Raw genomic sequence first — 115,298 nt, 5'->3', positions numbered from 1 at the left:
AACATGTACCCGGACGTCGTACAATCATCACCACAAACGGCGTAATGAACGCTATCCAATCTCGACCTACCTTAATAAGGAACTCCGAAAGTCTCGCTCTTGTATGGAACTTCACCAATTCAATATCCGTAGTGACGGTCTGCAATCATGGCTCACGTTCCCGCTCCACTTGAGGCAGAGTTTGCCATGTTTCCTTTTTCTATCATAAGGTAACTCGCTCACCGCTGCCTTTCGAGCCCGTCATGTCAATTTCAGGCCAAACATTTCTCGAAGGATTCTTCTTTTGAACAAGCTTTGACTTTATACTGAGAAGCAACGCGCAAAAACCAGTATCCGGTCTAGACCTGCCTTAGTAAGGACCTCAAGACACCCTGGTTTTGCGTTGAGGACCATCAAATCGATATCCCTAAAAGTTGTCTAGCGTCCTGACATATGTCATCGTCCCATCTCAGGCAGGATCTCCTTCGTCTTCGTTTCTACCATAGATATTGCCCTTATAGACTTTCCGGGCTGGATCATCCTCATCCATACGGATTAATAGACCCGCCCACCGCAACCTCATGAGGCGGATATTATCCACAACCTGACGGTCGAGGTATCGCTCGTCGTTATGTAGGCTAAGAAATCGTTTATCTTCATAATGAGGGCCAACAATTCTTCGGTTGATTATTCTCTCGAACGCCGCCAAAAGCTCACAATTTTTTTGCTACGAACCCATGTCCCCGAGGAAAACATGCGGACTGGCAAAATCATAGTATTGTACGGTAAGACCTTTGACCCTATGGTGAGACGTATCGAGCGAAACAGTTTTTCTTCTTTTTCTTCTTTTTTTCAGCCTTTGTCCCGTTCACAAGCGGGGTCGGGTCGTTGTGATCGGTTTTGCCATTTGGCTCTATCGATCTGATCTGGGTGCAATCTCGAGCCTATTAAGTCCCCATTTGGCGTATTAAGGCACCGTTGTTTCGGCCTGCCTTTTGGTCGTTTCCCGTCAACTTCGATGTTCAGACCAATCTTGGCAACTAAATTGTCGTCAGCACGAATTGCTTGACCATACCATCAAAGACGCCTCTCTCGCAATTTTTCCCATAACGATCGCGGATATTCTCGTTTCGGATGTGATCAAAACGTGTCACGCCAGTAACTTCTTCGTCTCCATTACCGCTAGACGCCGTTCATTGTCTTTTATAGTCGGCCAACACTCAGAACCATAAAGAGCGACTGGACGGACGACATTGGGGTACATTTTAGATTTGAGACGTTCGTTGATACGTAGATCACAAAGAACACCAGTTGTGGAACGTCACTTCATCCAGATTGCGTTAATGCGTGAAACGATTTGATAACGCAGTTCTCCATTGGTTTATAGCGTTGACCCGAGGTATTTAAATCGTTCAGTTCTGGACAGATCACTGCCGCTGACAGTGATTGTGTTGTTTCATGTGGATCGGTCGTCAAAAATTCAGTTTTGTTTAAATTCAATCTGAGACCGTGTTGCATGAGGACAAGTTGCTCGAAAGGCAATGTAAAGAGGGCGATGCTTCTCACGGTGTTTCTCCATGAGTAACCGCGCAGCGTGTATTGCGTCAGTAGTTCCGCAGTTTTTGACAAATCCGGCTTGATACACGATTATTTCAACGATTTCGCGAATACGGTTGTCAAGATTGCGTTCAAAAATCTTCATAGTATGGGAAAGTAACCGGATCGGACGGTAATTTGAACATTCTGCTGGGCTACCTTTCTTTTTCCATATTGTAACAGGGGTACTTTCTTGCCAGATTGTGTTTTTCCTTCCTGAATAACCCGATTAAAGAATTCACTGAGCCACAGTGTTGGGTCCCAGCTCCTCGCTTTCCAGAGCTCAGATGCAATGTCGTCAGGTCCTGTGCTTTCTCGACTTCAGTTGCGCTGACAGTTAAGTCCATGGTGTTTAACGTAGGTACCTGTCGTGAGACTTAATCCTACGGTCCTCTTAAGATATGGATTGATTTTATGACCACAATCAGAGCCCCGCTGAGACAAGAGTTGCGCTGACTGGTGGAACTGTTCCAAATGTCGGCAATGATTGTGGAAGAGGAGGATGAGCAAATTCTTCAGTTGAAATCTGCTCGAAGTATTCTCGCCATCTATCCGTTGCGGCTCGACGGTTGGTAAGTAAAGTACCGTTCTTGTCATTAACACAACAGAAGTGTTCAATATCCTGTGTACGTTTGTTGAGGCTTTTACCAAGTCGATACAGATCTTTCTCGCCATCCCGACTGTCGAGTTTATCGTAAAGTTTTTTGAAATGGTTCACTCGGGTGACAGCGACTGCTTTCTTCGCATTCCGGTTGGCATTCTTATAAATTTGCCAATTAGCAAGCGTTTTATCGTCGAGAAATTTGTGGTAGAGGCATTTCTTTTCATGGATGTTCATTTCAACATCATCATTCCAAAGCCAAGTATCTCGGTTGATGTACCGCTTACCCCCGGCATGGTGACCCCGAGGGTTGCAGAGGCCGCTTTGTGGATCGTGTCTTTCATTTGGTTCCATGATTCTTCCACATTCGTAATGGTCGGTAATCGTGTGAGCGAGATCTTTTCTTCCTTCTTCTCACCAAATTGCCAACATTCAATATGCAGCCAGTGCGATCCTCACGTTGTTTTATCGGTGGTTTAATTGGTGATGTTGAGGTACGATGCCCTCATAGGGAACGGTTTTGCAATCAGTGACAGTGCTAAAATGTCGGCGTCTTATGAGAATATAGTCGATTTGCGTTTTACTGTTCCCACTATAAAATGGGGGAAGATGAGACAATCGTTTGATGAACCATATATTCGTAAGTACAAGGTCACGTGTGTCCGCAAAATCGATTATACGCTCGCCACGCCTCCGAACCCCTTTCCCTCATGACACCTGTTACCTACTGTTGCCTTTTCACCCACCAGACCATTAGGGTCGCCGGCAATGGTGATATAGTCGTCAGCAGGCACGTGACAAGTCTTTTTATCGACAAGTTGTCAGAAGGCATCTTTCTTGGCATCAGGTCGGCCTGTCTGTGGTGCGTACGCGGTGAAGAAGTGAATAGTGCGATAAGCTGATATAATGGTGAGCTTCATCAACCGATCATCAAATTATTCTTTAGTGGCATCACGGAAACCCTCTGAGATGGCAATGCCAACACTATCCTGAGTGTGGGGGTTACCAAAATAAAAAAAGTTTGTAGCCATTTTTAGCGCGTTCGCGTTCAATGTCACAGCTTTTGGCACCAGACCATCGGGTTTCTTGCAGAGCGCAGATATCAATACACCTTTTCCGAAGGGCTCTTGCGAGTTCCTCGGTCTTTCCAGTTAGGGTACCAACATTTAGCATGCAGACACGTATTTGTTTTGCTGGGACTAACTTGCTTACGTCCTGTTGCCGTCCATGCGTTAACAACTCTTGTCCATTTCTCGACAGGACCGGGCGCGTCCTACCGCGCTGATTGAGGTGGACGCCCTAGCATTTCTCCGAGGCTTCTGACCCAATCCGTCCATCATGGTTGGAACGACATTGTATGCATTTTCTTGGTCGGCCTGTTGCGGGACCTGTCACCAAGAGGGATCAGGTAGGATTCAGCATAGTGGAATAACTCCAACTATACTCTGTTTATCTCTTTCCCTGATCTCAGCATTTTATTTTTGTTTTACTGAGGATAGTACAGAGTACGTTGCCTCAAACCATCCTTCTTTACCTGTCGCTTCAAACACTGGGAGATTATACTTAGGTAATACATTGAACAATTCTGTTAACAATTCTTCTTCTTTACAGCGCCCTCGCCAGCTTCCATTGCTTCCAAAATGTCATAAAAATCCTGCGAATCTTACAGCCTACTACCTTATTTTGAGCCATTCTCAGTTAGAATATTCAAGAAAAGCGACACTTTCTGTCAGATAGGAAGAGAGGAATAATCTGGAAGTGCTAATCCTCAAACTCTTAAGTCGGGTCCTTGAACACTTTTGCCTGTAAGCACGAGTGAGGTCAACAGCGAGCAGGAAATAAAGTTTGTAGTTGCATCAACCCAAGTTACAAGGAATTCGAATGCTGGACAGAGGTTAACAGCTGGATTCCATGCAGATATGGTGGATGAAATCTCCCTATTGAAGACAGGAAGCAGCAACAACAGTTCGCAATTGTAGTCCATCGCTTGTTGCATTTATTTAAGGACGGAACATTTCTTTCCCCGACCAGGAAAAGCCTTTTGGTGGATTCAAACTCGCCCACAAACTACTACCCAAATTGAATCGAAAACGAACATTACACTATCGAGCCAACATGGCGTCTTTGCCTCCATTACCGCGAGGCGGCGTTCATTGTCTTTAATGTTTGATCATTCAGAGCTACAGGCGGTGATAGTGCGGATACTGCGGTAAATTTTGTAATATGCGCTCGTCATATTACCTGATAAAGGGAAATTTGGCCAGGAGCCCTGAAGAAGGTGTTCATTTATTACCGAATCTGGCTCTCGATAGAAGAAAAGCACCTAAATAAGGAGTGAAATTCTTAGAATATTTCAAAGGTCACAGAGGTGCCCTCAAGAACACCTTTGAGAGTTGCACTCAAATTGGAAGGGATTCTCCCGTCACAAGTAACATTCGTCATAGCATTGTCGACTAGGTTGAATTAATTCATGCGCAACTTGTCGACATGAGCCGGGAAACTATCGAAAACTAGACACCAATGGAACTGAAGAACGCCAACGGGAAAAATGAACAGGCTATCTCGGACGGACAGAGAGCGCAATTTAAACAAGACTCTTCAATCGTTCTAAACTGCGCACACTCTCAAAGATTTTCTCGGTGGGAGAACCTACGTTCTACCACACAAATGGGCTGCGATGAAATTGGTCCCAAGATACTTACATACTTGCGATTCATGGATAATTGGATGTACAGTGGGGAAAATGCAAATTATCTTCCGTATTAGTCGAGTTCATGAAAATCGCCGACACAGCAAAGAAGCCATTTGTTTACCTCTGAGGGAGGCTTGGGGTCTATACGCTCAAAATACGTCGACAGCCTGTGCCACGTCGTCCAACAACTACATATATGATTACTATACCGAGCTGGCTTACACACAATATCCGCGAAAGCTAGCTTGAAATATTGAAACAATTTTTCAACAGGCTGAGCATGTGGCACCTTAGAGAATTGAAGCCTCTTTTTCCATCTAGTGTCGCAACAAGTATCACTTGTTGACGGGGTCGATTGTGTGCCTCAACCAGTCCTCCGCTTCCACCACTTCCTTAATCGCATTAATTGTGGTTCATCCTGCTCTAAAATGTTTTGGTGGAAAGTCTCCCGCAGCACGTACTGCATCATCCAGTTTTGCTTGATAAGCTTTTCAACCTGTTTTTCCACTGTGACCAACATAGTGAGGGGACGGTATGCTGACGGCAGCTGTGGGTAGTCCTTACGTTTGCTCATCAGCACGAGCATCTTCACCTTCTATCAGGAGGTAAAAATACCTAGTGTCAAACGTTCATAGAAAGCGCGGAACATCATCATCCGTTCATGGTACTTTTTTCGTCCTTCAAGGACAAGACCCCGTCTTCCGGCTCCCTTACAGTGAAAAGTAGGCATTCCTGAGAATTCCTCTCTCATTGACAGCAGGAAAAAGTAATTGCGGGATTGCTTCTATCTTTACTGCTTGCTTGAGTGATAGAAGAGCACCGAATTTTTTTTTTGTTACCAAAATCTACCTGAGGCCCCATGGGTACCTGTTAATGTCACTAAACAGGGTACTTTTTGCCTGTTGATTTCCAACCTGCCCACTGTGCAATCTACCATCAGAGACAGTACCTTCGTAGATTTGTAATTCAATCCGTCCGGCAGTACACAGGTAACATGCCGTACTGCAGTCTCCTTTTCGCATCCGATACATTGCAAGCTGCAATGATACGGTTGATTCCTAAGTTCACTGACGATCCAGTCGCAGTTCTTTTATCCATGTCCCGGCCTTGTGGCTCATATACTCCTGTGTAGAGAGTTTTGGAAAATTTGTGAACATCGATTTTTCCGAGGTTCTACCATGTTGTGTTGAAGGGTTTGCAGAAACCGTCAATTCACCTGACCTGTTCTCCCTGCTGGTGGACTCAACTCTGGAGTTCGTGGAAGTTCAGTCCAACTTGGCCGACGCATTCTTATTAAGGACTCTGCACAGCCTGGAAGTCTCCCATTCACCTTCCAATTCCTCAAAACATGCTCCAAAAGAGTCTTGTTTCGAAAGTTTTACGAGTCTTTTATATTCACGCTGTGAGTTCTGAAAGTTTAACCAGTCTTCATCTTCCCTTCCTTCCTCTTCCTCATTGCTTTTGCAAGCACAATTTAGAAGTCATCTGATTGATTTCCTGAGTCTCTGCAGTTCTCAGTTCCACTATGGAACCGTTTTACCACGTTGGCTTGGGGAATTCAGACAAGCCCCTTCAAAGCACTCTAAAAGTGAGGGATTCGGGGCTTTCAATTAATCTTCTATCACCAAAGGAGTCCTTTGGCGCCTAGGGAGCTGAACTTTATCTCCAAGAAGTTCATTAAACTTCGTCCAATCATTTTTTCTAGGATTCAGTCTTTATAGTGCAAACTGTTCGCCTGCAATAGTCACACTAAATTTTAAGTAACGGTGATCTAAGAGTGAGAATTCATCTAACACTCGCCAGTTTCTAATCAACTATAACAACTTTGAAGTGCAGATTGTTAGGTCAATTACTTCACTTCTTCTTGGCCCCACGAACGTAGGGGCGCACCCTACGTTCGCGGTCATCAAACCAGCTGAAGTGATAAAATCAAACAGCTTCTCTCCTCAAGGATTGCATTTATTACTGCCCCAACAAATATGCTGACCGTTCTCATCAAAACCAATTAAAAGTTCAAGGTCACTTGATTCTGCACACACTACCAGATCTCTTAGTGCTTGCGCCAGCGGAGGACACAAAGAATCATAGGGTAAGTAAGCAGAGGCAACTTTGATGTTTCTCCTCTAGCCATTAACCTAGTATTGTAAGTTGACAGCAGCAAGAATTGTCTCAACGTGGTTACCTCTAACAATTTTGACATGAGAGCGCAGGCCCTCGGTCTCGTGGATCTTTCATCGAAGAAGATCCTAGTCCCCTTGACTGATCCAATACCACAGATTCTATTAAAACGAACCAGAAATATATAAGGACAGTCCTGCAACTTTGCCAGTTTTGACACCAGTAGATAGGAAGAAGGTTTAGCACGGTGCAGGTTGATTTGGCTAACTCTTATGTTTGTAGCTATAAGTGCAGTCTAATATGAAAACCGTCGATAACTGAAAAGTCTGCTGCGTTCAGTGTGGATCTCACCGGGGTCACCAGCTTGCCCTCATCTTCCGTCGAAAGTTCCGCTTCCTTGCGTTCTCATTCCCACGAAACTTCGCCTTTTTTCGCAGTGCCTTCCGTTGTCCTCGGCGAGAACCCCTCCCAAGTTCACAGAGTCCGGGCTGCATGGATCTGTTTTCAAATACCGCTGCTAGAGCGGTTGTTTCACTTTACCAGTTTCCCACTCTTCCGTTTCTCCGGGTACAGGTGGGGGAGAAGGTTCTGACAGGCAAGCCTGTAGTCCCTTCTCCTTTGTGGCTAAAGTTTCGTTCTGTCGAGCCTTCCTCTCCCATATTTTAGGTGATTTAGGCAACAGTGTCACCGACAGGCCGGCCGTAGTCAGATTTCCAGTTCCTCTTATTAAGGGAAAAGCTCGACTAAACGGGTGTAGGTTTTCCACTGAAATGGAGAGCTTGTTTTCCACAGATTTCTCCGAGGGAGAACATGAATTAGTTGAGGTCTACAAAATTCGTGCCTCGGCCACGACCTGATTTTTTAAAGTCCCGGGTGGATTTGAAGTCTGTGACTTCTTACCACTTGGAGAGTTACAATCTTTTGCTTCCATCTTCATGTGTTTTTGGACATCTTTATCATCATCATCAACGGCGCAACAACCGGTATCCGGTCTAGGCTTGTCTTAATAAGGAACTCCAGACATCCCGGGTGTGCGCCAAAATCCACCAATTCGATATCCCTAAAAGCTGTCTGGCATCCTGACTTACGCCATCGTCAGGGTCTGCCTCGTCTTCTTTTTCTACCATAGATATTGCCCTTATAGACTTTCCGGGTGGGATCATCCTCATCCATACGGATTAAGTGACCCGCCCACCATAACCTATTGAGCCGGATTTTATCCACAACCGGACGGTCATGGTATCACTCATAGATTTCGTCATTGTGTAGGCTACGGAATCGTCCATCCTCATGTAGGGGGCCAAAAATTCTTCGGAGGATTCTTCTCTCGAACGCGGCCAAGAGTTCGCAATTTTTCTTGCTAAGCACCCAAGTTTCCGAGGAATACATGAGGACTGGCAAGATCATTGTCCTGTACAGTAAGAGCTTTGACCCTATGGTGAGACGTTTCGAGCGGAATAGTCTTTGTAAGCTGAAATAGGCTCTATTGGCTGACAACAACCGTGAGCGGATTTCATCATCGTAGCTGTTATCGGTTGTGATTTTCCACCCTAGATAGGAGAAATTGTCAACGGTCTCAAAGTTGTATTCTCCTATCCTTATTCTTCTTGTTTGACCAGTGGGGTTTGATGTTGTTGGCTGATTCGTCTTCGGTGCTGACGTTGCCACCATATATTTTGTCTTGCCTTCATTGATGTGCAGCCCAAGATCTCGCTCCAATTGTCGATCTGGATGAAGGCCGTTTGTACGTCTCGGGTGGTTCTTTCCATGATGTCGATATCGTCAGCATAGGTCAGTAGTTGGGTGGACTTGAAGAGGATCGTACCTCTTGCATTTACCTTACCATCACGGATCACTTTCTCGAGGGCCAGGTTAAAGAGGACGCATGATAGGGCATCCCCTTTTCGTACGCCGTTGTTGATGTCAAATGGTCTTCAGAGTGATTCTGCTGCTTTTAGCTGGCCTCGCACATTGGTCAGTGTCAGCCTAGTCAGTCTTATTAATTTCGTCGGGATACCGAATTCTCTCATGGCCGTGTGCAGTTTTACCCTGGCTATCCTATCATAGGCGGCTGTTGTCCATATTCCAACAGTTTTTCTATCGCTTGTCGCAGAGAGAAAATCTGATCTATTGCTGATTTGCCTGGAGTGAAGCCTCTTTGGTATGGGCCAATGGTGTTCTGGGCGTATGGGGTTATCTGGCCTAGCAAGATAGCGGAGAATATCTTATAGATGGTACTCAGCAACGTGATATCTCTATAATTGCTGCACTGTGTGATATCTCCCTTTTTATGTATGAGACAGATAATGCCTCGTTGCCAATCGTCAGGCATTGATTCGCTGTCCCATACCTTGAGCACAAGTTGATGAACCACTTGGTGTAACTGGTCGCCTCCATATTTAACCAATTCGGCTGTAATTCCATCGGCTCCTGGCGACTTATGATTTTTTAGCCGATGGATTGCGCGGACTGTTTCTCCTAAACTTGGTGGTGGCAGTATTTGTCCGTCGTCTTCAGTTGGCGGGACCTCCAACTCGCCGATGTTCTGGTTGTTCAGTACCTCATCAAACTACTCAACCCATCGCTCTAATATGCCTATTCTGTCGGAAATCAGATTTCCCTCTTTCTCTCGGCAGGATGAGCATCGAAGTGTATAAGGCTTTATCCTGCTGACTTGTTGGTGAAACTTCTGCGCCTGGTGCGGTTGCTCCCTGTGCTTTTATAGTTCACAGATTTGTTGGTTCTCCCAGGCTTCCTTTTTCCGTCTGTGAAGTCGCTTCTCCGCTCGACGGAGTTCGTGATAAGTCTCTGCGCATGCCCGCGTTCTTTGAGAATGCAACATTTCTCGGTATGCGGCATTCTTCCGTTCATTTGCTAGGTTACATTCATCGTCAAACCAGCCGTTCCGACTCTTTTTGCGGCTGGGGCCAAGTATGTTTGTGGTCGTATCCATGATAACGTTCTTCAGGTGATTGTGAAGATCATTTGTTGATGTTTCATCTCCAGGTCCTCTGTTGACTGCGGTTATTGCGGCATCCATTTCCCTCTCATAGGTGTCGCGGAGGGTTGTGTTGTGGATGGCTTCAGTGTTCACTCTCACCTGATTGTCAGAGGGGATTCTGGGTGGTATTGTTATTCGAGCTCGGAGCACCATGCCAACGAGATAGTGATCCGAGTCTATATTGGCCTCCTTATATGTTCTGACATTCATCAAGGCTGAGAGGTGGCGGCGTTCGATCAACACCTGGTCAATTTGGTTGAAAGTGGTCCCGTCTGGAGAGGCCCACGTATGTTTGTGGACCGCTTTCCGCGCAAACCAGGTACTTCCAACAACCATTTCGTGTGACCCTGCTAATTGAATAATCCGCAGTCCGTTATCATTTGTTGTTTCGTGTAAGCTATGGGAGCCAACGTATCGCCTGAATACGGGCTCCTTCCATACTTGGCTGTTAAAATCCCCAAGTATGATTTTAGTATCATATCTGGGACAGGCTTCGAGGGTTCGTTCTACTGCCTCGTAGAAGGTATCCTTCTCCGACTCTGCAGTATCCTCTGTAGGGGCGTGAACGTTAATGAGGTTTATATTTCTAAACTTACCTCGCAAGCGCAGAGTTCACAGCCGTTCGCTTATGTTTTCAAAACTGATAACAGCAGGTTTCAGTTTTTGGCTGACTAAGAAACCTACTCCGAGCACATGGTTTACTGGATGACCGCTACAATATATGGTGTACTGGCTCTTCTCCAGGAAACCGGTCCCTGTCCATCGCATCTCTTGTAACGCTGTTATATCAGCCCTATATTGGGACAGGGTATCAGCAAGCTGCTCATCAGCTTTATCTCTGTACAGGAAGCGCACGTTCTATGAGAAAATGCGCTAATCGTTAATCCGTTGTCGTTGCCGGGTTCGTCGTTGTAAAGTCCATCCTGTCCGAGGCTCCTTTCGTGGCTCCGTAACATCGGTTTTCCGTGTAGGGTTGTCAGCCCTACCCAACCCCCAACCTGGAGGACCAGTTGGTACAATTTATCCCGTTTTTAGACGCGGGAGACTCGTCTTCATCCTTCTGCGTCTGCAGCTTTTCGTTACGAAAGAGCTCCCAGTGGTCACCACGTGGAGGTGGAGATAGGATTTGGTAGTAGAGCTGTTGGTGTTCGTTCAGCAGGCGTTTCCCAGGTTTTATGCTCCATCGTGGGTACCAATCCACGTTTCGCCCTGGGACCAATACTACCCTTTGACCACCGGACATCTTTAGTGTAGTAGTAAACTACCAGAAGCTCCCCTACCACGACAAGGTGGTGTCCGAGGGGGAGTCCTATCTCCGTACATCTCGCTGGAGAGCAACAAGTCAGCTCTTCTTTCGTGCATCATATACTTCACCAGATCATTGGTGGTTGCATTCCTATGCATGTTCATTTGCAGGATATGGATTATGTTGCTTGGCCTTTCACTTTTTGGAACTTTTCTTTAAATGTCTGGCAAACAAACTTAGATAGAAAAATAACGCAAATTGTAAAGAGCTATTAATTTATTTTCAGTGGATATGGTGAACCATATAATAAATCATTAAATAATCATTCGGAACATGAGCCCTTCTTTGGATCAAAAGTTGATCCCTTTGGACATTCCTTCTCTTCGGGAAGTTTTGAGTTTTTGCATATGTAATATTTTGAATTATCAGAATTATTTGGAATAATCACTGAATCCTTGTCAGTTTTATCCCAGTCTATATCTTCGCAAGTGCAGCTTTTAGGCTTTGCCGTGGTACAAATTCCATCCGCAAAATATCTATCGGGGTCACAAGTACTCCAGTAAGGGGTTGATTCATCGACACAATAGTAGTAAGCTTTACAATGGTAGGGATCCGCGAGAAACTTCCCAACCTTTCCTTTGCACATAGTTTCAGGATCCACTAGGTAACCGGCGGCCGAATCAACTTTGCATTCATCTTCGACTTCGTGTATGCAGGCTTGAGTGTGTGCATCAAATATTTTACCGCTGGGGCATTTACGTGACACAAGAACATCCTTGACACATTCATAGTACGATTTACAATCTTCTTTGTCAACCCACATTCTATTTTGAAAATCTGGATGATTACAATCAGGGCGATCAGCTCCGCAAATATATTCAGCAGTAGGAACACAATCTCGTAGAAGAGGACTGTAGTATCCATCACAGACCTTACTCGTCTTGCTAAGTTCCAGTTCACCTTTCGAATTAGTTTCGCATTCAAAATAGATTTGGCAACTTTTGTCATCACTCATTCCAATTTTTTCACCTTTCCGAGTGCATTTCATAGAAGATCCTTCGTCAAACGAAACCGTGCAGCTTCTCGTTATTTTATTAAAAGTTAGATATTTTGGGCAAGTATATTCCTTGGAATCTCCTGTTTTACTGAAGCATACCCGGTACTCGTTGGGTTTGTCGCTATCCTCTTGAAAGGGAACATATACCTCCTTTTCTTCACATTCTGCTTTATAGGCACGGTTTGCATTGCAGGCATTGAAAATCCCTAGAATTGTGATTAGTACTCCTAAAGTGATTCCTAGATAAGAAGAAATAAAATGTTGATAATATTTAAAAATCACACACATTGATTGGTTTTCTATGGAGTCTAAGAGAAAGCGAAATGACAAAGTAGCTGAAAATGTGAATATGAAACGGGACTCATGGAATTGACCGCATCCCAATTCTCTGGACGTGCTACCATTTTCGGCTTCAGATTTCCTGGTACCAACACCACTTCTAGACTCTCCTCTAGATTCCTCCTTTCTTCCACGAATCTCAGACAATGGGAGAATACATACTTTGGGACCACTGGGACTCCATCGCAATTTGGAAAGTCGGGTGAGGCTTCCAATTTACACCTGGGAAAAGGGGGTGAGATTATAATTAACCTCACCGTGTCGTCTCTCCAATTACTCTTTGATGGCAGGAATGAGCCTATGAGTTCACCGACCCTTTCCCGAGCATTCCAACAGCTCTTGTCATCCACTTATGGATTTCTCCCTCACAGTGTACTTCGTCGATGATAAGGGAAAGATTGGGGGGGGGAGGGTACCATACCATCTGACGCAATTCAACTTCTGCATCAACGCACGGCGACTGTAGCATCGATTCAACATGCAGTTTCAAAATCACCATCAATTTTGCTCCTTAAAGCTGCTGCTTCATCGAACACCCGCGTACCCTTAGCTCCTCAGATGCCGCTGACTGGCTATGCTTATACCCTACCGGCGATTGCGGTCAAAAATTCTGGCGTCATAATTAAGTCGCCACGATCGACTAATTCTCTGCCTCTATCTGCCACACACTGTTCCACTGCGTCTATAAAAGATCGTATCAACCCGACGACGTTCACAAGCCAACTTAAAAATCGTCCTCCATCCGACGGACAAGTTCCCTACTTAGCATCGGCTATTTTGCTACATTAGCGTCACCACATGCTTAATCCTGTGCATCATTGACGGCCCCCACCGCTGAACCGCAGGCCTTTCCGACCTCATGCTACCCGAGCGGGCTCCAATTGAACGTCGCCTCGCCGCCGACACAACTGTTCCCGTCAAGGCTAGCGTACTCCACCACGTCTAGCCTCTATCAGAAGCAAAGCCAACTCAACTTTGTCACGTTTCTCTTGTCTGAACACGACAAAGGATGGCTCGCCTGACCGAGTGATAGCTTCCTTCAAAATGAAATATCCACACGACTTCGATGCGTTCGTCGAATCTTCCTTTTGGCGACAGGGGGTCTTCGTCAAGTCTTATCAGAAGACTAAGCTTGGTGAAAATTTTCGGCCCGCCCGCGTGCCTCGCCGAATTTAAATGATTCTGACAACTTCACACTGTTTTATCAAAATGTAAAGGGTCTAAGGACCAAACTGTCGGATTTCAAACTGTTCGCCTTAGCATTTCAAGATCACGTCATCTGCATTCCTGAAACTTGGTTGGATAACATGATTTTAGATTCCGAGCTCCTCGAAGGTTTTTATCTTTCGTTGTGACAGAGATTGCACTGCGCTTGGCAAGACAACTAAGTCCCCTCTCCGTGCCAAAATCATCTTTTCTTCCTCTTCCTCCATTTACGATTCTGTCACTAGTTATTTCGCCAAATGTATGCCCCTTTATCATATCGCGTGTATATTTTCTCGGCCTCAGTCCGCCTTCTTTGTACGATGATTTTTTGGACAGATTATCAGAAGTCCTAATCATTTTGTTCTCCTCACTTCCTTTCATCATCTGTGGCGACTTTAATCTTCCTATGCTCTCCTGGCCCGTCCACCCTTTCCTTCTTTTATCCACATGAAGTACACCTGTGTCTCCCTCCAGTTTAACCTTTCTAGAAACCACTTAGATAGCACTCTTGGAATTGTCCTCTCTCACATTCCTGTACGTTGCCTTTCCCAATCCCCTCATGCCACGTCTTACATTGCCCCTAACGCCCATCATCCTGCTCTCGAGTTCGATGGTCAGATATCCTGACTACACTCTCTTGTCGCGCGCAAGCTTACCAAGTTCAACTTTCGTAAGGTGAACTTCGAAGCCAGAACCCAGCCCTGGGGGCAATCAATTGGGTTCTCCTCATCTCTTCATTAACGTATGACCAACCACTCAACACCTTCTATACCATTTTATCTGATCTTTTTCCCTGTTACGTCTCCTCCTCCTTAAAATGCTTACGCTCTTACCCTGTCTAGTTCACCACTGAAGTCTACAAAAACTTCGTCAAAAACACATTGCGAGGAAGAAGTTCCTATCGTGAACCTATGCTAACTTAGTTTTTTTCAAAACTCTGCATTACGTCTTAATACGTAAGTTCAGAAACGAATATTTGACCAGTTTTGAAGACTCACTAAGGCGCGGAAACCTCAATTCATTCTGGTCTCACATTCGCAACTCCCGTTGTCCTGTCCAGCTTTCCCCTCCGTCCATTAAATTCTCAGGCTCCTCAACTAATTCCCCCCAACTATCTTGTGATTTATTCTGCCGTTACCGTTCTTCAGTTTATGCTTCCCCTCCTTCGTCCGTTAGTGTATGCAGCCTGTCCGGCATCGCCTACCATTCCCCTTCTTACACCTCTTCTTGACGAGTACCTCATTGGCAAACTTGATGCCAATGTCGGCCCAGGCTTCAAAACCTCCTTTTGTTAAAAACTGGTAAGTCCATCTCCCTTCCCCTGTCCCTTATTTTCAACAAAAGCGTAGAAGAGAATCATTTTTCTGGCTTTTGGAAAGAGTTTCTCATCATTCCCATTCACAATCGCGATCGTACGCTTGTCGAGAATGACCGTCCCATTTCTCTCCCCTCCTCCTGTTCCAGAATCTTGGAAAGATGTGTCAGCGACTGATTTTCCCCCACTTTGGCCATTATATAGAAAGAGCAACACAGATTTATTAAGCGTAGGTCCACTGCCTCCAACCTGCTTGACTTTACCAACTTTGTCCCCAAATGTCTAAGTTTTGGAATGTGATTTGCACTCCGGAAAGCCAAGTGGTGTCACACGTTACTCCGGTGTCGGATGGTTTCTGATGGCTACAACAGGACGAGCTTTTTTGACCTGGCAGCCGGTTGCTGATAGGATTCTGACTCCATGCCTCCGGTTCAGTTCAAGAAGCATCACAGTCGTCTGGAGTTATGTACCAGCGGAGACTTCTGATATAGTGGGGAAGGATACTTTCTATGAGAAATTACAGGAAGTTTAGGGGAGGCTTCCTAAAGGTGACATTAAAATCGCGGTGGGTGATCTGAATGTCGTGCTGATGTTTGACAACACCTTGCTCGGACCTATGATGGGGAATTACGGTCATTGGTGCTGCACATTGTTTGCGCCCAGACTCTGTCATAAGGTCAATTGTGTTTCTACTGACCGACATCGTTGGCTTGATCTAGCTGTCGCTCGACAGTAGGATCAGACCGCAGGTACCCAGAGTAAAACGATTGAAAATATTACTGAATATTGGCTGCTATCAAAAGTGCATTTTTTTCGGGTGCCACTTAGGTCGTTTACCACGTTCCGAAGAGGCGTCATTAAGATCTGATTGACTGCGGAATCGTGGAAGCGGATCGATGAACGGAAGGGGTTGACAGCTCTATTGACCGGTGCGAGTGGGCATGACTGGTTTCAACTCCGAAACCGAGCGAAATTCGGAGAAGTTCAACTTGGTTTACCCCGAAGCCATAGGAAATGTGCTATTGCGCTGGTCACGGAAACGGAAGACGTCGCAGAGTGAAATGATTTCAGAAGTATGTACAGCATCACGAAAGAACTTGCATGAGCAACTGAAAAGTTGGAAGGAGCAGTCCATCATGGTTCTTTGTATCGCTTCCGATGTGTGGTCCTCCTCTTGTGGCTGGAATCACCGTTAAATGCGGATACGGACTGATCCTTCAAGCTGAAGCGAAATCATTTCAGCCGCTGGGCTTGATGGTCTACAGAGTTATTTATTGTCGCATCTGCAGTTGCCGCAGATCTACCACTTCCACTCATACGGAAATCTTGGGAATCGAAGAGTGGAAGATGTTGATGACAGCTATGATTCCTCGTTTTGAGTGTGACAATCCGAGGGCTATCTGCGTCTTTCGAGCCACTGCAAAGATAATATCATCAAAAAATATCTCAGGAACTTGATTGACAGAGAGCAAGCTGATTTCGGCTATGGATCCTCCTACGTTCACCACATCAACGCTATTCGGATCATTTTGGAACCGTGCGTGGATTTCAGATCTTCGCTTTAGGTTCTCTTCATCGATTACAAAAAAGCATTCGACAGCGTCAACAGACGGGGTCCATGTAGGAAGGCATTTCGGAGAAACTAATAGCTAACATCAGAACGGCATATGATGGCGCAAAATGTAATGGAATTTGAGGTCAAAAACGGACTCCGCTAGGGCAGTATTTAGCTACTGGTATTATTTCTTCTTGTTATCGATGATGTTATGCTGCCTTGCCCGGAGAACGTGAGGGTTTGAATGAACCATGACATCTTTTCTCAAATACTTCAACTACACTCGTGACATCAGTTTGCTCTTTCGCTCGGTCATGACTCTGGATTTGGAAGGAGGGAAGAGCTTCAAAGGCATCGATCAATTTGCATATCTAGGAAGCGTGGTTTCTGTTGATGGTGGCGCTGAACTGGATGCTGTTCAATGCTTTAATAGCGCTAGATCCGCTTTTGTCCTTGTCGAAATTCTAGTAATGAAATGATCTCACGTCAAGATCAAGTTGAGACTGCTCTGCCCTAGTGTTCTTTTTGCGTTGCTATATGGGAGTAAATCATGGGAAGTGACCACCACTGTGATTCGAAAGTTCCAAGCCTTCATCACCACCTGTCCTCCCTAGAAGGCGAGGTGTCAGTGGATAGGTGACACATTGAGGAGGGGTGACAATTGCATTGCTGGCTATGGCATGTAGTAGTACCCTCTCTCCTAGGGTGGCGACGAGTGTGTTGCCTCAAAAGTACTTGGCGTAAATCAGTATAGGAGTCGTCTTGGAAAATTCTGGGGAAAATGAATCACATTTCAGTGAACCGCAAGCGATGGGACATAAGCGTGGGGGACGCGCTATACTCGACAAACAGGTGAATAACAACCATACAAAAGACCCACGAGAGTGCGGTCCTTTAAGGACAATGAGGCCTATTTAGCAGGTACAAAACCAGACCTGTGTATTCAAGAGGCAAGCGTACAGGCAGATAGATCATCGATTATAATAATAAGGTTTTTTCTTCCATAAGATCTTAACAGGTCTGGAAACCGCAAGCTGGACGCTTCAGGTATGAAAGGTTTTGTGTATTTCTCCTATATTAGATTGTTGCACATGAAATGGCCGATTTGGTAATGAAGTGAAGTTAGCTGCGATTTTGTTGTATCAAACCACTGCCAGCTGACGCTGTTGGTGTCGGATAATGAAGTGTAAATACTTCAAGGATTTCAGTTTTGACCATCATTGTGATAACAGTGAATAAAAAGGAAAAAAGGATGGAAAAGAGCCAAGAGCGTATACTTTTTCGGAACGAGTTCAAACTCGGTTATTAAGCAGCGGAGGCGACCTGGAACATTAACAGCGCATTTGGAGCTGATACGGTAAAGGGACGAACCACACGGCAGTGGTTCGAAAAATTCCGATCAGGCGACGTAAGCCTTCAAAGTGAGCCACGTGGACATCCAGGACCATCGATTAACAACGACGAGCTGCGTTTGCTAGTCGAATCCGACACACGTCGGTCTGTGAGAGACATTACAGAAAAACTGGGCGTACACTATTTGACAGTTTCCCGGCACTTGCATCACCTTGGAAGGTGAAAAAGTTCAACAAATGGGTTCCGCATGCCCTTACCGAGGAAAAGATGGCGCTTGGAATCTTTACTTTCCCGCAACAGAAGCGATCCCTTTTTGCACAGAATCGTGACATGTGATGTAAAGTGGATATTATATGACAATCGTCGTGGGTCAGCACAATGGCTAGATGCTGATGAGCCACCGAAGCATATGCCGAAACCGATCCTCCATCCGAAGAAAGTAATGGTGACTGTTTGGTGGTCTACAGCTGGAGTTATCCACTATTCGTTTTTGGCACCTGGAGAAACGATAAATGCACAGAAATACTGTGCCCAACTCGAGGTTATGCACCAAAAATGGAGTATTCAACGGCCGAGATTAGTCAACAGAGATGGTGTGATACCCCTTTACGACAATGCACTACTTAGGTGCACTAGGTCATCAAAATTGCCTTCGACGAGTTGATCAACCCTTGAAAATTGGACTTCTACGAAACTGGCATACATGCCCTTGTATCTCGCTGGGAGAAGTGTTTTGAATCAACTGGCACATATTTTGATTAAAGAAATAAATTTTTGTAAGCTTTACAGTCGTTTAAAATTTTAGTACCAAATCGACCATTTCATGTACAACAACCTAATAACAGCATTTGAGTGGGCGTTTTTCCCATTAGTACCTAGCACGTAATACAGGGTACGGCAGCATAATTTCCTTTTTTAAAATGCGCGCCACTCAGTTAGTTGATGTCATAGCGGAGTGCTAGTGGTCTCGTTCAAGAGGGGATACTGTAAAGTTTTGTCCCGACACGGTTCAGTCGCCATCATGCGTTGGAATAGTGAGGAGCGTGCCTTTGCCGTTGAGGTTTACTTTTCAAGCGAATGTTCGGTTATTGCAACACAGCGTGCATTTCGGAATCGCTTTAATTTAGCCCCGTTGGCTCCCGTCCCAGACCGCAAATCAATTGTTACATGGGTCACTACATTCAGACAAACTGCAAGTGTGACAAAAGGAAGAACTGGAGTCCCTCGGCCCGTTAGATCACCTGAGAACATTGGAGCAGTGAGAGCGCCAATGTTGCGATCGCCACGACGTTCTGCGCGCAAACACGCATCTGCCCTTGGACTATCCGATCGTTCTGTGAGAAGAATTCTTCGTGATCATCTTCATTTTCATCCCTATAAGATGGCGATAGTGCAGAAACTTTCAGAACGTGACTTCAATTCTCGGATGAACGCGTGTGAGCTTCTTCTTGACGTCGTTCCCGAGGGTGCTATTGTTTTTTTTAGCGATGAAGCCCATTTTCATTTGTGTGGGTCGGTTAACAAACAAAACATGCGCTACTGGGCTGACACCAACCCTCGAGAATTGCATCAAAAGCCTTTGCATTCACCCAAAGTCACAGTGTGGTGTGCAATTTCCACAGCTGGAATTATTGGTCCCTGGTTTTTTTTAGGAAAATGAGGTTACAGTGACAGTGAATTCGGACCGGTATGTAAACATGCTACAGAATTTTTTTTTCCCCACGGCTAGAAAATTTGGATTTGGGGGACACTTGGTTAGAACAAGATGATGCAACAGCACACACTTCAAGAGCATCGATGGCTGTTTTGAGGGAACACTTTCCAGAGTGTCTTATCTCAATTAGAGGCGATTTGGAATGGCCGGTACGCTCTCCCGATCTGTCCCCTTGTGATTTTTTTTCTAAGGGGTTTTTTTGAAATCCCGTGTTTATGTGAACCGTCCGAGATCATAAAGTGGCATCCCCTTGATCTTTCAGGGTAGGTAGGTAGGTATCAGTGGCCGCTCCGAGGGGTCAATTAGCGTTGTGGTGTGCCGTTTTGATGCCACAAACTCCTAAGACCGTGACTGCTGTTATAGGAGCAGGGAGGCAGAGTCTAGCCGGCTCGGATCTTCGGAGCCAGCCCACAGCATTCATAAAGGAAAGCAGCTTTCCCACCCTGCAGCCAGAGATCTCTATGAGGTCGCCAGAGAATAGTTTAGCCAGTTTCCATAGCCTGACTCTAGCTAAAGCTGGGCAATCATAGAGAAAGTGCATGAGGGTTTCCCTTCTTTCTCCGCAGCTTCGGCAATACGAATTGTAGGGTATACCGAGCCTTGTGGGATTGTTCCCTTATGGGCCAGTGACCCGTGCATGCCGCTGCAATCTTGAATGCAACTGCACGCGTCTGGCACAGGAGCTCTCGTGATCGGGCGATGTTATAAGCGGGCAAAATTCTTTTTCGCCATCTTAGGCCCGCGGCTGCTAGGTAGTGCGAGTAGACTCGGTCCTCGACAGCCGCCAGCGAAATACCGATTGTATTCACCGAAGGGCTGCTAAGAGCAAAGTCTCGTCTTGCCGATCCGTTAGTCCGCTCATTCCCCTCTATGTTCCTATCCCCGGGACCTCAGAGGAGGGTGACCTTGAGCGTGCCGTCCAGACGGTTTAGCGCGTCTTTGCGCTGCCCCACCAACCTGGAAGATGACGTTGTTGAGTACAAGGCCTTGATGGCCGCTTGGCTGTCAGTCTAGCTATGTTACGCTTGGGACTCGAATCTCGCTCCAGCCATCGACAGACTTCCAATATCGTCAGAACTTTCGCCTGGAATACACTGGCGAAACTTGGGAGACCATACAACTTGGGTACAATGTGTGTATTCTTCCACTTTGCCCTGGTTGAAAAGTCCACAGCAAAGTTTCTCGTGAAGTTCAGCTTGCGTATGGCATTGTCCGTGGAGAATCTCCAGATTTCCCAAGGTACTTCGTCTAGGATGTTGTTGTGGCCGTTGGACTTCGCTGCCCGGCAGCTGGACTCACGTAGTCTGACGGCACTGCACGCTGCAAGGTATTTAATGTGGAGGTCTAGGAGGAGGGGATGCATAGTACGTTGAGAGCATCTGCCGGGCAGGAGTGCAGAGCCCCAGTAGCACCTGCACACGCGGTTCTTTGAATCCTATTAAGCTTCATCCTATTTTACTTTTCGCTCAAAGCCTGCCACCATATAATAGAGCCTTACGTAAGGATCGGACGCACCACAGCGGTGTACATCCATAGAACTATCCTCGGCCGGAGACCCCATTTCTTTGCAAAGGTTCTTTTGCAGGCATAGAAGGCTATATACATGACTACCTTTGGTACACTCCCTTTTGCATGTATGGGGTATTGTTTTACACAAAATCTTAAAAAAGAGTCCCGTTTATGTTCGATACTACATCAAGCACTTACATTTCGCCTGATCTCAAATTTAATTTCACAAAAAACAACATAAAATTGACCGAAAAACCCAAAATACAAAAAAACCTTTTATCTTACCTAATCTCATGATGGAATCTCGGCCAAACTGAGGTTTCCGACAAAGGTAGGAATATTTTTTTACAGGTAACACTACTCGATACAGGTTGAATTAAAAATATGATATGGACTGCAATCTTATTATACATATGTTCGCCTTTTTATACAATCACGAAATCTTTGTCAAAAATTAGATAATCAAATCCCGGCATTAAATTGACTAATTCTGATAAGTTTAGTAATTACTTCTGATGCACAATGTGATAAGGACATATGAAGACCAAAGATCTTAGATATGATGGAATGTACTTACCAATAGTACAAAGTGTATAGAAGGAGATTCAGGTCATGAATTTCTAGGAAAATCCATGATATTACCCGGGGAGGGTGAAGGTTTTAAAATGTTATTGAAGCAATCTGGATCTGTAATTTAAATCCCGATAGCAGAGGAGCTAGCAACGAAAAACGATGACTCAGCTGGTTATAATTTCATATATCATTCTGAATGTAAATAATTTATATGTCGAGTTTTGCATTTGGAGAGTTTGCAACCCCCCTCCAGGGTGATTTCTAATTTATGGTCAATTTAATTAAAATTGATATTCATATATATTCGGGACCACAATTGCTTTGTGTAGTAAATCATGATTTGAAACCAAATTAATAAAATGCTTTTAAATTTTATTGTAAGCAAATAAAATTCGATACAGGTGTGATTTGAGGCTTAACTGCCACCTTGATATTGTGGAATTTAAGAATATTGATTCTCCAGAGTTCACAGACTTCGAATCCACCTGTGGGGTGTGTAAACCACTTGAGTTATTCTAATGAGACATGTATATATTCAGTGGGCTAATTCAATGCTTCGGTTTCGGCGAGAGAACCAGGCCCATCGAAATGGACGCGGTGCTCACTCTTCCTCCAAGGGACTTCTGCACCTTAGAAGAAAGGATTCGGCCTTCCTAAAGAGACTGGTTTGGGCTTACCCCTAATGTCAAATCTGGACGAAAACTCTCCACGACGGGGGACCTTAAAGGGACCCTCGTATGGTAACAGCATCGGCACCCAGTCCAAGGAGCATTCCAAGAAATCCACTCTCAAAAAAGGGTACTGAGGCATGACTCTGCTGTAATGCCCTTCAGAGGTATTAACTCAAACCGTGGCGTAAACCGATAAAGGATCGCGTGGCAATACTTGTATCTGTTTGAGTCTTGCAAAAATATTACAAAAGCTGAGTTCCGTTTGGAGTTCACAACGCTCGCGAGCTTCGTGAAACTGTACCGTTTAAGGTTCGCGGCAAACCGCGAGCATTATTCCTAAACGTCAGTTTTTGCTTGCACTTTGCTCACGTCGCCCCATGTCCGTTGGTGGGACATTGGTTTAAAAACATTGAGATGCAATGTCAAACCAGGAATCAATCCTTTTCGATACCCAAAAGGACGAGACTGTTGAGATAATCGTAACATTAGAGTACATGACATTACATGACATACAAAATTGATACAAATGTATTTCGTAAAGAATTCTTCTTCTTTTTTCTTCTTTTTCTTCAGTCTTTGTCCCGTTCACAAGCGGGGTCGGCTCATCGTGATCGGCTTCGTCATTTGGCTCTATCGAATGCCTGATCTGGGTGCAATCTCGAGGCTTTCAAATCCCCATCTAGCGTATCAAGCCACCGTTGTTTAGGTCTGCCGTTTGGTCGTTTACCATCGACTTCGATGTTCATACCAATCTTGGTAAGTGAATTCTCGTTTGCACGAATTGCGTGACCATACCATCGAAGACGCCTCTCTCGCAACTTTTTCATGATCGGTGCAACTCCATAACGATTGTGGATATCCTCATTTCGGATGTGATCTAAACGTGTGACGCCACTAGTCCAACGTAGCATCTTCGTCCCCATTACCGCAAGACGCCGTTTATTGTCTTTTATAGTCGGCCAACACTCAGAACCATAGAGAGCGACTGGACGGACGGCATTGCGGTAAATTTTAGATTTGAGACGTTCGTTGATACGGTGATCGCAAAGAACACCAGTTGTAGAACGCCACTTCATCCAGGTTGCGTTAATGTGTGAAACAATTTCATGACACAATTCTCCATTGGCTGATAGCGTTGATCTGAGGTATTTAAATCGCTCAGTTCTGGGCAGATCACTGCCGCTGACAGTGATTGTGCCTGTTTCATGGGGATCGGTCGTCAAAAATTCAGTTTTGTTTAAATTCAATCTGAGACCGTGTTGCATGAGGCGATCATTCCATTTTTGAACAAGTTGCGCGAGATCATTTTTGCTATCAGATGCTAGGAAAACATCATTTGCATAAAGCAGTGTATAGGGCGCTGGACGTTGGATATCCCGTGGGACGGTGTCCATAACAAGAACAAAGAGGAGTGGTGAGAGGGCGCTTCCTTGATGAACACCAACAGAGACACGAAGCGGTTTTGATACACCCGCCATATTTCGAACTTTACTTTTCGGATCATGGTAGAGCAATTGAACCCAGCGCACGAGTTCTTCTGGCACGAAGTGTTGTCGTAAAGCATACCAGATGAGTTCGTCTGGCATACGGTCAAACGCTTTCCCTAAATCCAGAAATGCAATGTAAAGAGGGCGATGCTTCTCATGATGTTTCTCCATGAGTAAACGCGCAACGTGTATTGCGTCAGTAGTTCCGCAGTTCTCTACAAATCCGGCTTGATTCACGGTTATTTCAACGATTTTGCGAATACGGTTGTCAAGAATGCGTTCGAAAATCTTCATAGAATGGGAAAGTAATCGGATTGGACGGTAATTTGAACATTTTGCTGGATTACCTTTCTTTTTCTATATTGGAACTGTCGTACTTTTTTGCCAGTCAGATGGTGTTCTTCCTTCCTGAATAACCCGATTAAAGAATTCACTGAGCCACAGTGTTGGATCCCTGCTCTTCGCTTTCCAGAGTTCAGATGCGATGTCGTCAGGTCCTGTTGCTTTCCCCGATTTCATTTGTTTTATTGCCTCCTCGACTTCAGTTGCGCTGACTGTGAAGCCGATGGTGTTTTACGTAGGCACCTGTCGTGAGACTTAATCCTACGGTTCTCTTAAGACATGGATTGATTTTGTGACCACAATCAGAGCCCTGCTGAGACAAACAACAACGGTACCAGTCTATACCAAGTGCATGGCTTAGCATTCATACTGGTGGATGCAAGAATTACCTAAATCTCTACCGAACTATGGAGTACGGCACCCGTGTTGAAACGCAACACCACGTCAAGGCCCGAAGGTCTCTTCTTGCTTGAGCATAACCACAACCACCATGAAACTCCCACTAGGGGGGCCAACCGCAAATAACCGAGCTGTCCTCACATACAACAGGAGTTCACCCGAAGTATGTGAGTCCAGGGGCTTTCCCGGTTCCCATGGTACCAGTATACCCCTGGTAAGGTTTCGTGACCAATTTGCCACTTCAGATGAGTCCCCGTGCAGACTCGGGTCTGATCGCTCTGATTAGGCCTTTGGAGCATTCGCCTACTGAATCACGGCCGGCAGACCAAAGTGATTACAGCGTCTCCTGGTGCCACCACTATGGAGGCTCTCCTCGGCCACTTGGTTTTAGTTTGGTCGATAGGGTTGCCGCCCCATCTTCCTCGCCGCTACCTCTGAGCACCAGTTGCGCTGACTGGTGGAACTGCTCCAAATGTCGGCAATGATTGTGGAAGTGGAGGATGAACAAATTCTTCAGTTGAAATTTGCTCGAAGTATTCTCGCCATCTCGACGGTTGGTAAGCAAAGTACCGTTCTTGTCATTAACGCAACAGAAGTGTTCGATATTCTGTGTGCGTTCATTACGACTTTTAGCAAGTCGATACAGATCTCTCTCACCATCCCCAGTGTCCAGTTTATCGTAAAGACTTTTGAAATGGTTTGCATGGGTGACAGCGACCGCTTCCTTTACTTCCCGGTTGGCATTCTTGTAAATTTGCCAATTAGCAAGCGTTTTATCGTCGAGAAGTTTGTGGTAGAGGCGTTTCTTTTCACGGACCTTCATTTCAACACCATCATTCCAAAGCCAATTATCTCGGTTGATGTACCGCTTCCCCGGCTTGGTGACCCCGAGAGTTGCAGAGGCCGCTTTGCGGATCGTGTCTTTCATTTGGTTCCATGATGTTTCCACATTCGTAATGGTTGGCAATCGTATGAGTGAAACCGTTTCTTCTTTCTTCTCACCGAATCGCTACCATTTAATGCGTCGGCGGGCCAGTGCGTTCCTCACGCTGTTTTATCGGTGGCTTAATTTGCAGGACGGCAATCAAGGGCCGACGTTGAGGTGCGATGGTCTCATAGGGAACGACTTTGCAATCAGTGACAGTGGTAAAATTTTGGCGTCTTATGAGAATATAGTCGATTTGCGTTTTACTGTTCGCACTATAAAATGTAGGAAGATGAGACAATCGTTTGATGAACTGTGTATTCATAAGTACAAGGTCATGGGTGTCCGCAAAATCGATTATACGCTCGCCAACCTCATTGCGCGCTCCGAACCCCTTTCCCCCATGACACCTGTTACCGTCTGCCTTTTCACCCACATGACCATTAAGGTCGCCGGCAATGATTGCATAATCGCCAGAAGGCAGGTGACAAGTCTTTTCATCGAGAAGTTGCCAGAAGGCATCTTTCTCGGCATCAGGTTGACCTGTCTGTGGTGCATACGCCGTGAAGAAGTGAATAGTGCGATCAGCTGATATAATGGTGAGCTTCATCAGCCGATCATCAAATCGTTCGACTTCTTTAATGGCATCACGGAAACCCTCCGAGATGGCAATGCCAACACCATATTGAGTATCCATTTTTACCGCGTTCGCATTCTATGCCACAGCTTTTGGCACCAGACCATCGGGTTTCTTGCGGAGCGCAGATATCAATGCGCCTTTTCCCAAGGGCTCTTGCGTCCTCAGTCTTTCCAGTTAGTATACCAACATTTAGCGTGCAGACACATATTCGTTTTGTTCGTTGTGTGCGGACTAACTTGTTACGTCCAGACGCCGTCCATGCGTCAAGAACCCTTGTCCATTTCTTGACAGGACCGGGGCCCGTCCTGCCGCGTCGACTGAGGTGGACGCCCTAGCATTTCTCCGAGGCTTGTGACTCAATCCGACCATCATGGTTGTAACGACATTGTATGCATTTTTTTGGTCGACCTTGCGCGGGGCCTGCCACAAAGAGGGGTCAGGTAGGATATAGCATAGTAGAATAACTCCCACTATACTCTATTTATCTGTTTCCCTGATCTCAGCATTTTATTTTTGTTTTACTGAGGATAGTGCAGAGTACGTTGCCTCAAACCCTCCTCCTTTACCTGGGCTAGGGACCAGCATACTATGTTAATAGCATGGCGGAGTTTGTTTCGTAAATAATTACCTCCTAAAAATTCCGTTTTGACAGTTAAACGCTCGCAAAGCTTTCAAACCCGATTCTTTTGGAAGTGCGTACTACCAAATGGAACCACTTTGAGTGGGCTTTGTTGACTTAGGGAGTACTCCTATTTCCTTTCTAATATGCCTATTGAGCTCCTGAAAGAAGAATCAACATCCTTGTACATGGAACTTCCTGAAGGTATATTTGGAGTCTGACTGTAGACTCTGAGCAGCAGCAAATGCCACTACGATGCTGACCTCTGAGACCTGGGACAAAACTTCGGCGATTAAGTTGTCTTGTCGTGACATATTTTGAATGTTCGAAATAAACGGCAGCTAATAGCTCACGATTGTAGTTGCTATAGCTCCGTTGAACGGAATTCAACTGCTTCCAAAGGAATCTCAACGGATGCCAGCTTTGGTTCACTTTATGGTGAAGATCAGGCATCGACGATCACAGCTAGGAATGTATCTTGTAATGACATAATGGCGTCCAATGTGGAGCCCAACGTTTTCTGGACATAGCCCTGACATTTCTGCCTGTTCCGGATCACAATTTCGTTTTCTTAAGTCCGATAGAGAAACAATAGATTTTCAATATTGGTCCCGACTAGGCTACACTTGACGTCATCTCTCTAATTTTAGATGTCACGCCTTTTTTTCCCCAAGAAGCAAGTGTTCCTTACTCTTAATTTTCCTTTCTCACCATGTAGAGTAGAATTCTGCCCTATCCTTGGTAGTATATCACAAGAGCTAGCCGTGTGTTGTGTTTGTCTTGCAGAGTTAACGGCTCGTAGGTGATTGCCTTTCAGTAATCTCTGGATTTACGGGCTTTTCCGGCTAAATGCTGAAAGGTATTACTGTCCAAGCTTCTATGGAGTGTACTTCCTTACCGTTGCATCCTCAATGATTCATCCTCTCTTGATTTTCAGACTCCAAACCAAGAAGATTGAATTCTCGTGACCTCTTTTGTCTGTTTTTATTAATTATCCAACTCTCTGCGACGGGGAGCAACTCGATTGTTGTTTCTACGTTAATATGAACTGTTGGCAGCAATAATCCTGCACAAATGTTCCAATAATTCTTGAGATTGGTATGGCGTTGTGGCTATCCGTCACCAAGGAAAAACGTGAATGGTACGCGGGGGTGGGGGGGGGGGGAGGGTACGGTATGGGAAACGCCTACTCAACCAACACCAACTGCTCTACTACCAAACCCTATCTCCAGCTCCACGTTGTGAGCGCTGAAGGATGAAGGTGAGTCTTCCGCGCCTAAAAATAGGATAAACTGTACCAACTGGTCATCAAGTTTAGGAGTTGAGTAGGGCTGACAAGCCTTACGAATCTACAAAAGGAGCCTCGGATTGGATTGAAAATACAATAACGAACCCGGGAATGACGATTTGCTATGCACTCTACACATGTGAGGCAAATATAAGCCTCATAAACGTTCACGTCCCTACAGAGGAGACTGCAGAGTCGGAGAAGGATACCTTCTACGGGGCAGTGGAACGAACCCTGGACGCCTGTCCTAGGTATTATATAAAAACTTGATACTTGGGGAACAGCTAAGTAACTAAACCTGCATTTAGGCCACACGTTGGTTCCCACAGTTTACATCAAAATACAAAAGATGACGGACTCCGGGTTATTCAGTTAGAAGTGTCACACGAAATGGTTGTTGGAAGTGCCTGGTTTGGGCGGAAAGCAGTCCACAAACATACGTGGGCCTTAGATGGGACCATTTTCAACAAAATTGACCAAGTGTTGTTCGAACACCGCCACCTCTCAACCTTGATGAGTGTCAGAGTATATAGGGGGCGAATATGAAATCGGATGACTATCTCATTGACATGGCACTCCGCGTTCGAATAACACCAACACCCAGAATCCCTTCTGACAATCAGATGGGGAAGGGGGGGGGGATGGACACCGTAATAACCCCAGCTAACAGAGATCCTAGAGATGAAGCATCAACAAATGATCTTCACAATCACCTGAAGAACGTTATTATAAGTACGGTCATAAAATACTTGGCCCCAAAATGAGTCGGAGCAGCGGTTCGACGATGAGTGTAAGCTACCAACGGAACGGAAGAATGCCGTATACTGAGTAATGTTCCATTCTCAAAGAACGCGGGTAAGCGCGGAGACTTACCACGAACTCCGACGAGAGGAGATGCGACTTCACAGACGGAAAAAGGAAGCCTGGGAGAACCAACAGGTCTGTGAACTCGAAAACTACAGAGAGCAACCACACCAGGTGCGGAAGTTCTACCAACAAGTTAGCAGGATCAAGCCTTACACACCTCGATGCTCATACTGCCGAGACAAAGAGGGAAATCTGATTTCCCACAGAATGGGCATATTGTGTCGATTGGCTGAGTTGGAGGTCCCGCCAACTGAAGACGACGGACAAATACTGACATCACCAAATATAGTCTGGAATTCATTGGCTTAAAAAACATAAGTCACCAGAAGCCAATGGAATTACATTCGAATTGATTAAATATGGAGGCGACCAATTACACCAAGCAGTTCATCAACTTATGCTCAAGGTGTGGGGCAGCGAATCAATGCCTGACGACTGCAAACGAATCATTATCTGTCTCATACATAAACAGGGGGATTTCACTCATGTATTCCTCTGAGACTTGGCTTCATTTAATCCGTATGGATGAGGATGATCCAGCCCGGAAAGTGTATAACGGCAACATCTATAGTAGAAAAAGAAGACGAGACAGACCTTGCCTGAGATGGAGCGATGGTGTAGATCAGGACATCAGACAGCTTTTGGAGATATCGAATTTTCGGACCTCGGCGCAAAACTGGGATGTCTGGAGTTCCTTATTAAGGCACGCTTAGACCAGTTGCGCACATAGTTCAGGGTCCCATGAAGCTCCTTCAAAACAATACTGGCAACTACCACCAAAACTTCCTTGCCCTTCAATCCGTCTGCCTTTAATTTAAAACCGAAATGCGCCTAACCCAAAAACATGATGGAAGCTAACTACTGAGAGGCTAAATAAAGCCCCTATCAAAAATTTATGGGACTTGGCCCACGTATCAAGAAGAAAAGGCAGCCTCCCACCCCGATCTAAAACTGGAGCCTTCAACTCCCCGCGTGCTTGCTGAGCCACCTTAAATAAATGACTCTATTAACATCCCTGCCTACCTCTCCGCGCTAGCCCAGTCCCCATTAACATGGATGAACTATCCACCACCCTACAGAAAAAACAAAGAAATCCGCTCCAAGCACAAACAGAATTACATACCCCAAGAAAAGCCTTCCAACTTTCGACTCATCGCCTTACTAAACACCCCCATAAAAATCATAAATAATGTAATTCTTAATAGGCTCACCACCCACTTTCTCTCAATAAAAGCCATCCCGTGCCACTCCTATGCATTCTGAAAAAATGAATCCATTGCAAACTGCCTCAACAACTTACTAAACACCACAGAGGACTCTCAAACCCATCCCTGTCGCAATTTCCATAAACCTCACATGCGCTTTTAGATAGTAGTAGATACCAGCATCTTGGCACAAAAATTGGTCACCCTGAACATTCCCCCGGACATAGGACCCTCTCCCTAAATGCCACAGAAACCGTGGTTCACAACGATCTCCACACAAAGGAGCTGCCTAAGCCCCACTTTCCTCAATATATGCACGGCACTCTATAACAAACAGGCAAAATTACCTCTTCCAATCCTCAGATCACCGTCTTCTTCTGCTACATGTCAAAAAACCTCCCTTCCGCTGTATGCGATCTAGGGCTTGTCCTTTACAAATTCACGGCGATCGCTAAGTATTTGAAGCTAAATTTCAACCCAGCCAAATCCGAATTTATTGTCTCAAACCGGTCCTGAAGGCACTCCATTCAACTTACAATCGACCAACAACCCATAGAAAATGAGACCGGTGTCAAAATCACCAACACCTTAACCACAAGCAGCAAAGAAATAGTCCAATCTCTTACAAACTCCAACTCCGACCTTCACCCGCTAAAAGGCATCACCATCTTCCGAGCACTTACTAGATCGAAAACAGAGTACTCTACATCTCTAAATCTCAACATCCCCAATTACAATCTAAACAAAGCCAAAGCGCGCATTCTTGGCCTTCCCAGATCCGCGTCCAACCAGTTCGTCAACGCGCTTTTTGACGAGATCCTACTAGAGCAGCACCAGGTTCCCCACTCCCTCAAATATCTTATCAAATCCCTGCTGAAAACAACTGCCCCAAAGCACCTCCATTCATGGCAAAGACCGACTTAGATTCAAGTATCTCACCGATCAAATACAATTGCCTTCCCCACCCACAAAACTCAATAACCTAGCAGTGGAGAGCGACCCTCACCCAGCACAGGAACACCTGAAAATCTTCAAACAAGAACCTAATAAAAAACCTTGGAAAAGAAAACTTCAGTATCATCTTCACAGATGCTTCCAAGACGGAAAATAACGCCACCTGTACCTTCGTTAACTTGGATCACTCCCAAACATACGCAGCCAGGATAAATCCAAACTTCTCCACAACGACTGCAGAACTTATGGTCAAAAGACCATTCTGATTGCCGAAGACGACTAGAGGGAAGAACTGTCCGAAAAAAACCTAAAGAGTTGGCATTGATCGTGAAGGTCCGCTAGCAAATACTGAAGCACCATCAAAATGCTCGGTTGATACGTTTTTGGACGCCTCTGTGCTATCCAGGCTCGGGATTGTGGTGGGAGGGAGGGGTCCTTTGAGGACTTTGATCCCTCACTTGTCCTTTGTACAAAATCAAGGTGTGTTCGTGTAGGCAGCGGCTGAAGTCGACTGAGGAAATGAACCTCTTCATCATCCGCGCCTACTACGAAATAAGGCGGGGGCGGGTATCACATCTCACCACCCCTTGTTGAACCAGAGATTTGTCGAGTGTTTCCTCGCAATTCGCGCATGTGACTGTGCAGGGAGTTGCTGACCAGTACCGCTTTATAACTCGAAGCGACATAATCCTGGCCATCATCAGGGAGCGTGTTTGACTTGAGGTCATCGTAAAAACTGGTGACCGAGAGTCGATGGGGGCAGAGTCGGCGGCATCAATCACACCACGCCGCACTGCAGGCAACAGTTTCAGTACTCGCCGAAGCACTCTTCTCCACGGTCCAGCTGAGGTTTCCGCTGAGATTCGGGATGAATTGCAAAGAGCATGTATAGAATTCTTGGAAATGGTTTCTTTGCATAGACTAGGCATTGCCAGGCTCTATGCATCTCCAGCAACTCCGAGAATTCTATCTTAAATCAATGATGAGATTGCATCTCGACTGTGTGCTGATATGTCGTTGCTGCTTTGTGTATTGTGGTGCAGTTATGGCTGCGAGATTGCACTGGAGTGGACTTTGAGGGTTACCCGCTGTGCCACAACGTCTGGCATGAATTTTGTGGATGTTACCGAAGAGGAAGTTTGATGAGCCATAAATAGCGCGAACAACTGGAGGGGCCTTGGTTTCGGTCGGGTGCAAAACTTTTGGTACAAAAAGGTCATGTATACGCAGTCGATTAAATCACCCATCCTCCCTGCGGGGATTACCTTCCTTATCCTTAAGAAGGACACGGTGCAGGACCCCGCGGACTCAAGACCGATTGCTTGCTTACTAACCCTCTACAAAGTCATAACGTCCATTATTAGTGGAAGGGTCAATGCGCACCTTGTGACCAACAACATTCTGCCCGAGGAGCAGAAAGGCTACCGAGCCGGTTCAAGAGGGTTGCTGAGAGCAACTCATTATCGACTCGGTAGTTGTAAGATAAGCAATTAGAGGCCAAAAAACCTCTTTAGTTGCTCTATCGATTATACCAAGGCTTTTGATAGTGTCCTGCATACCTGACTAATCGATGTCCAACATCTCTACCGCATTACTCCCAAACTAATAAAGTTTTTGGCGACAGTCATGGAAGAGTGGCATACCATCTTATCAGTGCGTTCATCAGTGGGTGCCAATACCTCAGAGCCCATCCGTATACGCAGAGGCACCTTCCAGGGGTGTTCTTTGAGTCCCCTTTGGTTTTGCATGGCACTGAACCCCCTTTCATGGCTACTGAATGCTAGAGAGCATGGTTTTGCAGTAAAGTATGGCTTCTGCGCTAGGTGCGAACTGGCACACTTGATGTACTTAGATGACATCAAGTTGTATGCTAGTACTGATGACCACCTTAGAAGTCTGTTGCAAACAGTAGACATGTTCAGCGGTGATATTCGGATGGATTTTGGATTAGACAAGTGTCAAATCCAAACCCTCCGCGAAGGTCATCACGAGCCGCATGCCGGACATAGCATTGGTGACCTCCACATCCAAGCTATGGTCGAGACAGACTTCTAAAAATACCTAGCGACTGTGCAAACAATCCTTGCTCGAGCTGGTGATCTACAGAATGCTCTGTTATTCAAATTCCTGTGAAGTGTAAAGTTGGTACTGAAGTCGCATCTCTCGGAGAAGAATAAAATAAGTGCACTGAATGTATTCGCTGTCCCTTCATAGGCTTATGCATTTGGAATATTGCCGTGGACGGAGACCGATCTGGAAAACGTCCAGTGGCAGATACGGATAACTATGTCCAAATTCCGAATGCATCATCCAAACTCTGCCGTGGAGGGGATTAACTTGGCCTGTCACATCGGAGGTAGAGGTGTGGTTGACATGGCGGCATAACATCACCGCCAAGTCGACTCGCTGCGCGCTTATTTTTACAGCAAGGAGCAGGTGAGTCCCTTGCATGCGGCTGTCTGTAAGGCAGACTGTGGGCTGACACCCCTTAACTTGAAGGATCGATCTTTCAATCCTCTGAGTGGGGTGAAGTTGGAACAAGAGCGGATCGATGAATGGAAGTCGAAGGTAATGCACGGTAAACACGTGAATTGCCTTTGGAAGCCATTTGTCAATTTGGATTTGGCGAACAGATGGCTGTATGCTGGGGATTTCTTTGCTGAGACGGATTAATTCATGTGTGCCTTTCAGGACAGCGTCCCTCGTAGGTAACAGAAATAAAGTTTTTTATTCCTTGTTTTCTTTCCTGAGCTTTCTCTGCGCCGGACAGGCACACACTAAGACCAGAAATTGTCGGAAGCTACAAATACGATATTGGGAAAGGTCTCCCCGCAGCTCCACGACACTAGAATTCCACCACGAATCACTACAAGATTTTTGTAGCGAGAAACTGAGGAAATTCATATCAACGGCAGTAAAGCAAGCTCCTCTTTAAAAACCGTTTTGCCGTTCGTTCCCGACTACGCCTTCACGACTCTCCTTGCTCGCCAAGTTCCGTTCCACTCCCCTTCTTGGTTGCTTTTTATAGTGGGGAAATACTATTCTTTATCGTCGGACTCCAGACCATCTAAAAAAAACTTTCATCCCCTCACTACTCCTTCTTTCCACGACCAATCCAAATCTTCCTCTTCTTCCAGCAATCCAATCCAAAAAAAACTTCCACTCAGAATTCGTCCGTTTTCCAACTGTATTCTTGTCACCTCTAGAATCCGCTCGTTTCCTAGTCCCAGCCGTTCACCTACGAACCGGTCCCCATTCTGTTACGCTCGTCTTGAACTCCGAGAGTTCATGTTGCAGCAACATGCACATACGTCTATGGATCCGGCAAATTATTCTCCTTGGGAAAGTTGAGGTAATTGCACATTATAGAATGCATTATTTGAGTGAGATTCCGCTCTCGTCCTGAAGCTGCGGCCACTACATCAAAAGCTAAAACATATATTTGGCAATACAGCCATCGTCTAGCCAACCGGTGAAGTTTTGTGCGCCTCGCTTGGCAGTTGCCCAGGCAAAAGCGTCAAGCATCACCCCAGAAGTAAGAAGAAGAAGCAGGGAATACTTTGAGTGAATCTTTAAAATCCCGCCAACTAGGCATCCAAGTCCAAGTCCAAATAAAAAATACAGAAAACGCTTTGTATTCAAACAAGTTTATTATTAGAATGAAATTTTAAACTTTTATTTTAGAATACAAATGAAATTTTTAATTTGCAAAGAATTCTACTTTCTCATCAAATGAGGCAACTTTCATCGATCTGACTCCATTTTGTGCCGTTAGGACATGTCTTCTCTGTTCGCTTACCCTTCTCGCATATCCAATATTTAGTTGGGTCCTCATGAGCGAATTCGCCCTTAGCACTTTCATCCGCATCTTCACAACTGCACCGACTTGGCCGTTTTGACACACAACTGCCTTCGTTGAAGTACTTTTCATTTTCGCAAAATTCTTGACGTCCTGCGTTGTCGCCAGTGCAACGGAAGTAAGCTGTGCAGATGTTTTCGTCCGCAACAAATGTTCCAGCTGCTTTTCCTTCGCAAGCAGAAGTGGAGGTATCCCCTCCCTCGACTGAGCATGGCAGATTTTCCTTCTTGGTGCAATATTGATTTAGTGGGTCAAAGTTATAAAGTTTTTCATCGCATGAACCCTTTAACCTCGCACCATCTTTGCATATATAATAACCAGCGCAGTTTTTTGGGTCTGCAACAAATTTGCCTTCGTATTTAGGTTTACCATCAGCGTCTTCGATGCTACAATCAGGTCTTATTGCATTTGCTTCTGTTACATAAGTCCCTTCTGGCACACACTGCTTCCTCAGTACGTCTACTACTGGTAAGGGGGCTGTACAAGTTATGGAAGGGCCAGTTGATCCAAAGCATACTGCATTGTCGGCAATACTATCCCTCCACCTGCAAGTTTTGGTGTCAGGGTCGAATCCCGTTCCATAGGGGCAAGTTTTTTCCTCAAAAACCCCTGATACCACTCCACATTCAAAATAATTTCTGCAGTCATCTGGATCCTTTTGACGATCGTTTTGTTTATAATTAGTTCCAGTACAAGGATCATCCCCAAATGTTTGTCTAGCACATAATGCCAGAATGTTGAGGAGGAGATAGATCAAGTGACCTGCAATCAGAGTAAATGCTAATGAGCCAAATCTTTCTTAATTTAAAGGTATCTCGTTTCTGGTAGTTTTTTGATGATAGGCGAATATTGGACTAACGATTGGTATGTCAAAAAAAAGTATCATTACCTTCGCTTATTAATATCCCTAAAAAATCGCTCTGCATTTCCAAACTTCAAGATTTATATATGTACGTACGTATGTTCATATTGATCATCCTTAATAAGCGAACATTGCCCATAACGCTTATTGCGGCATACGTACATACACATGCTGTATATTCCATTTGCAAGTCAAATTAACACTTCAACAAATGAAATTAACGTTTTAACAAATGAAATTAACGTTCTAACAAATGAATTTAATACTTCAATAAATAAAATTAACGTTTTAACAAATGAAATCAACGCCTTAACAAATGAATTTAATAATTCAATAAATGAAATTAACGAATTAATAAGTGAAAATAACGATGTTTCAAGGCAAATTAACTATTTTTCAAGGCAAGTTATCGAATTTTTAAGTGAAATTCATGGTCTGCCAACTGAGAATGATGCGAATAAAATACTAATTAGCGATTACAAAAAGGAAATTAACGTTTCTGCAAATCATCACCTTGTTCCAAGATGGACCAAGCTTTTCCACCAATTGGCTGATGAAGCAGCAGAATATTTCGCCATTGCTGGTTTCATTCGTTAATATCTTATGATGGATAATTTCCTCCCTTGCTATTGCGGCAGTGAGTGTCACTTTGTGGCCTCATACTGCCGGCATTACTACTCAAGCTTGAGTGTTCTTTTTTGATCGAACGGAAGGTGTATTTTAAAGCCACTAGTTTGCTGACATCTTCTCGACAACTCTATAGTGTGCTGGGCGTCAACTCTGTATAACTCGAAGTTCGCAAGCTTTAGGGTGATGACAAGTTTTCCTATTTCCATTGGTGACCGTCGCCATATTTACACTGAACCCCTTTAAAGAAAGTTGGTACCCAATTTCCTAGATGGAAATTGATGGGTTTCTTTCCGCGCACACTTCACGGCTAACACCTCATCTGTCAGTTTTTTCTGGCGACAACCACTCCGTTTCTGTTCCACCAAAGCACATTAGTGTTCAAGGTTTTGTTTAAACACGAAGGGGTTGGCTTAATTTAGCCAGGTCTACCTCCGTCTAACAGCGGGGTATATAACCGTGCCCTCCTCACTTCTTCTGCTTTTCGCAGTTTATCCTAGATTGCTGCGATCATGAAATTGATCCCATCCTAATCCTCGTGACAAGCTACCATTCGCCGGACAAAATTTTCTGGAGATAACACTTCACCTAAAGTTCCTTCTAGGTTCCTCCTTGCTTCCACCAACCTAGCACATTGGAAGAATACTTGCGTTTGGTACTCTGGGACCCCGTCGCAGTTTGGACAATTAGAAGAGATGTCCAATTTAAACCTGTAAAGATATTGACGGTATCCTCCATTTCCCGTGTCATGGTATTGTATGAGTTCATCATCTCGATTCATCATCTCGGCATCATTCCCGAAATGACGAACGCTGCATCATCTGAGGAGGTGCTAAAGCCGGAACCCACCCTTAAGGCTGTTCTTCTGTAGACCGCACTAAGTTTATGTGCATGGCCTTAAATATGCAGCGCTTTTCTCCAAACTGGGACTGAGACTATGAGGAGCCCGTAAGTATGCCACGGTCCTCCTACGTTCGGTGTCATCCTTGCCAGAGCCATACTCGTGGTGGGTTCGTTTTGCAAGTATGCTCGATGTGCTGCTTAAAATTGGGTGTTCCGTCTATTATCACTCCCAAGTATTTGATGGCCGGCTTAGAAGTGATGATACGATTCTCGATTCTAATGCAGGCGTAATTTCTCATTATACATGATATATCACAGTAGTATGCCTACTATAGAGCCTTGTGTCACATCCGCGGAGACAAGGTACTCCTTGGGTCCATCATCGGTGTTATAAACAAGCGTCCGCTTTCACAAGTAGCTATCGACAATAGCAGCGAGGTAGGCGGAAACATCAATCATCGCCAGAGACCTTCGTATAAGGTTCCATTTGGCCGAATTGCATGCATCCCTCACATCCAGGGTCACCACAACCCAATATTTGATGATATAACCCTTTCGTGAAATGCATTTTCGGCCAAGCCAATAACTGTTTTGATGGTAATGTTTGATACTGCCGATCTGAAAGGACTCCTAGGCCCTCAACGACCGGGAGTAATCTATTATAAATTAGCCGCTACTTCCAGTGTCTAGAAGATATTTGGGTCTGTAGGAGGACGGTTCCTTCGGAGGTATGCCAGCCTTAGGCACCAGCACCAGCTTCTGTCGCTTGTATGTTGCAGGAAAGATACGCTCGGACTCCGGTCAACATTTAACCACAAGTTTGAGGGTATGCCGTCCAGACCCGGAGCTTTGCTGTCGCCTATTCGACTGTAGATCTCCAGCAGTTCGTCCATGGTGACTGGTGAAATTGACGTCATATTCTGGGGCGCTGAAAGTGTCAATACCCCCCTCCCTCTTTGCCCCGCGTGCTGGGGAAATAACCCCTGGCTCATTTTCAACAGGAGCATAGGGAACGTGATCTGCGAAGATGAACGGCCCCTGAATCGTCCTGTCACGATTTTACAGGCGCCACATCACCGATATATATCCGCTTCCGGACGGAGCTCCTTAAAACATTCCCTCTCCCCTCCGCTAGATGGCGAGCTTGAGGTTCTTGCGGGCTTCTCTATAGTCATACTTCTTTTGCTCTTCATCGATTCTATCTATTCCTTTCTGATTGAAGACGAACAAGTTCACTATTCCACCAATAATTGGGTCTTTTAGTAGGCAATGAACATCTCCTAGGCATCCATGCCTCACATGCTTCAGAGATGCTTTGTGTGAAATGGAGAGTTCTATTCGTCGAGGTGGCTGCTTTGCTAGGTAGGTCTAACCGCACCTCCATGAATGTTTATCCATCAGTCGCTTTTTCATTTCGGCTTCTGGGGTGCGGGTCTTTGTCCTTAGTTGAAAGGTGATTGTCTGATGATCCCTGTACGTGAAGTCCTCGCTAACTTGCCAGGACATATTACACGTCAGAGCAGGGCTGACAAAAGTCAGATCTACAATTGAACAAGATCTTCTGGTGTTGACATCACCTGTGTTGGCCAGAACTACATCCAACTAGAGGAATACTTCTAATAAGCACCGCCCTCTTGCGTTAGTCTCTTTGTTGCCCCCTCGAAAGTCCACACATTAAAGCCACTTGGACCCCGCCCCTTGCTTCGTGAACAAGATCGTCAAACAAGTCACAAAACTCTGGTAGTGTGAGGCTTGGTGGGGCGTAGCAGCTGTATACGAATATACCGCTTATTTTTGCCCACTCAAAGCCACTAGCCGCCTGACCCATGCTATATTGTATGGTTTGACGACCGCACCCCATATCATCCCACCGTTAAGGTTTCTGTACGGTTCACTAAAGATAGCAGCCTCCATCGCGAATTCGTAAGTTATCTATGCAAGCAAATCGTGTGCGACCCAGGTTTATTTTCATTAACCTCATTTTTTCACTGCATCCATCCCGTCCCTCCTTTCCCTCGCACAAAATGCATTTGGGGTCCCCATTGCACTCCTTGGCAGTATGTCCGATCTCCCCATACCTTCGGCATTGATCAGACCGTTAGTGCATGCCTCCGCGAAGTATCCAATTATTAGGCATTTGAAGCGTTCCTTAAAAGGATCTGTTCCCTTAGTTGGCAAACAACCAATCCAATCTGAACCTTCCCCAAGGCCAACAACTTCTGCGCTGCCTCCACTGGCAGTCGTATTGTGGTTTATGATGCTTTTTTTAGGCTCACGATAAATTCTTCCCTGAATTCCTCCACCTTGAATTTTTGCTTCAATGCAGTGCAGATCTCTTCTTTAAATGTTACCTCATCGAGATTCTTGCAATATACAGAGATATTCTCTTCAAGTGAGTTTATAACTTGGTTACGAAAGCCGTCAGTTTTTCCCATGCTGGAACATGAGAACGCCTTTCAGGGTCCTCCGAATTTAGCTGATATTTCCGCCTAGGTCGTTTATGTCTGGTTTAGATTTCCCCTTTTTCAGTATCTCCACATACCTTAGATTTTCTTTGCTGGAGATTACAATTGCATCCGGGCGAATCTGCACCTTTGATTTGTTGTTCCTTTTTTGTACACGACTTTAGTCGATTTCGCTTCGCTAGCCGACATTCCTACTTTGGGCACTCTGGGCCCTTCTGAACTTTTAGTTCCGTTTTGTTGGACTGGTCATGACCCCTGCCATAAGCGCAACTTGGGCTTAGAGGTGGTGGGGAGGAAGACGGGGCGACAACCCTGTTGAAAGAAAGGGGGGTCGGCCTCAATCGTAGACCTAACTTTTGTAAGCCCTGCACTGGCACGCGGTATGTCTTGGTGCGTCAGCAAGCACTACACCCACAGCGATCACCAGGCAATCTTCTTTGGGCTATGGGTGGAGTCACCGGGCATAAGACCATCATGCCCGAAACCGAAAAAGATGTCAGGCTGGTCCGCTAAAGCTCTGGATGAGCAGACCTTCATGGAGGTGTGGTTAGACCAACCTAATAAAGCAGGCGCCTCTACGGAAAGAGTTGCCCATGTGGCCCAATGCATCGCCAAAGTGTGTGAAGTGTCCATGTCGAGGAGGTGCTCATTCCTCAGGGAACGCTTTAAGGAGCTCTGTTTAGAAGCGGACGTAAACCCGTGGGGGAGCGCCTATAGAATCGTGATGGGGCGATTCAGAGGGCGATCATCTCCGCAGATCACGTGTCCTTCACTCTTGCTAAAAATTATCCTTAAGCTAGTCGTGAAATCCAGATCGGACATGTTCGCTGAGTTGTTCGAAGCGTGCATGTCCGAGGGGATATTTCCTGCATCGTGGAACCGACAGAAGTTGGTGCTACTGCCTAAGGCTGGCAAACCTCCAGGTGAGCCAACCTCTTACAGACCTATTTGTCTTTTGGACACTGTGGGCAAAATGCTAGAGCGAGTAATCTATAATAGATTACTCCCGGTTGTTGAGAGCCAGGGAGGTCTCTCAAATCGGCAGTATGGGTTCCGTAAAGCCAGATCAACCATTGATGCCATCAAAATGGTAACTGGCATGGCCGAAGATGCAATCCACGGAAGGGGCAGTACTAGCAAATATTGCATAATAGTGACCCTCGATGTGAGAAATGCATTCAATTCGGCCAGTTGGAATCTAATACGGGAATCTCTGGCGAAGATTGGTATTCTCGCTTATTTTGTAGCTATTGTCAATAGCTATTTACAAAAACGGAGGCTTTGGTATGACACCGATGACGGACCCCAAGAGTACGTTGTCTCCGCGGGTGTCCTACAGGGCTCCGTACTGGGCCCACTGCTGTGGAATATCATGTACAACGATGTTCTTAATCTTCCCCTTCCTGAGGAAGCCACGGTGGTGGGCTACGCCGATGATATAGTGCTGGTTGTTGTCGCAAAGCATCTCGAAAATGCTGAGTTATACTCATGCGAAGCGATCAGTGCTGTTAAGGGTTGGCTAGAGAGTTCTGGTCTGACACTTGCGGAGGGAAAAACAGAAGCGGTGCTCATCACCAAGCGCCGTAAAAGAAATTTTGCCCGTATTCAAATTGGGAATCATATCACCACTTCTAAGCCTGCCATCAAATACTTGGGAGTGATGATAGATGGGAAGCTTAGCTATAAGCCACACGCGCAGTATGTCTATGACAAAGCATCCACTGCGAGTGTGGCCCTGGTAAGAATGATGCCGAACGTGGGAGAGCCCCGGGATGCTTCCAGGTTGCTGATAGCTAGGGTAGTGAGTTCGATCCTGCTCTATGCAGCTCCAGTTTGGGGAAAGGCATTGCATGTTACATTTAACGTTAACAAACTGAGTTCAGTCTACAGAAGAACAGCCCTAAGGGTGTGCTCGGCATTCAGGACTGTCTCAGATGATTCAGCGTTCGTCGTCTCTGGAATGATGCCCATTGACATCCTGGCAGATGAGATGACGAATATATATAGTGGGAAGTCTATCACTCCTTTATCGCAGACAAAGAACGCCGAAAGGGTAAGATCGGTAGATAGATGGCAAGAGCATTGGGAACACTCGGGAAAGGGTCGGTGGACACACAGGCTCATCCCTGCCATCAAGGAGTGGTTGGAGAGACGGCACGGTGAGATTAATTATAATCTTACTCAGTTTCTCACAGGGCATGGAGGATATCGCCAGTACCTGTTCATGTTTAAACTGGATACCTCACCCGATTGTCCAAACTGCGATGGAGTCCCAGAGGACCAAGAGCATGTATTCTTCCACTGCCCAAGGTTTGTGGAGGAAAGGAAGAACCTAGAGGAGACTCTAGGAGAGGTGCTCCTACCAGAGAATCTGGTGCGAAAAATGCTAGCATGTCAGGAAGACTGGCATGCGATCAACCCCATGGTCGTATCTATCCATAGCAAACTGCGAAAGGCAGATGAGACCAGAAAAGCGCGGTTACGTGCGCCGCGTAGAGACGAAAGGGGACGAAGCTAAAATGAGCTGACTCCGTCCCGTGATGTAATACCGTACGGTGGTTCCACGGGGCTTGGAGGAGTCGGGGGTGGTTTTAGTGGGTAAGAATCCCACACGATGGCGTGTCCAGGCCAGTGTCTTTTGAAGATTTCCCTCCTCAAACAAAAAAAAAAAAAGACAGACAGTAAACCAATTTTAATAAGGTTTTGTGTTTACACAAAGCCTTAAAAATGATCTCGAGCAACTTGTCCAGAAATGGAATGATCGTCTTATTCAACACGGTGTCAGATTGAACCTGATTAAACCGGATTTTTTGTCGACCGATAACACAGGTATAATCACTACCAGCGGCACACCAGAACTGAGCGATTTAAATACCTCAGATCAACGCTATCAGACACGCGTTATGAAATTGCTTCACGCATTATCGCAACCTGGATGAAGTGGCGTTCCACAACTGGTGTTCTTTGTGATCGACGTATCAACGAACATCTCAAATATAAAATTTACCGCAATGTCGTCCTTCCTGTCGGCCTCTATGGTTCTGAATGTTAGCCAACTATAAAATACAATGATCGGCGTCTTGCGGTAATTGAGACGAAGATGTTACGTTGGGCTAGTGGCGTGACACGTTTTGATCACATCCCAAATGAGTATACCCGCGATCGTTATAGGGTTGCACCAATCATGGAAAAATTGTGAGAGAGGCCTCTTTGATGGTATGGTCACGTAATTCGCACTAACGAGAATTCACTTGCCAAGATTGGTCTGAACATCGAAGTCGATAGCTAACGACCAAAAAGCAGCGATTTAAAAGCTTTGAGATTGCATCCAGATCAGGCATTTCATAGAGCCAAATGGTGAAACCGATCACGACGAGCCAACCCCGCTTGTGAACGGGATAAAGGCTGAAGAAAAAGAAGAAGAAGATAATATTATTAACTTAAGGGGGTCATCCTGTGTGTCGGATCCGTGGAATCGAATTTTGTTGGCTTCAATTGTATCTAGATGTAGTGTAGGATATACAGGGTGCGGCAGCATAACTTCCTTTTTTAAAATGCGCGCCACTCAGTTAGTTGATGTCGTAGCGGAGCGCTAGTGGTCTCGTTCAAGAGGGGATACTGTAAAGTTTTGTCCCGACACGGTTCAGCCGCCACCATTCGTTGGAATAGTGAGGAGCGTGCCTTTGCCGTTGAGGTTTACTTTTCAAGCGGATGTTCGGTTATTGCAACACAGCGTGCATTTCGGAATCGTTTTAATTTAGCCCCGTTGGCTCCCGTCCCAGACCGCAAATCAATTGTTACATGGGTCACTACATTCAGACAAACTGCAAGTGCGACAAAAGGAAGAACTGGAGTCCCTCGGCCCGTTAGATCACCTGAGAACATTGAAGCAGTGAGAGCGTCAATGTTGCGATCGCCACGGCGTTCTGCGCGCAAACACGCATCTGCGCATCTGAAGAATTCTTCGTGATGATCTTCATTTTCATCCCTATAAGATGGCGATAGTGCAGGAACTTTCAGAACGTGACTTCAATTCTCGGATGAACGCGTATGAGCTTCTTCTTGATGTCGTTCCCGGGGGTGCTATTATTTTTTTTAGCGATGAAGCCCATTTTCATTTGTATGGGTTGGTTAACAAACAAAACATGCGCAACTGGGGTGACGCCAACCCTCGAGAATTGCTTCAAAAGCCTTTGCATTCACCCAAAGTCACAGTGTGGTGTGCAATTTCCTCAGCTGGAATTATTGGTCCCTGGTTTTTTGAGGAAAATGATGAGTGACAATGAATTCGGACCGGTATGTAAACATGCTACAGAATTGTTTTTTCCCACGGCTGGAAAATTTGGATTTGGGGGACACTTGGTTCCAACAAGACGGTGCAACAGCACACACTTCAAGAGCATCGATGGCTGTTTTGAGGGAACACTTTCCAGAGCGCCTTATCTCAATTAGAGGCGATCCCGATCTGTCCCGTTGTGATTTTTTTCTATGGGGTTTTTTGAAAGCCCGTGTTTATGTGAACCGTCCAAGAACCCTACAAGATTTGAAGACCAACATCCAAGAAGAAATTGCCAACATAACACCTGCTATGCTAACAAGAGTCATGACAAACGCCAGGAATCGGTTTACGCAATGTATGGAGAATGGGGACGTCACCTAACAGATTTGATCTTCAAAACAATGTAAATAAAAACTTTAGACATGTACCTACATTATAAAAAATAAATAAATATTTTCCGATGTATACAATAGCTTTTATTGAGTTTTGAAAAAAGGAAGTTATGCTGCCGCACTCTGTATGAGCAAAGTGATTTTTTGATATTCGGACGCGTTCGGAAATTATAGCATTAAACACGTAATGAGTCACATGCCAGATTTATGTCGGTCGCCGTAATAAAGCGGTCCGAATGACGTTCGAATCACTTCGTTAAAAGGACAAGAATTGAAGCCAAAGGGGTACATGTGTTTCTTGAAGAAACCTAAGGTTTTTGGACTAGGCATAGCAGACTAATGGTCAGTTAAGGTTTTATGGCTAAAAATCGCATTCTACTTTTTAAATGCGTTTTTCTCGAAACCGCATGTTGAAAATCGGCTGCCACCATAGCCCAAAATCCACCCAACGAAATTCTTTGAAATTTTCGCGATTTATTCAGATCATATTTCTACGGTCCTCAAACTAGGATAATTGCGATTCATGCAGTAGTTTTTTTTTATTCATTGAAGAAGCCTCGAAAAAACACGAAAATTCACAAAAAAAAGTTTAACAAGGCACCAAAAATTTAGTTTTTATTAATCCTAGTTTACGGACTGTAGTTAAGTCTGTACGTCAAAACGCCGTTTACTTTTTTCTCCAAGATGATCACAGCGCCCTCTATCGTATCAGCAGAAAAACACCTTTTTTTGGAGATGGGTGTTTAAATTACTCTGTATTTCAATAACGAACGATGCAATCGGGCTGGAAAAATTACTGCGTACGCCCAAGATACTAAAAAATCTATGGTGAAAAATTTGTATTTGTATCTTTCTCCAGTTCTTCACAAAAAATTTCTAAAAAAGCCAAAAAAACGGCTTTCACACCCCCTTAAATAGGGTAAAACAGGAAACATTTTCACTGAGTAAATGACTGAACCTAAAGGTGTAGGGAATAGATATTTGTAGTGGAAATAGTCCTTAATTTTTAATGATTGAATCCTTTAAAAATCTGGAGAGGAGTTATTGCCTAGACACTCCGATTTATAACGGAACTGTACACACAGGCAGGGTAACTTGATATACACATTGCACTATTCCAGCTATATTATCCTTAAAACTTGATGGTTTGGTTTTCCCGTAAATATTCACAAATCTCTTTTTTTAAAAATCTGATTTTAGCTTTTATAGAAAAAAAAAAACATTTTTCCAGTTTACCTCTGCTCATTTTGTAAAAGTCCTTTTTAGGCAATGCTTAATAAGAAAAACTTTGCGGATTTTCTTTGTTAGATACTTGAACACTCAACAAAAATAGTTTATTAACTAAAGCGAAGTCAGATTTCCAACTGTTTATATACTCTACAAAGTAGTTGCTAATAAGATTGGGTTATCTAGCTTCCATGCAAAACAGTAATCAAGTCGATAAAGTTAAGCCTTAAGATTTATCTTAGGTTATCTGTGCCTGGATAACTTAATAGTTGTTGGAATGTGATGGAAAATTTTTTAGGAAATTTCTAAGAATTGAACACTAGCGATAAACTTTCTCATTATCAGGTGATAAGAAGTTCATTAGCTGATTGGGGAATTCCCATGTGCCAGCGGAAATAAGCATTTGTTTATTTGTCAGGTCCGAACGAATCCTGATCTCCTGAAACAAACTAAAAAAAAATTATTAGTTTTAAACAGCTGAACCGATTTGAATGAAATTTGGTCGACAGATGGGAATTATGAAATCCCACGCATTCAGCGAGTGACATAAAGTTAGGCGGAGTTTAAAGAGCGGCTTCCCATATATGCAAAGGGGAGATTTAAAAAAAGAAATCCACCGGATATAGTCGTGTAGGGTATCAAATGAGAAGTCTCGATTTGTACTTTCCGAAACTGACATTAGTTTTGGCGTGAATTGCAAAGTGCCTGAGTAAGGAGTCAAAATGTACACACTTAAAGTGAAACTACCCATCCTAAAAATCCGAAAAAAAATCAGAAAAATGCTCTTTGATGAAATCTAGGCCTCAAAATATGTTCTGCTCCGATATCTATTCAAATAAACCTACTAATCGTATATTACCAACTTTTAGAAATTTGCTGAATAATCCCCCTTAAACTCATCCTACGGCTACCAAATTTCATACCAGCATAGAGGACCACATTTCACATATACATCATCATCATCAACGGCGCAACAACCGGTATCCGGTCCAGGCCTGCCTTAATAAGGAACTCCAGACATCAACGTTTTGCGCCGAGGTCCACCAATTCGATATCCCTAAAAGCTGTCTGGTGTCCTGACCTATGCCGTCGCTCTATCTCGGGCAGGGTCTGCCTCGTGTTCTTTTTCCCCCATAGATATTGCCCTTATAGACTTTCCGGGCTGGATCATCCTCATCCATACGGATTAAGTGACCCGCCCAACGTAACCTACCACCGGACCTACAACCGGACGATCATGGTATCGCTCACAGATTTTGTCGTTATGAAGGCTATCGAATCGTCCATCCTTATGTAGGGGGCCAAAAATTCATCGGATCGGATTCTTCTCTCGAACGAGGCCAAGTCTCCGACGATTTTCGACTCTATATGGGAGAAATTATCAACGGTCTCAAAGTTGTAGTCTCCTATCTTTATTCTTGCCGTTTGACCAGTGCGGTTTGTCGTTGGTTAGTTGGTTTTTGGGGTTGACGTTACCCCCATATATTTTGTCTTGCTTTCATTGATGTGCAGCCCAAGATTTACCTCAGCATTACGGATCACTTTCTCGAGGGCCAAGTTAAAGAGTACGCATGATAGTGCATCCCCTTGTCGTAGACCATTGTTGATGTCTAATGGTCGTGAGAGTGGTCTTGCTGCTTTTATCTGGCCTCGCACATTGGTCAGGGTCACCCTAGTCAGTCCTATCAATTTCGTCGGGATACCGAATTCTCTCATGGCCGTGTAAAGTTTTACCCTGGCTATGCTATCATAGGCTGTTTTAAAGTCGATGAAGAGATGGTGCAACTGATGTCCATATTCCAACAGTTTTTCCATCGCTTGCCGCAGAGGGAAAATCTGATTTGTTGCTGATTTGCCTGGAGTGAAGCCTGTTTGGTGTGACCCAATTATGTTCTGGTCGTATGGGATGGGACTATCTGGCCTAGCAAGGTAGCGGCGAATATCTTATAGATGGTACTCAGCAGCGTGATACCTCTATAATTGCTGCACTGTGTGATATCTCCCACTTTATGTATGAGACAAATAATGCCTCTTTGCCGGTCGTCAGGCATTGTTTCGCTCTCCCACACCTTTAGCACAACTTGATGAACCACTTGGTGTAATTGGTCGCCTCCATATTTAACCAATTCGGCTGTAATTCCATCGGCTCCTGGCGACTCATGGTTTTTAAGCCGATAAATTGCACGGGCTGTTTCCTCTATACTTGGCGGTGGCAGTATTTTTAGTCGTCTTCAGTTGGCGGGACCTACAACTCGTCGATGTTCTGGTTGTTCAGTAGTTCTTCAAAGTACTCAATCCAATATGTCCATTCTTTCGGAAATCAGATTTCCCTCTTTATATCGGCAGGATTAACATCGAGGTGTGTGAGGCTTCAGCCTGCTAATTTGTTGGTAAAACTTCCGCACCTGGTGCGGTTGCTCCCTGTACTTTTCGAGTTCACAGCCCTGTTTGTTCTTCCAGGCATCCCTTTTCCGTCTGTGAAGTCGCTTCTCCGATCGCCGCAGTTCGTGATAAGTCTCTGTGTGTTCCCGCGTCTTTTGAAAATGCAACATTACTCGGTATGCGGCATTCTTCCGTTCCATTGCTAGCTTACATTCATCGTCGAAGCAGCCTTTCCGACTTTTTTTTGGGGCTGGGGCCAAGTATGTTTGTGGCTGCATTTATAATAACGTTCTTCACGTGATTGTGAACACCATTTGTTGATGCTTCATCTCCAGGATCTCTGTTGACTGCGGTTATTGCGGCATCCATGTCCCTCTTATAGGTGTTGCGGAGGGCTGTGTTGTGGATGGTTCCAATGTTAACTCTCACCTGATTCTCAGAGGAGATTCTGGGTGGTGTTGTTATTCGAGCTCGGAGCACTACGCCAGCGAGATAGTAATCCGAGTCTATATTGGCCTTCTTTTGACATTCATCAAGGCTGAGGAGTGCGGCGTTCCATCAACACGTGGTCAATTTGGTTGAAGTGGTCCCGCCTGGAGAGGTCTACATATGTGTGTGAACCGCTTCCCGTGCAAACCAGGAGCCAACGTATCGCCTGAATACGGGCTCCTTCCCTACTTGGCTGTTAAAATCCCCAAGTATGATTTTGATATCATATCTGGGACAGGCTTCGAGAGTTCGTTCTACTGCCTCGTAGAAGGTATCCTTTTCCGACTCTGCAGTCTCCTCTGTAGGGGCGTGAACGTTTATGAGGCTTATATCTCTAAACTTGCCTCGCAAGCGCAGAGTGCATAGCCGTTCGCTTATGTTTTCAAAGCCGGTAACAGTAGGTTTCATTTTTTGGCTGACTAAGAAACCTACTCCGAGCACATGCTTTTCTGGATGGCCGCTATAATATATGGTGTAGTGGCTCTTCCCCAAGAAACTGGTCCTGGCCAACGCATCTCTTGTAACTGTTAAATCAGCCCTATATTGGGACGGGATATCGGCTAGGTGCTTGCCAGCTTCATCTCTGTACAGGCACGTTCCATGAGAAAATGCGCATATCGTTATTCCTTTTATCGTTGACGGGTTCATCAATGTATTATCCGTTCAGTCCGAGGCTCCTGTTGGGGCTTCGTAAGAAGTTATTTTCCATGTAGGGATGTCAGTTGATACAATTTGCCCCGTTTTTAGGCGCGGGAGGCTCGCCTTCATCCTTCTCCGTCTGCAGCTTTTCGTTAAGAGAAAACTCCCAGCAGTCACCACGTGGAGGTAGAGATTGGGTTTGGTAGTGATGCTGTTGGTCTTGGTTCAGCAAACGTTTCCGAAGTTTTATGCTCCATCGTGGCTACCAATCCACGTTTCACCCAGGAACCTATACTACTCTTTGACTATTCATTATTTCACCTGCATGTTCATACATGTGTGTCTAGTTACTCCTATCACATCCTTTCGCTTCTTCAATGTTCCGTTGACAGAAAAATCGACCTTCCAAGCTTTCCAGGACTTTTCTGAACTAGCCTAGTCTTTCTACGTTCTACCTAGCGTAAAGTTCCCAAATTTCGTAATTCTCGGTGGAAATGTTCTGCGAGAGTATCTTGGCAAGCGTGAGGAACAGGACCACTAGATTCAGCAACGCGTGTGCTTATGTACATGGCGCGATTCAAGGCTTCCTAGGTTGTTTTGTCACCTCTGTACCCACTGGAGATACCGGCGGTTTGGCACTGCTTTTTCGTCAAGTTTGTCAGTGCCTTCTTAGACTCTACTTGTTTTAGTTTTATCTAGTGAAGGGATGGTCCACGGTCGTCTGGTTCCACAACTCCAACTTATTTTTTTTGTGCGCCTTGATTCTGTGCGGTGACTCGCCGCCAGGGTAAACTCCTCGAAGCTAAACCAATGGCATCATGCAGGATGCGTGCGTTTTCGGATGAGCACTAGTTGGCCCCGCTACACGTTAGGTGCTTCACTTTTCCATTTTGCCCTCGATTGGAGATGGTGCAGATTTTCCTGAGACCATCAACTCTAAAATATTGTGTGAAGTACTTTCAGCTTTTTCCATCGCTCGTATAGGTCCTGCTGTGATCAATCAACTTCCAGTAATGCCTTTAACGAAGTCTTTGGGGTTACTAGATAGTAGAACTAGAGGCATTGTATCCAAACAAGGCTCAATATGGCAAAGCAATGTCGTAAATGCTTCGGACGTTCGCAATATTGTCGCCTCGTTGAGTACACACTGGAGCTAACGCTTTGTTGATTGATATTATGTACCAATCGAAGAATCTGCAGTTAGCTTCATTGACACTTTCTTAAAGGGGGACTTCTTTTTTCTTCCATCATAAACCGTAGGACATAGGACGTCACGTTTACCAGTTTCGAAAATGACGAAAAGCGTTTTAGTATAACACACCCCTTCGCCCCCCTGGAAAAGCAAATAACATCTTTAGCTACAGCTATGAGCTCCATAGGGCTTATTCCTCTGGGACCACAAATGTGCCGGGTTGTCCTTCGATCTTATATTCTCCTTATTTTGGTTAACCGATTACCGAAATAATTCTTCAGACTCGTTGCATCCTTCTTAAGCCATGCTAAGACTCCGGTCAAGCCACAGCATCGCCTTTCAATGGCATCGTTGTGGACATCATTTTCACCAGTCAGAATAACAAAAGAGCTCCGTTCAGCCCCAATCGTGTCGAAAGCTGACAATCAAGCAGTAAACAACCGTAAGGCGGAAAGTTCGGACAACACTTTGTCGTATTGGGGTAGCCTGTAGTAGTTCACTACTACGCCAAGAGTATCCAAAAACATGAATATGGAAGCAAAGGATTTTAACTCTCCAAGCGGTAAGGAATCACAGATTTCGAATGCACCCGCGATTATGAGCAATCAGGTCGAGGCCGAGGCGCGGACTTTGGAGACCTGACCAAATTTATATTCTTACACGAAGAAATTTGGTGGAGGCGTGATTTCCGGCTCGATGGTAAGGCTGCATTTTGTACCTAGGGGGAAGGAAAGTACGGCAACTCTCAGTTTGGTAAGCCGACTATGGTCGGCCCGTCCGCGGTGCTGCAGTCCAGGTTTACCCGTAAGCGGAAGAGGAAGGCTCGGTAGAAGGAAATTTCAGACACTAAGGAGGAGGGACTACAGGCTGAATCTTGCCTGTTAGAGGCTTCTCCTTCACCCTTACCAAGAAGAGCGGAATGAAGGTAACCTGGAGACGTGGAGGCTACTTGTTTAACGTCGGTATGTGGAAATAGACTCATGCGGTCTGGATACCGTGAATCAGGGAAGACTCCAAGCAGGCGACAAAGAAAAGCACTGTGGAAGAAGGTGAAGCACCATGGGAATGAGAACATGGATGTGGCTGCACCACCAGGTGCAGTAATATGTAGAGAAATCGAAAGCGAGAAAGCGCAACCTTCGAGGAAGGTGGAGAAAAATTGGTAACCTGGATGAGACCCGCATTGGCCGTACCAGGCTCCTCTGTCAGCGGTAATGCGCGAAGGAAGCGTAGGACCAACACATCTGTGGTGGGCAATGCTTTATTGTGCTCTACACCCGAGCCTACATTCACGAATCCTGCGGGGATTAGAACCAGTCTGGCGGGAGGTGATCAAGAGCGCTGCGAGAGAGTCCTCAACGAAGCTAACCCCTCCCATAAGGATACGGACACGAAGATAGGAAGGAAGAGAACTTATGCCCAAGCTGCAGCCTCAATTATCAGTGTTGGCGTGGGAGATGCCTCCAAGAATGGTAAAATGTCGGAGGAATAATTTATCATCCTCCGGGAATGGCTGTGGAAAAAAAATGCTGGAGCCTGGAACGAAGCCCGTATTAAGTGGGAAACAGACGAATGCTCTGCGTGATGAGATGTGACCTTTTGTGGATGAGGACATGGGAACTGCTGTCCTTCCAATTGACGCTAATTGTTTTGCATTACAGATTATACTAAGTGATGTCGAAAAACATAAAGGTTGGTCAAATTTTCCTGCAGCAGCAAAGCTCACAAAACTGCAGGACTACTCCTACATTTGTCTGGTGCAGAAGCTATGAAATGTGACATTGGATCAGTGAAATTGCGGCAGTGGATCAGGGGCGAGGTCTCACTGTCAGATCACCGAAACCTAGAATTCAATCTGACTATAGTGGGTGAACAGTCTGGAATGCAAAGACGGAACGCTGAACAAAGTTCAGTGATCTACATAATATGGCAATAAAGTACCGCTGCCTAAACGACTGGACACTCCTTTGACGTTTGAAGATGAATCGAAAACCCTGAATTGCACACTTTTAGGGTGCCTGTTTTATTTTTCGAGGTCAAAGCGGTAAAACGGTTCCTTGTTGGAATTGCGAACTAGAAAAACTCAGGAAATCAACCAGACGACTTCTGAACCGTCCTTGAAAAAGCAATAAGAGTAAAGACTAGTTAAACTTCGGGTATGCATAGCGTGAATATGAAGCTCGAAACTGGACTCACCTAGAGCGTACTGTGAGGAATTGGAAGGCGAAGGAAAGACTTCAGGGGATGACTCGGCCAAGTTGGACTCCTTTTGAAAACCTGATGGTACTTTCACAAACTCCAAACTGGAATCGGTACAGTCCCTCTTGAAAGTACACCATCCAGGAGAAGTGGTGAGAGAAGTGGACGGTGGAAGGCAGCCGTACTATCCTCTGAGTACCTCAAAACCCCTGGCATGATTGGCATCGTTCCAGCAATGCTAAAGGAGGGTATGGAGCACTTGGAGCGATTGCTAAGAAATTTTTTTTCTAGCTTGTCATGCTTTGAGCTAAGTATCTACCTTTGGCACAAGGTTAGATTAAGGTAGTCTCCACATCGAAGCCTAGGAAAGATGGCTATCAAATCCAAAGGACTTCAGACAGATCAGCTTGACATCATTTTTGTTGAAAGGTTTGGAGAGAGTGGTTGAGCATCTCACTCGTGGGAAGGTGCTTAGGTCGCACCTATTAAATGAAAACCAACATGCTTACCATCATGGTAGGTGATAACTGGCAACCTTTAGAGGTATTTGCATGCACATAAGTTTCTCCGGATATTAAAAATTATGTATTCTGTTAGGGGAAAATGGAGAGATAGAAAAACAAAACACTAATGATAAAAAGTTTCAAATTTATTTTTTAAAACACACAGATTTTCATTATTGCATCGAAGGTTGTGCCCTTTGGGCACGATTTCTCCTCAGGTAGCCTTCCTTTTTGACACACGTAAAATTTTGCCTTATCAGGATGTGGAACTGCCACTGAAGTTTTCCCATTAGTTGCCCAGTTTTCATCTTCGCAAATGCAGGTACTAGGCTTTACTAGAGTACACACTCCATCCGCAAAATATCTGCCGCCTTCACAAGGAATCCAGTAGGGGGTTGATTCGTCATAACAATAGTAAGAAGCTTTACAATTGTAGGGATCCGGGAGATACTTTCCAACTTTTCCTCTGCACATAGTTTCAATATTCACTAGTAAATTCGGCTTGGTTTCAGGAACTTGGCAATTCCCATTGGTGTTGTGCATGCAAGATTGAGAGTGTGGGTCTAAGAACATCCCGCTGGGACATTTTCGGGACACAATTATGTCTCCCACGCATTCATAGTAGTATTCACAATGTTCTTTGTCAAGCCACTTTCTATTTTGGAATTCTGGTTGAAAACAATCGGGTATATCATTCTCGCAGTCGTATTCAGTTTTAGGAACACATTTTTGAAAAAGCGGGTTGAAGTATCCATTGGTATCACAAGAGTTTAAGACGAGCTCTAGTGCGCTATCACATACAAAAAAAAGCTGGCAATTAATATCTCCAGGATCTTTAAATTTTTCACCGGGGTAAGTACACTCTCCTATTGGATGACCATCTAAATAAACCGTACAGCTTCTTGTTCTTTCATTAAAATAAAGAAATGGTGGGCAATCAAAGTCCACGAAATTTTGAGTTTTATCGAAACATACCCGATATTTAGTCCCAGAACTCCTATCTGGATACGGGACGAATAGCTCCTCATTTTCACAATCTGCTGCATACACCGTGTTGGTATTGGAATCTCGGAGAATCCCTAAAGTTGAAATTAGTAATCTGAAGGCGATTCCTAGGTAGAATGAAATAAGGTGTTGGCGTTATTTCGAAATCCAATATGTTCTAATAAAGAGAGGAATAGCGAAATAAAAAGTACGTGAAACCGTGTCTATGAAATGCTGAACTCATGCCAGCTAAAATCTATTATATAAAAAGGCGGAATACCGGAAGCTGCACACTTCGTGTATAAAGACTTGGTGCTCCTCTAATGTGAGGAACCTTCAGACTGAAAATATCAGTCTGTATCTACCTCTTGACGAAGTCAAATGAGAATTTGTTGAAGAAACTCCAGGAAGCCCTCGAGAATAATCGCTGGCAGGAAGACCGGATTAAGCAATTAGCCACGTGATCGTGTCGTCAGAGGTCACGATCACGCATACTTTGGAGGCACCCAAGCCCCGCTCCCCTACTTGCTGGGTCCCAGACCGAAGCCTTCCCCACGCTCAACGAACCGAAGAAGGTGTATCCCGTCAGCCGGACCAAGCAGCCTTCACCTGAACATCCTCATCAACCGAAGCAAGCAATAGATCCGAACGACAACGCAGCGCCATCAAATAAACAGAAGGTAAGTCGAAAGATCCCTCCACTCCTAATCGTAGAGAACGCAGAAATTGTTGAGTCTATTAAACAATCGATTTCCCGCGCCCTCCCTAACATCTACCTGATTAATAAATCAGGTAGGTCACACCAAATATTAACAAAAACGTCGGAACCATAACAAGTTCTCCACATATACTCTCCCGTCCTAGAAGACGACCAGCCTCATTCTCCGAGGGATAGATGCAGCGTCTTCACCCCAGGAGTCATGTTGTCTCTAGCATCTGTTGTCTCAGTTGATTACGGAGGCAATGACGACCCCGAAAATTACAGGAAATGCCCTCGGTTTGTCCAGGTGGTGGCAAGGAGAAACCCACAAAAACGTGTGCCTCCCACCCACAATGTCCCCGCAACTGCCTCCCGTCCCTTTGGTCGCCCAATTACAAATCCTGCTTTCACCCGTCCGTCAGTGAACTTTCCAGACACAGCATGAAGCGGAACCTCTACCCATTCACCTATCCGTATAAACCGCCCAATTACCATGTACAATCCAGACTTCCTTGAGTTCGCCAGGAAATCGTAAGAATTCTTGCAGATGTTCAACTCAATGGTCGGTATCTTGGCATCCATTAATCGAGTTGAACTTCAACTCCATCATCGGTCGAGCTCGCAGACGCGAATTTGAGCTATTCCTTGGCGAGCATAAACTCGATATGATTCTCCTTTGTGAAACTAGGTTGAACAATAGATACAATCCTTCCTTTCCCAATTTCAACCTCTTCCGGACTGACCGCCCACATGCCAACCCTCAGAGCTGCAGAACCAGCGGTGGAATGGCGTCTGCATTTCCGGAAAATTCCCAGCCACACGAATTCCTCGACCTCCCAACACCTTCAAATCAATTGAAGCCACTTTCATCTCCTTCGAATCCCAATCAATCACGGTCCTCGTGGCCTCCCTTTATTGTCCTAACTAATCCGTCGACACACACGACTTCCTCCGCATCGAGTCCCTCTGCGCTCCTTAACCCCACCTTTCTGGGAAACAATGGTTCTTAATTATCGGTGGGGACCTCAACGCCAGACATACGTCCTGGTTGGGTCCATGGTCGAACCAGAACGGGGATCAGTTTCACCGTTTCCCTCCAACCTCCCATCCCACCATCAACCAAGGTTCTTTCCCACCTAGCCAACATACTGATTAGCAGCCACCCAACTGCTATTCCCAACCCAAACACCTTCCCTTCCTCGAAACAGTCCCTGGAATCAGCGACCATGAGGCCATAATCCTATACATCTAACCCCCAGACAGAGTCATTCGTTCCACCCCACTCTCAGTACCCGACTTCCAACGCCCAAACTGCAAAAGCATCAACCTGGCCCTCAAAACTAAACTTCAGCCCCTCCTACTCCCATGCAGCAGTACAGTTTCCAACGACACCATTGACCAAACAGTCCATCAATACACCGAAACAATTCGGCAAGTATGTGACGAACTGATTCCATCGCTTAAACTACCGTAACCTTAAGTCCGTCCGCGAAAGAGTCCTCACCCTCTACATACAATATCTCCACAAATCCCTCTACAATACCGAATTGAACCCTGGTGCATATAGGAAAACCTGCCCCCTGTCCAACAAAATGCGATCCTTCCCCAAAACATCCCCTCACAGAAAATTTTAATGTCCTCGCTGTCCACTTTTCCTAGGCACACCACTGAAACTTCCACTTCCGTGAACCACGTTTCGACAACGAGGTAAGCCCAAAAACCCCCCATTTACTTTCCCACTCTTCCTTCCTCATTCCTCAACCTACACTTTTTTTCACTCAAGCTTTGGCCGACCCACTTTGCCAGTTCAGATTCCGCAAGGGCGTCCATGCCCCCTCAAAAGATAAAAAATCAGTTGGACTTGACAAAATCCCTTCCATCGTCCTAAGGAAATGCGCTCCTAGCATTGCTCCCATCATGACCTCAACCATTGCCTGATCAATGCCCACTTCCCAACAGATTGGAAGAGAAGAGAACCAGGCCTATCTCGCTTATAAGCTTGCCGAAGTCCTGCATTTTCATCCGTACCTCGGCAAGCTTTCTTGATGGGCGGAAATCCCAAATCCAACTGCAAGAGCACCTCGCTTCTTCCTATTTAAGTACGGCTGGCATCACCCCAAGTCCAGCTAAAGGAGGAGGATTTGAGGTAACGTACTTTGTTCTATCCGAGGTGAAACAAAAATAAAATGCTGATTGGACGGGAAATTATTTTCTATATTCTTTCCTCTAACTTAATGTTAACAAACTTGACAGGTGATCAGTTGTCTCCTCCTGTCAGACGGTCAGCTATTTTCCGCGGCCATTGGAACACAATGGCCTGCCGCATATTAAATGGTGGCGATTTCGTGAGATGAAAGAAGAAATGATGTCACTTACGCGATTTCCAGCCACTACGAATATGGAAGAATTGTGGAACCAAACTAAAGACCCTACCAACAAAGAAGGCTATGCAATCCTCGAGGTCACCAAGCCAGGTAAGCGGTTCATCAACCGAGACACTTGGCTTTGGAGTGATGATGTTCAAATGAAGGTCTGAATATTTCGAGGAGATTTCAACTGAAAAATTTGTCCATCCTCCACTTCTACAAGCACTGCCGACATTTGGAGCAATTCTACCTCCGCGACTGGTGCTCTGAAGAGGCAGGTAGGAAGATTGCGTTGCAACCCTGAAGGTTCAACCAAAATCGAGTGGTCGAGGAGAACCTACATGTGGTGGCACCGGGAAGCGCTGTAGCATTACTCTCTTTATAGTTTCTGGATCTGGAGAAAGCAGTTGAACGTGTGCCACACGAACTCATTTGGTATGCTCTACGACAACACCTAGAGACAGAAGACCTCGTTCGCTGGTTCCAACTGCCCTACCACGTTCCGAAAAGTTTGAAGTGTGGCGGGTGTATTAAAACCGCTTCATGTCTCTGTTGGTGTTCATCACGGAAGCGCCCGCTCACCACTCTCCTTTAGGACATCCAATGTCCAGCACGAAGCGGTCAAGGGGTTATTAGGGGAGAAGCCTCTTGTTTCTAGCCTAGAGCCTATGTGCTCTCTAGAAATCCGGGATCTTGACTGCTTCATAGAAAAGGTTGAAGTATCTCCAATCTAAATGGTGTCCAGTCTTTAGGACGAAACTGGAAAGGGCTAGGGCGCGAATGGTATGATTCGTATTTTACTAATTAACATGCATCGGGGTGCAACCGCTCACCAGTTGCTATTGCAGGTCGCTACGGAGGTAGATGCTGACCTAGTGCTAATTAGCGAGCAATACCGAACCAGGGACCAGGTTTCATGGCATAACCACTGTTCGGGCATCGCTGCCATCTGGGTTCGGGGCGACGTTCGACTTCATGTTCTTGCCGAAGGCCGAGGAAATGGTCTTGTCTGGATTCGGTGTTTAGGGATAACGTTTTTTAGGGTTTATCTGACGTCGAATGAGGCAATGCTGGACTTTCGGTGCCAGCTTAATGCTCTGGAGGACGCCGTTTCGAGCAAAGAGGGACGAATCCTGGTAGGCGGTGATTTTAATGCTAGGCCCCTTGAAAGCGGCATGCCTCAGCCAGACTGCAGAGGGAAACGGATTCTTGAAATGTCGGCGAGTCCGTTGTGAAGCAATCATTCCTCCGCTCCGCCGTTTGGCACAACGTTTATACAAAATCGGGGCTCTGCGGAAGCCCTGCATACTAAGTACCGACCAGATGGACCGCATTGTAAGGGCATTATTCCCCACACATCCTCTATGGGTTGATGTCAATAGCGCGGAAAGTGTCGAAGATTGCCCCGTTTCACAATGAGAGAGCTCGAAGAAGCGGTTATCTCTACGGAAAACAAGAAGGCGCCAGGTCTTGATGGCATTTTGGCGGAAGTTTACAAACTGGTGTTCTGAGATCGGCCGGACACGCTGCTTGGTTCGTTCAACGCATGCTTGAAGGAAGGCATTTTTCCATGTCGCTGGAAAGTGGTCAGATTCGCGCTGATCAGCAAGGGAAACAGAGACCCGGGGCTCCCGTCTGTATACTGATCGCTGCATATTCTTGACACGGCCGGGAAAGTGCTGGAGAAGCTTATCACGAAGAGACTGGCTGAAGCGATCCGCGCTGCCAGGACGAAGGTAATTAGGGTTAAGAACAGGGATATCAACAGTGAATGCTGTTATGGAGATCGTAGATGCGGCTTATCGAGTCGAGGCATACAACCAAAGATCTCGAGGGATAGTGCTTCTCATAACGCTTGATGTCAGAAATCCCTTTAATTTCGTAAGATGGACAGAAAGTCTGCTCCCTGCTCTATGAGAAGTTAGAGGGCCAGAGGAGGATGGAAATCACGTCGGGAGTAGCACGGGGATCCATCCGGCCGGCCGGACCTCTAGAACACTTTCCATGATAGTCTGCTGAGACTCGATATGCCCGAAGAGTCGCGCCTGGTTGTTTACGACGTAGTGGCACTTGTTACCGGACGCCCTGTTTAGCACGCGCAAAGCCGAGTTGGCAAATTCATGGGACGAGTAAGCGGATGGATGACTGTTCGTGGTTTGAGCCTTGCGCTGGAAAAACTGCAGTAGTCATCTTGATCAGGCACAGAATCCCGACCCTACGCCCCATATCGATCGGCGAGTTGACTATAGAGTCAAAACTAGCGGTTAAATACTTTGGTTTAATGCTCGACGCGAACATGAGTTTTTCGAGCAAATCAAAGCAGCAGCTGGAGTCTTGGACTGGAATGGAATGGACTTGTTGGAATGTTGGGGTCCCTTTATCTACTAGGAGACGTCTCCTTATGGGAACAATGGAGCTAGTTCTGCTCTATGGCGGGGAGGTATGGGGTGATGGCCTTGAAAAGGAGGGGAGGGGAGCTTTGTGAGTGTCTCGAAACTCAGATTGTCTCAAAACCGGCAGTGATGGGGATCACGGGAGTGATCACCGTTGCCCTCCTTGCCAAAAAAACGTAAAGCTATCTACCGAAGTAAGGGCGAAAACATAAGCTGGGTGGTTCCCTGCGAAGAACATCAATGCACCTTTACCAAGTGGCAACTCTCTTGACAAAATGAGCCAAGGCGGCTCTTACCTACACAAGATTGGAAAGGCGTGATCTCCTGATTGTGTGTTCTGCAATGAAGTGACGAACGATGCGGAACACACTTTTTTCTCTTGCGAGAGGTGCAGCAGCTCTATGCAGACATAGTTCTCCCCAGACAACATTGAAGAGGGAATCGTGTTGCACATTATGTTCGGGCTCTTGTTATTGCGAAGAAGATTGAACTCGGCCGGCGGAGAGATCGGATTGTCAAGGGTTCCCTGAACTAACAACTCCCTTCATTCCCTTCGCTTCCGTTTGTGGAAGAGATGCCCTGACTTGAAGGCTCCCAAAGCTGGGAGAGCGGGAAGGCTCGCCCGAAGTAATGTGTCAAACGGTTCCAGATTAGGTTCTGTGATAACAGGGAGGTGTTTAGTTGGTAGTAGGACAGCGTACTGTTGCGGAAGTTCAACAATCTATGCCAATTGTATTGCATTGCAACTGTCCAGTGCTCTATATACTGGTTTATGCCGATGATGTTTTGTTGGTGCCTCATAGCAAAAATGATCTGGAGCATCTGAATTTTTGTCGACCAATACCCATGAAACAGGCACAATCACTGTCAGTGTCAGTGACCTACCCAGAACTGAACGTTTTGAATATCTCGGATCAATGCTATTAGCCAATGGACAAATACGCAATGAAATTGCTTTACAGATTGGCACAACCTGGGTTAGGTGGCATTCTACAACTGGTGTTCTTTGTGATCGGCGTATTAACAAACGTGTAAAATCTAAAATTTACCATAGTATCGTCCGGCCGTTGCCCTCTATGGTTCTGAGTGTTTACCGACTATAAAAGACAATGAACGGTGTCTTGCGGTAATACTGCACTTATACTACTTTACTTATACTATACTATGAAGACATAATATTTGAGTGACTGTGAAGAAATGAGAAAACTCAGGAACTCTCAACTTCTTATTCAAATGAGTTGCTCAAATATGACCTCTTCACCAAAAATGATTTGAATATTTTAAAAGCTACGTTAAGAAAGCAACATCTATTTACACAAGCATCCAAAATTCACTAAAAACTGAATCTTTTATTTTACCTAATCTCATTGTGGTGTATCTGCCGGTGTAGGACTTCTCACAAAAATAGTAATATTTGGTCGACGCACGAATACAGGTCGGACTAACAATGCGGAATATGCTGCAATTTCACGTCATATTCGCCTTTTTATAGAATCACAAAATCATTACCAAAAATTAGATAATGAAATCCAAGCTTTAATTTAATTCATTGCTAAGAACTTTTTTTATTAATTAAGATATATGTGTGATAGAGACATGTGGAGATCAAATATAGCAAATAATCTAGTGAAGTGCAGTTGTCAACACTTTAGGGGCTAATGCAGTAAAAATGGCCCCAGTAAATTCGGAGAAAATCCTGCACATAATTCGGTAGATTAGTAATCATAATAGTTTTTGTATTAGTAATTGTAATTATTTTAATTGAAAGCAGTAGATACGAAAGTCAAGAAAGTCTGGTAGATACGAATATTATCTATTTCCTTTGTGCAATTAATCAATTTCTGTTAGAGACACTGATTCGCTCTAGATAAAGGGGTGCTGATAAGATAATCTGATACGTGAACGTACAAGGTTTGCGAGTTCGGACATGCTAATTTGTATCTTAGATATTTGGGAGTAGATAATTCGTGTACAAAAGTGGACTATTTTAGAGGGGGCTCAAAAATATTTTTAAGGAACAACGCTCATGCGTCAGAAGTAGGTTGACATTTGTAGTAAACGGATAGACCTAAGCTACCTTTATCCACCTTTATAGTTCCTAAATTGCCAGGCTGGGAAGGGGTGGAACTGTCAACATGTGCTGTGGATGATATACCGAGAGCATACATAGTGATAGTCTTTCTCCCAAAAACCGCGACAATAGAGACGGAAGATCTCATGGACCCCTTAATTGCTCAGAATGAGGATCTCCATATGCGGTTATGGAGAATCTTCAGGAGCAAGGTGGAGGGCAAGCGTAAACTCCTCACGATCGATTTGGTAACTTACCTGTTCATGTCCACAGGGAAAAGCCGAGGCAAGACACCTCGGAGGAGACACCGCTTTAAAGTGCCCGCCGGATCGTCGACGGCCTTCAGGATACCCACTTGGGCCCACCTCGGACGTCAAGTTTGAACGAGTGCTCGCCTCGTTCTAGAACTTTTAGGGGGTCTTCGTATGCTGGTTGCAGCGGCTTCCAAGGGGCCACCCTGATGAGGACCTGGTCACACGTCTCATGCCCCTGAGTGTACTGGCCATCAATGTCGCGTGTCTGGACGGTGGAGTCGCCCGCATTTTCGAAATCGTGTCCTTAAGCAGGCGCAGCAATTCCGAGTCGTTTAACCCTGTTCTGATGTCCAGAACAGGATCGACGGGGAGCCGGAGGTTCTCCCCGTAAACCATTTCCGCTAGGCTGGCCACGAACTCGTCTCGTTGGAGGAATACTTCCCTGCGAAAATCGGCCGGAATGAATGGGCTGGGTCCCTCATCTGAGGTCTTGCAGAGTAAGTAAAAGTTTGAGCCGAAAATAGAAAACTCCTTGAATTTATATTTGCAATTTACCTTTAGGCTGGCAGCTGGGAACTGTTTTGAAAAGAAGTTCAATGGTTGCCGGATTTGATTCACCCGTTGGTGCAGAGCGGTGCCTATCGCAGTATTTGAGGCATCGACGAACACAGCTAGGGGAGCACCTGGCTGAGGAAATTCCAGCAGCGTTACTTCGAAAAGCTGTTGTTTGACTGTTTCAAACGCATGGACAAGAAGCGATGATAGGAATTCAAAACGCCCAAGAGCCTTCTCAACTCCTTCGTCGTAGTTGGTAGTGGAAAACTCTTAATCGTGTCAACCTTATCTGAGTCAGATTGAATACCGTCAGGGATAACTAAGTGGCCGAGAAAATTCACCCGCTTCTGTAAAAATCTGCATTTTTCAACGTTTAAGGCAAGTATGCCTCAAGGAGACGTTGGAAAATGCACTTGAGATGCTCTAAATGCTCAGATTCGGAAGCGAAAGCGACCAAAACATAATCCATATATACAAAACAAAAGTTTAAGTTTTGGAAAACAGAGTGGATGAACCTCTGGAAAATCTGCGCAGCGTTGCACAAGCCGAAAGTCATCCTAATGAACTTGAAGAGTCCGAAAGGTGTGTAAATAGCCGTGTTCGGAATGTCTTCGGGAGTTACAGGTATTTGGTGGTACGCCATGGCTACATCCGTGGTCGAAAAAACGCAGTCATGTATGAGTGGTATGGAATATCGATCTGAAACTGTCTGAGCGTTCAACTGCCTACAATATCCGCATGACCACCTTTCGCCCTTTGTCTTGGGGACCATATGAAGTGGAGAGGACCAACAACTGTTTAATGGTGTGCAGATACCCCTGTTTCATCATATTTTAAAACTCCCTCTTCGCAACAGCAAGCTTCTTGGATGAAAGAGGACGCACCTTTGAGAAGATTGAAGAGCTGGTGGTATTAATATGTTGCTGCACATCGTGCTTCATCCGCTTAGAGAAATTACTTTCCGCAGTGACGTTGCGAAACTTTTGGAGAAGTGTGCGAATGCGATGGTCAGCAACGTCCTTGAAAATGATCGGCATGTAGAAATCATCCCTGACGTCTTAAACGAGGTTGCGGGGTCTATTAATGTCCTGTTCCTCAAGTCACACAGAAAGTCTGCGCCTAACATGGGGATGCTGATGTCTCCTAAAATTAAACGCCACGAAAACGGTCGACGGAGTCTGAGACTCACGTCTACCTGCCTATAACCATAGGTGCTGATGGGAGTTCGCGGCCGCTAAACGCAGGTTTTGCGGACTAAGGACGTTCGGACGGGGTACAGGGAGACCCGACATCTCAGCGCCCGAGTCGACCAGGAGCAAGGTCTGCTTAAGGGGTCGAAGATTGTAAGGCGGCGTGGTACTACGCTTCGGATAGCTGCCGCCGAGGTACCCAGCGAGCCTAGTTTTTAATTGCGCTAAACGTGCATCCTGTGGCTATTAAGTCGCATGAGCTCTGTATTTCCGATGGTGTCAACAAACCGTCGACCAAAATGGCGCGGGTGCTCTCCGAGAGTCGTTGCAGCCAGAGAGACTTTAGCAGTCCAGAACCGATCATTTTCGAAGCAACTGGCTTGGGTTACGGTCGCCTAGCTTCAGCTGATTCAGCAAATGATTAAGCTTCGCTTTCTCACCCACCGAAAGTGACGAATCAGCTGCTCCTTCAAGCGGACTTACGAGCACTCCTCGACGAGTCCAATGGCCTCCTCGTCGAGACCGATAAGTGCGTGGTTGAACCTTGTGGCGTCCGTCATAACACCCGCCAGCGCAAATTGCGCCTCCAGCTAGGGAAACCACGCAGCCCCAACGGTATAATATTCTGTAGCCTGTTCATCAGAGGCTCATCATCAGGTACGAAACCACGTCTGATTTTCCTGGCCTGAAGAAGTTTAATGGACCATGGCCATTTTCCTCAAATACCTCAAATAGGCTGATTATATCCGTTTTCTCTTTCGCCGGGTGATGGACCTTGGCCAAATGGTTCTCGATTTGGAAAAATAGGCAACTAAAGATGGAACGATGGTAAACCCAAATGATACCAATGTTCTCAGTTTAAACATCGCCTTCTCCCTATCCTCAAGTTGATGTTGTCCTGTGCTGTGCGTGTGTTGTCTGCGCCGTGTTATTGGTTTTCTTTGGGCTAAGAAAATTTCCATTGATAGACTGGGTCGGTATATAGGGCCAGGCACGTGCAGATATGTTAATTAGTCTTCCGGGCAAGACAACCCATTCTCTGTCCATTAAGCTTCTAAAAAGTTCCTTGATGCGTTCGAGGATTATTTTATAATAGTTATTATTTTTGTGACGGCAATGAGCATGCAAATGACTCTTCATTTGTTGCACTGAAGATGGGATATTAAAGATCATCTAGCTCTTCTCTCTAGGAAAGATTTACGATTCCCAAGATTTCCTTAGAAGCTCAGCCCCTTTACTACATTTGGGTGTTAATGGGATTGAGAAAAAGTGACCAATTTGTTTGCTCGTTCGATATCGGTCAGTTGAAATGGCAAACTCTGTACTCGAACAATGTACCGACAACGACGAGGTGGTGGAAGCGGGCGAAATTCACCTTTAACCTTTAATTATTATCGTTGCGGCCACCAAGACTGTGTTGCTCCATTACATGTCCGAGTAAGGGGTTATCAAGGAAGGTGGGACCATTCACTAGGAGGCGTAAGCTGGATCACCTGAAAGCCATAAAATTACATGATATGGAGGTGAAACGAGAAACAGAGGTCAAATATTTGGGAATCACGCTAGACCAAAAATTACTCTGGAAGACACATGTCGGAAACACTTGGCGAAAAGCCGCGAGGGCTCTGATGACTTGCAGATCCATAGCAGGAAAAAAATGGGGTTGCAGCCCGAAGATACTACTTTGGATATATACTGCGATAGTAAGACCAATGATTACCTATGGAGCGGTAATCTGGGCAGAAAGGACCGAACTCAGCACACAAGCCAGGGAATTACATAATGTCCTAAGGCTGGCTTGCGTGTGTGTCAGTAGGGCAATGAGGATATGCCCACCGGCATCCCTGGAGGTCCTTCTGGGATTAACCCCTCTCCATCCGCACATACAGATGCAGGCAAGGAGATCAATATTCAGGATGGCCGGTAGAATGAGTGAGGCGGGGAGCTGCCTAAATCGAAGGAAGATCGATATTCTTTCTCGGCAGTATCCCGAATTACTGATACCAAGGGATAACATGACAACGAGGTTTCACTTCGATCAGTTTGAAACACGTTGTAGTAACAAAGCAAACTGGGAGAGCGTGGCTGCGACATACGGCTTAAACCAGCAACTGATTACTTGGTACACTGACGGATCCCTCACAGCAGAGGGAGCGGGTGCCGGTGTCATTGGTCCAAGGAAAATGTACTTTGAGCCAATGGGCAGGCAGGTACACTAGCATATTCCAGGCGGAAATTTACGCCATAGACAAATGTGCCTCCTTTAATCTGCAAAGGAACTACAGGGGGCAGAACATAGCTATTCTCACCGATAACCAAGCAGCGATCAAGGCACTTAGGTCCAACCAGGTGAACTCTAAACTGGTATGGGAATGCCTTGAGAGACTGAATACACTCGGCTCGTCCAACAAGGTCTGGGTACTTTGGGTTCCAGACCATGCTGGGTTGGAAGGCAATGAGGCAGCGGATGAACTAGCCAAGAAGGGAGCAGGGATGCATTTACACGGGCCAGAACCCTTTTGTGGAATCGGAAACGGTTTCATGGCTATGAATCTAAGAAACGAAGAGAAACGGTTGAGGGAACTATATTGGGCGGGCCTACCAGGGATGGAGCAGTCCAGGGTGCTTATTGGGGGAAACGAACCTATGCGCACAAAGGATTGCTTAAACCTCACCAAAAAGAACCTCCGAATCATAGTGGGAATTCTCACTGGTCATTGTCGGCTGAACTATCACCTAAGGAAGCTAGGGATATCTACGGACACTGCCTGCAGGTTTTGTGAGGAAGAGGACGAAACCTCTATGCACGTCCTGGGACAGTGTCCGGCACTTGTGCAAAGTAGGTCGATACATCTGGGAGAACACTTAATACCAGATGCAAAGCTGAAACTTCTGGAAGTGGGGAACATACTAAAGTTCCTAACGGTTACAGCCCTGCTTGAGATACTATGATCAACAGGTACACTATAACCAGTAAAAGGGGCACAATAGTTCTTCAAGGACGCGGTGCGACTTTCCCTTAACAGAATTATAATAAGGGGTTATCAAGGACCCTCGATGTACCGGAGGCAGATTCGCAGTCTGTGAGGAGGAAGGCCCTGCATCATACTTAAAAGAAACTTAAGATACGTAGACCTTTCAGAATTTTTCGTGGCTATCCAAGTCTTGTTGGAAGGCGGGGGAATAACTTGAGAGGCAGTCGTGGCATCAGGATAACTCACACGAGGTGACATTCGGATCTCACCGGAATTAGTGGTTATTCTGGCGAAGTTCTGCGAGAGGAAGGCGCTACCATTTCTTCTCGGCTGCGATACCAACACCCTCCATCAGGTCTGAGGTCCATGATGGTGAGTCTCCATGAGGTGATTACCCTCTGGAATTCATTCTCAGTAATAAGTTAGAGATACAAAATGTAGGGACCAATATTCTTGACCAACACCAGACAAGAGGTGCTAGACATAACTATGAGGAATAATCTGATGAGGGGCTTGGTAAAAAATTAGAGGGTACAAATGGGTCTTCTATGTCGGAACACAGAATAATCAGGTGCGACATTAAGGCAACTCCCTAGCGAAAGAGGTGTGTTCGAAAGCTAGAGTAAGATGCAGTGGAGCCTTTAAACAATCGAAAATTCCTTACACTACCTCGAAGAGGCCAATAAATTATCTTAGGATCTCTTATAAGAGTGCTAAGGGGCAGCATATCCTTGATATATATCCCGGGGGCATGGACGTGGACAAAAGTGATATTTATTCTGATAGTGGGTAAAAAGTATCCTTTTCGTACTTAAGCCGGTGGAGAAGATCATAGGCAACTAAATTAGAACAAACGTTTTGATACGTGAGCATTTGCCATGGGCAGGATGGTCAGCCGAAACAACAATTATTACGCGACGCCATAGAAACGAAGGAAATAGTACTGCGCTCGTTTTTGGCCATTGAAAGATCGTGCGATAACACAGATATAAAGATACGAGATGGCTTAATCCGCAAGGGGGTGGAGAACATCTTGGCCTTCTCGATGGACAGAATGTTAGAGAGTACGCAAGTAGAACCGACAGGTACAAATTCCAATGTCATGAACACTACTTAAGGTTGTCCACAAGGTGGGGTGTTATTACCATAATGTGGAGCATGGTAGTTGATGAACTCCTAGGAGAACTAACAAACACTGGAATACAGAAGAATAATTTACGCTAACGAGAGTTCACTTGTTAAGATTGGTGGGAGCATCGAAGTCGATGGTGAGTGACCAAGAGGCCACCCGAAACAACGGTGGCTTGCTGTGCTGGATGGAGAATTAAAAGCTCCGCGATTGCATCCACATCAGGTGTTTTATAGAACCAAATGGCGAAACCAATCGCGACCCCGACCCCGACCCCGCTTGTAAACGGGACAAAGCCTGAAGAAAAAGAAGAGGTGGTCGTTCCTTTAGAATAGTAGACCTCCACCTTGAGCGATATGTGTCTTGATTACTCAGCAATAGACAGGAAGGGGAAAGTTTCAAAAATAGCTCAGATAATTCCAAAGATATATTTTATTTATCTACAAGCATAAAAAAGGATTTTGTAAAAAAAAAATTTAAAATAACTTAAAATGTCCTATTTCTAATAAGAGCAGAGCTTTTCTCTCACGTTGAAAACCATCCCCACTGGACAGGATTCCTCCACAGCGACAAATCCTTTTTGACAGAAGTAGTATTTCGATGGATCTGGATGTGCAAGGCTAGTTGTCTTTGATGGCGATAAAGCTTCCCAATCTATTGTTTCGCATATGCAAGTGCTTGGTACGTTTTTAGTACATATTCCATTATCAAAGTACATATTGTTGTCACAAGGGCTCCAGTAGGGTGTGTCCTCAGAAATACAGTAATAATAAGCTTTACAATAGTAGGGGTCTGGAAGGAATTTTCCAACATTTCCTTTGCACATATTTTCAAGGTCTACTAATAGGGGAGGGAGCCAATCCTCAGGAACTTTACAATATTCTCTTGTATTATGCAGACAACTTTGGGCGGTTGCATTGAAATAATATCCACTGGGACAGTTCTGTTTGGTGAGTGTTTTACCAATGCATTGGTAGAATGAGCCGCAATCTTGAATGTCTGACCATCTTTGATTTCTATGTTCTACTTGGTTGCAGTCTGGTATGCCATTTCCGCATAACCAATACTTTTCAGGGACACATTGCTGTAGAAGAAGGTTAAAACGGGAATCCGGATCTGAACTAGTGCAAGAGGTATGGGTTGGACTTAACGATACATCACATTCCCAATAATCAACGCATGGGTCTCCACTAGGGTCAATAAACGTTTCACCTACGGCCGTACATGACGGTTCAGTTCTTCCATCGAGGTCCAATGTGCAGCTTTCCGTTTTTTCATTGAATGTATATTCATCTTCATCTGGGCAGTCATAGAATATTGGATCGGATTTTTCAGTGAAACATACGAAATATCCTTTCTCATAACTATCATCCTTTTGGAGTTGGTATGGTTTCGTTCCCATACAATCCCAACTTATAGCACCGACGTTAGCTATCAACGCAAGAGTAAGCAACCCAATTGCAGTACCTGTGAGGAAGAAAAGAGTACAAAATTAAACCCATGCGAATTATATATGGCAGAAAAGTCCACGTACCCTCCTCCTGCCCAACAGGAGCGAGGGACGACCAATGAAAGGGTGGGTTGAAGACAATATCCATCCAGACAATGACACATTTCAGCGCAAAGTGTGTGCCACCATGCAAATCGGTATTGTTAATCCGCGATGGTTTTAAGCTGAAGCAAGAAGCCTATACACTAGAGGAGCAACTTCAAGGACAAAGGGGCATGGAATCTCATTGTGCACCTTTCGGGTAGGGACGAGGCAGGTAAGTAGTTTTGATCTGTCGGTGTGTCGTTCTCGCTTAGATGGTTTTCTTGTGTATGTTTCTTCATCTTGTTCCAGCAGGAAAGGGATGCGTCCGAAAGGTTGATCTTGGGTGCATCTATAATACTTATTTCCTCCTCATTTCCTAGTAGAGCGTACATGTTGCGGGTGTTTGCTTCTACCAAAGGATTTTGAAGTATCATTTGCTCAGTGATTCCATCAAAATCCTTTTCCATTAATCTGAAATTCATCTTTAAGGAAGCTCTGCCTTTGGTTCCAGCTCGGGTGAGGGAAGCCTTAAAAAGCAACACAATGTCTGTTGTTCTGACAGATGCTGCTTCATGCTCGCAGAAACTCGCCGCCATGTGTTCGCAACCACGTGGGCGCACGCCAATGCACAGCATCAAATATACGGCACTAACACCAGCCCTTATGCGCGCGGAATTTTGCTCGCACAACCCCCGTCGCGGTCAATGTGTGCAAGACTTTTCCATCTCCATAGAATTTAAAAGAATGTGCTGGCAGTTGAATTTCCTGTGTATAATCTTCTTGCTGCAGGGATATATTGTTTTGTAATTAGAAAACTTTGTGAATTTAAAATCGAGTACACGAGAGCACACTGCTACTGGACAGGGCTCTGCGAACAATAGCACAAATTGTAGGGACGGCAGCCTTTTGTCTACAGCGCTCTAAGTAAATCTTTCGGGATCCCATAGTTAAAATAACAATTGGGGTTGCTTAGAACTTCTGCAGTTTTCAAGTCAAATAGTATCGAAATAGCTCAATAGTTGAGGGGATTTGAAAAGGATGCTATCTCTTGGGCTTAAATAGGCATTGTGGAGTACTTTTTCCAGGGCCAGGTTAAAACGGATTCATGATAGGGCATCCCCTTGTTTTTGACTGTTGATTATGGTGAGAGGCCTCCTGAGTGATCCCGCTGATTTTATCTGGCCTCGCCTATTGGCCAGAGTGAGTCTAGCCAGTTTTACCAATTTATTCAGAGTAAGGAATACTATTATGGCCGTGCAATGCTTTCCCTAGTTATGCTATCATAGCCGACTTAGCGAAATGGCCGAGAAAATCTTATTGATGGTCCTTAGCGGCATAATACTTGTATAATTGCCGCGTTGGCAGTGGTTAGACATTGATTCGATGTTATATGTTGATGAACTGCTTGGTTCGGTTGGTTGCCTCCATATTTAACCAGAGCAGCTTTACTTCAGTTGGTTTCTGGAGACCTATGATTCGGCCATTTCTTCCATGTTTGCTTGTGACAGTATTTCGTCTTCAATTGACAGGATTTCAAACGCGCCAATATTCTGACTGTTAAGCAGTTCACCCATGAATCAGATTTTTCTTCATCCTGCTGACTTGTTGGCAAAACTTGCACGCGTGGTGTAGTTGCTCCCTTTACCTCTCTACTTGATATGCTTGTCGGTTTTCCCAGGCTTTCTCTTCTGGCTGTGAAATCTCTTCCCCACTCGACGGAATTGCCTTAAATCCCTGTGCGTGCAGTCGTTCTTTGAAATTATTGTATTATCTGATATTCAATATTTTTTCTTTCCATTGCTAGCTTATATTGATCGTCGAACCAATCGTTCCGACTGCTTGTGGCTGTCCCAATGATAACGTTCCTTAAATGATTATGAAGATCATTTGCCGATGCTTCAGCTCTAGGGTTTCTGTTAGCTGTGGGATCCATTTCCTCCTTATACGTGTTTTGAGGAATTTGGTAAGGAATGCTTCCAATATTCGCTCTCGTCTGATTTTCAGAGCGGATTCGAGATTATGTTGTCATTCAAGCCCGAAACATCATGCCCCCCGATATGTTCTGAAAATTATCAATGCTGAGAGATGGCGTCGTTCAATTGGCAATGATTTTCGACCCTAGGTAGGTGAAATTATCAACAGTCTTAAAGTTGTAGTCTCCCATATTTATAATTCTCGTTTAGCCAGTGCGATTTGATGCTGTTGATTCTTTGGTTGCTAAGGGTTTCGTTACGTCAGAAACGGTATCCTTACTGTCGATCTGAAATACATCTTTGACTCTCAGTAATTAAAGCTACTTATTGTCAAGTTTTGTGGCTTTATTGTCTGCTAGGGTTACGCCGATCTCCAGCAGCTCGTCTTTGGTTACTGCGGGACTTCCCATTACATTAAAAGGTCGCGTGAAGCAAACAGAAGTTATCGCATCCTAGGATAACATATCATAATAATCAACAAGAGGGCAGAGCACGTGATCTGTGAAGATGAATGTTCTCCGAATCGCCCCCCTCCCCCCCCCCCCCCCGCCGTTCAAACATTCCGAGAAAGAACCTCTTTTTCGAACGTTATTTTCATCTGGTTTTGCAAGACCTTCCAATACACGGTTCCACATTTTTCTGTACCATCCCATTCGAGGACTTACGACGTGAAGTCAACGACAATCGCTGGAATTTTGTGCTCTTGCGTATGGGTAAGATTGTCAAGCATTTACTCGAATTCAAACAACGTCAGACTTGTGCACCACTTATTTTTGCCCGCACGAAGCCATTGGCTAACGGACTTATGGTTCATGGTTGGTTTGAGTGGTTCATGGCTCCACCAGTCGAATTTGAGAACCACACATTTTTGCAGAAATGGTTACAAAAATTGATAAGAAATTCGGTGGAAAGGTGGGGCGAGGGCGCCCACGCATGCAGTGAGTAAAAAGGAGATCTAAAATGTTTTTCACCGAGTATGGGCATGATTCTAGCGAATGAAAGATCTCGATTATTAATTTCCGGGACCCGTCTTATGTTTTGTGAATGGTGAGAGTGGAGGGGTTGGAAAATGATCATTTATTTCACGGGATCATTCTCACAAGTTACCCAATGGAAAAATCAGAAAAAAATCATCAAGCTGCTCAAAAAATGTTAATAATAGTATATGAAGCTATAGCATCTCAAAATTGGTTTTCATAATTCATTCATTCATTTTTTCGACAATACTTTCTTTTGAAGATCCCCCGACCAAACCAACTTCAACTACCATTTTTAGGTTATGGTGAACAAAAACCTTTTTTTATTATACACATACACAACTAGGGAGGTACATACGAGTACCTTGTCATGGGGAGGGAGCTCACTAAAGAAGATCCTCTATGGAATCAGAAGTCACACCTGAAGCTAACCGGTAATCAAAATCCTAAACCAGTATGTGACTACCGTGCCGAGGGCTGAATGGTTACGGGGTTTAAGATGTAGTTGTGAACGGTGAACTCGAGGTATCAGGCGAGCCCCAGTTTCAACTGGCCTTGTCTCGGCAAAAAGGGGCGCTACCGAGATCGACTTAGTTACCCCGACAAAACTAGGATCATGGCAGCCAATTATAAAAAAACAAAAAAAACTTAGTCTCGTTTGTTACCTGAGTGAGTGAAGGGACAATCCTAAGTTCATCAATGGAAAACCTGAATATATACTCAGATTCTCCACTTGCTCATGTGGGAACCAACCCGGTTGGGATCCAGTCCATAACGGACGAGCCCAAGCTAGTCGCTTCTATCAGTACTTCTGACCGCGAGCACCAATCGGCCTCACCTGCCGAGGCTAAAGTCTTGCACAAAGGTAAACATCTGTCCTCGGATTAACTTGTTCTATAAATACAGGTTCGCAGGTCCGGAAACCATTATTCCTGCGCAGGGAGTAGAGGTAATGGACGCCCTGAGTCCAGAATATATACCATGTATGCCTACCACACTCTTATATTCCAATTAACTGTAGTGATGTTAAGATGACATTTATTCTCAAACTAGGAAAAACCACCTACAGGGACGCAAAATGCTTCCGACTGATCAACCTAATATCCTTTCCAAGAAAAGGATCAGAAAAACTAGCTTGCTTTGTAAGAGATACGTGTATTCCTAAGTGGCCATTTCACGATAGGCAATACGCCTACCAGAAAGGCGACGGAGACAGCATGATAAAGAATACACCTTAGGCGCATCCATCGACATCGAAGCCGCCTTCAATTATGCATCATTTGCGGCGATTCGTAACGCCGCAAGACAGCATGGAAAGGATCCGCTAATCAGTTGGATCCTTCATATGCTAGAATGGAGAAAGTTCAACATAGTACCACAACTGGTACAAACAGTCAAGTATTTAGGAGAACACGTCGACTCCGAGCTAACGTAGAAGCACCATATTAAGGAACAATATCAAAAATCTTGGATATAGCTCTGGTGCTGTAGGGCTGCGATAGGTACGACCTGGCGGTTTTCACCGTAACGGATTCGTTGAATCTACATATCCATAATAAAGATCATTTGATGTATGCAAATATCGCCCGGTGCTCGAGACCGGATTTTGCTAACAGCAGGAAGCAGCTGGTGCAGATTCAAAGGATCAGTTGCCCAAGTTGTACTAGAGCAATGAGTACTACGCCAATCACGGAAAGCAGCTAACGGCGCGTATAAACTCGATACCATTGCCGCGTGGAAAGGCGGCCATCTAAAGGTTTGCTAGCAAACATCCATTGGCTTTAAAGCCGGCCGATCATATGGTTTCCAGATTTGTTTTTGGAAAGACATAGTCGGTTGTAATCACCAAAAGAGAAGAATGCTTGACAAATTACTACGAATCTTTTGGGATTACAGACCTAATAATCTTCATCGATTGTGGTCGGCCGGGAGATGTCGCTGGAACTAGTGTTTGATCCATTTAGGAGAAGCTTGACGATCGTCCGGTCTTCCTGGAGGTCAACGTCGATGAAGGAAGAAAATCAGGAATCTCGCGGAGGGCTAATAAATACGGGAGTCCAGAGTGGAGAAAACCATACAGAGGAGCAGCAGTGTCAGAATACGGACGAAACATCGTGCGTCCTACTCGGATAGAAAATAATATAGTTGTCGAATTTATAAAGTACAAACTTAATGTGCACCAGGCCATCAAAAACATGGTCAGAGTCATTCGTGTACTGTACAATAGTACCAAGGACAAAAAAATCGATAAAAGCAAGAGTCACTCAAGCACTTCATACCATTAAATGCCACTAAGAGCGCACATACCTTCGGCTTAAATTTATTCTTCATGAATGCTGAAGCTACGGAACTAATGCAAGTAACATTAATAATTAGCACTTGCAACGCAAATAGTGCCTTCCCCAGTTCTCAAAACGAATTCATTCAAATTAATTACATTCAACACTAACTGTCGAAAAGCGTCACCATATTGCAAATGACGCAACAAACTATTACCTGTCACGCATCACAAAAGTTCAATTTTCCACGCGCGGTCGTTCATTTTCAGATTTATTTGGCATGATGATATTTCGGTAGGGTCGCGCAAATTCCATTATTTGTTTAATTTTCTGTATTCGGGGCGGACCCACGCATCGGAAAGGACACGTGAATTTTGGTAGAATGAAACGTGAGGAATCGAAATGCTTAGAAGACCTTTCCACATTCCTCAGCCAGGCTAGCATAGAGGCATGAAAGCACGCGTTGACGGAACACTTCAATGAAGCTTCAATATAGTCTTTGCCACTCCCCAATCCCACTTAGTCATTACAGGATCCAAATCTGAAAGCTGTGGAGATGATGTAATGTTAACCGCAAGTTGTTGGGTGACATGTCTCGTTGCAGCTTATGGTACCATTCGCTCGATTTTCAACGTATTAGTTTCGGAATGAAATTATATTATATTCATATATGGCTTAAAAATAGCAGTTTTTCAATTATTTTCAACGATAACTCAGTAAATTTTGTTAGATTATTACACGAAATGATTGAGTAATGGTGGATACTGCAAACAAGTGCGAGAGTCCATGCTTTTTTAGATTGGAATTTGTACGAGTTGAAATAATCGGTCCGCGAAAATCACTCATTAATGTCTTTGTGATTTGAAGTGTTAAAATCCGCAAATACCTAGTCACATGACTTTCGTCTTCACCTCAACACTGTCACAATTATCACAAACTTGGAAATTTAGTTAGGCAGTATAGAAACTCTTATTGTCCTTGGTGCTAAACGCTTCATTTTTTTTTTGAAAATACTTGAAATTAGTTTCTGATTATATCGTATCGTACCACACTTTTGACGGTTTTGGTGTTCCTTACCTTTCATTTTGTAAAAGTCCTTCCAATACTATGCTCTAATTAAATATGTTCATAGACTCTTTTTAAATTTTAGAGCTATACTACAGGTGGGGTTACTTTCTCAGGCATAGTACAATATGCAAGACTTTATATACGCCGGAGCTATTGGCTGAAAATCTCAGATAGTGAAATTGCAATATCTAATTTCCAAGAAAACTTGATAGTCAATTTGATAAAAGTATTAAGATTTAGAAAATGATCCTTAGCGTCTTTTATTGTATTATATTATTCCAAATTGTGAACAAGTGAAGGCTAGAGTTTACAAGTTACTTATGAGTTAATTTTAAGCGAAAATTGATAACTAATTTTAAATTTTTGGTTGTGATAAGAGAGTCTGCTAGCTGATTTTTATATATTGGAAAAAAATGGCATTTCTATTAATATCACTGAGATTTACACATCAACGTACTTTCTTCTATTAATTTGTTTTTCTGGCAGGCAACAAATGACCTCAGAGGAATTTAACTTTTAAAAATAACTGCAAGATGCGGTTACTTTTATACATTGAAATTGCATTAAGCCATTATCGTGGAAAAATGTTGACATTCATTTTCAGAAGTTAAAACCTTTTCTAAACAGTTTCGCGTCATGCGGCTGGATCATACTCATCCATTCGGATTAAGTGACCCGCCCACCCTATGCTATTGAGACGGATTTTATCCACAACATGATGGTCATGGTATCGCTCATAGATTTCGTTGTTATGTAGGCTACGGAATCGTCCATCCTCATGTAGGGGGCCAAAAATTCTTCGGAGGATTATTATTTTTCCGAGTTATCACAATCTCGGCAGATGCCGGATTTTACCTAATACTAGCACTAAGTGCCAAGCATTTAGGCTCGGACGATCCTACCTACTTAAAAACTAAAAGGGGCACTGGTGGTGGTGGTCGGTGGTAGGTCAGTGGGAGAATCCGTCGAATACTCCCCGCAACATCGAGCACGTATGCAGAATGGTGTACTTCTGCATGGTTTGAACCAGACTGTGCGAAAGTCCCAGGACATCAAGGGAAGCCGTCAGGAATTTAGGTACAATACCTGTAGCTGACAATATTATGGGAACTACAACCACCCGCTCGAGACGCCAAATTTCTTTGATTTCCCGAGCCAATGGCTCATAGTTCATCTTCTTCTCCACATATTTCCGTTTAATGTTGCTATTATGGGGGATAGCAACATCAATAATATACGCGGAGCGACCCGTCTTGTCAACTAACAGTACGTCAGGCTTATTGTGTGCGGTATGGCGATCAGTCAGAACTTGCCGGTCCCAATACAGGCTGTAAGCAGAACTATCAAGTACTGCTTCCGGCTCATATCGGTAAACCGGACATGTCCCCGTGATCAGCCCATGCTTATATGCAAGGTTTTGATGGATAACGTTACATACAGCATTATGCCTGGTGATGTATTGCACCGGTGCCATAACAGTACAGCCAGAAATGAGATGGTCCAACGTCTCTAACGCCGAACCACACATTCTGCACTGGTCGTTCTCCACCCGTTCTTTCATGATGCGCTTTTTATAAGCTCGGGTGGCGACCACGCCATCCTGAATGGCACACATGAACCCCTCCGTCTCAGCAAAGAGCTCCCCAGCACACAGCCATCTGTTCGACAGATGCAAATCGACAAATGGCTGCCAAAGACAATTCACGTGTTTACCGTGCATTGCCTTCGACTTCCATTCATCGATCCGCTCTTGGTCCGACTTCACCCTACTCAGAGGATTGAAGGATCGATCCTTCAAGTTAAGTGGAGTCAGTCCATAGTCTGCCCTACAGACAGCCGCATGCAAGGGACTCGCCTGCTCTTTGCTGTAAAAATAAGCGCGCAGCGAGTCGACTTGGCGATGATGTTGAGCCGCCACGTCAACCAGGCCTCTACCTCCGATGTCACGAGGCAGGTTCATCCGCTCCACGGCAGACTTTGGGTGATGCATTCGGAATTTGGACATAGTTGTCCGTATCCGTCGCTGGACGTTTTCCAGGTCGGTCTTCGTCCACGGCAATATTCCGAATGCTTAAGCCAGTGAAGGGATGGCGAATACATTCAACGCGCTTATTTTATTCTTCCCCGAGAGATGCGATTTCAGCACCAGCTTTACACGTCGCGGGAATTCGGACAGCAGAGCTTCTTTCAGATCACCAACTCGAGCGTGGGTTCCTTGCAGAATTCCTAGGTACTTGTAGAAGTCTGGCTCGTGATGACCTTTGCGGATGGCTTGGATTCGACATTTGTCTAATCCAAACTTCATCCGAATATCATGGCTGAACATGTTTATTATTCGCAACAGACGTCTAAGATGGTCGTCAGTGCCAGCATACAGCTTGATGTCATCTAAGTACATCAAGTGTGTCAGTTCGCACTTAGCACGTAGGCCATACTTTATTGCAAAATCATGCCCTCTAGCATCATTCAGTAGCCATGAAAGGGGGTTCAGTGCCATACAAAACCAAAGGGGACTCAACGAATCCCCCTGCCCCTCTGTATACGGATGGGCTCTGAGGTATTAGCACCCTCAGATGTACGGACTGATAAGGTGGTATGCCACCCTTCCATGACTGTCGCCAAAAACTTTATTAGTTTCGGATCAATGGGATACATATGTAGGATATCGATTAGCCAGGTGTGCGGAACGCTATCAAAAGCCTTGGCATAATCGAAATAGCAACTGTTTCTTTGGCCTCTAGTTGCTTGTCCTACAACTACCGAGACGATAATGAGTTGCTCTTTGCAACCCCTTGACCCAATTCGGCAGCCCTTCTGCTCCTCGGACAGAATGTTGTTGGTCTCGAGGTGCGCATTGTTCCTTCCACTAATAATGGACGTGATGAATTTGTAGAGGGTTGGTAAGCAAGTGATCGGTCTTGTGTCTGCGGGGTCCTGCACCGTGTCCTTCTTAGGGATAAGGTAGGTAATCCCCGCAGTGAGGAAGGGTGGAAATTCCTCCGGCCGACTCATGACCTCATTTATACTGCGTGCCAACCGACTGTGTACGCTGGCAAATTTCTTATACCAGAAATTCTGCACCCGATCTAGACCTGGGCCCCTCCAGTTCTTCGAGCTGTTTATGGCTCGTCAAACTTCCTCTTCGGTAACATCCGCGAAATTCATGCCAGGTGTATTGGCATGGTGGGTGCCTTCGGCGGTGATCCACTCAGCATGCTGGGCAGGTAACCCCAAAGTCCACGCCAATACTCTTTCGTTTCCGTCACCGAGAACTGTATTGTCTGGGCGCTCTGTTGGGATTCGTTGAGAGATCTGAAAAAGCTCCGCTGGTTCCTCGCGTATGTTGCATTCTGGACACGTCTGGAATAACGCCATACCGTCGTAACCGACTGCATATGACAAAAAGTTTCTGTTTTAGTGTGTCCAGAATTTCAACAACGGGTGTCTCACAGGGGATGGCATAGATCCAGTAAACCCTCTGCACTTTATTTCTCACCCGTCGGCTGGCACTGCCAGTGCTGATCTGAATCAGTCTAGCAATGTCCTGCCTTAGTGAGTCCCGCCGACGTTTCAGACGAATTTTCCATTGTGGATCTCTTTTGTCACTCAAACCAATAACGCGAAAGCGAATCTTCTGACCGTGCAATCTAATAGCCGCAACTGCACCACAATACACAAGTGATTGTAGTTGCAGCAGCGACATATCAGCACACAGTCGAGATGCAATCTCATCATTGATTTGAGATAGAATTCCCGGAGTTGCTGGAGATGCATAGAGCCTGGGAATACCTGGTCCATGCAAAGGATCCATATCCGAGTATTCCATACATGCTCTTTGGAATTCGTCCCGAACCTCAGCGGAAACCTCAGCTGGACGGTGGAGAAGAGTGCTTCGGCGAGTACTGAACCTGTGTCCTGCAGTGAGGCGTGGTGTTGTTGGTGCCGCCGCCTCTGCCCCCATCGACTCTCGGTCACCAGTTTCCCCGATGACTTCAAGTCGAACACGCTCCCTGATGGTGGCCGGGATTAGGTCGCTGCGAGTAATAAAGCGGTACTAGTCTGCGACTCGCTGCACAGTCACGTGCACGAATTGCGGGAAACGCTCGACGAATCTCTGATGCAACAAGGGGCGGTAAGATGTTGTACCCGCCCCCGCCGTTATTTCGTAGTAGGAGCGGATGATGAAGAGGTTCATTTCTTCAGTCCATTTCATCCGCTTCCTACGCGAACCTGCTGAAGTGGTCGCCACAGATTGTGGCGAAACAGCTGCAGCAGGCGGAGCTGTGCTCCTGGTCGTCGTGGCGCCTAGACGTCGAACCGCCCCACGACTAGCGGTTTCGACGCCATGCAGTCCATCACCAAGTCAGACGACTCCCGCCGGTTATCCGTACCGGACCTCAAATTTCTCCTTCTTCTCATTGTTGGTGGTGCATTTTATCCCTAGCTGCCAGGTGTTGAGATAGCTTTCTTAGTGAGTAATCTGGAAGACTGCAAAGTTCCTGCACTTTCCTCACCTACCCCCTGAGACGCTGCGGTGGCGTACAGCCATTCAGACTGAAGCTATCTATCCCTCCTACTTTCACAAACAGGCTTATTCTGTTAAGGGAAAGTCGCACCCTGTCCTTGAAGAACTATTGTGCCCCTTTTACTGGTCTTAGTGTACCTGTTGATCACAGTATCTCAAGCAGGCCTGTAACCGTTAGGAACTTTAGTATGTTCCCCACTTCCAGAAGTTTCAGCTTTGCATCTGGTATTAAGTGTTCTCCCAGATATATCGACCTACTTTCCACAAGTGCCGGACACTGTCCCAGGACGTGCATAGAGGTTTCGTCCTCCTCCTCACAGAACCTGCAGGCAGTGTCCGTAGATATCCCTAGCTTCCCTAGGTGATAGTTCAGCCGACAATGACCAGTGAGAATTCCCACTATGATTCGGAGGTTCTTTTTGGTGAGGTTTAAGCAATCCTTTGTACGCATGGGTTCGTATCCCCCAATAAGCACCCTGGACTGTTCCATCCTTGGTAGGCCCGCCCAATATAGTTCCCTCAACCGTTTCTCTTCGTTTCTTAGCTTCATAGCCATGAAACCGTTTTCGATTCCACAGAAGGGTTCTGCCCCGTGTAAAGGCATCCCTGCGCCCTCCTTGGCTAATTCATCCGCTGCCTCATTGCCTTCCAACCCAGCATGGCGACGAGTGTATTCAGTCTCTCAAGGCATTCCCATACCAGTTTAGAGTTCACCTGGTTGGACCTAAGTGCCTTGATTGCTGCTTGGCTATCGGTGAGAATAGTTATGTTCTGCCCCCTGTAATTTCTTTGCAGATTAAAGGAGGCACATTTGTCTATGGCGTAAATTTCCGCCTAGAATATATATATGTGTACCTGCCCATTGGCTCAAAGTACATTTTCCTTGGACCAATGACACAGGCTTCCGCTCCCTCTGCTGTGAGGGATCCGTCAGTGTACCAAGTAATCAGTTGCTGGTTTAAGCCGTATGTCGCAGCCACGCTCTCCCAGTTTGCCTTGTTACTCCAACGTGTTTCAAACTTCTTATCGAAGTGAAACCTCGTTGTCATGTTGTCCCTCGGTATCAGTAATTCGGGATATCGCCTAGAAAGGATATCAATCTTCCTTCGATTTAGGCAGCTCCCCGCCTCACTCACGCTAATGGCCATCCTGAATATTGATCTCCTTGCCTGCATCTGTATGTGCAGATGGAGAAGGGTTAATCCCAGAAGGACCTCCAGGGATGCCGTTGGGCATGTCCTCATTGCCCCACTGATACACACGCAAGCCAGCCTTTGGAGCTTATGTAATTCCTTGGCTTGTGTGCTGAGTTGGGTTCTTTCTGCCCAGATTACCGCTCCATAGGTAATCATTGGCCTTACTATTGCAGTATATATCCAAAGTAGTATCTTCGGGCTGCAACCCCATTTTTTTCCTGCTATGGATCTGCAAGTCATTAGAGCCCTCGTGGCTTTTCGCCAAGTGTTTCCGACATGTGTCTTCCAGAGTAATTTTTGGTCTAGCGTGATTCCCAAATATTTGACCTCTGTTTCTCGTTTCACCTCCATATCATGTAATGTTATGGCTTTCAGGTGATCCAGCTTACGCCTCCTAGTGAATGGTACTATGGTGGTTTTGGTTGGGTTGATCCGCAGTCCCACCTTCCTGCACCAGGCACTAGTAACCCTTAATCCAGTTTGGATTCTATCACATAGGGTATCTTCATATTTGCCCCTATAGATTAGAACAATGTCGTCCGCGTAGCCCTGGACTTGTATTCCAGTATTAGTTAACACGTCCAGGAGTTCATCCATTACCATACTCCACATCAGCGGCGATAGTACTCCATCCTGTGGACAGCCTTGAGTGGTGTTCATGATAATAGAATTTGTACCTGTTTGTACCTCTATTTGTCTGCTTTCTAGCATTTTGCCCATTCGGAGTGCCAGGGTGTTTCCCACTCCTTTGCGGCTCAGGGCATCCTGTGTCTCTGTGTGCGATGTGTTGTCGAATACTCCTTCGATATCCAAAAACGCGCACAGTGCAATTTCTTTTGTTTCTATGGCGTCCCGTAGTACCTCTGTCAGCTGATACAGAGCAGTTTCAGTTGACCGTCCTGCCCGGTACGCGTGTTGACAGTGATGTAGGGGATTACGCTTTAGAACGTTAGTTCTAATATAGTTGTCTATGATCTTCTCCATCGTTTTGAGTACGAACGATGTTAGGCAGATTGGTCTGAAAGATTTACGGTGAAAAGTATCCTTTTTACCCGCTTTCGGAATAAAGACCACTTTTGCCCGTCTCCATGCCCTTGGTATGTATCCCAGTGTTATGCCCCCCTTGCCACCCTCAGAGGAGACTCTAAGCCTCTAGGCCTTTCTGGATTAGTGCTGGGAAAATGCCATCTACTCCGGGTGATTTCAGTGGTTTAAAAGTTCTCACTGCCCACCTTAGCCTAGCTTCTGTTTCAAGTTCTCTTTTCTTCCCCTTTTATTTGTTGTTGGGGTGTCAGGCTGAATGGTGTCGCCTACCACCGTGAGGTAGAACCCCGGCAAGTGAGTTCTAAGAAGCAGGTGTACCCTGTCCTCCTCATTCTCGGTAAATGTCCCATTTTTCTTCTTTAAACAGACAGAGGGTATTCCCCCGTCTTTGACTACAGCCTTGTACAGCCTGGTAGTTTCTATGATCTGTCCGATCCCTTCACAGAATTCCCTGAAACTGCTTTGTTTTGCTTCCCTGATCGCGTTGCTATATGTAGTCATTGCATTTTTGTACCTCTGCCAGTCTCCGGTTTGTTTTGCCCGATTGAAGAGTTTTCGTGCCTCTGTTCTCATTCTGGCCAGGTTCTTGTTCCACCATGGTACATCCCTTGATGACTTAACTTGACTTGACTTGACTTAGCCGGACAGCTGGCCTCATATGCGTCAATGACGACTGAGTTGAGGTTTTCCACCACTGTTTCAAGTTCCAGTTCGCTCCTGATGTCACCGCTCCTTTGAAGGTGGGCAATGTTGTTACTCAAGTGCGTTGCATAGGCTTTCCAATCCGTTTTCCTGGGATTCCTTACTATTCTTTCTATTTCGGAGTTACCCTCAATGTGAAATCTGATTATCCTTGTGATCAGACATAGAGGGTTCATCCAACACCTTCCAATTTCTGACCATTCCGTTCATTAGAAGTATTTCCTAGAGTTATGTCTAGTACCTCCTGTATAGTGCTAGTCACAAATGTTGGAGTGTTCCCTAAGTTATATATTTCTAACTTATTGCTAAGAATAAATTCAAGAAGGTACTCACCTATACGATTGGTGTCGTAGCTTCCCCAGACTTTGTGGTGGGCGTTCGCCCTCTTCTCACAATACTTCGTCAGTTTTGCCATTTGTTCGGGTGGAGCCTGGATTTCGTCTCCTGGGAAGTATCCCGATGCTACGACTGCCTCTCGAGTGCTCCTCCCGGCTTCCAATGAGACTTGGATAGCCACAAGGTACCCGGTTAAAAACTCGGAAAGACATATGCATTTTAAATTACGTTTAGGAATTATGCAAGCTCTTGGTTTTTCACAAGAGGGTCCCAAATTATCTGCATGCTTCTTCCTTGCAGACCGCGAATCTGCCCCCCGTACACCCAGGGCTCCTGAGCACAGCACTATACCAATGTTCCCTTTGGAACTTGCGCTTGAAATTACTCCAGATGCAGCTTTCGCATGGTGGAGGTTTATCTGGGCTATCTTAGTTCTAGCCATTGCTCCGTTATTGTTTGGAGCTCTTTTCCACTGCCGAAGTATCCCCCTCCTGCTCCACATCGCTGTCCACCCTGAGCTCTAGGAGTCCTAGGTCTAAGTTTTTCAGCTTCTGCTGTTCACTGGGCAGCCGGTCTGCTTCCCTGGTTGAACCAGTCCTTTCCGCCTCTATCGCTTTCGAGACTTCATCAGGGACCTTGGTATGTTTTTCACCCGATGTCTCCTCTGTGATATCTTTCCTCGGCTTTTCCCTGTGCACATGCACGGATATGCTGCCAAATCGGTAGTTGTTATGGTAACTCCCACGTTTGATTGCCTCCAGGGATCGGTCGTCTACCCCGATCGTGAGGAGTTTACCATTTTCCTCCACCTTACTTCTGAAAACTCTCACATAAGGTATTCCGTTTCTATTGTCACGGCTTTTGGCAGAAAAACTGTCACCATGTAGGCTCCTGGTATATCATCCCCAGCACATGTTGACAGTTCCACCCCTTCCTAGCTTGGCGATCTAGGAACTATGGTTTTAATCCATTCTAAAGTGTCCTCCGTCGCGCAGTCCACCAGTATAAGGCCTGGTCGAGACCGTATCCCGGTGAACACAAGTTTCGATGTCCATCCCTTGTACATCCGCCTGACGACAAGGTCTTCGATGGTTTCCTGCTCTTCACGAGTGAGTATTTGCTCGAGAAACATTTTTGGCAGTATGGCCAGTCGAATGCCCTTGACTGGCGGGCTTCCTGAGTTCTGCCTTCACTCCTAACCTGCCCGGGTTTTCTCGCCCCTTGGGTTCAGGTTTAGATTTTTTGGGAGCATTCCCTTCATGCGGGCTGTTTAGCAACATTGTCCACTCCCATCCCCACCTCTGAAGTTAATCTTTAGCTTTCCACCATAAGTCAAGATTTTCTGCTGCTGTTCCCGTTGTTCATAAATGTTCTTCCCTCCCTAATTCCTTTCCCTTCCTTATTTTCACCCCCCATTCATACATACCTGAAGCATCCACCTCCCAGTTTCTTACCATCTTTTAATGCAAACTGAAATCTTCTCTGAAATTTAGGCAGGTGGATACATACAAATTGATTTATTTGTAGAAGTAACTCATATGTGGATTATTATGCTTTATTGGTGACCGATATTTATCTCGATTATTCCGCAATGAAAGAAGAAAAGAGAAAGTGTCAAAAATAGGTCATATAATTCCAAAAAAATATTTTATTTATCTACAACCATAAAAAAACAAAGTAGCGGCAAATATAATAAAGAAAACATTAACAAATAACAACTTTAAATTTTCTATTTTTAATAAGAGCAAAGTTTTTCTTTTGCGTTGAAAACCATTCCTGGCGGACAGGATTCCTCGACAGCGACAAATCCTTTTTTGCAGAAGTAGTATTTCGATGGATTTGGATGTGCAACGCTAGTGGCAGTTGATGGCAACAATTCTTCCCAATCTATTGTTTCGCATATGCAAGTGCTCGGTACGGTTTTGGTACATGCTCCATTATTAAAGTACAAATCGTCTTCACATGGTTTCCAATACGGAGTGTCTTCAGCAACGCAATAGTAGTAAGCTTTGCAATAGTAAGGGTCCGGTAGGAATTTTCCCACATTTCCTTTACACATATTCTCAGGGTCTACTAATAGGCCAGGGAGCCAATCCGTAGGAAGTTGGCATAGTCCTGCTGCGTTATGAAAACAACTTTGTGCGGTTACGTTAAAGTAAAATCCGCTGGGACAGTTCTGTTTGGTGAGTGTGTTACCAATACATTGGTAGAATGACCCGCAATCTTGAATGTTGGACCATTTTTGATTTCGTTGATCTGTTTGGGAGCAATCTGGTATTCCATCTCCACATAACCAATACTTTTTAGGCACGCATTGTAATAGGAGCGAATTAAAGCGGTATTCAGCATCCCGGTTCGAATTGGAGCCATCTTTGGCATTCGGATTAACATTCAAATCGGAGTCACAAGTCTTAGTTTCTGCACTTAACGATTCATCACATAACCAGTATTGATCGCATGGATCACTGTTAGAAGCAACAAACACTTCACCTTCAAAAGCACATGACGGTTCAGTTCTTCCTACGAGTTCCAAAGTGCAGCTTTTGGTATCAACATTGAATTTATATTCGTCTGGACAGTCGTAGAATATTGGGTCTGATTTTTCAGTGAAGCATACAAAATATCTTGTCTCGTCACTTGTATCTTCTTGTAGTTCGTATAATTTAACTCCAATACAATCCCAATCACCACAAACGCTTGCAATTAATGCAAGTATAATCAGGCCACGAAAGGTATCTTTTCAGGAAAAAACAGGGAAAAATATAAAATATAATATTAATATTAACTTGAAAGAAGTAATATATACTCATATATTATATTACAATATATTTGGTTTTTTGCAGTGTATGGTATGGCAATCTTAAAAGTTTTTTTTAAATATCTAAGCTATTTGTTTTGACTTTAGATGTCATCTCAAAGCCTATTTTTCACTAATTACGAATAACATTACACGGTCTGAGAAGCGACTTCACAGACCGAAAAAGGAAGCCTGGGAGAACCAACAAGTCTGTGAACTAGAAAAGGACAGGGAGCAACCGGACCAGGCACACAAGTTTAACTAGCAAGTCAGCCGGATGAAGCCTTATACACCTCGATGCTCATCCTGCCGAGACAAAGAGGGAAATTAGATTTCCGAAAGAATGGTCATATTGGAGCGATGGGTTGAGTATTTTGAAGAGCTACTGAACAACCAGGACATCGGCGAGTTGGAAGTCCCGCCAACTGAAGACAACGGACAAATACTGCCACCACCAAGCTTAGGAGAAAAAGTCCGTGAAATTCATCGGCTAAAAAATCATAAGTCGCCAGGAGCCGATGGAATTACAGCCGAATTGGTTAAATATGGAGGCGACCAGTTACACTAAGTGGTTCATCAACTTGTGCTCAAGGCATGGGACAGCGAATCAATACCTGACGACTGGCAACGAGGCATTATCTGTCTCATAAAAAGGAAGATATCACACAGCGCAGAAATTAGAGAGGTATCACATTGCTGAGTACCATCTATAAGATATTCTCCGCTATCTTCCTAGGCCGGATAGCCCCATACGCGAAGAACATCATTGACCCATACCAAAGAGGCTTCACTCCAGGCAAATTAGCAACAGATCAGATTTTCTCTCTGCGGCAAGCGATGGAAAAACTGTTGGAATATGGACAACAGTTGCACCATCTATTCATTGACTTTAAAGCCGCCTATGATAGCATGGCCAGGGTAAAACTGTACACGGCCATGAGAGAATTCGGTATCCCGACGAAATTAATATGACTGACTAGGCTGACCCTGACCCATGTGCGAGGCCAGATAAAAGCAGCAGGATCACTCTCAAGGCCATTCGACATCAACAACCGTCCACGACAAGGGGATGCCCTATCTTGCGTCCTCTTTAACCTGGCCCTCGAGAAAGTGATCCGTGATGCTGAAGTAAATGCAAGAAGTACGATCCTCTTCAAGTCCACCCAACTACTGACCTATGATGAAGATATCGACATCATGGGAAGAACCACCCGAGACGTACAAACTGCCTTCATCCAGATCGAGCAGGCGCTGATTGGCGCGAGATCTTGGGCTGCACATCAATGAAGGCAAGACAAAATATATTGTGGCAACGTCAACACCGAAAACCAACCAACCAGCAACATCAAACCCCACTGGTCAAACAGGAAGAATAAGGATAGAAGAATACAACTTTGAGACCGCTGATAACAGCTACGATGATGAAATCCGCGCACGGTTGTTGTCAGCCAACAGAGCCTATTTCAGCTTACACAGACTGTTCCGCTTGAAACGTCTCACCATAGAGTCAAAGCTCTTACTGTACAAGACTATGATCTTGCCAGTCTTCATGTATTCCTCGGAAACTTGGGTTCTTAGCAAGAAAAATTGCGAACTCTTGGCCGCGTTCGAGGGAAGAATCCTCCGACGAATTTTTGGCCCCCTACATGAGGATGGACGATTCCGTAGCCTACACAATGACGAAATCTATCAGCGATACCATGATTACTAGACTAGGCAGACTCTGCCTAAGACGGAGCGATGACGCAGGTCAGGACGCCAGACAGCTTTTAGGGATATCGAATTGGTGGACCTCGGCGCAAAACCGGGATGTCTGGAGTCCCTTATTAAGGCAGGCCTAGACCGGATACTGGTTGTTGCTCCGTTGATGATGATGATTACACGGTCAGTTTTACACCAATTTTGGCGTCAATCAGGACAAGAAGATTATTTCAAACTGAGCTAGTGGCCTGACATGTTTTAATTACATCCGAAATGAGCATATCCGCGATTGACATGTAGTTGCACCAATTATGGAAGAAATGCGAGAGACGCATCTTCGATGGTACGGTCACGTAAAAAACCCTGGATGGGGATTTGAAAACTTCGCGATTACATCCAAATCCAGTATTTAATAGAACCAAGTGACGCAACTGATCACAATGAGCCAATCCGGCTTGTGAACGGGACAAAGGTTAAAGAAAAAGGACAGTCTGTTTGGAATATGAACATTCTGAGTTTAGTGCAGTTGCCATTGTGTTGTTAGTTAAAACATGCCCTCTGAATGGTTCGGATGATTAAATGCGTGCGACATCTTGTCATCTTGTTTATATTAAACCCGTCAGTCCATCGGTTTCTCAAAAGTCAATTCTTGATGGATTGACTTATGGCCGGCTGATAGAAAAGCTGGTGTCGGTGTTGCCCTGAGATAAGTTTTTTCATATCTTTGTCTGAACGTTGATACAATAAGGGCAAAATGCAAAATCGAGACTCTTTTTAAGGTTTTGTGTAAAACAAAACCTTATGAAAATCAATTCAATGACTGTCTGTCAGTCACACACACTTTTCTTCAAAAAGGCTAAACCGATCCGAACGAAATTTGGTGGACACATGGGAACTGTGAAATTCCAAGCATACTGCGAGTGGCATAAATTTAGATGGAGTTTAAAGGGGGGCTACATGCAAAAGGGGGATTCACAAATTTTTTCCACCGGATATAGTCGTGTAGGATATTAAATGAAAGGTCTCGATGTGCGTGAGTAAGGAGTTAAAATGTACGCACTTAAGGGGGTCATCCTGTGTGTCGGGTTGGAGAAATCGATTTTTTTTTGCATGAATTGTATCTATATATAGTGGAGAATATGTGGGCAAAGAGATTTTCCGATATTCCGAGTCGTTCAGAAATTACAGTGTTAAACAGGTAAGGAGTTTTCAACCGCGGCTAGAGTACTCTATGAGAAATAGCATCGAATCTTTTTTTACCTCTTAGTTTTTTACCTCAGCCTTATAAATTCGAACACAGGTATAAATATAAAAAGATGGGAAACCAATCAATTGTCTAAACTTATGTGCTGTTTGGAATAAAAAGGATAATCCAATCTAGAGTGAGCACTGAAAGGCCTTCAAGCTATACTCAGTTATATTTTGTTGTAAGTATTATGCTGTTTGTGTGTTCAGTGATTTTTTTAAATGGATCGTACGAAGGGAGATCACTTTAACGTTCACCGTCATGCTCGCACTAAAAAACTAGTATTTCATGGGAATCAATACTTATCAGGGAAGAAAAAGGACTTCGCATCATCATCATCAAAGATACTTTTAGCAAGCATGAACATGGATGTTTCAATTGCGACAAGTTTTGTATATTGGATTTTGCTGGAGTTTTCTCCTGTATTTCTGCAAATTTCTGCAAATAATAAAATATACGTAGTAGTAAAAAAGGAATGCGTAGGACATGTTGAGAAAAGAATGGGAACGTGGCTTAGAAATGCAAAGAAGAATCACAAAGGCATTGGTGGAAAAGGGGCTGGAAAACTTACTGATAAGGTTATTAACGACCTCACTACATTTTTTGGGCTAGCTATTCGCCGACACGCAAATTCGATAAAAGGAATGAAGCAAGAGATTTGGGCAACTTTCTTCCATAAATGTTCTACAGACGAAAATCCTCAGCATCAAAATTGTCCAGCAAGCGAGGACAGTTGGTGCAAATGGCGCAAAGCGGAACCTAAAAAAGAACTGGATAGTTTCCACCACGAGAAGGCACCTTTTGTCACATATGTCACATATGTCATATGTCGACCGCCGTAATGAAGCACGAATTTGGCGGTCCGAACGACGATCGACTGACCTCACTAAACGAGCCAGAATTGAAACCAGAGAGCAACAATCGGCCTTACAAGACTTTTTTGAAGAAACGGAGGATACTCTCTATGGACCAGGTATAGCGGATTAATGGTAAGTTAAAATTTTACTGTTGATAATCACATTTAAATTTTCAAATGCGTTTTTCTCGAAACTGCATCTTGAAAATCGGCTGCCACCATAGCTCAAAATCTATCCAACCAAATTCTTTGAAATTTTCACGACTTCTTTAATGCATATTTCTACGGTCCGGAAACTAGGATAATTGCAATCGGACTGTTCGTTTTTTTTATTCATAAAAAAGCCGTAAAAAACACCAAAATCCAAAAAATTAAGCTTAAAAGCCCACCAAAAATGTATCTTTTAATATTTTCTAATTATTCTAGTTTGCAGACCGTGGAATATAGTCCACATTAAAATGCCGTTTAGTTTTTTTTTCCTCAGATGAACGCAGCGCCCTCCACCGTGGCAGCTGAAAAACACCTTCTTTTTGGAGATGGGTGCATAAATTGGCACGTATTCCGAGAATTAGCTATGATATCATGCTGAAAAGTTTATCACATATACTAGAGATATCAATAAACATATGATGAAAAAATCACGTTTCTATCTGTCTCCAGTCCCACAAAATAATTTTTCAAAAAAAGGCAAAAAAAACGGCCTTCACACAGGATGACCCCCTTAAAGTGAGACAGGATTCATTTTCGGAAACTACTCAACCTAAAAATCTGAAAAAATGGGGGTGGTGCACTTAAATGAAATCTAGGCCTCAAAATATGTCTCATTCCGATATCTGCTCAAGTAAACTTACTAATAGTATATTACTAACTTTTAGAAATTTACTTAAAAACCCCCCTTAAATTCAGTTGTCCGGAAAGCTCAGTGGTTAGAGCACTGGGTTGTCATATGCAAAGCCGCGGTTCAAATCTCGCTGGTGGCAGTGGGATTTGTATCGTGACTTGACGTCGGATACCAGTCGACTCAGCTGTCAATAAGTACCTGAGTCAAATCAGGGTAATAATCTCGGGCGAGCGCAATGGTGAACATTGCCTCCTACATTGTTCTGTAGTGTGCCGTTATGGTCTTGAATGAAGTGCTCTAACACATTTCAAGGCCCTGATCCAATATCGATTGTTGCGCCAACGATTATTATTATTAAATTCATGCTAGAACTTCCAAATTTTGTGCCAGCGCAGAGGACAATATTTCATATATACGTGCTAAATTTCATGGAAATCTAGCCATGCAAATAGGATGCTGACGTTATAATTAAAGGGAATAATTGATATTCGCGTGAAATATCAAAGTCGCATTTATGAAGAATGTACTTATCTGCAGCCCTTTTTAAGGTTTTGTGAAGAGATGTCCCATTACGATATCTGTGACACGGAGCTGTCATGTGCTCGTCACTCATCACATCTTCTTTGTTTTCTTCAGCCATTGTGCCTTTCACAAGCGGGGTCGGCTCGTCGAGATCGGTTTCGCCATTTTATTTTATCAAATGCCTGACTTGGATGTAATCGCGAGACTTTTAAATCACCATCTAGTGTGTCAAGCCACCGTTGTTTCGGCCGGCGTTTTGTTCGCTTACCATTGATTTCGATATTCAGACCAATATTGGTAAGTGAATTCTCGTTAGCGGGAATTACGTAACCACACCATCGAAAATGCCTCTCGCAGTTTTTCCACGATCGGTGCAGACCCATATCGATCGTGGATATCTTCATTTCAGATGTGATCAAAACGTGTCACGCCACTAGTCCAATAGAACATCTTAGTCCCCATTGCCGCAAAACGCCGTTCATTGTCTTTTATAGTAAGACCAACACTCAGAAGTAGAGAAATACGTCGATCACAAAGATCACCGGTTGTGGAATGCTACTTCATTCAGATTGCGTTAATGCGTGAAGCAGTTTCATTACGCAGTTCTCTATTGGCCGATAGCATTGACCCGAGATATTTAAATCGTTTAGTTCTGGGCAGGGCACCGCCGCTGATAGAACTGAGCGATTTATTATAAATATCTCCAGTCAATGCTATCGGCCAATGGAGAACTGCGTTATGCTCCTCACATAAGGAAACACAAAACCTTTTATACCTCAAGCGTCAAGCTTCCGGTTTCCCGACTTGTTTTGCGTTAATTCAATAACAGCAGGGGGTAAAGTAGGCGATGTTAGCGCTGTGTTCAGTAAAGGAGTCACTAACGAACGTAGTATGAACGTGGTTGCTTAAAGAATGTCATAGTGATGATAAGAGCCTTTAAGATGACGAACGAAGTGTTCGGCTAGTAGATGTTGAATCAACAAGGGGTCCTAAAGAAAGTCAGGCCGCATATATACCAAGTGTGTATGCACAATATGCAGTGGATTGAAAGGTTCTATATAAATGGGGGTCACATAACTTGGACAATGTCAGATCGTTTAAAAATTGACAGTGCGTGGTGATTTTGTGAAATCGCCAATTGTGAGAGAAAGAGAAGTGTAAAAAAAAAAAAGTAAAATATCCAGGGAACTCCGGACATCGTGGGATCCCCTGCATCCTTCCCAGAGATCATCATTGACGAAGGAGACCCATTCAACTTCGTCCGGAGACGCAACAAATCTAAAAAAAGCAAGGTTAGTGCAAAAATTGTGACTGCCCCACCACAGCCATCCCCAAATCTTACCGCTCCCCGAAAGCCAAAAAAAAAAACAAATTCTGGCCATAACGGGGTACAATCTGAATGTGCCCCATTTCCTCCAAGGTCTTCGGACTCATGAAAGAGCAAGGGCTTAACGCCACGACAAGGACCCCCCCTTCTCGTCATAACCGGTCCTTGATAATCCGAGGTCTCCACAGGGAAACGGACCCTATCGACATACTGCAGGAACTCCAAGCTGACCAACCCGAGTTCAAACTCGACACGGTAGCGAAGTTAGTCACCCGCAAAGACAAAGCTCTGCATAAAGAAGCTCCTACCCTCCCGATGAAATCACAATCGGGACTTTTTATTGCCACTTTCGAGCGCTCTCAAGAGCTCACCGAGGTGATGAAGGTGAAATACATCCATCAAAAAATAACAGAAAGTTAGGAGCTTCGAGGAAGTGCAGTGTTTTAATTGTGTCAAGCTGTTTAAGCTGTGTTAAGTGCACAAAAACGCACCCTCGTGGGGAATGCACGAGGACTGCAGCCGAAGGAGCGCTGCAACTGCGGTCAAGTAGGCCACCCAGCGAGTTATCGCGGGTGCCCGGCTTACAAAGAAATGGTAGCCAGGAGGGAAGCTGCCAAACAAAGAAGAACTAATGAAAGCTCCCTAGCCAAGCACGCAGTGACACAACTGTCACAAAACTTAGTCAATCCCAGGGTATCGTACGCACAATCTGCCAGAAACAATCTACCAAGAGTGGCAGCACAAGCTGTTTCCATCTCCGCACCAAACGCCTTCTGCAAATTGGTGCAATCCCTTCGCGTCACCCTTCAGTAATGAGCAGCGGCAATTCACCGCAATCAAATTCATTATGAACTTATGGAGTTAAGGCGGCCTGGTCTGATTATGCTTCAGGTTAAAGTTGCGTAATTAGGCAAGTCCTCACACGACCTCCGCGTGGTGGCCGCTGGAAACCGTCTTCGGGCGGGCCAAGAGTGTGTAGGGCCGGGCTGGGAGTAGGCCCATCCAACTGACGAGGATCTGCTTGTCTGCTGGTCATGTGTTAGGTGCAAGTAGATCTGGCGGGGGGATGGACTGAAGTAACAGCCCGGGGATCGTCCTCCCTGCATCGGAGAAGGTGCTAATAGGACCCCAAGCCAAGGTGGAACAGCATACGCCGAGGGCTGCGTGGCCAATGGGGAGCTTGGTCTTTAGTATGCGAACTCTGAATAACTTGGGCACCTTCAGTTTCAATTAAGACCCTTACCCTGGTGGCCGGGCCAGCCAGGGTGGACATTCTTCCCGGACTACTCGTGGGACCAAGACATGGACTCAATTAATAATAAAAAAACCAAAATGACGATAGAAGAGGAGGCGATGATGCCAGGCGCATCATCGGAGGACGAGCTGCTGGCCTCCAGCCAGGAGACAGTGGCCGTCGAGAGCAGTACACTCGGTGCCAGCCGTAGCACCGTTATGCTGAAACCAACCGCAGGGACCTCCCGGAGCGAGGCGTCAGACGGACTAGTGGATTCTAGCCTGGAATCCACTGCCGTCAGGCTGGGTGTAGCGAGTACCAGACATAGTACTCCTGACCCGAAGCCCTCAGCGTCGGGGGATCCCTCGAAAACGAAAACTGACAAGAATCGCCGGAAACCGGCTAAGAAGCGAAGGTCCACGGGTGTCCTGCTCAAGAGTCAGTACCAGAAGGCCATGCATATTCTCGGCAAGATTGCCAAGAATAAGGAGGCCGGTACTGTCGACGAGCGGGATGAAAAAGACCTCGCTAAATACCAGGCGATTGTTGATGAATACAACAGCAAACGCCGGGCTGACGAACAGAAGGCGAAGCCCATCGCTCTAAAACGTAACCGATCTCAAGACGAGGTCGAACAAGATAAAAAGCGGAGTAGAGTGGGCAAGAGCGCAGACGCCAAGCAACATACGAAGGAAATTGTTCAGCAACCGTCAGCCGGCGGGCCACGTACTGCGAAGACCTTCAGCGATGTGGCCAGGAGTCACTTATGGGTGGCGCTGGCGGATGGCAATTCTGCTAGCGGCAAACTAACGCTGGAGGTGTGGACCAATGTTGAGGCTAGGCTGTCGGGCATGGTCTATGAACATCTCGTGGAAATCGGAGGCAAACACCCGGGACTCACTCCCCACTTTGATTCATCTCATGTGGTCCGTGGGTTCCACGTAATAGCTTGCATGGACCAGTTCTCTAAGGACTTTCTCGGCTCGTGCGTCGCTAAGATCAGCGACGCTTGGGAGGGCGTTAAGCTCAAGACTATCCCTTACGACGAGATTCCCAGGAGACCGGTCGCTCGCATTTGGTTGCCGAAGATCCGCATGGAGAAGGACAAGCTGGTCCATTTCCTGCGCCTTCACAACCACGGGATTCCCATGGACGACTGGGTTGTTATAAAGGAGGAGGAACCTCAGATAAACAGCCAGCCCGTACTACTCCGCATAAACGAGGAGTGCCTGGAGGCACTGAAAAAGGCCGATTACAAAGTGTGGTTCGGAGTCAGGTATGCCAAAGTAAAAGTGTTCCGCTCCGCAAAACCGGATGACGACCTTGACCCAATCGACGCCGCCAACGAGCTGTTGGAGGAGATGACGATCGACGGTCCGACGGGGGCTGTCGAACCCCCCACGAAAGCAGATCATGCTGAGGGTAACGCAGATAAATCTGCAGCACTCGAAGTGTGCCTCGGCTAATCTGCTCGTCTTCCTCTTAGAGGAAGACATCGACATCGCATTAATACAGGAGCCCTGGGTCGGAAGCGACCGAACCATCAAAGGGCTCCAAAACAAATATTTTAATCTATTCCACAGCACAGGAGACGCTGATCAGGCTAAACCTAGAGCATGTATTCTTGCGAGGAAGAGTCTGCACGCTTTTCTGTGCCCGGACCTGAGTTCCAGTGACCTAGTTGTGGTCAAGCTGGAGCAGGTGGGGGCAGAGAACGTGTATATTTCCTCGGCGTACATGGCTCACGACCGATCAGCTCCGCCACAAGAACTACAACATCTGATGAACACCATAACACCAAAGAAAGCCAACCTGCTGATAGGCTGCGACGCAAATGCAAGGCATACGCTTTGGGGCAGCTCTGAAATCAACGAAAGGGGTGAGTCATTCTTTGATTTTATTATTACTTCAAATTTATCGGTGTGTAACAGGGGCAGTACACCAACCTTTCATTTCCCCTGCTCGGAGAACTGTGACGGTTGGGAAGATGTCCTTGATATCACCCTAATAACCGACAACGGGATTCTTAGGGTGGAGGACTGGAGAGTGTCTGACCAGAGATCCTTCTCTGACCACAGTTGGATACTCTTCAGTCTAGATCTCGCCGCAGAGGTCTCCAAGCCCTTTAGAGACCCCAGGAGGATCGACTGGAGAAAGTTTGGTCAGGTAATTAAGAACAAACTCTCCGGTGCGCAAATTGGTAGGATTGGCACGACAGACGAACTGGAGTCAAGGGTCGGGGCTCTGGAGAAGGCTTTTGATACCGCCTTCAAAGTCTCGTGCCCTGCTAAGTACAGCAAAAAGACCCTGCCACCGTGGTGGAACGAAGATCTCTCTAGTCTCAGGAAGTTGACCAGAGAAATCTTCAACATCTGCTACAGGCAAAAATACTGGCAGCCATACAAGGACTGCCTAAAGAAGTACAAGTCGGCCATCAGGACCGCCAAGAGGCGGTCTTGGCTAGACTATTGTCAGAACATTGAAAGCACTAGTGAATCCGCGAGGCTCAATAAGATTCTGTCCAAGGAACATAAGAGTCCATCCTTCCTTAAAAAGTCGGAAGGCTCCTGGACGGAATCTTCTAGTGAAACCTTGGAGCTGCTGGTGCAAACGCACTTTCCCTCCAGCGAGGAGGACTGTGAGTCAGAACCTCGCTTGGAGGGTTTGCGGCAACCCCAGCTGTGCGAGACTATCAAATCGGTAATTACCGGGGATAGGATCGGCTGGGCTATAAACAGCTTCTCCGCATACAAATCTCCGGGCCCAGATGGCATAATGCCAGTCATGCTACAGAAGCAGCAAGAAAGGGTTGTGCCGTGGCTTGTTGAGATTTACCGGAGCTGTATCACTTTAGGATACGTACCGCAGTCCTGGAGGCGCGCACGGGTGGTTTTCATACCGAAAGCGGGCAGGCGCGGTCATGAGTCCGCGAAGGACTTTCGACCAATCAGCCTGACCTCTTTCGTGCTGAAGACCCTAGAACGCGTCCTGGACATTCACTTAAGGACGATTATGGAGAGAACGCCTTTCTCTAAGTCCCAGCATGCCTACCTCAAAGGAAAATCCACAGAAACCGCCCTCCACGAGGTAATTGGCACGGTTGAGCGGTCGCTGCAGTACAAGCAGTATACCCTTGCTGCCTTCTTGGATATAGAAGGAGCCTTCAACAACGTCAGTACCAACGCCATCAAGGAAGCCTTGACCGGTATTGGATTGGAGGGGTATCTCACGCATTGGATTATATCCATGCTGAGTACCAGGATAATCCAATCCGATCTGGGAGGCAACCACTTGACCAGAGCTGTGAACAGAGGCACGCCCCAGGGTGGTGCTATCTCACCGGTGCTCTGGTTAATAGTAATGGACAAAATTTTACGTACTTTAGACAGCAGCGGGGTGAAGGTGGTGGCGTATGCCGACGACTTGGTGATACTAGTATCTGGGATGTTTCTGTCCATTATGAGCGACATTATGGAAGGAGCGTTGCGAAAGGTGTGCCTGTGGGCCGCAAGATGCGGACTCAGCATAAACCCAACCAAAACGCAACTGATGCTATTCACCACCAAGACAAGGATACCTGAATTCCATCTACCACGGCTGAATGAACAAGGATTGGTTCTTTCCTCTAATGTGAAGTATTTGGGTGTAATCCTGGATCCTAAGCTAAATTGGAGGTTGAACATAGAACTGAGGGTTAAGAAGGCCTGTATAGCCTTCTATGCCTGTAAGAGAACCTTTGCCAGGAAATGGGGTCTCCAGCCGAGGATGGTTCTCTGGATGTACACCGCTGTAGTGCGTCCGATCCTGACGTACGGATCTATTGTATGGTGGCAGGCTTTGAAGAAGAAATACAATAGAACGAAGCTTAATAGGATTCAAAGAACCGCGTGTGCAGGTGCTACGGGGGCTCTGCAGTCTTGCCCGGCAGATGCTCTCAATGTACTCCTGCATCTCCTCCCCCTTGACCTCCACATCAAATATGTTGCAGCGTGCAGTGCCGTAAGACTGCGTGAGTCCGGATGCTGGGCAGCGAAGTCCTATGGCCACAGCAACATTCTAGATGAAATACCTCGAGAAATCTGGGCATCCCCCACGGACTATGTCACACGCAAGCTGAACTTCACGAGAAACTTTGCTGTGGACCTTCCAACCAGGGCAAAGTGGAAGACCGGCGGCGTGTTGCAAGACTATGACACGGTATTCTTTACGGACGGATCAAAGATGGCCTATGGAGTCGGCGCGGGGGTTTTCTCGAATACACACGGTGTATCCAAGTCGTATGGTCTCCCAGGTTTCACCAGTGTATTCCAGGCGGAAGTACTGGCGATATTGGAAGTCTGTCGATGGCTGGAGCGTGATTCGAGTCCCAAGCGTAACATAGCCATTCTGACCGACAGCCAAGCGGCCATCAAGGCCTTGTACTCAACGACGACATCTTCCCGGTTGGTGGGGCAGTGCAGAGACACGCTCAACCATCTGGGCGGCACGCTCAAGATCACTCTCCTCTGGGTTCCCGGGCATAGGAACATAGAAGGGAATGAGCGGGCTGACGGATTGGCCAGGCAAGGCTCTGCTCTTGGCAGTCCCTCGGGGAACACAGTCGGTGTTCCGCTGGCGGCTGTCGGGGGCCGAGTCTACTCGCACTACCTAGCAGCCGCGGGCCTGAGATGGCGAAGGCTTACAAGCTGTGCCAAATCAAGGAGAATTTGGCCCGCTTATAACATAGCCCGATCACGAGAGCTCCTGTGCCAGACGCGTGCAAATGCATTCAAGATTACGGCGGTCTGCACGGGGCACTGGCCCATAGGGGACCATGCCGCTAGGCTCGGCTTACCCTACAACTCGCATTGCCGAAGCTGCGGAGAAGGAAGGGAAACCCTCATGCACTTTCTCTGCGATTGCCCGGCTCTAGCTCGAGTCAGGCTGCGGACACTGGGTAAACCATTCTTTGGGGACCTCAGTGAGATTTCTAGTTACAGGGTCGGAGAGCTGCTTTCCTTCGTGAATGCTACGGGCTGGCTCTGAGGATCCGAGCCAGCTGGACTCCGCTTCCCTGTTCGTATAACAACAGTCACGGTCTTGGGAGTTTGTGGCATCAAAACGGCGCACCAAAGCGCTAATTGGGCTCCTCGGAGCGGCCACTGATACCTACCTACCTACCTATGGAGTTAAATATCAGAGTTAAAGCTCCACGTCCCCAACGTGTCACTGGATGGAATGATAACAACATTGGCGCTGCCCTTTTAGTCAGAAAAGGCTATCAATTTCAGGAAGCCGTTATAGAAAACTTGCTGATATCTTCCGCCGCAGCGGCAATAGTAAGAACCACTGATAGCAGATGGATTTTGATAGTTTCCGCCTACATCAAATGCAACTCTCAAATTGAGCAACTGGGACAAGATCTTAAGATCTTGGGCAATCTCCAGTTAAAATACAACTACCTCATTTTCGGTAGCGACTTCAACTGGAAGCACATCTCCTAGGGCGATACGGCAGTCAACAGAAATGGGGAAACCCTGCTTAAATGGATCTAAGACCCTTACTCGCCAGCCTATGTCTGACCATTTCACAGTAAAACTCAAACTTTCCTTGTCCTTTCAACTGCGAAAGCGAGTGATGACCACCGTAAGGTCCTTCGCCCACACTGACTGGGACGAATTAAAGTCAGAGCTTGCACCAACGCTTGAAAAACTCGCAACTGACCGCAATCTATCAGACATCACCTTGACCACAGATGCCATTAATATTCCTACACTCAGGAACACAAGGCTTATCAAAGTCGACGAGTTACAATATAACTAAGTCCCTCACGATATCATGCCCCACATGAAAGTCAGGCAAATTTGGCGTAGGAAACTCAAACGGATTTTCCACAAATACGGAAATAAAGTTAATGCTTAGTTTAAAGCACTGCTTTCCCGAATTAATTGTCTGAGTACAATAATTCAGCAGAGAGTGGTGATTTTCCGCAACAAAGAATTGACAAGGAAGCTAGCAGATATTAACCCCGGACCAGAAATGTTTCAGCATATCAATAGGCTAACCGGCAAACATAAATCCCGTCAAATCGCTCTTTCTAAGAACGGGGAGCACATCTGCAGTGATGTCAAGAAAGCGCAAGTTCTCGCGGAATCTTTTGAGGTTCAGTTCAATTCCCCTCAGTCTCAAAACAACCCGGCTATATCGTCGATTGTTGATTCAACAATCAAGGCCTTTGCCTCTGAGAACTCGAAGAACCTTACAAAATTCACCACAACCAACACCTCAGTCAAGCCACCGGACTTCCAACATTTTCTGAGTTTAACTCAACTCACCGACTTAAAACGGTAAACGGTAAAAGGTCAGCTGGGCCTGATGAAATCCCGAACTTTGTAATTAAGAACCTCCCAGAGCCTCCATGGAATTTTTATTAGCAATTTTCAACAACTGCATTAATAATGGCTACTTTCTAGCTCCGTGGAAAGTAGCAAAAATTATTGCGATCCCGAAAAAAGGCACCTCCAACGAGCCAATTTCAAGCCCATTTCCTTGTTATCTAACCTTGGCAAACTGTTTGAGAAAGCATGGACAATTGAGCTAGTCCAGCATTGTAGCCTCAACATCAAAATTATCCCTGACCACCAGTTCGGATTCCGCTCTAAACGCGGGTCCCAGCACGCGCTGAGCTACCTACAGCGTGGGGAATGAATTTTCGGATCTCTTGCCGGTAACGTCGATTGTACCGCAAGGATCCATTTCTGGGCCAACCTTCTACAATATCTTCACGGCTGATGTTCCGATCCCCGATGATTTCGTTGACCTAATCCAAATCTAGCTCGATCAAATACCTGGGAATAACATTGCATGAACTCTTCAAGTTTAAACCTCACCTTCAGCTCGCTATCAGCAAGGCACGCAGTGCAGTCAATGGCATCTACTATCTTCTTCGCAAGACAGTAGGTCTGAGCACCAAAACCAAACTGACTCTGTATATGACTCTGATAAGACCCGCTATCTGCTACGGAGCACCAACTTGGATCTCATGCTCCAACAATGCCATGGCAAAATGTGAGGCATTGGTACGCCGAATCTTTAGACACTGCGCAGGCTTGTCATACAATTGGAAGACCAAAAAGATCGGCACAAACGCCGAAGTGTATAGGCAAGCCAAAGTGAAACCACTCCGAGAATACGTTCTCATACTAATGGAAAAGTTCTTCGAAAGAGCGGAGGATCACCCCAACCCATTAATTCGGCATCTCTACCAACAGGGTAAAACCTCCCCATTGGCCACATACTTAAGGCCCTGCCAAATCGTGAGTTCATCCCTCAAACCCTAAATCCTCACCCTTTTTGACACTCCTTGCCTGGTAGGGGTGGATAGAGGCCAAGTACAGGAAAATGTAATGTGCTTATTGTAGATATTAGTTAAAGATTTATTTATGTTAGGTTAAGCTAGGTTAAGTTAAAATAAGTTAGCTTAAGTTATATTTAAGTAGGTTAAGTAAGTAAATTTCTACCTTGTCGCGCCTTTAGTGCGGGCGTAGTTTTTGAAAAAGTCAAGATTGTTACAAAAATTGTCAAGATAAATGTATATAGAGAAGAGTTGGTCAAACTATGTTGAAAGGATTATTGGTACCAGAGCTGTTTATTTCTAATGGTTGCTTTATAAGTCCCCCTTCCGCTGCCACAAGCATATCTAGGTATGGTTTATAAAGTATGAGGCTGCAGATTTGTGAAAAACCAACCAAGTTTATGAAGAATCCGTGGGCATAAACCAAATTTGAAGATTAGACTAGAACTAACAACAGGTTTCGCTAGACTCTCCGCATTAAAGTAAGAAAATGGGCTGGCTTAACCTTAAACCTTGACACGAACCAGAAGAAAGACGACAATCAATCAAGTTGCTATACTAAATGATGACAATTTCCAACAAGTTGACAATTTTGAATACTTATGCACAAATTCTCTTAAAGGATAGCAACGAAATAGACGAAACAAGTAGGTGGGCCATGCTTGCCAATAAAACGTTTTACCTCGTCTTGCCAATTCTGCAAATAAAAGTCTATGTTGATAACCGACGGCGGGTCACTTAATCCGTATGGATGAGGATGATCCAGTCCGGAAAGTCTATAAGGGCAATATTTACGGTAGAAAAAGAAGACGAGGCAGACCCTGCCTAAGATGGAGCGATGGCGTAGGTCAGGACGCCAGACAGCTTTTAGGGATATCGAAAAACCGGGATGTCTGGAGTTCCTTATTAAGGCAGGCCTAGACCGGATACCGGTTGTTGCGCCGTTGATAATGATGATAACCGACGTTTACAAAACCTTGGATCTTCCTGCTCTATATTATGGCAGCGGGATGTAGACGATAAACGAGGCCATCGATGCTTTTGAACGTTGAGTTCGGCTATAGCTTTTATACGACCAATCAGAAGCCGCCATCCAAATTAAGATTCAAAAGCTACAGTGGGCACGTCATGTAGAGCTTATGGATGTCAGAAGAATTCCCAGGCCCGTACCATAAGTCAAGGTGGAAGATAGACGACTACCTGGAAAGTCGCGGACCAGATGGGAGAACTTTATGGTCAACACACGACAAAATCTCTGGGAGGTCAAGGGCCGACATTGGACTAGACTGAGTGACCATAGAAGGAGAAGTACGGTTATTAATTATTAATACTAATAGAAATTCCCCAAAAGTACATGAAGAGGGAAACAAAGGATTGTAACTTTCCAAGTGGTAATAAGTCACAGACTTGAAATCCACCCGCGACAGTGAGAAATCTGATCGTGGCCGAAGTACAGATTATGGAGGCCTCACCAGATTCATGTTCCCCCATGGAGAAATCGGTGGAAGACAGACTCTCCCGTTCAATGGAAAACTTGCACCCAGTGCTTACGGCGTGGTCAGCCAGAAAGGATAGTACGGCAACTCCCTTAATCAGAGGAACTGGAAACCTGACTACGAACGGCGGTGCTGGTGACACTGTTGCCTAACTCTTCCAAAAAACCGGAAAGGAAGGCTCGGCAGAAGGAAACTTTAGTTGCAAAGGAGAAGAGAGAAGAAGGCTTACCTGTCAGAAACTTCTCCTCAACCTCTACCAGGAAAAGCGGGTGGAAGGGAAGCTTGTGACATGGACGCAACTGGTCAAATTCCAGTATGAGGAAACAGATCTATGCAGTCCGAACTCTATGAACCTGGGAGGGCTTCCAACTGACGACAACGGAAGGCGCTGCGAAAGAAGGCGAAATCTCTTGGGAATGAAGACATGGGCGTTGCGAGATCACCAATTGAGGGGTCTGGTAGTGTATGCAGAATCAAGTGGCCATCAACTTTTAATAGATTGTAATGAGAATGCTCAGCATATTTGTTGGGGCAGTAGCAAATGCAATCCTTGAGGAGAGAAGCTGTTTGATTTTATCACTTCAGCTGGTCTGATGACCGCGAACGTAGGATGTGCTCCTACATTCGTGGGGCCAAGAGGAAGTGAAGTAATTGAAATAATAATCTGCGGTTGTTAGCTGAATGAAGTCTCACTCCCAGATCACCTTTATTTAAAATTTAGTTTGACTATTTCAGGTGAACAGTCTGTAATACAAAGACGGAATCCTAGGAAAAACGATTGGACAAAGTTCAATGAATTTCTTGGCGACAAAATGAAGTTCCCTAGGAGACTTAGGACTCCTTTGCCGATAGAAGATCAATTATAAACTCGCATACTTTTAGAGTGAAGAGGCTTGTCCCATTTCCCGAAACCAATGCGGTAAAACGGTTCCATGTTTGAACCGAGAGCTGCGAAGACTCAGGAAATCAGCCAGACGATTTCTAAATTGTGCTTGCAGAAGTAATGAGGAAGAGGAGAGAGAGGAAGAGGAAGACTGGCCAAACTTCCGGAACTCAAAGCTTGCATATAAAAGGGTCGTAAAAGATTGTTTCAAAGCATACTGTGAGGAACTGGAAGGTGAAAGGGAGATTTTCAGGCTGTGCAGAGTCCTTAATTCTTTGAGAAAACCGAATTGCATTTTCACGAACTCCAGAGTTGACTCTATACAGACTCAGTATACCACCCGGGAGAACAGGTCTCAGAAGTGGGAGAAAAAGAAATGGGTTGCCAGGGGAATTGGGACACTGCGAGAGCGGTTGCTGCCATTGAAAAGCACCTGGCATCAATGGCATCAACCTGGCGATGCTAAAGATGGGTATAGAGCACATAGAGCCACTTTTGAGAAATATTTTTCGTGGATGTCTTGCTCTGGGGTTTCCCATTCTTTGCCAACGCAAAGAATGGGAAACTACTGACTATTCAAATCCAAAGAACTTCAAGCAACTCAGCTTAACATAATTTTCGCTGAAATGTCTGGAGAGACGGGTTGAGCGTCACATTTGTTAGAGGGCGCTAAGGTTGCTTCCACTAAATGAAAACCAACATGCTTACAAACGTGGAAAGTCCTGTGAGTCTGCTCTTTATTGTTTGGTTTCAAAGATAGAGGGTGCAAAGCGAGTACCCGAAGAGGGTGTTCGGAGACGTTGAAAGAGCGTTTGACTGTGCGCCCTTCCAAGAGCTCTGTGACGCTGCCAGAGAGCATGGTGTTAATGAAACTTTAATTAAGTGGATTTGCGCTATGCTAACATAGAGATTACTGTGTCGTGAAGTGGATGTCGATCGCTACTTTACCATGGAAGCGACGAAAGACTGCTGTCAAGAAGGGGTGCTATCGTCACTTCTGTGGAGTATGCTCATCGCGTCACTACTCTGTGAACTGCAAAATCCGCCAATACACGCTCAAGCTTATGCAGATGACGTGGCTGTGCTAGTTGTTGGTCGAGATTTTGGAATGGTGTGCAGAAATACTCAACGTGATTGATTGATATGATTGACAGTTGGTGTCTTAGGGATGCACTTGAATGAACAATGAATGGTCTTTATCTTCCGGAGATGAGGGGTACAAACCTTCAACTCTCCGAAGAAGTGAAATATCAGGGAGTTATTCTAGACAAGAACCTTTTTTGGAACAAACATGTAGAGGTAAAGATGAAACTAGCTCTCACAGCTTATGGGCTGTGCAGACGGACCTATGCCTGGACATGGGGACCCAGGTCTCACGTGATAATGTGGATATACGTTGCTATCATTAGGCCGATGTTCGCTTATACATCGGAAGTGTGGTGGGTTAAGGTGAGACAAAAAGGTTTTCGCCGTAAACTAGCCGCACTGCAAAGAACTGTGTGTCTGCGTATCACCGGTGCCATGAACACCTCATCCGACGCAGCTCTGAATATATTGCTCAGTTTGCAGGCCTTGGATTTGTTTATTCAGAGCATTGCAATGAGAGCAGCTCATAGACTAATTCGATTAGATCTATGGGAAAAAAATGGACATGGTGGACAGTTTTCGCAATGCCTTTTGATTCTCAGATTCCCATTTATTTGTATGGTAGAAAATATGAAGTCATCTTGAAATCAAGAGAAAACTGGGACGAACCAGAATAATGCGTGTCAGGATATACTGACGTGTTCTACGCTGATGGCTCAAAAATAGAACAAGGTTCTGGAGCAGGAGTCTTCCTCTCGAATAAAAACGAAAAGTGGACTTTTCCCTTGGGACAATACACAACGGTCTTTCAGGCTGAAGTGTACACGATCCTAAGCGTGACAACTTGAATGATTGACGAGCAGTTTAAAGGCAAGTGCATCGTAATCTGTAACGATAGCCAAGCTGCATTCATCGTTCAGGAATGTAGAAATTGATTGAACTCCGTTTCTAGATTCAATACGGTGAAATCACTCAGGATACCCCGTCATTGTGGTGTAGAGGAAATGAAATCTCGGATGCCTTAGCAAAAGAGGCTTCAACTTCCCTCATTCCCGGACCGGAACCAGCAATTAGAGTGTTAGTAGCATTGGCTAATGCTGCTATCAAAAGCTGGGAACAAGCTTCCCAGAATGACAGGTGGCTGAGTCTTAATGCTGCTGTCAGAATCAAACAAACATACTGCAAAGTTTATCCAGTCGAAAAACAAGAAGACTTGCAGAACTATTGTAGGCATTCTGACAGGCCATAAGTCACTAGCTGGGCATATATTCAGAAGTAATGTATTGAGGAAGCGGAATTCACGGAACATTTTCTATGCGAGTGCACCGCATGTGAACACATCAGACATAAGGTGCTGATGTGCTACAACTACAGCATAAATGAATCCGGGGTATCCACTGTCAATTCTGCTTTCTAAACAGTAGATCTAGCGATGCCTGGTTTATGCGCCGAAGAAGCTTTTCATTCGAAATTATGTTAGAAGATGGCACTTAGCGTCCCATTGATCCTTTCCTCCGGGGAAGGCCTCATAGAGAACGTTCGCATTAACAAGAAAGAAGAGTGTCGGCGTAAAATGTAACCCTGGGGGACTCCACAATGTAGTCGGTGTTGGAGAATCAAGAGCGCTCTTTGCTCTTTGCTATCTGTGCTCTCGAGGTATTCTCTATGTGTTCCAAGAAAATTTGAGCCATTGTCTTTACGGTGGCAGGATGCATGCAAACGCCCCTTCACTTTTATCATCATTATCTACCTGTATAACATAATACGCCCCAAGACAGTTTCCAATAGAGTGGTTTAGGGCGGAATGATCAGATATGGTATAAGTTAAGGTAGTTAACTATATTATGTAGTGAAACATGCTTTTTCTCACTACTGTATCGATATCCCAAGCAAAGCAATGTCTGGTTACCTTTTGGGAAGTTGAATAAGTTTCTTAACGAATCCTATCCTGGTAAAACCTCTTTTCTTTCGTCCTTGTTTTTCATAAAATTAGGCTAAGGATTTCCTCTATAGGATCGCAGTTCAGGAAGCAGTTAATTGGTCACTTAGGTTAATCTGCTGAGACCTTATTTACCTATTTATTCCGATCAATTTTGAAAGCTGGTATTGTAGTCCTATCGGTAAAGTTTTGTATGGACTACTTCGATCTTGTACCTGATATCACCTACATGCAAATAAGATATTCATTTTATATGTAGATCGCGCCAAAGATGACGGGCCCTAGTTTGGAGGAAGATCAGCACAAGTGCCCGGATTGTTTTGTGCTGGGGATCATACACTGTGGTTACTTACCCCTCAGTTCGTTGGGTCTACATGAGATGGTGTTACTCAGTACAACTACTAGCCTATGCTGACGATATCGACATCATGGGAAGAACCACCCGAGACGTACAAACTGCCTTCATCCAGATCGAGCAGGCGGCGCGAGATCTTGGGCTGCACATCAATGAAGGCAAGACAAAATATATGGTGGCAACGTCAGCACCGAAGACGAATCAACCAACAACATCAAACCGCACTGGTCAAACACAAACACGAAGAAGAATAAGGATAGAAGAATACAACTTTGAGACCGTTGACAATTTCTCCTATCTAGGGTCGAAAATCACAACCGATAACAACTACGATGATGAAATCCGCGCACGGTTGTTGTCAGCCAACAGAGCCTATTTCAGCTTACAAAGACTGTTCCGCTCGAAACGTCTCACCATAGGGTCAAAGCTCTTACTGTACAAGACTATGATCTTGCCAGTCCTCATGTATTCCTCGGAAACTTGGCTTCTTAGCAATAAAAACTGTGAACTCTTGGCCGCGTTCGAGAGAAGAATGCTCCGAAGAATTTTTGGCCTCCTACATTAGGGTGGACGATTCCGTAGCCTACACAATGACGAAATCTATGAGCGATACCATGACCGTCCGGTTGTGGATAAAATCCGGCTCAATAGGTTACGGTGGGCGGGTCACTTAATCCGTATGGATGAGGATGATCCCACCCGGAAAGTCTATAAGGGCAATATCTATTGTAGAAAATGTAGAAAAAGAAGACGAGGCAGACCCTGCCTAAGATGGAGCGATGGCGTGGGTCAGGGCGCCGAATTGGTGGACCTCGGCGCAAAACCGGGATGTCTGGAGTTCCTTATTAAGGCAGGCCTAGACCGGATACCGGTTGTTGCGCCGTTGATGATGATGATGATGAAGGCGGAGTGTAATAGCTTCAATGAGCGATAATGGGGAATTGGGTGAAAAGTTTATTCAGAATATTGTGAACGCACTCAGTTACAATCTGCCCTGGACGTTAGAAGAAGTTGTTTTCCTTACAATGCTACTCAATTGGTTGATTAATGTGAACACCCGTGAAAATGAGAACCTGTGAAGTAGGGCAATTGGAGTATTTTTGTAGATTAGCCAAACATCTCTGAAGTGAAAGCAATTTTCGGGTGAAGTATATCTTTATAGATTTCCGTCGAAAATTAAGGTGTGGGATGAAAATGAGCAATGATTCTGGACGATAACATATCCTAGTGTTTGGCTCAAAACGAATTCACAAGAACAGACGAACTCCAGGATTTTATGACGGTATGAGCATTGGATTCACAGTCAGTAAGATTCTTTGTGGACTGCTATGATTTCTGGCAGCTCTTGAGGAAAGGAAACGATTAAACCAATTGTCACGAAATTTGTAAAGAACGTGTGGTCTGTGAATCACTTTACATACAACGGGTTGCATCATTCTTCACTGGGTTTAAGGGGGCCTTCCCCATATATAAGAAAGGAGGGTGTACATTTTTTTGTCACAGAATATGATCGTGTGAGGTATCAAATGAAAGGGCTCAATTAGTACTTTTGGAAATTCATGATATTTTTGGTACTGGATGAAACATAGGGGAGTGAGGGTTCAAAATGTATCCCGTAAAAAGTGTAACAAGTCTCGTTCTCAGAACCTATCTAACCGAAAAATCTGAACAAAATTACAATAATAATAGTAATAACATATTGCATAATTTTGGAAAGTTTAACAAAAATCCAACCATTATTAATAAAGTTATAGAAGGTTAAAATTGAGTATTTCACGTGAATTTATCGCACTCTAAGGCGTGTATGACATCATCATCATATAAAATGAACTCACATGAACAGCGGAGTTGGAGTTTAGAAAAACATACATATGTATGTCAAGGAATATTTTGAATGGGGTGTATACGCAAATGGGAAAACGTGAATAGGGTATTCCCCACAAATGATGATTATTATACTCGCAGCTCAGCTTTACGCTTTGGGTATTCTGACTTGTTTAAATTCGGAATGGAATTTTCGCTTTCAAAAGCATGCGTTTTTTTTTTGCTAAATATATTAGTATTGAGATATCTGTTGAAAATGGAAGGTTCATTCATTTAATACAATTTTTTAAAGATTGAATTTTGACAAGACGATGGAAAAATAGGGTGACTGGTCAGAAGCCTAGCGGCGTTATAAGCGAGTCATTTGAGTATAGGTTGTGTCAGCTTAGAGTTAAGTTAATGTGTAATTTCGACATATTTGTGGTTTAGTTTGAAGATCCGAACGTGAAAGCTACAGTAAAAACTAGATCCTTGGCGTATTGACATTTTTCGACGTAATATATGACACATTGGGGGCGGTTTTCACCGTGTTTAAATTAGAGTAAAAGTACTTTTGCTGGATCCTCTAAAAATATGACTTCCATCTTTACCGACACAGTCTACATTAGTCACTAATGGTTGAAAATTTTAGAAATACTTAGTCATATGACTTTCATCTTATCATAGTTTACGTGACGATTACTACATGGCATCCGTGCGGAAGCGAAGTTTATATAACAGCTAGCATTATCACATGATAGTATATTACATAATATTCGTCTTTTTCTCCACGCTTTCGCCACATTCTTGCGTGAAGGAGCTAGAGCAAGGGATATATTTAAATTTAGACTCAAAAATGAGCACCATGCCCAGTTGGGCCTAATATCTGGCTATAATTTTTATTGGCTGCTATCCAACTTTGAGACCGTTGATAATTTCTGCTATCTCGGGTCGAAAATCACAACCGACAACAGCTACGATGATGAAATCCGCGCACGATTGGTGTCAGCTAACAGAGCCTATTTCAGCTTACAAAAACTGTTCCGCTCGAAACGTCTCACCATAGGGTCAAAGCTCTTACTGTACCAGACACTGGTCTTGCCAGTCCTCATGTATTCCTCGGAAACTTGGGTTCTTAGCAAAAAGAATTGCAAACTCTTGGCCGCGTTCGAGAGAAGAATCCTTCGAACATTTTATGGCCCCCTACATGAGGATGGACGATTCCGTAGCCTATATAACAACGAAATCTATGAACGATACCATAACCGTCAGGTTGTGGATAAAATCCGGCTCAGTAGGTTACGGTGGGCAGGTCAATTAATCCGTATGGATGAGGATGATCCAGCCCGGAAAGTCTATAAGGGCAATATGTCTGGTAGAAAAAGAAGACGAGGCAGAGCCTGCTTGAGATGGAGCGATGGCGTAGGTCAGGACGCCAGACAGATTTTAGGGATATCGAATTGGTGGACCTCGCCGTGATACCAGGATGCCTAGATTTCCTTATTAAGGCAGGCCTACACCGGATACCGGTCGTTGCGCCGTTGATGATGATGTTGATGGCTATCCACGGAGTAAAATGCAAGAAAATGTAGCGCAACCAAGAAGGTCATACATAGGAAGCAAAACTGCCTGAATAAGTCTTGAATTTCTATAGAACAAAAAAGATTGCCTCCAGGAAACCAAGTTTTTCAGTCAACGTCACGCAAGTGTTGGTTTCCACTCGTATGATGGTCTGACGGTATGACTGCATGTTTTTGAATCTGTCGTAGCAATCTGTTTTCCAATGGAGTTCCAAATCAAATGTATCATCGTAAAAAATTGGCCTACTTTGTCCTGTATAAATGAATGTGCCAGCGTTGGCATTTGGATTAACGTCCCACTTTAGTTTCTTCTACCACTCCACTAGGACGGTTGAAAATATAAAATAATGGTGAGAGTTCAAGAAGATCCTTTCTTTATGTATAGCCGAAATGTGCTCATAATTTGACATACTTCGGATCAATAGATACAATAGAACAGGCTATGAAGGAAGCGAGTTTTTTTTTTTTTGTAAATTTTCTCCTTTCTTTTTTTGATGAACTCTTCAGAAGAAAGTTTAATGGGACTTAATAGACACTGGATATAACAATGAACTGCCTGGTTTCAACGCTTCACATTTCGTCTGATCTCTTATGATTTGAAATACGATGAGTGGATATTGGCGAAAAGTAGATATTGCAGAATTAACTGGGACGTGAAGCTCTTCATAATGAATTGCCAACTGCGTCATGAGGACTGATAACTAGGAATAATTGCAAGATGTCCTTTCAAAAGTTTCAGATTTGAAATATTAATGTTTTGAGAAGCTAAGTTCAACACTGTCACAATCAATCACGTTTACCAAATAACTATTTTTAGTCCTTTGTTTTACTTCCGCACTACATATTAGAAATATCTTTTCAAAAATAAGTAAAATACACTTTTAACTTTTCTGATGTTCTATACCTTTTTTCATTTTGAAAAATTCTTTCCTATACGATACTCAAATTCACAGTGTTTTTCTATATTTTAGATCCGTACTACAGGTTGAATAAGGTGGGGTTACTTTCTTGTGAGACTTTATATACTCTCGAGCCAATGACTGAAAATCACAGATAGTGAAATTGCAATTTATAATTTCCAAGAAAACTTGATTATCGTTTTGATAAAGGTCTTAAGATTAATGAAATGAACTATGCCATTTTTTTATTATATCATATTATGCAAAAGTAGCAACAGGTAAGGCGAGAGTTTTCAAGTTCACTTTTGAATTTCCAAGAATTAATTTTAATCGAAAGTTGATAATTAGCTTTATATGTTTTAATATGATAAGAGGGTTTGCCGGCCGGTTTCCGTATATTAGACAAAGTTAGAATTTCTATCGATATCATTGAGGTTTACACATCATCATATTTTTTACGGCAACGTGCCTTTCTGTCAGACAACATATGGTTTGTTGCAAATGTAACTTTTACAGAAAGCTGTAACTTACTTCGGTGGAAACCTGTCATCCACTGGAACTACTATGTATGCACCTAAGTGAAGAAAAGTGCATCAACTATACTTATGCATATATATTATCGACCTAACTGCATTGTCCTGCCCTCTAGGACATTGCAGAAATAGACACTGTGTGCCTGCTTCGCCCCATGTAATAGAACCTAGTCAACACCATTTTCCACTTTGTAGAAAACTAAGATTTCCAGTCATCAACAGAATCGATCACTTTTTATTTTAGAATATCTTGCATGTATCGATTTCAAACAGTTTTTTCAAGGGCTACGGGCGCTCAAGGACAAATGGTTGATGTCTTGGTGGGGGTACTGCATATCGTGCACAAGGAAAATATTGATGCTTCAAAAAGAATGAAAATATTGATGTTTCTAAAAAAACGTAAAAACTCTTAGAACAAGTCGGGGAACGTTTTAAGTATAAAAGGTTTTGGGTGATTCTTCTATAAGAATATTTGAGTTGACATTTGTCCCATATTTACCTCAGTTATAATGTTTATGCATTTAGTTTGCCAGACTATTCACTTTATGTAGTATGATACTGATTGCAATAAGTTTTCATAAAAAAGACAATTTTGATCTATTAGAACTTTGCAGCAATAGTGCTATTTCCACCAAAATCGGAAGTACCGCAGCTCCATGCAGCTGAATGTTTTTAGGATAAGGTCTGCCTTAGTAAAGAACTCCGGATATCCAGATTTTGCCCTGAGCTTCATAAATTCGATATCCCTAAAAGCTGTCTGGCGTCCTGGCCTACGCGATTGTTCCATCTCAGGCAGAGTTTGCCTCGTCTTCTTTCTCTACCATACATATTGCCCTTATAGACTTTTCGAGCTTGATCTTCTTCACCCATACGGATTAGGTGGCCCGCCCATCGCAACTTGTTGAGCCGGATTTTAAAGGCGATGAAATGATGGTGCAACTAATGTCCATATTCCAACAGTTTTTCCATCGCTTGCCGCACAGAGAAAATCTGATCTGTTGCTGATTTGCCTGGAGTGAAGCCTCTTTGGTATGGGCCAATGATGTTCTGGGCGTATGGAGCTATCCGGCCTAGCAAGGTAGCGGAGAATATCTTATAGATGGTACTCAGCAACGTGATACCTCTATAATTGCTGCACTGTGTGATATCTCCCACTTTATGTATGAGACAAATAATGCCTCTTTGCCGGTCGTCCGGCATTGTTTCGCTCTCCCACACCTTTAGCACAACTTGATGAACCACTTGGTTTAATTCGTCGCCTCCATTTTTAACCAATTCGGTTGTAATTCCATCGGTTCCTGGCGGCTTATGATTTTTAAGCCGATGAATTGCACGGACTTCTATACTTGGTGGTGGCAGTATTTGTACGCCGTCTTCAGTTGACGGGACCTCCAACTCGCCGATGTTCTGGTTGTTCAGTAGTTCATCAAAGAACTCAACCCATAGCTCCAATATGGCCATTCTATCGGTTGCTCCCTGTCCTTTTCGAGTTCACAGACTTGTTGGTTCTCCCAGGCTTCCTTTTTCCGTCTGTGAAGTCGCTTCTCCGCTCGTCGGAGTTCGTGATAAGTCTCTGCGCGTGCCCGTGTACTTTGAGAATGTAACATTATTCGGTATGCGGCATTCTTCCGTTCCGTTGCCAGCTTACATTCATCGTCAAACCAGCCGTTCCGACTCTTTTTGCGACTAGGACCAAGTATGTTTGTTGCCGTATTTATGATAACATTCTTCAGGTGATTGTGAAGATCATTTGTTGACGCTTTATCTCCACGATCTCTGTTGACTGCGGTCATTGCGGCATCCATTTCCCTCTTATAGGTATTACGGGGGGCTCTGTTTTGAATGGCTTCAGTGTTTACGCTCACTTGCTATTCGAGCTCGGGGAATCATGTCAACGAGATAGTGATCCGAGTTTATATTGGCCCCTCTATATGTTCTGACATTCATCAAGGCTGAGAGGTGGCGGCGTTCGATCAACACGTGGCCAATTTGGTTGAAAGTGGTCCCGTCTGGAGAGGTCCATTTATGTTTATGGACCGTTTTCCGCGCAAACCAGATACTTCCAACAACCATTTCGTGTGATACTGCTAACTGAATGATCCGTAGTCCGTTATCATTGGTATCCCAATGTAAGCGACGGAACCCGAAGTATCGCTTAAATACGGGCTCCGTCCCTGCTTGGCCGTTAAAATCCCAAAGTATGATTTTGATATCAAATCTGGGGTAGGCTTTGAGGGTTCATTCTACTGCCTCGTAGAAGGTATCCTTCTCCGACTCTGCAGTCTCCTCTGTAAGGGCGTGAAAGTTAATGAGGCTTATATTTCTAAATTTGCCTCGTAAACGCAGAGTGTATAACTGTTCGCTTATGTTTTTAGAGCCGATAACTGCAGGTTTCATTTTTTGGCTGACTAAAAAGCCTTCTCCAAACACATGGTTCACTGGATGGTCATTATAATATAGGGTATGGTGACTCTTTTCCAAGAAACCGGTCCCTGTCCAACGCATCTCCTGTTATCATCATCATCATCAACGGCGCAACAACCGGTATCCGGTCTGGGCCTGCCTTAATAAGGAACTCCAGACATCCTGGTTTTGCGTCAAGGTCCACCAATTCGATATTCCTAAAAGCTGTCTGGCGTCCTGACCTACGCCATCGTTCCATCTTAGGCAGGGTTTCTCTCGTCTTCGTTTTCTACCATAGATATTGCCCTTAGAGACTTTCCGGGCTGGATCACCCTCATCTATACGGATTAAGTTACCCGCCCACCGTAACCTATTGAGTCGGATATCATCCACAACTTCGGTCATGGTCATGTAGGGGACCAAAAATTCTTCGGAGGATTCTTCTCTCGAACGCGACCAAGAGTTCGCAATTCTTCTCGCTAAGAACCCAAGTTTCCGAGGAATACATGAGGACTGGCAGGGTCATTGTCTTTTACAATAAGAGCTTCGACCCTATGATGAGACATTTCGAGCGGAACGGTATTCTAAGCTGAAATAGGCTCTGTTGGCTGACACCAATTGTGCGCGGATTTCATCATTGTAGCTGTTGTCTCCTATCTTTATCCTTCCCGTTTGACCAGTGCGGTTTGATGTTGTTGATTGGTTGGTTTTCGGTGCTGACGTTGCCACTATATATTTTGTCTTGCCTTCATTGATGTGCAGCCCAAGATCTCGCGAAAATCGCCACCTGCTGGATCTGGATGAGGGCAGTTTGTACGTCTCAGGTCGTTCTTCCCATGATGTCGATATCGTCGGCATAGGTCAGTAGTTGGGTGGACTTAAAGAGGATCGTACCTCTTGCATTTACCTCATCATTACAAATCACTTTCTTCAGGGCCAGGTTAAAGAGGACGCATGAGAGGACAACCCCTTGTCGTAGACCGTTGTTGATGTCGAATGGTCTT

The 115,298-nt window shown here is 45.0% G+C and overlaps 4 protein-coding genes across 6 annotated transcripts; all 4 read right to left on the bottom strand.

Moving 5' to 3' along the window:
• Positions 1 to 11,491: 11,491 nt before the first annotated feature.
• Positions 11,492 to 21,681, bottom strand: LOC119648731. The gene is made up of 2 exons (XM_038050547.1): positions 21,567 to 21,681; positions 11,492 to 12,529 (listed from the first exon to the last, which is right to left on the bottom strand). The coding sequence occupies exons 1-2, from the start codon at positions 21,574 to 21,576 to the stop codon at positions 11,556 to 11,558; spliced, it is 984 nt and encodes a 327-aa protein (XP_037906475.1). The 5' UTR covers positions 21,577 to 21,681; the 3' UTR covers positions 11,492 to 11,555.
• A 13,248-nt stretch (positions 21,682 to 34,929) lies between these two features.
• Positions 34,930 to 61,143, bottom strand: LOC119649742 (probable chitinase 10). Of its 3 annotated transcripts, none has more exons than XM_038052030.1 (2): positions 61,011 to 61,119; positions 34,930 to 35,872 (listed from the first exon to the last, which is right to left on the bottom strand). In XM_038052030.1, exons 1-2 carry the CDS (start codon positions 61,018 to 61,020, stop codon positions 34,980 to 34,982), a joined length of 903 nt encoding a protein of 300 aa, XP_037907958.1. In that variant the 5' UTR covers positions 61,021 to 61,119; the 3' UTR covers positions 34,930 to 34,979. The 3 variants fall into 3 exon arrangements, with proteins under 3 accessions (XP_037907958.1, XP_037907957.1, XP_037907956.1); XM_038052029.1 differs by lacking the exon at positions 61,011 to 61,119 and adding an exon at positions 45,815 to 45,924 and having other exon boundaries at positions 34,931 to 35,872; XM_038052028.1 differs by lacking the exon at positions 34,930 to 35,872 and adding an exon at positions 53,335 to 54,321 and having other exon boundaries at positions 61,011 to 61,143.
• A 7,097-nt stretch (positions 61,144 to 68,240) lies between these two features.
• On the bottom strand, positions 68,241 to 75,776 carry LOC119649741. Its single transcript, XM_038052027.1, has 2 exons — positions 75,667 to 75,776; positions 68,241 to 69,293 (listed from the first exon to the last, which is right to left on the bottom strand). Exons 1-2 carry the CDS (start codon positions 75,671 to 75,673, stop codon positions 68,329 to 68,331), a joined length of 972 nt encoding a protein of 323 aa, XP_037907955.1. The 5' UTR covers positions 75,674 to 75,776; the 3' UTR covers positions 68,241 to 68,328.
• A 9,298-nt stretch (positions 75,777 to 85,074) lies between these two features.
• LOC119650272 lies at positions 85,075 to 111,491 on the bottom strand. The gene is made up of 2 exons (XM_038052896.1): positions 111,364 to 111,491; positions 85,075 to 86,196 (listed from the first exon to the last, which is right to left on the bottom strand). The coding sequence occupies exons 1-2, from the start codon at positions 111,371 to 111,373 to the stop codon at positions 85,196 to 85,198; spliced, it is 1,011 nt and encodes a 336-aa protein (XP_037908824.1). The 5' UTR covers positions 111,374 to 111,491; the 3' UTR covers positions 85,075 to 85,195.
• Positions 111,492 to 115,298: the final 3,807 nt, after the last annotated feature.

The sequence above is a fragment of the Hermetia illucens genome, chromosome 2, assembly GCF_905115235.1.
Source record: "Hermetia illucens chromosome 2, iHerIll2.2.curated.20191125, whole genome shotgun sequence".
NCBI lineage: Eukaryota > Metazoa > Arthropoda > Insecta > Diptera > Stratiomyidae > Hermetia > Hermetia illucens.
Note: the sequence above shows the minus strand (reverse complement) of the source record. Positions and strands in the feature narration are given on the sequence as shown.